Source organism: Lissotriton vulgaris, unplaced genomic scaffold, assembly GCF_964263255.1.
Source record: "Lissotriton vulgaris unplaced genomic scaffold, aLisVul1.2 SCAFFOLD_1365, whole genome shotgun sequence".
In the NCBI taxonomy this organism is placed as follows: Eukaryota; Metazoa; Chordata; class Amphibia; order Caudata; family Salamandridae; genus Lissotriton; species Lissotriton vulgaris.
In genome coordinates this window covers 80,284-224,462 of record NW_028242984.1, presented here as the reverse complement: position 1 = coordinate 224,462, position 144,179 = coordinate 80,284, and the positions used below count along the sequence as shown (strand labels likewise).

At 44.7% G+C, this 144,179-nt stretch overlaps 1 protein-coding gene across 1 annotated transcript; it reads left to right on the top strand.

Annotated features, from left to right (window-relative positions):
- Positions 1 to 25,573: 25,573 nt before the first annotated feature.
- Positions 25,574 to 141,390, top strand: LOC147668760 (nicotinamide N-methyltransferase-like). Its single transcript, XM_086948449.1, has 3 exons — positions 25,574 to 25,709; positions 128,465 to 128,672; positions 140,955 to 141,390. The coding sequence occupies exons 1-3, from the start codon at positions 25,574 to 25,576 to the stop codon at positions 141,388 to 141,390; spliced, it is 780 nt and encodes a 259-aa protein (XP_086804575.1).
- The last annotated feature ends 2,789 nt before the right edge of the window (positions 141,391 to 144,179 follow it).

The window sequence follows — 144,179 nt, the reverse complement described above, 5'->3', positions numbered from 1 at the left end:
TGCGCAATATCCTGTTATGAGTAATCTGGGAGGTGCGCCCTCTAGTGGGTATCAGGAAGTCGTGCGCTTCAAACTGCGCACTTCAACAAAGATTCCGTTCGAGAAGCTGTTCCTTGCCGCCGCTCCGCGTCAGAAATTCATGACGGGAGAAGTCGGAGTAAGGAATAGTAGAGAGTTTAGAGATAGTAGCAGAGTATCTCAGAGACTATTGTGAACAGTAAATTTCCAGCAGTGCGCTCTCACAGTCCAGAGAGGCAACAGCGTTTCTGACAGAATTCAGTGGTTCTGTGTTCAGACCGCCCTACATTCTGAAGGGGCAAGAGGTTGACCAGCGAGAACGTCATAGCAGGTTCCAGAGAAATTCCTGAATCCTAGAAGACTCGACTATAAGGAGTAAGACCTTCTATTCAGGAGAAGAGGTTGCAGAATTCGACAAGTAAGGTGTTAACGCTCTAAATAACTGAAACCTTCTTGTACAAGAACTTAATTTGACTTCCTTAAAGATTGTCCCTGGACATTCCCCTTGCGCTTCCCCTCTTTTTTCCCTCCCCTTTCTTCCTCCCTATTTCCTTTTTGCGCGCTTCGGAAAAGACTGGATGGAACAATTCCTTGTACTGCTTTTAAGAATTCCAACCTTCTACATAACCCCCAAGACCAAGTCTGGCAGAAGGCTTCACAGGTATAAGTTCAGTCAGAGAGAGAGAGTAGAAGGGTTTCTCCGTGGTAGAGATACTAATGTTTGTGTATTTCTTCACAGCAAGAAGCTCAGCCAGATATTTATCAACATTATAGAAGAGGGGCAAATACCTTGGCTAGAACTGGTAGGACAAGTTTTGTTTACCTTTAAGAAAAGTCTGCGTAGTGAAGAAAGGTTTGTGGTATATTCTCTTTCTCTCCCTCTTCTGTGTATTAGGCACCTCCAGAGTAGACGGCAGGAAATATAGCAGTATCTTGAAGATACGGGTGTCAGTCAAAGTTAAGGTATTCTCTTCTCTGTCCAATTCCCCTTTCCCTTCTGCTGGTGGTCTTGCTCTTGAAGCAAGGATACCGGTGGAGGGGTGATTGGGACATTCGTCACTGCTGCCCCCGCGAAGAGTTGGAGCACCAGAGCACCGTGACAGTGAGTGCCAAGCCCTCTCAGCCACCTTGCACTGCCGACGAGAAGCAGACAGTGCTTCCGTGAACCACGGAGCAGAGACCCGCTTTGATGTTACCCGAGGGGCCATTGCAGGGGCTAAATCATTCAGCCTGTTCATCAGCCACACCTGCAAAGACTCTAAATCCCGCTCTAAGTCAGCCGAGAAGGGGGCACGGATGGTCAAGAGATGCCTGGGCTAGCATCTCTGGAGTCACCCGATGAAGTGCCCTAGAGACTGGTCCATGCTGTCTAGGCGCATTGCTAGGCAGTTTCTCCATGCCCGGCACATGAAACCTAGCCAACCTGTGATCGGACCAGAGCACCGGAAAAAGTTCTATGCCTTCTAAGGGGGTCGTAGAAAAAAACCCTGATCCAGGGTGGGACCCTTGTCGTGTGTGGGGCCTAAAAGAAACGGGGCAAAGCCAAGAGGAGCCGTGATATCGAATAGTTTGTTCGCTTCCGGGTCCTCACCCTCGTCCATGTGGAAGTTGAAATCTCCCGCCAACACACAGTGCTCAGCTCTCAAGGCTAACCCCGAAATAGCTGCCTGCAGTTCGTCAAAAAAGGATCCCGCCGGTCCGGGGGGTCTATAGACCAGCAGCCCTTTAAGAGCTTGATGAGGAGCCAGTGTAAAAGAGAAGATCAGGGATTCAGAACCTGTAATAATATCCATAGGGATGATAGAACAAGCGGCAAGCTTATTCACCACAAGAGCCACCCCTCTTCCCCTCCCCTTCAAATTATCTTGCCTAAAAATATTATATTCCGCGGATTGCTGCGACGATATCAGGATTGGACAGATCCCCTAGCCATGTCTCTGTCAACATCAGACATAATGGTTTTTCTATAACAAGGAAATCAAAGATCTCCAGGGCATGTCTGCTCACTGATCTGGTGTTTAAGAGCAGGCAGAGATGTTTCACATTGGCCCCTCCCCTCTTCAATGAAGCGGCAGGGGCATACCCTGGTGACCAATCACATCCAGGGCAATGCCTTTTACCCCTATAGCGACCAGGAAAAATTGCATGACAGGCACAGGATACCTTTTGCAAAGAACGAAGTTCCAGCACCAAATAGTATACCATCCTTCCGACAGTAGCAGAGAAGCCTATGTAGCCTGCCCCACCCGCCGCTCCACCGCCTCCGGGACGCTGACGGGCGCAGACGGGCAGGACTCAGGCAAAGCGATGGCAAACACGCTGCGCGATCCCGCTGCGCTAAGAAGACCACCTTAAATAGGGTCTCCAGGTGAGGTGCGAACTGCCCTACCACGACGCTCAATATGGCGCTGCAAAAGCATCAATGTCCCTCCCAAAATGGCATCCAAAGTACAAATGAAGCAGAACCCCAACAGCCCCAGACCTGGACCCGCTAAAGCAGCGGTGGGAAAACAATTATGTGGAGGTAAGGGGACAGCTCCCAGGTAGAAGCAGGGGAAAACAAACAGAAATAAACAGAAATATAAAACGGGTAATTAAAAGCGAAACGCGCTAGCCAAGCAGCGCTAAAAGCAGTGCTGAGCCGCCAAACCGGGCAAATGATTCCTAACAGGGCGAATAGCCATAAAGACCGCCTTAAATAGGGCCTCCAGGTGAGGTACGAACCGCCCCACCAGGATGCTCAATATGGTGCTGCAAAAGCGTCAATGCCCCTCCCAAAATGGCACCCAAAGTACAAATGAAGCAGAACCCCCACAGCCCCAGGCCCGACCCGCTAAAGCAGCGGTGGGAAAACAATTATGTGGAGGTAAGGGGACAGCTCCCAGGTAGAAGCAGGGGAAAACAAACAGAAATAAACAGAAATATAAAACGGGTAATTAAAAGCGAAACGCGCTAGCCAAGCAGCGCTAAAAGCAGTGCTGAGCCGCCAAACCGGGCAAATGATTCCTAACAGGGCGAATAGCCATAAAGACCGCCTTAAATAGGGCCTCCAGGTGAGGTGCGAACCGCCCCACCAGGATGCTCAATATGGTGCTGCAAAAGCGTCAATGCCCCTCCCAAAATGGCACCCAAAGTACAAATGAAGCAGAACCCCCACAGCCCCAGGCCCGACCCGCTAAAGCAGCGGTGGGAAAACAAATATGTTATCATTTTTCATTTGGATTTGAGCTGGAACGATCACTCTTTGTGTCTGCTGGATCATTATCATTGGATTTGAAGACTTTTGGATTTGAGATTTTACAAGTAGGTTGCCATATTTTGTTTGAATGGGGCATTGCAGTTGTTGCAACAAAAATGTTGGTACTTTTTATCATTAAAAAAATGTTGTGGGTAGCCAATAGGCCCAGAGCTAGTCATGGGTGGGTGCATGATGAAACAACAGTTCCTTTGCTGTATGAAGTTTTTATTTATTTATTTAAAACATCGTTTAGGGCATGGATGGCATTGCATTGATTTGCAAAATGTATATTATTGGGTGTATTTCATTTTTTGGGTGTGTGTTAAATACATGCCTCAATTGTGTGTGGTGTGTCGCAGACCTTGTTTAGCCCTGTGGATTTTCGTTTTTGCATTTTATTTCATTACAGGTAAAGCAGTGTGGTTTAGCATGAAGCCTTTGCCTGTCTATTATAGGCCTGTTTTCAGTACATTGTTATCCAGGCCTCCTGCTTTTTGCTTATGATTTGTGTCCATGTGGCTGGTGGCCATTTCTGGTGGGAGTTATAAGTGTGCTGCTTTTGCCATATAGGCCTGCATGTGTTTCCTTTGAGGCCTAGGCTTCTTGTTTTTGTTGGTCTGACCATGAGGCTGGCGGCCATTTTGAAGCCAGACAGTGGGCTTTTTGCCATAGGCCTGCATTGTCTGTCTTCAGTTTCTTGTTGTTGTGGGCATGGCCATGAGGCTGGAGGCAATTTTGAAGCTAGGCAGTGTGCTTTTTGCCATAGGCCTGCATTGTCTATCTTCACTTTCTTGTTGTTGTGGGATTGCCATGTGGCTAGTGGCCATTTTGAAGCCCAGCAGTGTGCTTTTATCCATAGGCCTGCAAGCTTGTGGCCTAGTCTGCCAAAAGGTCTTTCATCCAGTAGGCTCAGAGGGAGTCAGGGATGTATGAAACAACTGTTTCTGTGTGTTATGTTAAACTTAAACATCATTTATGGCATGGATGACATTGTATTGAATTGCAAAATGTGTATTTTTGGGTGTATTTCAGTGTTTGGGTGTGTGGTAAATAAATGCCTTTGTTGTGCATAGTGTCTTGTGTACCTTGCAGACCTTGTTTAGCACTGTGGATTTTTGTTTTTGCATTTTATTGCATTACAGGCAAAGCAGTGTGGTTTAGCATGAAGCTTGTGCTTGGCTATTATAGGATTTTTTCAGTACATTGTTTTTCAGGCCTCCTGATTTTTGCTTGTGATTTGTGTGTGTCCATGTGGCTGGTGGCCATTTCTGGTGGGAGTTATAAGTGTGCTGCTTTTGCCATTTAGGCCTGAATGATTTTCTTCTTGGCTTACTGCTTCCATCCATCCTCTTTGCCAGCTGCAGCTCCCTGGATGATGTGATGAGCAAATATGTTAATGCCAACCAGGGTCCACTTCCATTAAAACTTGTATGTTTGTTGTTGTTCCACTTCTTTTGTATACTTCCGGAGAGTGTACACAGTATACCATGCTTGCCCTTGTTGACAAAGTCTCACAAATGACTACACTAAGTTATACATGATATTTGTTTGGTTGGACCACAACAACAAATACAACATTTCACTAATGTTCACTTTACTTTTAGGTGCACAAATTGACCGAGGTGGAAGTGTCATCATCACCCGTTATACTGCCAGAGAGAAGTCATGCTGCGCACCATGTCACGCCCTGGAACCAGTCAGGAGCTCTCAGGCCAGGAACTGACAGGGAACCCAAGGCAGCCTTGGCATATTTTGTCAGATCAGTCCCTCTATGGTATGTCTCAACGCAGTCTTGACGTGGTCCTTGTCATTGCCAAGGAAAATGGATATATAAGATGAAAGAGAGACTGAAAGAGGGTGCAAAATGATACATTCAAGGACTGAGTAGGAAAAGGAGATCGAGATGTACAGTCATAACAAAAAGTGGATATAGACAGTTAGACTCTTAAATGTCTATGAGAGGAATTGAAAGTGTTAGGGATGAAGTGAGTGAAAGACTACTTAGAAAGTCAGGACAGTAGGCAAAAAGATGAAGGAATGAGTGAGAAAAACAAGTTAGAGAGGTAAGGGTAAAGCGGAGGAACATTTATGGGAAAGAAAAGAACACAAGAAAGGTAAAAAAAAAACAGAAAAAAGAGCTAGAAAGAGAATGGGGATATGGAGGGTCAAGAGTGACCACCTCTGAGCAGATGCTGTCTAGAGAGTAAGATTACCACAAATGAGGGTCATTCACAGTGCACGAAGGGGACTATATGGAAGAATGAGGCACAGAAGAATAGTACATCATAGCAGAAGCTTGGGAGAGGGGAGGAAAGAAAGCAGGATGATAGGAGAAAGTGGATGAGCAACCAACAGGGAAAACGAGGGATGTTGTGTTGGGTGTAGAGATTTGCAAGGTGATGGGAAGACACTAGGAATAAGTACACTAAATGCAGCATGACTATGGTATTTTATATGTTTGCTTTATTCTGAGTAGCAGAGCTCTGAGAGCATTTACGTACATTTTCAGTGCTTTCCAACAACTTGCAAAGCATTTTAAGGAAGCGCAGTGCACTCATTTTAGTGAAGTTTGAAAAATAGCAAAGCTATTCCATCTTTCTCACCAAGCTTTCAATAATTATGGAGGAACAACATACATGTGAAAGGAGCATTGTCCACTATTCAGATGATCATTGGGATGGACCTGCAGGCCAGGGCTCTGAGACATAGGGCCACCCAGGTACAATACCTAGGCACTGACAGTCTGAGCCGACAGCGCCACTGCCAGAGTCACATTGTTAAAACATTTGCCCTTGTTCAGTACTTGCAGGGTCCCCAGTGGGGGCTTCTGGGGTTTTGTTAAGTCTGGTATGACCAGGTGGTGAGGCATAATGAATGCCATGGTATCGGCCCAATACCCCCAGGGGCTGCCATTCACTCCATGCTTCCCTCACCTGTTTAAGGGAGACCAGCCAGTCCAGTGCTAGCCTCACTACTTCTTGGAATCACAGCAGCTGAAGAATGCCAACGTGGCTGGGTCAAGGCTGCTGCAGGACGCTCTTTGCTGCTTGCCACCACTGTAGTCTGACTTTGATAATGGACTGATGGTGCAAGCTGAATGTGGGAGGGTCCACTGTAAAACACTGTAGTCACCCTTCCAGGGCTTCACCCACTCCTGCAGTTAAAAAGCCCTGGCATGGATTCCTGTAGAATCATTGGCTTCCTAAACATTTTACAATAAAGTGTTGCTTACATTTCTTCAAAGCAGTGTCACCTTATCGCATTGTCTGTGCAAAAAGAACAGAGCACCTTGCTGGCTGCTGAACATCAGGACAAGCAAGGCGCATGGCTGAGCGGTCCAGGGGGCTTCCGTCACCTGGGGGGGTAAGCCCCTTTGTGTGCACACAAATTCACACACAGAGTTCTATCATCTGTCTCTCCCTCACACTGTTGCTTCTACCTTTGAACTTCCTTTCGACCTCCTGATCACTGCTCTGTTACTATTTTTTTCCGCACTCCAGTACTCTGATTCAAAGATAAATCCTTCCCTTCCAGGCCTCTGTACACAAGCAAGAAACAAAAGCTATAAATTGCAACAGTTTCTTTTTTGTGTGCAAGATCTTCGGAATCCTTCTACCTGCCCAAAGAAAGGCTGAAGCTAACCAAAACTGGTGTGCATTGCTCAGGCTTGTGCGTCAACACTCTCTTCAGTGTGGGTCCAAGTGGGCCCCTTCAAGTGTAGGGCAGCCTGGAGCTGCGAACTTTCTCCCTCCCAAGTCACCTCTCTCTGGGGTTCCCACCCCCATCCTTGTTCCGGGCCTGGCTCTAACTGAAGAGAAACAATATAACTTGTTACTTTGTTTCTCTTAAGTCCTGAGTCAGCGTGTGCAGGCTGTTTTAGAGGCTGCTTTAGAGAGAGAGAGTCTCTACCCAGCTCTCAATGAAGAGCTGTGGGAACCCCCTTCATCTACTGATGACAGGAGCCCGCCCCACACCGTGGGGCTGTGGGGGTGTGTGTTATGCCCCTGGAGGGAACAGAAGAAGGAAGTGGCACTTTCCAAGACTGTTGTGGTGCCCTATGTGTTACTGGGGAAATAAATCTTACACCTGCAGCAGGATATCCAGTGGGGACCAAGCTGGGAGCAGCACCTTCGCATCAGCAGGTCCACCCCACCAACCTAGGCCCAAGCCCATGTGTGTGGCAGAGGTAGCCAGTCAACTAACGAGCAGTGATGTTGAAATGTCATTATTGCAAAATAGTACCTAATCAACGCACTCGCAGGTGGAAACTCAGCAGATAAGAGGGGAACCACAGCCACAGCCGCCACCACAGTCATAACCACAGCTGGAACCACAGCCACAACCCCAACCGCAACCACAGCTGGAAACAGAGCCGCAACCACAGCCGCAACCAGCGCCATAACCACAGCCCACAATACTAGTTGTTCCACCTAAATTAGGGACAGTTAAGATAATCAAGCTTTTTGCATATGAAGAGGAGCAAGCCTCTGTTTCAGAAGATCCATTGTCTTCCAGGCCCCCAGCAAGGAAAAGGAGGGTAAGTCTATCAACTTCTTCTTCGAGCCCCGCTTCTGATGATCTAGATGCCACCAGCTCAGTCTGAGAGTGATGCACGCCACAAAACAAGTCTAGTGAAAAGGAAGGTTTGAGAAAGCCTTAGAGTTATGGAGGTAGATGAAGAAGAGGGGGTGATGATGACGAGCCATTCATCATGAACATCACTTCCGGCCCAGAGGAGACAGAGACCAACATTATTAGACTGCCCAAAATCGCTGCGAGGGATGTAGCACATACACCACCAAAAGAGATAACACCAATATGACCTTCAGCTTCCATATTTGCCTTTGCAAGGGTCCACAGGGACCTACAACCAGCTCAACCACCACCTCAGTAGGCAGGGGTAGTGTAGCTGCACAGAGTCAAATTCCAGGCAAACCCTCCAGTTCATCTGGTATTGAAAGTGGCACCTACAACAGCACTAGAAAGTTCACCTCCCCAGTTTGGGACTTCTTTTTGGTTAGCAGTAAGCAGGAGAACATTGCTATATGCTCAATGTGTCCACAGGGTAAGCTTGGTAAACTTGGTACAATCTATGGTACCAGAGGCCAAACAAGTCATCTCAAAAAACACCACAGTATCAAGTGGGAGGCTCACCTACTTTGCTTAGCAAAAAGTCAAACTGAACCCATTGCTGTTGTTGGGAATGAAGAAGTTGGGGAAGACATGATCGCGGTAGAAGGTGAACAAGATGAAGACATTTCTAGCACTGTCCCCAGCAGTTTAGTGGTACCGCCCACGTCCTCAGCAACATCTCAGTGGCACCGTAGTAAGAGTCAGGCTGAGACACAAATGCAACTGAGTACTGCATTGAGAGAAAATGTGTCATTGTTGAGCCTAACTGGGTTCAAAAAGACAGTTGCACCACTGATTACATGTGCATCACTGCGCACTGGGTCTCTTTTGTGGGGTTAGAGAAAAGAAATCTGAAGTAGGTGCTGTTGACTCAGCTGAGATTTGTAATGCTACTCAGAAAAATGCAACCATAGTCATGTTCGCCATGAAGATATTTCATACTGCTGCAAACATTTTGGAGGGCTTTAACAGCAAGATCTTTGAATGGCAGTGCCTAAGAGGGCTTAATGTTGGTTTTGTTGCCACAGATAATGGCAGTAATATACTTAAGGCCATGGATGTTGGTGGCTATTTCAAGGTCCCTGTTTGGCGCACTACATTAACATTATAATTCAAGACTTTCTGAAAAAAATAACCCATAGCCAGCAATTTACTGACCATCTGCCGAAAAATATGCACTCATTACAGCCATTCTTTTAAAACCCGGAAGTAGCTAAGGATTATTCAACGTGACTATAGAATGCCAGTCAAAGAACTCATCCAGGAGGTGGCAACACGTTGGAACTCAATGTATTACATGCTTGACCGTCTGTTTGAACAGTACATACCAATCAATGCATAAGTCATGTGAAGGGCGGAAGCTACTGTTAAAGGCATGACTCTTCAGCTGGACCAATGGTGCCTAGTTAAATGCCTGACAGAGATGCTTCTTCCTATTGAGGTCTTCACACGTGAAGTCAGCAAGGAGGACTGTACTTTGGACCAAGCTATGCCATTGTTGCACATGCTAGAGAAACAGCTGAAGGAGGTATCTGAAGCGTAGATAGGAGTGGAGGAAAAAAAAGAAGCATATGATTTGGTAAATAGCTTATCCTGTAACTTAACTGAAAATGCAAAGGTGCAAACTAATATTTTGTCACAAGAACATTACATTTGTGCCACAATTCTGGATCCACGGTTCAAATCGGCACTGAACAGTAAGACATTACTTCCTTTTTCAGAAGTGGATATTGCCCGGTACAAAACGTGGATAGCTTAGGCAGCCAGTAAATTGGAAAATGAATGGCTGGTAATTAAAGGACCACTATTCAAACCCACAACAAGTACTGCAGCAGGGCATCAGGCGTCAAGTTCAACATCAGAGCCTGAGGGCAGTGCGTTTGGCTCACAGCAAGAAGCGGATTATCAGCCCCAGTAAAAATGGCACAGGATTGGTATTTACAGCAAGGACTTGCTAGGTCCAGTGCTAATGCAAAGACAAAAAAGGCCAAACATAGTGTAGCATACCTGAAAATTGAGCGGATGTTCCAGGCCTATTTGGATGACCCAAGAGAGGTCTACATTTATCAAAAGCCATTGTGGTTTTGGTAAGGCAAAAGGGGCCAATTGTCAGTGCACAGCAGGCTGTCGATAAACTACCTGTATTGTCCTGTTGCAAGTATCTCTTCTGAACATGTTTTCAGTGCTGCTGGTTCCATTATAACAGTGAAAAGGACCAGTCTCTCTCCCATAAACATGGAGAGGTTAACCATGATCAAAATGAATCAGCAATTTATACCACCAAATTAAACAATACACAAATCAATGCAGGAAGATAAGGACAGCGGCTTAGGTGACAGAAGTAGCAAGATAGATGATGATTACCTACTTCTGGTTAAACCCCCAGAGTTTGAGGACAAACTATACTTCCCTGACAACTAGACTTCCGCTTCTTGCTGTCTTCCTCCCTTATTTACTTTTATTTGTGTGTCTGTCTTTATCGTTAGAAACTTCGAATCCCAACAAATCGATCACCACTGTCTTCTAGTCTTTTATTGCCATATATGAGTTTCAGCTTTCTGCATTTTAGTCCACTCCTCTGAGTCCTGCTCCTCCATCCTCCTGAATCGCACTAAAGCTATTGCCCTCAAGCCAGATAATTAGCGTAATAGAAGGAAAAAGAAAGTCTTGCCGCATTGAGTTCCTCCAAAAGAAATGGAACATGATGATGACTACTATAGCTATCCAAACTATAGTTTCCGAACTGAGAGACACTTCCCATTAACTGAAGATAAAAAAGGAACAGGTAATGAATAATGCCATGTATTTGACGCTGACAGAATGAGTTGTGTAGTCGTTGTTTGTTGTGCATGAAGTTAATTCATTGTGTACTATTATCTAAATCTACACAGTAAAAGTAAATCAAGGCAATGTTTGTTTCCCTTCTTGTTTTTTAATAACAAATATGTACTTCTACTGTAGGCCGATCCATTGAATTTTGAATATGGAAAGAGGAGTCAAGCTGTACACTGCACACTGAGTTGGACAACACCATGAGCATTACCACAGTGACATAATGTCTTCACTGTCACTCTGTACGATCCAAGGTGATTGATGGAATAAGTCAGGGCATTTCATGAGTGGCATGGAAGGTAAATAAGTCAACAACAACCACTTCAGACCTACATGTCTGTGTAGTAGTGGTATGACTGACAGCGGTGCATTGATTTAGTCACTTAATTTGTAAAATGCTATGTTGCTGTATATATGCTTTGTCTGCCTCTGTCAAAAAGGTACGCTAAATAGAGGATGGGTCACGTGTGCTGTGGCCTGCTCTGTCCTGTTGTTGTTGGAGGTTAATGCTGGAAACATACTAGAGTAGACATGATGTATCCATGCCACCTCTGAAATTATTCTTGTTGGACTCCAACATAATTTATGCATTTTTTTTCTGCTTGATTTTTCAATATCCCTTTTGTTTTTCCACTTGTAATTACAGGCCAGCCCTTACCCTGTGATATACTGGGAAAAATAACTCACACTTACCTTACCAATGAATCTACACCTGCTAGGCAGGCAGTTGTGTCACCCAAGATTGATGGCCGGAGCATCTATGAAAGGGAGGACCAAGAGGAATGCCGAGCTGCAACTCCCCATTTTACCTGGAGAACATAAAGTAACAATATCAACTTTCATCATCTTTTAAATAATTTGATTCACTTGTCTCCAATCATTGCTACTGTGTGTTGTTGTTATTCATCCCGACTATTTTTGAATTTTCTTTGCTATCTTTAATAGTAAGCCTGGTACAACAGAACATAAACTGTATGTAATTTTTGTCTCTCTGGGGGCAGAGAGGCAAGGCAAATTACATAATATTAAAATACTGCTGCCATATACTGTCTAATTGTCTAGTTGTAGTTAGTAAGCACTACTTATCATTAACCATCAAGTTATCATCATCATTTTTGCATTTCCTTTTTATCCCTTAACAGATTTAAAGATATGGTGGTCTGCCAAGATTGTGTTTAGTTGTTGTCCATGCGTACTGTTTTTCTTTGTCAAACCTTTCCCCAAACACCCCTTCCCATCCATTCATCAAACTCTAACCATCTTTCCCCAGGCTGTGTGACTTAGGGCCATATGCATCAACCTCTAATTTTGCAATTCTCAAATTGAGATTTTTTGCTAATTGCTTTTTGAGAATCGCAAAACGCTAAGTATGTAGGAATCGCAAATAATTTTGGAAATCCTACATATTACCTAATTTCGAATTTCAAATTGCAAATTACAATTTGCAATTGAGGAATACCTCCCCATTTATTCATATCGGCCTAGAGGCCCATAGGAATGAATGGGAAGACATTCTAAATTTGCGAATCTCAATTAGAGAATCAGAAATTGAGAATGCTATTTTAAGGGTGCCATGGTGTCAAAAGGATATCCTGTTGCACCCCTGAAATGTGCATGTGGGCACATGTGGCACACATACGTGCCCTAAGGGCATGTATATGTGCCACATGCAATTTAAAAAATGCAAAAATTTTATTTTTTTAGAGAAATCGCAAATTACCACCAATTTGAAGTTGGTGGTAATTTGCGATTCCTTAAGGATTGATTTTTTCTGTGCTTCTTAAATTGCATTTAAGGAATAGCAATTTGTGATTCCTTAAATTAAATTTCAAAATAGGGAATCGCAAATTTAGTGATTCCTTATTTTGCGAGGCAGTTTTTCTTTCATACATACCACTGAGCCGAATTGCAATCGCAAACATCAAATTTTGGCATTTGCGATTGCAATTTGGAATGATAATTATGGCTCTAATTGAGGTGTGACTAATTTAAATGTACACCATTAATTTTCCACCCGCTTACTGGAGTGGATGTGGCAAAATCAAGACTTATTGAATTTCAAGGCAGGGCTACGATCATCTTCTGCTTGCCCACCCATGAACAGTATATTTGCGAGGTAATGGTTTTACCAAAGGAACCTAATCCATCAGCATTATTTGCCAGCATCAATTGGATTTGTTGTCATCCTCCTACACACCACTAACGGTTACACTTGTGTCAAGTGTACTGAAGGGCTAGTCGAGTGACTTGACACAACTAAATTTTGTTACTGGGTGTACCAGGCTATCCCGCCACCATTATGTTCTATTTAATTTTGGCATATTATTGTTTGGCAGTAAGTTCTGTACTGTACTTCATTATACTACTCCTCCCACAGTCTCTCTCAAGCGACTGACTGTCTCATTTTCTTTATTTACAAATGCTACTGCCAGTGTCAACTACTGCAACCACCACAACCATGGCATGTTGGGAAACAAAACCATCATCACCATGCAGCCATCGCTGGGCCTATGTTAAACATCAAGCACAGGTAAGAGATGAAGTTTGGGGGAGGCATAATTAATAATAGAAAAGTTTTCATTAATTCAATTTCACACACCCCTTGAGTCCAGTTGCAGAATGCAAAGAATAGGAGGAGAGACTGACAGTACTAGTAGGACACCTAATACAGTGAGGAGTACCACATCTATCTGTCTGTGTCTTACAAAGTCAGCCAATTATTTAAATCAAACACTGGCTGTGGCCCTGCAGCGGCAAGGAAACAGTGTGACGTCAAACAGTAACCCCCCACAAAACATTAACAACATCATATGTAAAGTATAAATATAATATTTAATCCCCTAACAAAAATAAACTGTGTAAAAAATCCCACAACACCTGACCCACCCCTCTCGCTAACCCCAACCAATGTCAGAAATGAGAAAATCCAGCAAATTAAATGTCCAATTGTCCATGTCTGTCAATAAAGATAGTGAAAACCACAACACCTGATTCCCACAAAACCAAAAGAAGCAATAAAAAAGGGGTAATCAACAGAGTCCGTTCATCGGCGGGCTCGCCTCTCCAAGACATGAATACGCTCCTTTAGGCAGGCCACGCAGCACTGCACTTGTATCCACAGGGGAGTTGGGGGTCAGCAGTGCTACTAAATGAAGTGCGGCAGTGGGTGGCTGCCAGACGGTGTCGCCGTAACAATGGAGGGGGCTGGCTGAGGAATGGGACATTGGAGGAGGCTGCAGCTGCTACTACCTCCTCCTCCTCCTCCAGAACCACAGGCCGTCGGTATTCAGTGTGTATGATCCCCAGCTTCTGCCACCGGGCCATGGCTGCCAACTCCTGCCTGTCTTGTTTCCCTTTGGAAGGAGTAGCTATATCAAGAAGAAAAAACAAGACTATTGGAAAATATACTCTTAGCAAAGCAGTAAGACAAATTAATTCTACACATAGCGGCCCAGTAGAACTAGCAAGCACTGTACATGACATTTGCGTTATGTATCTATGCTCCCACTTCCTCGGCCTCTAACATTTGTGGGAGTTTCTGGCATTCAACCACCCATGCATCTGATTACTATCAGCCACCTATGCATGCATCCCACATATCCATCTCTGCCAGTCATAAATATTAAATCTCGCCTGTCCTTCCTCCGTCCACCCTTGCTTCCCTTTTCGTTCAACCCATCCATCAAGGTAATCTGATCTGACTTTTAGTCTTCTCCATAAAACTTTCACAGCTGAATTGAAGTCAGATATAAGAGGCCATTGGTTACTCAACACCCCTGCCGCTAATGCTTTTACTAATACTAAGTAAAGGGTGTCTTCTTCAACCGTTCACAACTACTTCCTACTTAAGTCTCAACAGTACAGTATACAGTACACCCTTGCAGTGAGTGTAATGTCAATAAGTAAGGATTAGGAATATAACTTACCACTGCCAGCAACACTGCTGCTGGCTCACCCCCTGCAGCTCCTCCTGCAACTGCTGCATCTCCTCCTCCTTCACCCTCAGCGGCCGCGTCACCATCGCCATTGGTCACGGCACTGGTGGTCGATAGTACGCCTACAAAAAACATTACACATTTTTAGATGCCATATAAACATCCCCCTATTTATTCTTTTTAACTAGAAAGATTGAAAAAAAGTTAATACATATATATTCAACATACATCACTAGTACATATCAGGTAGTAGAGTAGACACTAGTAGTGTTACATGGTCCCAAGGGTCATTATAGTCTTTGCTAAGTTAGCCTGAGCCATGCGACCATTTGAGATTTTTGTCTTTCATTTTTGCGCGCTACATCGCAGCTTGTTGTGTAAGATGCCTTTGAGCCCACATGATCACATACTGTTAGTGCCTGAGGGCTGCGTACACGGTTGAAAAACAAGCAACTTTGTAATGGAGTTCTGATGTTAGTCCATATTGCTTATCCATAAAAATGCTACACTTTTTGGCATGATTGAGAAATACTTGCAATATACTTACGCGCACCATTTTTCTCATAACAGAAAAAAGATTCCCTTCTACGAATCAGAACTTTGCAGAGCTTATGATGTAACCAGTGCTATGTTCTTCTATTGTGAGGGGTCCCCAGAGTTTGCTCAGAGATCTTAATTTATGATTTTAGTTATCATGATTTCGCCTTTTGTCTTCTATGGACTTGTAGTTGTAAGTGTAACTAAGTGTAACAATGTTTATTGTTTTAATCATATGCATTTTGCTATTGGATCTACATTATAGAACAATGTACAGAGCTTGTCAGTTGAAAATAAACCTTTTGAGCTTACATAGACTCGTTGGTATTTGGTGTGGACTTGCACGAGTGGGTGTGCATTGCTTCTGCGACTGAAAGATCGGCAGTGTTATGTTCTGCGTTGTATACTCATTGAGTATCTTGGGGGTGTTCGGAGAGCTAAAAATACACTATAACTAGTCGCGCAGGGGATTGTGTTGGGTTCTGAACTTCTGATTGAGGTGTGAGGAAGGTCCAACCTCCCAGCACCAATGACCTATTTTCTTGTGCGAAGTTCTGATTGTGCAGAATCCCTACAACAGTAGAAGTATGTCCTATCCTATCAGAAATAGTAAAATCTGGTTGGGCATTTTGTTGGTGGGAATTGTCAAAAAGCCTCAAGATTAAGAAGACTGGAAGTAGTAGAAGAGGAAAACCCAAAGGACTAGACTCAATGGCTAGAGATATTGCTGAATCTGAGTTTTATCTAAAACCTTTTTAATAAAGAGTGGCCAACTGGGCAAGGTTAGCTACAGACTAATAGTTGTAGTACAGAGAGTTGTAGCAGAGTCAGTTAGAGATAGGGATAACAGGAATTTAGAAACAGTTAGTCTAGTTTGAAGAAGAATTTCTAAAAATAGTTTCAGGAATCTGAAATAATAGTTTGGAAAAAATAAGGGGGCATATTATCAAGGGGGTTTATCTCTGCTTTTTTGGCTTTAAAAGCCAAGAAAGTGGGGATAAAATGATCTCCCTATTACCTAGCTGTCGCTAATACCAGTTAGCGACAGCTAGTAGGAGATAACGACCATCTTGGGCCCCGCTTTGCATGTCAGTGATATTTATCACTAATGACATGCAAAGTGGGTGTGCCAAAATGTTAGTGACTGGAAACAGTCGCTAACATCGCTATCTCCTATTACCAACTTTTGGAGATATTCGCGCTAAGCGCGAATATCTCCAAAAGCTAACCCCTGCCCTGAGCAGTTCTTAGCCATGTTATCCAATGGTAGGTGGATAGCATGGCTAAGAGCATTAGCTCGCTAATGCATGAATATCGCTGACTTTTCAGCGATATTCAGGCATTTCGGCTGATTTTTATCGCTTAGGAGATAAGCCTTGATAATAGCAAGGTTCCTAAGCGATAAAAATTGCCGCAGCTCGGCGATAGAAATATTCGCTAAGCCAACATAGCGATAATTATCGCAAGTTGTTGGTAATATGCCCCAAGGTGCAGTAAAAGTTAGGGAAATATAATTATGAATATTAACCACTGGAGGACTTACTGGGGCCAGCTGCACAGCCCTTGGTAGAGGAGTGGTCCTGTGACTGTCCCTGGGAGGCATGTTCTTGTTGTACCACTGACTCCAACTGTGTCTTCTTGCCCCTGGGTGCTGATCATGTAAGATTTAATAAAGAAAGAGACAAACATTAATGATTGGTGTGAAACAAATAAAATATTTTGAAATACGCTCCCAAAAACATTTTTGGGAACAACAATTGCGATAAAATTGACCTATCTAATCTGATCGACTGGTAGTTTTGCTAGATTCTCTGAGTGTCTAATAAGCCTAAGTTCCACCAGACCTATCCCACTATTCCAGACGGCCAATTGTTTGCTAAGTTAGCATCATTTATTTTAATTCTCAAAAATGAATAGATCAATCAATCAATCAATCAATAATTTATTTGTAAAGCGCACTACTTATCCGTGAGGGTTTCAAGGCGCTTGGGGGGTGTGCTGCTTCTACTGGTCGAAGAGATAGGTCTTGAGTTGTCTCCTGAAGGTCAGCAGGTCTTCGGTTTGTCGTAGGTATAGGGGGAGGGTGTTCCAGGTCTTGGCAGCGCGGTGGGAGAAAGAGCTGCCTCCGGAAATAGTTCTACGGATGCGACGGACCGTGGCCAGGGCGTGGTCAGCAGAGCAGAGTTTCCTGTTGGGTACGTAGAAGGAGAGTGGACTGTTGAGATAGGCTGGTCCGGTCTTGTGGAGTACCTTGTGTGCGTGGATCAGGAGCTTGAAGAAGATTGTCCTGTTGACAGGGAGCCATTGCAGGTTCTTCAGGTGGGGGGTGATGTGGTCGCGGTGCAGGATGTCGAGGATCAGGCGTGCAAAGGTGTTCTGGATTCTTTGCAGTCTGTTGGTGAGCTTGGACGGGGCTATGGCGCAGAGGGCGTTCCCCTAGTCAAGTCTGCTGTTGACTAGGGCCTGATTGACTGTTTTCCTTGTGTTTGTCGGGATCCATCTGTAGATCTTGTGGAGCATGTGGAGGCTGTTGAAGCAGGTGGAGGAGACAGCATTGACTTGTTTGGTCATGGTGAGTTTTGAGTCGAGGAATACTCTTAGATTGCGTGCGTGGTCGGTGGGGGCCGGGAGGGTCCCTAGTGATGCGGGCCACCATGAGTCATCCCATGCTGAGGGGTTGGACCCGAGGATGAGGATCTCTGCTTTGTCTGAGTTCAGCTTAAGTCGGCTTTCCTTCATTCAGTTTGCAACAGCATTCATTCCCTGGTGGAGGTTGGAGGGTTATTGGTGAGGGAGAGGATCAGCTGAGTGCCGTCAGCGTAGGAGATTATGTTAAGGTCATGCTATTGATGATGCGTGCTAGTGGTGCCATGTAGATGTTGAACAGCGTCAGGATGAGTGAAGATTCTTGTGGGATGCCGCAGATGATCTTGGAGGCCTCAGACTGGAACGGGGGGAGGCAGACTCTCTGAGTTTTGCCGGAGAGCAAAGAGGTGGTCCAGTCCAGGGCCTTCTCCCAGATCCCTGCATCTTGGAGTCGCGTGCGTAGTGTCCGGTGGCAGACGGTGTTGAAGGCGGCAGAGAGATCCAGGAAGATGAGCACCGCTGTCTCACCGTTGTCAAGAAGGATCCTGATGTCGCCTGTGGCGGTGATGAGGGTGGTCTTGGTGCTGTGGTTGCTGCGGAATCCTGTTTGGGAGGGGTCCAGGATGTTGTTGTCTTCGAGGTGATGGGTGAGCTGGGTGTTAACTATCTTCTTGATGACATTTGCTGGGAACGGGAGCAGGCAGATGGGTTGTAAGTTCTTGAGGTCTTGGGTTTCTTCAGTAGGGCGTTGATCTCTGCGTGCTTCTAGTTCTCAGGGAAGGTAGCGGTCTCGAAGGAGAGGTTGAGGATTTTGTGCAGGTGGGGTGCAATAGAATTGCTGGCTTTGTTGAAGATGTGGTGTTGGAGAGGGTCAGACGGGGATCCGGAGTGGATTGTGCCCATGGTCTTAATTGTGTCCTTGATGCTCACGTTGGTCCCGGTTGTCAGGGTGTGGTGGGCGGTAGGGTGCGGTGGGTCCGGTGCAGCCAGGTCTGTAGGGGTCATCCCGGGGTTTGAAGTTTTCATGGATGTCAGTTATTTTCCGATGAATGAAGGTGGTGAGGGAGTCGCTCAGGGCTTGCAATGGCGGAATGTCGTTGGTGCTGGAGCTGGGGTTGGAGAGTTCCTTCACGATGGTGAGTAGTTCCTTGCTGTTGTGTGCATTGTTGTTGAGGCGGTCTATGAAGGAGGTCCTTTTGGCGGTCCTGATTAGGTGGTGGTGGTTGCGGATAGCGTTTTTCTGGTGCTGCAAGGCTGTCCGGCGTTTTGGCTTTGTGCCATATGTTCTCCAATTTCCGACAGGTGCACTTTGAATCGAGGAGTTCCAGGGTGAACCAGCTGACTATTTTGCTGGTGTCTCTTTTGGTGGATTCTTTCAGCGGGGCTACAGTGTTGGCGCAGTGGTTCATCCAGCATTCGAGGGTGAGTGCACCATCATCGGGGTTGGTGGGGTTGGTTGCGGGGATTAGTGCGAGTCTTGTCTGTAGTTGTTCTTCGGTGCCTACTAGACTCACGGGTTCACACTCTGCGACTCTGGGCAATAGCTTGCTTAATCTCCACAACGGCCCCTCGCGGCGGGATGCCTGGCTTTCACATTGTGGATATCCTGCCGGGGTATCTCACAGGGGAATACCAGGACGGGTTCCCTAAGCAAGCGCATAGATGCCTGCGATGTGGGCGATTTGCGCTATATAAATACATGTACATTTACATTTACTTTTACTTTGCCCCAGCAGCGGCGGGGGGTCTGACGGGCTAGCCAATCGTATAGTCCGCCTGACAGTGACATGCCTTGTCACTGTCTCATCACGTCTCGTCACGTCACGTCTCGTGACGAGGCACGTCACTGTCAGGCGGACTATACGATTGGCTAGCTGATTTGACACTTCTCCCGAGCTACCCGCGGCCATGCCAATCCAGGAAGTGAGCCGCAATACTTCCAAGATATTTATACTCTCTCGCCGTCCCCGCTCTTCATCGTCGGGGTCTGGTCGAGGGAGCAGCAGGTTCCGAGAGGGTGCCTGGCATATAGGGCGTGAGTAATTCATCAACGCCAAACGGAATACTCACTTTCATCATCATGCCGAAGATAAGTAACATTCTGGCTATCGTCCTAATCATGACTATGTCATTTTCTCCATCTTAAAGGGTGTGCCAAATACGCTACTACCCCCTTCAGTGACCCATAGCGCCGATCATATGTAGACAATCTTTATGTATTTTAATCATTTCTGCATTCAATGCATGATCACGAACCACAAGGTCCATTGATCCTGACGTAGAACACTTGTTCCCCTTTTAATCACGGTCACTTTCTTCAGCTAATTCACATGTAGCCCACCACACTCCTTTAAGCCAGTGTTAGCCTTCCCAGGGGCAGAAGTTGGTGATAAATATAGTGTCTATTTGCCACCCACAGCCCTGTCACAATTGGAGCAGTGCAAGCTTATTACCAAACTGACCGGTTATTAACTGTGTGTTCTGTCTTTTATGTTTGTCTATGTCACCTTTTTTCACAGGTGCAGTAACCTTACAGTTGGTAAGCCTCCTAAACCAAGAGTTACCGGGAAGGAGCAAGCTCTTTCCTTTTGCACTTTTTACTTTTTTACCTTTAACTTTCACGTCCCATGGTTAGGGTGAGCCTTAGGGTGCTCATACCCCCAGGGTTTAGTCCATTTTGTTGTCCTGACAAATACCTGGTAAAATTACACCGTTTCAAAGGCAGAAACATGTTGACTGATGTAAACATCTAATTGGAATTAACCTAACAATTAAATTCGGTTCATCTTCCAACACTAGATTTTATTAATGTCCTAGTGATCATATAATAAATCATTTTTGATGCACGTAAGACATTTTTTATCTCACACTACCACTAATTAGTTTCACATCACACCTGAACTCACAAAAAACCCGCTCCACAGCAGCACACTGAAGAGGCACTCGGCCTCTTCAGTGGGGCCCGATGATGAAGCATGTCATCGACCAGGTCGGTGAGTGAGGGGTTTTCTAACTGACCAAAGCGAGGCCAGTGACATTTCCCTTCTCTTTGCTCCAAGTTTGGTTCTCCATGTACCATTGAACACTCTTTTGTTGTTTGCAAAAACTTGACCGGGGATTAAGAGAGGTTCCTTATTCTCCCTACCTCTCTTCTTGTTGTTCCGAAGCCCAAATGACCCCAGAGTCCTGGCAGCTCCCTTGTGGAAGCCAGCATTGCTTTTGAGCAATGGGAGCTGCTAACATGCAGCTACTCTTGCTCAAAAGCTTTACTTTGTTGAAGTGAGAGCAGGTTTTTCTTCTCTAACTTCAACGAAGCAAAGCAGAGTTTGCTATGAAAGGGCAGGAGACATCCTCCCGCCCTGTCATAAAAAACTGCGATGTCGCAGGAGTGGGCACTCTGGGACACAGCAGGAGCTGGTCCTGGGTGTGGTGGTCCCCTGGGCCATCAAGGGCTCCAGGAGGGGAGCCGTACAGCCACCCTCCCTAAATATGCTTAGCCCCGGGTGGTGGTGGTCCCCGGGGCTAAGGGCCAGCGAGGCCCCCCAACCTATAATTCCAAATGACCCGGGGAGGTGGCAGTCCCCAGGGCTCCAGGGGGGCCACGTGCCCCCACATTCAAATTACTAATCCATAGGGAGGTGGCGGTCCCTAGCAGGCCCTTGCAAATTAATTTGTCATTGCCCCCGGAACCTGGCCTATCCAAGGGATTACAAAAAAAAGAGGAATCCCATAATAATTACTTTTTTTTCCGTTCAGATTCGTGCCCCCAGCGCAACTTCAGACATTGTTTGTTTTTTTAATGCTGTTTTTGAGTCTGGGGGTCCTTCTAGACCCCCCGAGCAGGCCTAGGGGATCAGGATATTTCTACCCTGCCCCCTCTTCTTCTTTTTCCACCTTTTTTCGGTATTTTCTTGTGACTCGGTTACCAAGTCCCAAAATGGCTGCCAACACTTTCTAATCAGAAGTCAGCTCATGCTCGGGAGGAGTCGCGACGGCTCCTTGGTGCTGAAAAATTAATATTTTTCTTTTTTTAATTTCTCAGGAACTACTGAACGGATTTACACCATTTAAAAAAAGGTTGCTTTCTGAACTAGGAGCTACCTTGTTTCCAAATTTGGAGTAATTCAGTTCAGCAGTTATAGCTGTAGCTATGTCTGAAGTTTCCTATGGAATTAACATGGGAAAACACGTTTTGAGACCCCCATTTTTTCTTGGCCCCTGCTCAAAAAATCACCCTACACTTTCAAGACAGAAGCTGACTGTAGCGTGCCTTCAGTTTTGAAAATTCATTAAATGACGCCAAAGTTATTGGCAAAACTAAAAGCACTTTTCCTATGGAAAATACATTCTTACTTTAACTACCTACTGGCGTTCAATCAGGACAGAATCCATCACGCTAGTGATCGCTTAAAGATGATTTATTGGCACAAATAACTGCTAAAGCATTTGAGCAGCTGCAGCTGCCTTTGTTAAAGCTATTGTAGTTGCCATTTTGGTTACTTAAATATTTGTTCCTGGGTCTTTACAGATATTAAAGTGACAGTGTATGCTTAACTATTAAAGTGACAGAATACAAATAAAGTGACACATGCTGCTCGCTGCTGCATCGTTTGTAAACTAGACACAAATCATGATTGTAACCAGAGCCTACATAGATACTGTGTTCATTGCTGCTGTACTGGGTTAACAAACTTGGTACATACCATATTCCAATACAAGTGTACGAGAATGAAGACCCTGTGCAAACTGAAAAAGGGTCATGTTTAATGAAGGGCAAGTGCCCAAAGCAATCCACTACCTCCTTAACCTAATGTAAACAGATGCCTTGAGTTCATAAAGGACACATGCCCTTTGTCACCCAGTCATTCATAACTGCCATGCAGATAAACACATTCTGCCTCATTTCGTTTGTGTTAAAACTGAAATGTGGCAACAGAAATACAAAATAAAATGAAAGCAAACACACACAAATGTGTCCCAAAACAAATGATAAAATACACAAACTTAAAATCATGGTCTGGATCATTGTGGTAAACAAATTAGATTAGCCAACTCTATTTCAAGGCTTGCTTCTATCCTCAATGGAGGACTAAATGCAAGGATTTAGGGATAACATTTTGTACTATGGTGTTTTAGGATCCAAGCGAAATGTACCTATTCATGCCCTTGTATAGGTACAAATTCACATTGCCCTTATAAAGGCATAGACATCATACCCTTATTTAGACATAGCCCATGCAGTCCAAATACAAGCATGGCTACTTCCACTCGTTCCATAAAGCCACAACGATTTCTTGGAAAACTCTGCTTAAGCAGTCAGGGACAACCCCTTGCTTGAATATTGATTTGTCCAAGAAATCATGGAGTTTTCAAAGAACTACCATTCCCTTGGAGTTCTTTGATGACATTATTATGCCCAACTTTACGTCAAACTAAGCACCTTCAAGATATACATATGCCTACACTTGCCCTAGTAAAGACACAGTGGTTTGGAGCTACTTGCTATCTACCTGCCCGACACAGCTCGCTACAGCAAAAGCCGAAGGAAGCCGACCCTCCAGCAAACGCACTGATCGAGAGGCTGCATTTCTCCCAGTGAGAATCCAGCTCCAGTGTTTCTAAGCTCCCCTTGCGGGGTGTTTGGAAATCAAGTCCCGAGACAGAGATACCAGACCTCCTTCATTCTCAAACCAAGGTACGGAGCTGATTAGACCCTAAGAGAAACCTTGGATAGATTCTTGGAAAATAAAAAATAAACCTATGCTACACACCACTTACTTCTTCCCTCGTACTAGACTTAGGTTAGGTACATTGGGGTAGGCGTATTTTAGAAGCACCAGTTGAGTACTTTTAGCCTTTGTTATTTATGTATGTAGTTATCTATGGTTTAGAATTCATACAATGATTTTACAGTATTATTTTATGATACTTTTCTTGCTGTACGCATTATACTTTGCAACCAGTATTACGATTGCAGCAGTTCACTTTACTTGCAAGAGAAAGAAGACTATTCAATAAATCCTTTTATTGAAAACACCCGTCTCTCTATTTCTCTGCACCACTGATGAAACGAAGCATGCACGATTGACTGAGTAAAATATCTTTCTATTGTTTCCACGACTCTGAATATACTTTTATTCTTGGGGAAACAAAGTTGTCATGTTTATGCGGTTGTCAGAAACTAATCCCTTCTTGTTTATTCGAGAAAGTTTCTAGTGACCTCTGAGCTAGCTGGCACTCATAATTAAGTCTAATATATTCGATAGAGACCTAGCCGACCCAAGTCCTACGTCAAATCTATAGGAAATATTATTCTAATGTGCAGAGCCTATTGGGAATAAAGGAACTACACTACAATCTTAAACGACCTCCTCCTTCTCATAAAGACATGTTACAGGAGACATGTAAATCATCTTCCATGTGGAGGCTATTAGGAATTTTTGCATTGAATCTCAAGATGTATCAGGATTCAAACTGACTCAGATACCTCTCTCTGATGCCTCCCCTTGGTCCCGCCAGCACCTGGTCTAGCAAAAACTATTTTAGCTTGTTGATGTCACTATTGTGGACCTGCTGAAAATGTCTTGCCAATGGATACGTCTTCTTGTGCCTAATGGCTCGGACGTGTTGCAGGATATGTTGGTGTACACGTAAAATGGTGCTCTCTATGTATAATTTGTGACACCTACATCTATGTGCAGGAATGACATACTCACTCCTGCATGGAAGTGTTTTCACTATCTGCCATTTGGTGTCTGAAAAAGGGAGAGCCACCTCCATTTATGTTATTCCATAATTGCATGACTTGCACTTGTGACAACTCTCAACCCTTTGCTCCCACTTAGCCAAGTTTCCTGCTGTTTTATTCAGGGAATATTGTTAGCTTAACCCTTTCTTATGGACCTGGCCTTCCAGAATGTCAACAGAGTACTTTTGTGTATCCTGGGACCTAAGATCGGGTCACTGCAAATCAAGTGCCAGTCCTTTTGGAAAATGGCACAAATGTTATAGCGTTGTTCACTGAACCCTGGGATGCACTTTATGGTTTGCCCTGTGTCACGTTGCGTTTTCAACTGTTTACCCTCTGCAACAATTAGCTTTACTCTGGCTGACTGCAATGTGATGACTTTGCTATACCCTCTCCTTAGGAACATCCCTGCTAACTCTGTTTAGGCATTATAGAGCTTTTCAGCATTGCTACAGTTTCTCTGCATAGTGTATACTATTTTTAAGCTTTGTTGGGTGGAAGCTTATATATATACATATGTACTGAAAAAAGATAACAGGGATAAGTTAGTATGTAGCATTAAAATCCCAAGAAATGTTCTAGAAAAAAAAAAAGTTTACCGTGACGTTACAGTTAGACAATAGGATTTATTTTAAAAACCTAGGAATTCACTGAAAAATACAAAAGGTTATAGGGACCTTATAGCATGACTCAGATGTTACACACATGAAAGCATAGAAATTCAGCAGTTACAGTTATCTGAAATGACTATAACTTATGCCTTTGCAATGCACTGATTTATACCTCACAGATTTCATCTGGATTGGCTCCTACATGCCCAAGGCAGTAGACATTATAAAGGCAACTACTCACCAATAAATTGTTGAGAAACCCAGACAAAAAGTGTGGGCTTAGAAATAGTAAAAACTCACAAGCAGTCACGTTTTGCATGTGTACACAGAGTTCTCTTTGTTTAAAGATAATTTACAAGCCAGATGTCAGACTATATAGCATACATGCAAGTAACACAGGCAGAGAGTGATGGAGGGTTGCAGCTGTGACTCCAGCATGGACCTGAAGGAACTCCATGAAAAGTATTATACTGCCAAGGCAGTGAGGGAGATGTATTTGACACAGGACTCTAGTTTTTATGAGGGTGCCATTTCTGAAATGTTTTCTCATTTCATCAAAAGCTTCTCATCAGGTATGTACTATTCATGTCTCGGCTCAACCACAGATTATTGTACCAGAACATTGTAGTGAAACTGACATCTGACATTAATACATTGTTCAAACCATTTGCTACAGGAGGGTAATTTTTATATGTATTGTAAAAATGCTAATATTATTTCTGGCAAAATGTGTCAAATTTAAAGGTTTGTGTAGTGACCACCATAATGGAACAGCAAATTCAACCCTAGTCATATATGTATGCAAGGTAATGCAGACCTGGCAGCAGAGGGGATCTGGTCTAGCCACTCATGCATATTTTTCAAAACTGTTTTTGAATGTAGTTCTTCTATAGAATTATTGTAGTTCCATTAGCAAACATAAATCATACAGAAGTTTAGATTGAGCCTATGTTCAATTTTCCAACAATATGACTGCATGGACATATCGATTCAATGTATTTGCCTAGTTAATGAAAACTATTACAAAACCAAAACTAAGCATATTAGTAAATTACAACAACCATACATTAATTTCTAGAATGCTGCAACCCAAAAATAGAAGTTAAAACATGGATAAGTAATGCAATTAGGTCACAATTCAACTGAATGCATAAACTCTTCACAGTAATCCCCCAAAAATAATTTTTCTTCAGAGGAGCTTCATTACATATTCCGTATATTTCACAGAATTCTTTTTCATTTGAGCATTGTCCCCTTTCAAAATCCCTCTGTTCCAATGCCAATGAAAGTGGCTTTAGAAGCCACTGCCTCTGGCCTGGCCAATGAATGGTGGTTTTAGAAGCTGATGCCTCTGGCCTGGCCAATGAAAGATAGCAATAGAACCCTCTGCCTCTGGCCCAGGTAATATGGAGCAGTGAGTCATGTTTGTAGCCACATGTTAAACAGCACAGCCGCTTGACACTCTCCTTTCATAAATAGAAAGAAAGATCTTCTAAGATCAACACATTTCAGTTCTAGAAACAAGGAAACAAGTAACTTAGGTAAGATCAATAGATTTACTGAGAGAAAAAGCCCCGGATTATCCAGGCATTAATACTGCTTCAATTAACATTTTCATCATTTACATCAGCTCAAGCTGAAAAGGTACAAAAGCTTTTATATAGAAACCATTTTCTATCAGTAGAATTATACATTTATCATTACATTATAGTCTGATTTATTAGGCCAATAGTTGGGTCCTATCTAGTACGACGAGTTGAAGCATTCCTTAAACTAATTCCCATTCAAACCATGTATGTGAGTGTGAGTATATTGTTTTAGAGAATCAGGCCCAGATCTACAAAGATTTTATATTGCCCTTGCAAGCTGACACATGGCAGACCAACCTCCTGAATGATATTTTCTAGGCTACCCAAAACCTCCTTGAGTGGCTCTGCACAGGTCAGAAAATAAAGAGTAGTGCAAGGTATCCTTGTGTTACTCTGCGTTAGAAATCGTTCCATTGGTGGAGCATTGCGTTCCCATCCACCCACCCATGAATGTTGGCACAATCAAATATTTACGAAGATCAGTAAACTTAGTATTTCTAAAAAATGATACTCCTTCCCAACAGTGAAGTAACAATAAAACAAAAACATTATTTCTGCATGTTATTTCTTCTTTCTCCATGTGCTGCATTCTGCAGCATGTGTAGAATGAGGGAAATGCGTCCCTTCCTGCACAAACACAATACTACTGTTTATAACACAGGCTCCCATGCATCATGGTGCAAAGGGTGCCTGTGTTGACACTAGACATCAACCACTATGCCCAGGACAAAGAGGCAGCACAAATGTGCAATATGTTTTCAATTTGGGGAATATTTGAGGTTTCCCTTTCATTTAATGCAGCACAGCAAATTGCTGTGCGGTGCTGTGTTGCATGAAATGTTAGCAAATCTGGCCCAAGTGTGTTTTGATGTGCATCCATTTGTGTGTTTTTCTCCCCCTGCTGGGGACTTTCCTATTGTCATTGGAAGCTTCACAAACGAAGCTTCCACTGAGAGGATCGCTATCTGTTATGCGCCAGTTACATAAATGAAATTGACCGAAGACCAAATTACCAGAATATCACAAAGACTCACCTTCGAACAGACACTACGCGAAGACTTAGATTTCACTGTTTTGAAAATTGAATAAGCCAGAATACTGTCAGGAAAACCAGTGTCAGAAGTCTATACAACACTGCCAAGGTCTAAACAAATGACCAGTTTTTGAAGGGTCATTGTTAAAATGCACTTTATGTTGTCCTGAAGATGGTCTTACGGATTGATACGATAAAAGACCGAAACATCGACTTGATCATCCAACTCCTTATGTATTGATATACATTAAGTGACTGTATTATTTAGTGTAAATATTAGTCACTCTTAGATTTTATTAGGAGAGGATTTTACTTATGGAACATAGGTTGTAAGGAGATGCACCTTGTTTCATTTGCTTGCATTTATAATCAATCTGAATGGTGAATGTACCCTATGAACTTTGAAAGCTACAAAGATAATATATTTTTCTAAAGATATACCTGTGTTTGTTGTTCTTGACTAAGATTTTTGTGCATTTAATGCCTATATGTATGATTAACTCATACAGGTTTTAGTCATATTGAATCTGTGGAGTCTGTGGAAAAGAATTGTCTCATATAAACAAAATCATTTAAAAAGCAGTCACAGACATGGTGGTCTGCTGACCCCAGCAGGACACCATCCCTAAGAGCGCTAGCCATTCCAAATGGTGTTGCAAATTTCTCCTGCCTCATGAATATTAATGAGGTATGCAATTTGTGACCACAATAGGAATGTTAAACAGTGACTTAGACTGTCACAAATTATAGGGTTGGGCATCTGGCATATTCTGTCAATGGGCCCTCCAGCCAGTAGGTCCTGTACACTTCATGACTGCATGAAACAACTGTTTATGTGGTGTCTGTTGAATAGAAACATAATTTAGGCCATGTAAGACATTGAATTAAAATACAAAATGTGTTTTTTTAGTCGTTTTCCATGTTTTTCTTTTCCCTGCAAACAGTGCATAAGTGGGGTAATGGCTTTGGACGATGTGTGTTGTTGTTGTAAACATTTCTAGCCCTGGTATTTTTCTTTCTTGGCTTTGTGGAATTAATGTTGTGCTGTCTGTCTTACCAGGCCTCTTTTGCCTGTTTGTATGTATGCTTGCCACAGGCCAACATTTGCCTTTGTTGTTTACCTTGCCATCTGGCTAGGGGCCTTTTGTATAGTAAGTTTCAACCATAGGCCTGCATATGTTCTTTGTTTTCCAGACCTTGTGCTTGTTGTTGTTGTTAGCATGTGGTCTTGGCCATTTTGTGTAGCCAGCCGATGTGCTTTTGTCATATGCCTGCATGCCGTCTCTGTTTGTAGCTATGCCTCCTTCCTGGTTGTTCTTGTTCTTCTGACCATGTGGCTGGTGGACATTTTGTGTAGCCAGAAAATGTGCTTTTCCCCAAGGCCTGCATGTCTACTATGTTTGTGACCATGACTTCCTGCTGGTTGTTGCTATTTTGACCATCTAGCTGGAAGCCATGTTGTGCAGCCAGTCAGTGTGCTTTGCTTTCCCCATAGGCATGCATGTCTTCTCTGTTTCTGGCCATGCCTCCTTGCTCAGAGATCATTGTTGTTGATGACCATGTGCCACTGGCTGACAGTCATTTTGTGCATACAGCAAGTGGGGCCCTTTGCAAAAGGCTTGTATAGATAGTTGACAGTTTAAAGACATTAATATGGTTGCAGATATTTTCACTTATCTTTTTTATTTCAATGTTTATATTTTTTATGTAATTCGTTTTAATTTACGTTTTTTAGTTTTATTTTATCTTATTTAAAAAAGTATATATTTTTATGTTTTTTATTTACATGTTTCAGTTAATTTAGTTTTTATTTTGACATTTTCCTAACATATTGCATCAACACCATGACTGAAATTGGTAGTCTACACAGCAGTGGTCTTTGTCTAAAGATTATTCCTGGACCTCTCTGATTGCTGCATCCCATCATGATGCCCATGTTTCTCTTTCTGATCCTTCTTGAGTTTGCTGCACACAATGACATTTTTATGGGTCTGGTTTTATGAATGAACAGTTAAATTGTACTATGGCTAAGTCACCACACTAAATTATATTCTTTGTTTGTACTACTACTTGAACTACATCAATGCCACATTTCACTGTTGTTCTTTTTGCTTGTTTGCTTTTGGGTGCACAATAGAAGAGACATCACCCTCAATACAGCCAGACAGAAGACCTGTGCACGAAGTGACGCATGACTGATTACACAACATGGTCATCTCTTCATTTTGTTATGAAACTAAGGGCCACTGCCAACTGAAAACTTCAAGATGCCCCCCAAAAAAGGCTGTCAAGAAAGTTGCTAGTGGGGAAGAGAAGAAGCGGCTTGCCACCACTGATGTGAGAACCTCAAACCTTTTTCAGGAAAGTTATGACTCCAGTGAGCAAGCAACAGCACCACCCCCCTAACCTAAGCCCAGGACCATGTCTGTCAGTGAGGCAGACAGTGCACACATGTCTTTTTTGACAAGTAGTGACGTTTAATTGGCTTTGTCCCTTTGACAAAATAGTACACAAGTGTTTCAGGTAACACAGCAAACTGGACAGCAGCTGCAGCAATAGTACATTTGTCTGATGTTAGAGCCGAACACAAGGTTGAGCTCCTTCCCAAGCAATAAGTTGAACCTCCTCATTTTGAATCATTGTCTCCCAGATCGCCAGCAAGAAAAAGGACAGGTATTACTGCACCATCTTCTCCAAGCACCAGTTCTGATGATGATGATAGGACATGGAGTGTACCCTGACAGAGACAGGAGACAATAGGAGAGGCAAGAGCAAAGAAAAGTTCCAGAAAGACTTAGATTTATGGAAGGGATGAAGATGATGAAGTGGTCATGGTGGAAGCTGACACAGAGGAATCTGACATTGCTGTTCAACCAGCTCCAAAGTGTGTCACATAGGTAGCACTGCCACCACCTCCCATATTTGCAAAGTCCCAGCTACATCAACCCCTGCTTCAGGAGAGAAAAGAGTCAGTCAACAACATGCCCTTCCACCTCCAGTTCTTCGTCAGGCATTGACAGTGTAACAGTAAACAAAATACTCCACCCCAGTTTGTAAATGTTTTACAGTTAGCATAGAGGGGGGGCACATTGCAGTATGCACCATTTGCTACACAAATGTTCATCGAGGTAAGCCTCATACTCATTATGTTACTGGAGGCCAGGCGACCCATTTGAAAAAACACAGCACAATCAAGTAGGAGGAACATCTTAAAAAATGGTTAAACATTGTTGTTGTGGTGGGGAAAGCTGAGGAACCTATAATAATCATGGTGGAAGGTGATGATGAAGAAGAAGAGGGTGACATCTTCACACAAAGCTGCCCTGTCCCCAGCATTGTGCCAGCAGATTCACCCACCTCAGTATCTTCACAATGACACAAGAAGACTCAGAATAAGATGGAGATACCATGGCATACAGTGACTGCCCCTCTACCCTGACACACATACAGACTACCACTATCATCTACTTCTCAAAAGATGCCTCTGTCAGTTCCCCCAAAAAAGAAGAAAATCCCGGCTACTATTACAGGCATGTTAAGGCAGGAGGGTCTCACGGAACAAAACTACCCAAATGCACGTTTGTACATTGTGAAGCTGTCAAAACTGTTAGTGCTGGACCCCCTTCCTTTTTCTTTTGAGCCAGGTACCAAGTAGTTTTTTTTCTGCCAGAGACGCAGTTCCAGTGCTGCATCATGATGTGCTACACTTGGTTGGACAAGCTTTGCAACGAAGTGTTGTTCCCCACATCCACCTGATGAAATACATGTGGACTAGTTATCAGGGTGCACACTAGATCACTTTTGCAGGGGTACAGCAAAATATATCTTCAGGCCTTGACGCCAAAGAAAGTTTTAAGAGCAATCAGTGGTATACAACAATGGCCATGTGTGCAATTTTGAAATCACATACAGATTTAAACATCTTGGAAGAATTTAACAGCAAGACGTATGAAGGGCTACAACCCAAAGGTCTCAAAATTGGGTTTGTTGCCACAGATATTGGCAGTAACATACCCAAGGCAATTTCAGATGGAGGATACTTTGAGGTCCTGTGTTTTACCCGTTGCATCAACCAGGTGGTGGAAGACTACCTGAAAAAGGAAGACATAGTCAGCAATATATTCAACACCTGTAGAAGAATATTCACTCATTTTAGCCATTCTTTTAAAGCCCTAGAGCTTCGCAGATTATTCAGCATACTAATAGAGAACCAGTTAAAGCCCTAATACAGGAGGTGCCAACAAGTTGCAACACTATCTTTCACATGTCTACTCGAGCAGTACAATCCAGTCAATGACTATGTCATTCAAAGAGGAGGGGATACAGTTGGGAAAGCTATGAGCATGGTTGTGGACAAATGAGGTCTAGTCAAATGCCTGACACAGATCCTACTCCCTTTTGAGGTTTTCACATGTTAAGATAGCGGGGATGACAGAATGATGGGTCAAGTTATTCCATTGTTGCATCTTCTACAAGACCAGGTAAAGAAGGTGCATGCCTTAGATGAGACCTTAGTTCTGTGCTTTGTTTCTAATATAAGGCTGCAACATGGCACCATCGGATACAAAGAGTACATTTGTGCTACACTACTTGATCCATGGTACAAAAAACAATGTACAGCATGATGGGTCAAGTTATCCAATTGTTGCATCTCCTACAAGACCAGGTAAAGAAGGTGCATGCCTTAGATGAGACCTTAGTTCTTTGCTTTGTTTCTAATATAAGGCTGCAACATGGCACCATCGGATACAAAGAGTACATTTGTGCTACACTACTTGATCCATGGTACAAAAAACAATCTGCCCACTTCCATTCCTTTTTCGGAAGGGGATGTTTTAAAATACAAGAGGTGGATTGTATAGCAAGCTGGATAATTGGAAAAAAATACCTGAAACTTGAAGTCCCACTTTGCACTCTGAGTTTCTGCCTTCAACTTCCAGAGAAGGCAATCTTGTCTAACAGCAGCCAACAACACCATCAACCAGAACACAGGGAACAACAGCACCATAAGGACTGGACACAACCTCTGCACTGTATTAGTTTTAATTGGCAGGGCTCAGGTCCAGAACAGAGGTGATGAAATAAACAGGTAGAGCAGGTGACAGCACAAATGACTGGCCATCGGATTTTCACAGTGTATATGGATGGTTTAAAAGAGGTCTAGGTGTATCAAAATCCACTGATGTGTTTGTTTGGGAAGAGGTGCTAATGACCAGAGCTCAGCAGGCTGGCAATATAGTATTGGCTTGTCCTGTCACCAGTGTGTTTTCCGAACAAGTGTTCAGTGCAGCTGGTGCAATTGTCACAGTGAGAATGACCAGTCTCTTACCTAAAAATGTGGAGAGATTTACTATGATCAAAATGAACCAACATTTTATTCCACACAATTGCACTGTTCCTGAAACAGCAGCACAGGAGAAAGAGGAGGGTGATTGGTCTGAAATTGAATCAAACATGTTAGCTTACCAACTTCTTGGCAAACTACTTGAATATGAGGATGAACACTATTTCCCATACTAAGTTTTCCACTGCCCCATAGAACTTAAAAAAAAATTCTCGTTGAACTTAGTTCTTTCTTTGCAAAAAATAAAACACTTAGCTAGAGGAACAATATTTATACGGCCCTACCTTTTTTATTCATCAGGTATATATTGCTGGATTGCAGTTGGACCAGTGTGCAATAAAGAAGCATCCACTATTCCTTTATGACATTGGGGACACTTCCAGTCCCCCTTGTATGCTTATTGCCTAAAGTGTATCACTTTTAGCATCACTTAGCCCTAGAAGGTTTGTCCCATAAAACCATTTATTTTTTTACAAGACTGCCTGCCAATACCAAATACCAATGTTTTGCCTGCTACAAAGATGATTGAATAACTAATACCTAAACCATACTTGTTTGGATTGGAAGAGGAAATTTCAATTATTGTAACAGTGAATGACTGATTGCATGAGTGATTATTTAAGTGGATTGATGATTCATGCCGGATATTGAGGAAGGGTGTTGAACTGTAATGTGGGAACTTGCCTGAGATTACTGATTTGCAATATTTGGGGCCTCAGTGGTGGCCAATCATTTATTTCCCTCGAGGTGATTGGCCATCACAAACTTTCTTAGCAAAAAGTGAATCAACCTGAATGGTCTGCTCCTATAAATGAATTCTTACTTGCATAATTACTTAAAATCATTTCAAAATTGTAGTATATTAACAAAAAATTGGATGAAAATACGGGCCTCACGCCATTATAATACGTAAAACATGTATAAAAGATTAGAGATGTCATTTAGTCAATAGTTTCAGACTGTTTCTAAATGTAGTCTTATTCTAAAATTAATTAGTTTTGAAATTACATATTTAAGGAGCTCCCTGTTCCCTGTATGGTCATAGGAGATTGACACTTAATCCATTGTGGGACATATAATTACCATTCAGTTCTTTCTTGGACGGGGGTCTGTACTGTCTGGCTCCTTCTGTTGCTACCAGAGACTCAACAGTTACAGCCACACACTTTCCCTCTCTGCTGTTTTCGAATAGGACCCTTCATGTCATATTCATAAATTTGCCAAATCTGGCTAGGTCAGAGGACTCTGTGCTGGACTGAAGCATTGCCACCCCTGCAGAGCATTTTCTGATCCCGTGCCATAGGAAGATTGGTTTCAACAGTATACGTCGATGTTGTGGTAAAGTGGGGCACCAGCATAGAAGGTGTACAAATGATACTGCACTGCTATTACAAAGCCTGCAACTGACTATATTGTTCAACAATTTCCTGCCCGGTTTCAATTCATTTTTTGGCAGGGGGACTAGGCGAGCTCATTGAATTTCTTTAGGACACTACCTTTCCAGAGGATTGTTCATATAGGGTTGGATTTTGTGCGACTCATATGCAGTAGTTAAACCGGCCAGCCCTCTAATTACCTTCAGTCTTGCTATGTCTTCATTCCTTATATCAGGGTGGTATGGTTATTTAGTGCCATTTTTATTGCTGAGTAATGTAGTGCTTCTTGGGACTAGGATGCTATGGATAGGTGCAACTCTGCAATTGTCTCCAAACAGTATTTCCCCCATGGATTTGGTTCCCCTCAAATATAGTACTCAATACCTTCTTAAGGGAAAGAACACCCTCTCAGCTGGTTGGCAGTTCTATGGGCTCAATCTCCTCACCGACTGTCAGTCCGATACATGATGTCTTTAGAGCTGTAAGGCTCCCTCAAGCCCTACAGTCTTCTCCATTAACAGAAGATGTCCACTCCCCATCCCTATAACTATGCCAGATGCTAGACTAGAGTCTGGGCAACAATCCTCTCCACAGACCTCAACAGGCTTACTCCGAGGCCCGCGTCACTACTTGCTTTTCCCCTAAAACCTCCACCCCTGCCCCAAAACTCAGACTTGGCTGCGCACCTTGATAAGATAACTCTACAGTTGCACCTTCTCACCTCCGGGCTACACGACCTGAAAGCCCTCTCAAATGATATTTTTACCATGATCAGCTCTCTCCTCACCTCCGCTAATTGGCCTAGAGCATCCACTAAGGATAGTGATCACATGGGTCAGTCTTTAGCCCTATCCATCTCGAAATCAATTCCCCTACCCAATGCTCCCACAAGCAATATGAGTCCCACCTGGTGTCCATTGATCTCCATGACTCTCACAACTCTGGCTTTACTTGGTACAAATCTAACATGTTCCCGCCAAAACAAATACATTCCATCCTTTCTAACCCAAACAGACAACCTCCTTGCAATCTTAAATGCAGCAATACTGACAACCTCACCCATGTGAACGTTACCCAGACTCCTTCCCCCTAAATCCACTATGGCTTAAATGTATACTAATTAATTGCAGATCAGCCAGTAAATACGCCTCCGATTTCTTTGACCTCATCCAACACAATGATTTAGACACTACCACCCTCACTGAAACTTGGCTAAATCCCACTTCTATCTTAAACCTCCTAGTACCTTCCACTCATGACATATTTAGGCTAGACAGATCTCTGAAGTTGGGTGGTGGCCTAGCCCGTATTCACAGGAACACACTTTCAATTTCTCACTTAGAGTCCTCTACGCCTTCATCCTGTGAATACCTCTGTCTCAGCATCTCAAGTATGAACCATCCAGTTTGCAATCTTCTCACCTTTTACCACTCCCAGGGAGACAATCCCCCTTTCATTGAGCACCTAATGGAAAAAATCTCGAGCAATGTCAACTCAGTGGTGCCTCAAATCTTCCTCGGTGATTTCAACCTTCACTGGTCTAACCCCAATGACCCTGATGTATCTTACCTTAAATCATTCTTAAATGATCAAGATCTAACTCAGCACTGTGACCAACCAAAAAATAATAAAGGAGAAACTCTAGACCTCATCATCTCTAAAGGGCAGATTATCACCCTTCATTCCATTACCGTGAGACTGGTCCGACCACCACAGCATCCTCTTTTACATTAATACTAAGTGTTTTTAAGCAAGGTTCAACCAATGAAATCAAAGATATGGAAAAGGGACCTCGGATCAATAAATTCTGACAAACTAGCTGCTCACTGTAAATCTGCAGTCTCCTTCCAAGCTGACCTGATCAAGGTACAATCGCTCACCAATGCCCACAATTCGACCATCTCCAACATCATGAATAACATTGCTCCACTCCAACAAAAAATACCTTAACAAAAATATCCGAACTAAACTAAACTGAAACTTAAACATGGAACGCCGCAACCTTAGGGCAGTTGAACGTTCCTGGTGAGCCAATCCCTCATCGGACCAAATAACAATCCTTAGAGATGCCAGAAGTCTCTACAACAAACAAATCAAGAGTGGTAAGGCTGGCTACCTCAAAAACCAACTGGATCAAGCCAAACCCACCCACAAGAAACTTTTCGGATTGTTCAAACAGCAATCAGTCGTTGGTCCTAACCACTCTGATCCTGGAAGCAGCCCACCCTCATGTGACAAACTTGCCACTTTCTTTGCTGAGAAATCAAGACTCATCTCTACTGACCTCGCCTCTAAGAAGGCTCTGTTACCTTTTTCCAGTGCTGTCTCGCCCATTCACTCCTTTCTAAAATGCAAATCGGCACCACAAACACAAAGAACAATGCGTCATGGGGCACCTTTACCCCATTTAGTGAAAATGACATCAACAGATTTTTCAGAATATCAACCATTCCAACCACTTTAGTGACCCGTTGCCCCCTCCATCTCCAAAGAAATCAAGAATGCACTCATCCTAACCTGGACAAGGATTGTAAATGCTTCTCCATCACAAGGCATGATATCCGACTGCCAAAAACCAGCTCAGGTATCACCTATAACTCAATAACTTCTTCCCCCTTTCCAACATACAAATCCTAGTGAAACTCGTAGAAAAATGTGCACAATCCCAACTTTCTGCTCACATAGAAAATTACCAACTCCTAGACCAGCATCAATCGGGCTTCAGGAAGGGGCACAGCACTGAATCGGCTCTCACTTACATAATTGATGACATTTTAAAAATGCTTGACCAAAAGGAATCCTGCCTCCTGATCCTCCTTGACCTTTCCTCCATATTCGACACGGTTAATCATGAAAACCTCCTATCAATCCTGCAAAGAAGAATGGGGTTTTCTGATCAGGTCTTACAATGGTTCTCGTCCTTCCTACATCACAGATCCCAAAAAGTCAAGGCAAACTACTCTCTCTCCCAGCCCTCTCCTGTCCTCATGGGGGTCCCCCAAGTGTCCAATCTATCTCCTATCCTCTTCAACCTTTTCTTGGAACCTCTTGCTAACTCACTAAACTCCATGGACATTCTCTTTCACATGTATGTGGACAACATGCAACTATATCTGAAAATGTCATCCCTGGAAAACTTCATCTCACTCAACACTACCCTAATGTCTACTAAAAACTGGTTAACGGTGAACCATCTCCTGCTCAATGAGGGGAGGGTGGAATTTGCATAGTCGCGCTACGCAAAGCTCCACAAAATCAAAAAAAAATCTCTGTGCGTTCACAAAAGTTCTTCAAATATGTGGAATTGCTTGTTCCACCCATTCGTGATGGTTTTTTCCTGGTTACCAATGCTGTTTGCGTGCCCGTGGAGAAATATCCTGCAAACACACATTTTGAAAGTGCAAACAAGCAAAAAATGTTGCGAAGTTGCGGAATTGCGGAAATTTTGGAAATTCTGGGTTCCCCGTAGAATGCAAATTTACCCAAATTCGGCAAATTCTGCGAGAGGAACTGAATTTACCGCCCAGGCCTATGCTAGACCTCTGGATGAGTCACCTCACTGCTTTCAACTGCACTCTTTTCATCATAAACTCAGCCAAATCTCTCGGAAATACCATGGATAAGCACCGGAATATGAAAAATAATATCAGCAATGTATGTAAGGGAGCAAACTACCTGATGAGGTCACTCAGAAATATCAAACCTTTCCTACCTATAGTAAATGGGAATCATGGAATGCTGTGGCTAGACTGGTTACAGACACAAAATAAAACAAGCATATATCTCCAGTCCTAAAATCTCTCAAATGATTGCCCTATGAAGAACAAATTCACTTAAAGATTGCTGTTTTGATGCACAAAGCCCTTCAGTTCAATACTCCCATGTACCTTGGGCAAAAACGTAAACTTTCATGTGGTGTAGGCACCTCAAGATGCGCCTCCACCTTCATCTTGAAACCACTCATCCTTAACTAAAAGAAATGTTTTCACTGAGCCTTCTCCAGCGCTGCCCATTGGAAGTATGCAGAATTTCTTCAACTACTGCATTGACATTGGAAGCCATCAGATTCCTAATGAACACATTCTTACCCTAAGAGTGATAGGCTCACAAGCCCGCTGACACTGTTCCTACTACCATTGTACCCCCATTTGATACAGCTCTTCTTTACTGCATACTGTGACCCCCCTCTTTGCCCGCTTACACATATTTATTGTACTATCCTCCTGGGTGCAATTGGCTGCGACCATTCCTGTTTTTTTTCTTTCTCTCTAGTACTTGATGAGGATATTGCATTTATGCCCTTCCTCCCATAATATTGTAAAGAGCTCTGATTTTCCTCTGGATCTTGTTAGCGCTATATAAAACTTTACGAATAAATAAATAAAATAAATAAAGAGCCTTTTGTAACACTGGCACTGGGCTTTTTCCATCATTGTTTCCATCTTTCCCGGGAATGCATGTGAAGCGAACCCAGCAACTGCGAGGAGTTTAGATTTTGTCACTCTCATGATGGGTTTCGTAGTGGGGCTGTGGAATTGACCTTGAAGTTTAAACAGGGCGTAGATGGTGGCGTGTATTTTGGATTGCATCTTGGCCTGGTACAAGGTTGCCTTGCCTTTAGCATTCAGATAGATATTGATATGCTCTTTCTGAGGCTATGCTGTTATTGCCCAGTCACCATTTTAAGCTTGTTTTCTTCAGATGTTTACCATACGTAACAATTTTTGTTTTACCGTGGTTGGCCACTAGTTTGTTTTCCTGGTTGTAGCTGTTTAATGCATTCAACCCTATTTGCAAACCTACTCTGGTGTGGTCGAGGATCACAGGATCATCAGCATACTGTTGTATGCTCAATTGTTGCTGTCCGATTTTCGGGATTGCCTGTATAAAGGTTGAAGGGTGTAGTTGCCAGAACACAGCCCTGCTTTAGGCCTCAGTCAGTTGGCAACTTGTGTGTGACCGTATCCCCGCCAATGTGATTCTCACCAAGCATTGCTGTATAGTGACACAATTGCCTTCAATGGTTTAGTGGGAATCTTCCAGCCGGACAGTTTAAGCCATAACTTACTTCATTTTACCCCGTTAATGGCAGTTGAGTAGTCTATAAAGCAGGCAAATACTGGCAGGTGGAGCTTGTCAGTTGTGCCAGGAACAAAAGAGCCATCTATGGCGGAGCAGCCTTTTCGGAAACCGGTATGGTAAAATGGTAGAATGTTATTATCCTCTATCCAGGCTGTTAATTCCAGTAGCGAAGTACAGGCAGAGGCACTGCCTTTGATATCTAACAAAGCAATGAGTCTATAGTTTTTTAGCTCGGTTTTGGCTCCCTTCTTATGTATTTGCTGCAATAGTGCGCCACAACAGGCAACCAACACGTCTACAAGGGCTCTGCAATCCCTGTACAGAGGTGATAGCAAATCCTAAGGGTCTTGATTAAACAGTCTTCCGGATAGGCCATTTGGACTAGGGGCTTCAACCCTTTTTATTCTTTTTAAAACCTTTATACCTTCTTTTGCCTCCTGGGCTTGGTCCCCCTCGTCTGTCTGGTTATCTTCCTCAGCTTCAGCCCTTCTGATCTGGAAAAGGAGCTGACATTTTGGCCACTTGGTTTCCTTGTGTATATTTCTGCTGTACAGTCCAGTCAGGCTTCTGCTGTGACTGAATTTCAGTATTTTCCATCGTGGCTATATGCTCCCAGAATTGTTTCTGTTTTGTTGGTTTGCATAACTGGAATACTTTGATTCATTCCTTCTCAATCATCTGGCATTTTTTGTTCCATATTAAGTGTTTTTGGTTCTGCTGGGCATCTTTATAAGCTCTCTTTGCCCCGGGAGTGCTGCCTTTTTGATATGGTCCGCTGCTGTGAGCCTTCTGTTTATTTCATCATCTAGGATGGCTGCACCAGACAATCATTTTATAATTAAGACTGTCAAATTCAAATTTGTTGAGAAAGTTTACCTACCACTGTGTTGGAGTGGAACAGATAACCATTGCACAGAAAGTGATGACAGCGAAGGGAAGGTGTTTAGAACTGGAATAATGTAAATTATTGAAGATTATTATTGATTTCCATTCTATGGGGCGTGAGCAATGGATGCTCGTTTTGTTTACCCCTGTAGGCTATTAGCAACTTTTCACACTTAGCCAGATTTAATTGTAGGGTGTTTTGCTTTTCTCTGGCTCTTCAGAGACCAGAAAAGTCACTTATCAACAAACACCTATGCAAAATACTGCAATTCTGTCTCTGTACATGTTCTTCCACAGCAGTGCACTCCACATCTATCTTGCTCGGGTCATCATGTTTCATCATGATTGTGACTGGTCTGGAATGGCGTTACTTGTAGTCAGGTGGAGGATCACGGTAGAACCCAGGGTGAGAGATGCAGTATTACCTCATTAACAGTGAGAATCAGGAAGTTCTTGAGTATCAAGAGTCTGAATCCTAATACTTAACTATGTGGAATAGAGAGAGGTGAATTTGTGAAATGCTGCTGTGTGTGTGTGTGTGGGTGTGTATGTGTTGGACTTGAGGCAAAAGTAAAACTCTGAGTCCTCTTCTTGTTTTTTTATCTGCCTTTGAGTCTTTTTGATACACTCTTCATTAAGCTTACCTTCCTTCTGTCCTTCTCCTTGACTATAAAATACAATTTCTCTTTACAATCCACAGGCCTTTTTTTAGTCTCCTTCCGGAACAAAAGTCGAAAGCTAGCTGAGCTCAACAACATTTCTGCTTACCTACTGGACCAGTGCAGAGATGCACCAATGAGTGTGCATTCCTGAGGAAATTTTAGATTCACCATCCAATTTTACAATAGAGTGTAATTTTTCCTTTAATAATCATATTAACTAAAAGGAGTGGGCGGGTGGTTTCACTCCCGAACCTACAAGCCAGAATGTTCAGATATCAGATAACCTGAGGCTCAGGGGCAGGAGAACTATTTGCAATGCATTTATCTGCACTCTATCATACTCATTCCTTTGTTTAACTCTAACAACAGATTGATAGCAAATGAGGTGTTGCTCCTTATTGCCCAGTAGAATGTTGGCCTTGCATTCAAGTGTTAGTCTTTGTCACACCTTTCCCAAATCTCCTTAACCATCTATTTAGCAAACCCCTAACCCGCTTCCCCCGAGCTGTGTGATTTATTGAAGTGCGGCTTAAATTACACCATGAATGTATCACACACTTGGTCGGACGGGTGTGGTGATTGCAAAACCAACTTACTATAGAATCTTCTAAGCAGTAGCTCACTCCAGCCGATTACCAACCTGCACATTAAAATCTATCCATATTTTCGACATAGAACAAAGAACATCAGTCATCGGCATCATCTGTCATGCGTTGCCTATCCATAAATTCCTAAACTAAGCTTGTCCTCTTGAGTCTTTGAGTCCATTTTCTATAACTTGTGGATTTCACAAATAATACTGCTAGCTCCACAGTAGCCAAAACTTACTAGTTTTGTTATTTTTTTCTTTATTAGCACCATTAGGCATTCTCATTGTGTCATCATGGTGTCACTCAGGTGGTGTCAATTCTTTGTAAATCTATGATAAATATGTAACCCACTAACTCAGGCTTTATACTTAAACTTAGTTGCTTAAGATGGATAATCAATCAATCAATCAATCATTTCGATCAATCCTATATTTATATCTCACCTGGGTGGAACTGGAAGTGGGACCTCACGTGTGAAATTGTAAAGCCACACCTGTTAACGCTGCATGTATATTCAGGTAAGACAACTAGTATTGATGACATTTAACTTGGTGAGCAAGTAACTAACTGCTACTGTTTTTATCTAGATAGTTGTAAACAATATAGCATTCCCAAATTAAGTTGAAAAACAAATGACTTCTCATTAATGAGTAGAGCATTATGTACTATATTGTAGCAGGGTTTCCGTTCTCCCACAGAACTGTGCACAGAGATCTAGAACCGGGGCGAGTTAGGGTGACCCAAAACTCACCTTAGTTTCAGAAATCCCCTTACCAAGCTAGCTACAGTGTCTCATCGGTAGTAATAACTTCCCAATGACTTAGACAATCCAGAACATGAACTTAGGGTACCTCAGGTATCGTGGAACACATGAACACTCTTTCGTTATATAATCATTACAAACCGAAACTGGGAGGCAAAGAACACATGTGCAAGTTTGAAATGTTTATTTTTCAATGCAAAGTTCTCAAACGCAGTATCTTATATAATATCAGCATACATATTATAAAAATCTGAGTTAGCAGCATAGTCACTAGTCCATAGTAAGCGAACGGTGATAGCATATTATAATGCAAAATCTATAGAAATCTGTATCACCTATATTTCGTGCACCCTATTTAGCATATTATATTATATCTAAGAAGGTCTCATTTGGGTTCTAGCAGGGCGGGCCCATACCTCTAAATTTCAGTAGGAGTAGATCACATCAACAGCTACCAGCTCTCTGCATGCGAAGCATCAAGTGTGTTGATTCATTCCCTGTAACTCTATCTTAAACCCGCGTAGAGCCCAATGTTGGCAGCAACATTATTTGTGTTACGTCTAATGTGGTGCGAGGATCAGGCTTTCAGCAACCTTGTGTTAGGTTATTCTTAGAGGGTGCAGGTCTCAGTGTGCAGACAGTTGTACCAAGCACAACTGATATCAGAGCAATAACATATTATTCTTAAATAAATCACATCTTTCGTCTAGGTTGAAAGCTACAATAACAATTAGGTGTCGTGTGCAAACTGAAGCCGAAGGAAAATGTGTTGTTTAAACATTTAATAAACTCATGCTAACTTAACACAATATATAGAAACGCAGTAACCATATGACAATATAGAGTACCATTTGTGTGTGAAGCTAAAATAATGAAGTCAGGCAGATGAATAATAAATAAGATACTACCTTTCACACCTCAAGTATGAAATACAGATATTGATATATTATCCTGTCTGCCGTAAGTAGACAGTGAGGATAATGAAACTAATGGATTGCACTAGAGGTAAAGGAACAGGCTATATAGATTTAATTTGTCACATTCGAGACTGTGTATCCCATAAGCCAAAGCTGATATCAAATATTGCCCCACTTTACTCCCTGGCCTCGCCCGCCACCACATATTTCCAGCAAATTTGTTTTGCAGTAACCAAGGAATGGAAACTTGATTTTCTCTACTGCAGGGTGTAGGGTAGAGGGAGTAGACAGGTAGGGTAGAGTTTTTTATATATAATTATCGAGTCATTATCTTTGGTTTATTCAGTCACCATACAATTTGAAAGAGAAACGTCTGAACAAGGGTAAATTAAATCTTCTAAGGTAAACCATGAAATACAATAGCAAATTAAATTTGGCACATGCCCAGAATGGACTTTACAACTTGGTAGGCTGCAATGGAAGAACTTGGAAAAAAATAAAGGATTGAAGTAATAAAAGGGACTACACACCTTGTGTTTTCAAGTTGCGATGCATTGAAAGACTTGTAAATCATGCATTAGCTGAAGGTAAACACACAATACACTGCCAACACTGCAGTCAGAAATTGATTGACCCATACTGCACTTTGGTCATAGTTGCCAAAAATGCCATGGGTGCGGTGGGGAGATGATGAATGATAGGTAGGATAGATCTGGCTCACTTAACAAATACAGGTTTAAGGGGGTACAAGGAAATCCTATCGGTAGCTAAGGGCCATGGGTAGTAATTTCAATACCAACAATGGTCCTTAAGAGGAACTGTAGATGTATATAGATAACATATAGTCTTCAATGAGTCCTATATTCATTGCTGTCCGTCAGTGGGTCTCTTGCACCGCTCTCTTTGCCCCCCTACCTCACTCACTCACTGTTAGCCCTAACAACTATGTCAGACCTTGCACCATTGTATTCTGATGACTACATTACAAAAATCTGTGAAGGCCCTTCCCTTTCCTCAGACTCACCTAAATCCTCTAGCAACACAAATTCCACACTCCCTGAACAATTAGAAAAACTACGAAAAAAACAAGTTCACCTACAGCTTATGACCCTGATGCTCAGGGAATACCTTAAGGCAGGCATAATTCCTGTTGGATTGCTAGTACGTAATATACCTGGGATATTTACTGACAACCCTAAATATATTCATAACTTCAACCGCATTGGTACAAAGTGTTCACAACACTGGTTAGTCTTAGGTATCCACATTGCCACCGAGACCTTGGTCACTATAGCTGAATACATTTCAGACATTGAGAAACGACTCCAGGAGTCTAACCCTGTCACTGAAAGTAAGAAACCACTTGACCAAATCCAAAAAACCATAGACGACTTTCATAGAATAGAACAGAATAAAAAATCAAACCAAGTTGATAAAGATATAAAATCATACGATATAGAAAACACATGTCCGTACTTTCAAAAGGATTTCCACACAAACAGAACATATACCAACCCTCAAAACACCAGACCTTGGGGTCGTTTTAACAGACACCAAAATCTAGTAGGGTTTTCAGACACTTCAGCGGACTCCTCAGAAAGTTCAGATACTGGTGAGAATCCCAGTACCTCCACTAGACGTACTGGCCCTAGCAGTAATTATTTAGGCAGAGGCCAGGAAGGTACTCCAAGGCGTGGCCGCGCAAAATACACCCAACGCTGGTACAACCAACCGGGGGAGGCGCAGACCCGTCAGAAATCTTATCAATGGTAGGACAAAACACCATTGAAAAGTCTGAATCTCAGATCATTCCCATTTTCAACTTGTCTAAGCACACCTTATCTGAGACCACACTAAACCTCCTCAAAAAAGGTTTATGGGTTCAGCCAATATGCCTTTTCGCCCACCATCCACATTTTCTCCCACATCAGGGAGGTTACCATCTGAGGTTGTCATCTTTTGAGAAAATGGTAATTAAAGACTTAACCACCTTGAAAGAAACTAAAAGATTTATACCTTACAATTTGTCCCTTGATGAGAAAAAGGCCATCAAGATTCTCAAATCCAACGAGTCACTAGTCATCAAGAGTGCTGACAAGGGGGGTGGGATTGTCCTCCAGGAAAGGGATTCATACAGTGCAGAGATCCTAAGACAACTCTCAATCACTGATCACTACATGAGACTACCCATGAGACTACCCACAAACCCCCACTAGAGAATTACAGAGACGTGTTACCCAGATCACTACTGAAGCTTTAGACACAGGATTCATCTACAAGAAGGAATTTTATTTCTCAACGTGAAATCACCAAGGACTCTGGTGATTATACGCTTCTGAAAGTGCACAAAAATCTAACCAGCCCACCCGGAAGACCTATCGTCTCTGGTTGTGGTTCGATCCTAGAGCCCCTGGGCCAGTATGCTGATTATTTTGTCAAAGACTTTGTTCCATCTACTGCCTGCTATGTGAGAGATACTATGGCTATGATCAATTTAATTTAACACCGCCCATTCAATGGAGACATCGATTCACTCTGTACAATGGGTGTGGAATCATTATATACGAATATCCCCCAGAAAGGAGCCATGCTTGTCATTCGGGAGGTGCTTGACTCGAGACCCCATCCTCACCCTGTGCCCTCACTTTTTATTCTCCCACTTTTGGAGTTATGCCTCACATAAAACTTCTTTATGTTTGAAAATCAATTTTACCAACAGGTGAAGGGTACTTCGATGGGGGGCATTTTTGCCCCCGATTTGGCGATACTCTTCATGGACAATCTAGAAATGAATACGATCCTTACCCCTGCCAATCCATTCTTTACTCAAATAACACTCTGGCAAAGATATATCGACAATATATTTTTGACCTGGCACAACAGCACAGATACACTCAACCAATTTCTTCATTGGCTGAATAACAACTGCCTAGGCTTAACCTTTACCATCACTATTGATAAGACATCAATAGCATTTCTAAACTTGACTGTTTACCATTCAGAAGGCATTCTATACACTAAACTATTTTGTAAACCAACGGAGCACAATACTCAGTTACAGTAGCAACCACCCACGGGCTCCAAGGGATTCATTGCCAATTCTCAATTTTTAAGAATTAGACACAATTGTTTTGCCAAAGAGCACTACTTCCAGGAGGCTGCCTTCCTTTCTACTAAACTGAGGAAATGTGGCTACCCGCAAAAGGTTTGTGCGAAATGCACTCAAAAGAGCCTGGTATTGCCCAAGGGAGGTATTGCTAAGCCCAAAAATAAGAAATCAAGGAAATAGAATTGCTTGCGTAACTACTTTCGCCCCCATTTCCAATCCACTTCTCAAGACTAAATTGAGACACTGGCCAATAATGAATGCCAGGGCTTTGAACATTGAACGCCCTCTATTCTCATTTCGAAGGAGCTCCAATCTCAAAGACCATTTAGTGAGAGCTGCACCTCTCAACCCTGCTCCACCCGCTACTCTCAACACTTTATGGGGTCTTGCACCCTTAGTCAGGCATTCCAAGTGTGGTGTGTGCAATGTATGTGAATTCAGCATGGAAGGCAAATCCTTCACCCACAATAATGTAACTGTGAATTTCCGCTCATTCTCTAACTGCAATACATGTAACGTTGTATATTTTTTTCAGTGTCCATGCCCTCAAGTATACATCGGCCAAACGATGCAGAAAGTAAAGACCAAGATCGGCCAGCACAGGAGTAGAGTCAGGTGTAAAACACCCAATGCACCACTTGTTGAATATTGCATACAGTATGGTTACACTGAGGATGACCTACATTGGACAGTGTTTAAAGGACTGAAACAGCTCTCATGAGGTGGCAATATGTCTCTTTTGTTGAACAAAGAGGAGTTAAAAATGATATTCCGCTTTGATAGCATCAAAAATTGACTTAATCGCACAGAAGATTGGACTTCTCTGCTTCAAACATGAACACCCCAACTGTTTAATTCCTGTTACCCCAACCTGTATTTGCACAATGAAAATAAATGCATGTCTAACTTCTCAAATGTTCATCAGATTATACCACCTTAGCCTAACCTTAGCCTAACTGTCCATGTGTCTAATGTTAACAAAACTTTAAAACTGTTTAACATGTTGCACAACCAATTTGACCCCTCTGTCGATATTTCTCCAATGCTCACCCTCATGCCAGCAATGCTTTACTATATTTCCTTTTCAACTTGTAATTAATGCTGAATTAATTGTTAATCAACATATATCCCTAACCTTCCTTTCTTCTATATCCTTCATCTTGTATTACCCACAGCTCTCACCATCAGGTTCAATACCAACACTATATGGCTGCCGCAAACGTAAGCGCCACACCCTTTTAGTTTTTAAGTACAGAGCTACACCCCCACGTTAGACCCTGCAGCGAGCGCACTTGCGTAAGCTGCTTGCAGCCAATGTGCAGTCTCACAAGGTAAGAGGTGATCTAGATATGTACTTCTGCATGGCCTTAAAATTATTAGTGCATGGTCCTGTAAACCATTTAATTGGTCTCGACAAGCTTTACTCTTTCTCTGCCCTCAAACTCATTTCTGACCTCTCTATCCTTTCTTGTCTCAACAGGCAGAAATGTAATTCAGGCATGTGAATACAATCGTCCTGATGATGATCCCAATATGCGCTGGAAGGGACCGAAACGCCGTTGACCACATGTATAGTTTCACACAGTAGACCAACGTGTCCTTTTAGTGTGTTAACTATCGTGGATAGCTTGCTTATCTATTTTCACTGACCTAAGCTCCCGCCCATTTGTTGCCTGAAAAACCTTATGTTTAACCTAATACTTTATTCATGTTTATGTTTGTGTGATTTCTGTTTAAATCGGAAACAGGCTTGTGTCCCTTTGAACTTCACCTTTTCTATGTGAATCGGATGCAGGATTGTGTCCCACTGCAATGTTTGTTCCATTACGGTTATTTGCTGAATTTTTCTAAACTGATTAAATTGTGTCCGGCTGGACACCAATGAATATAGGACTCATTTATGACTATATTGTATCTATATGTCTATAGTTCCTCTTAAGGACCATTGTTGTCATTTAACTAATACAGCACGTTAGGGTAGTAGAACAAAGAATAAAAATAAATAACCCCCATAGATTTGAATTATATTGATAACCCTGCATAAGTAAGCAATGTAGGTGAGAAGCATGCTCCTCGTGATTAGAAGATCGGCCTTGCTTATTTATACAAACAATCCAAATAATCATTCATCGTTTCATTCTAATTCACCCATAGTCACCATTATTAAGCTTTACTTTCTCCCATCCAGTCTATCACCAACATTTTTAATCTATTTTGCCGAGTTGGAGAGAGAAGTGGCTACAATATTAACTCAAACCCTGCTGTGACTTGTAAAGCTGGGCGGGGCAATGCACGGTCATTTTTGATGAAGACAAGCAACATCATGCCAGTAGCTAGTGAGTATAGTAATTGCAAAGAAATATGTGTCCAACCCTGCTGCTGCTTCAACCCCTCCAGCTGACCCATCTCCTCCTGCAGCGGCACTGGAGCCAGCATGACTGGTGGTCTGTGTGCCTAGAATTAAACATTACATATCAATTAGATGCTAGATACACAACCCCAAGTACAACAGCAACGCAGTGCTACAGCTCAGTTAGCATGTCAGTATCTTCCAAATATCACTCTGGGAATTTGATTAGTTGGTTCACAAAGGTAGGCAACCCAAGAGTGGAATAATGGTCAATGAAGGAAATATGGTTGTGGTTTGCAAATGCAATGGTAATGAGACCTCATACTTTTTTCCACCCTTGCTGCTCTGTCTTGGGGAACTGCTGTAATACTGTAACTATAAATGAACAAGTCTGCAACACAATATATTGGGGGGCTGGGGGTGGTCCATGATGACCATGGCCCCTCTCCTGTTAACTGAACAGTGTTAGAACTAGGTATAAGCAGGATAAGGATAGCCTACTCAACATACATACAAGGTGATTTTTATTTATAAGTTCAAGTTCAAGTTCAAGTTCAAGCATTTGTATAGCGCACTACTCACCCAGAGGGTCTCAAGGCGCTTGGGTAGGAGGTTAATTATTTATCGAATAGCCAAGTTTTAAGTTCTTTTCTGAAGGAGATGTGGTTCTGTGTAAGGCGGAGGTGAGTTGGGAGTGAGTTCCAGGTCTTGGCCGCCAAGTAGGAGAAGGATCTACCTCCCATGGTGGATCTTTGGATACGCGGAACTGCGGCGAGGCCTTGATTGGATGATCTTAGATGGCGGGTGGGTGTGTAGAAGGAAAGTCGAGAGTTGAGGTATTCGGGCCCTAGTTTGTAGAGGGCCTTGTGTGCGTGAGTGAGGAGACAGAATGTTATTCTCTTGTTAACGGGAAGCCAGTGGAGGTCTTTCAGGTGGCCGGTAATGTGATCTTGTCGAGGGATGTTTAAAATGAGTCTCGCTGATGCGTTTTGGATGCGTTGGAGTTTTTTCTGTAATTTAACTGTAATTCCGGCGTAGAGGGTGTTTCCGTAGTCGAGTCGACTCGTCACCAGTGCGTGGGGTGACAGTCTTTCTTGTCTCGGCAGAAATCCAATGGAAGTTTTTTTTGAGCATACGAAGTACTTTGAAGCAGGAGGATGAGACGGCGTAGACTTGTTTGGTCATCAAGAGGGAGGAGTCTAGGATGAATCCGAGGTTACGTGCGTGGTCCGTGAGTATGGGTGCTGAGCCCAGATCCGAGGGCCACCAAGAGTCGTCCCAGGCAGAGGGGGTTGGTCCCAGGATGAGCACTTCCGTTTTGTCTGAGTAAAATTTAAGGCGGCTTTCTTTCATCCATGCGGCTACTTCTTTCATGCCCTCGAGAAGATTGGTTTTGGTGATGTTGGGGTCTTTGGTGAGGGAAAGAATCAGTTGGGTGTCGTCAGCGTAGGAGATGATGTTAAGGTTGTGTTGACGCGCGATGGAAGCAAGTGGACTCATGTAGACGTTGAAGAGGGTGGGACTGAGCGATGATCCTTGTGGTACACCGCAGATGACTTCAGTGGCTTCTGAATTATATGGGGGAAGTCGGACTCTCTGAGTTCTCCCAGCTAGGAACGAGATAATCCAGTTCAGGGCTTTTCCTTTTATGCCGATGTTGCTGAGGCGTTGTATGAGTGTACTGTGGCAGACAGTGTTGAAGGCGGCAGAGAGGTCGAGTAGGATGAGGGCCACTGTTTCTCCATTGTCTAGTACTGTTCGGATGTCATCTGTTGCTGCGATGAGGGCGGTTTCAGTGCTGTGTTTGGCTCGAAAGCCAGACTGTAAGGGATCGAGGGAGTAGCTGGATTTGAGGAAGGCGGCGAGTTGGCTATTTACGGCTTTCTCAATGACTTTGGCCGAGAATGGGAGGAGGGATATGGGGCAGTAGTTTTTGAGTTCCGATGGGTCTGCTGTGGGTTTCTTCAGGAGGGCGCTGACTTCGGCATGTTTCCAGCTTTCTGGGAAGGTGGCAGAGATGAAGGAGCAGTCGATGACATCACGGAGATGGGGTGCGATGATGGAGTCTGCTTTGTTGAAGATGTGGTGGGGACATGGGTCGGTTGGAGATCTAGAGTGGATGGAATTCATGAGACGGATGGTGTCTTCAGTGGTGATTGGGTTCCAGGCGCTAAGGTTGTTAGAGGGCGGTTTAGGTTCTGAGGGGGTGGGGGGAGTTGTTTGTTGGAACTGTTTTCGAAGCTGTTGTGTATGTCGGCAATTTTGTTGTAGAAGAAGGAGGATAACGAATCGCAGGGGTCTTGGGAGGGAGTGATGTCATTTGAGGCTGCTGTGGGGTTGGTGAATTCTTTGATGATGTTGAATAGTTCCTTCCTGTTATGGGCGTTGTTATCGAGTCGATTCTTGAATGCTGATTTCTTAGTGGATCGGATCAGCTTGTGATGTTTGCGGATGGCTGCCTTGAGAATGGTCATGTTGTCGGAGGTTGGGTTTTTTCTCCATGTCTTCTCAAGAGTGCGGCATAGTTTTTTGGATATCTTAAGGTCGACGTTGAACCAGGGGGCCTTTTTTCTGTCTTGTTTGGTGAGATGGTTTTTCAAGGGTGCTAGTTCGTCAGCGCTGTGAGTGATCCATTGTTTGAATTTGATGGCGGCTAGGTTTGGGTCCGATGAGGGGGCGGGTGGGTTTTGGTTGAGCGATGTGAGGAGTTGGTCGGTGGTGATTTTGTTCCATTTTCTTCAGGGGATGGGTTGTGGGGGGTTGTGGGTCGAGGTGGTTTTGTAGCTGAAGTGGACACAGCTGTGGTCCGTCCAGTGGAGAGCTGTGGTGCGATCGAAGGAGATGTGTATGCTGGAGGTGAATATTGGGTCGAGCGTATGTCCGGCTACATGGGTCGGGGTGTCAACAAGTTGTTTGAGGCCGAGATTGGCCAGGTTGTCAAGAAGGGTGGTGGTGTTGCTGTCGTTTTTCTTTTCCAGGTGGAAGTTGAGGTCTCCTAATAGAATGTAGTTCTCGGAGGCGAGGGCATGTGGACTGATGAAGTCAGGATGTCTTCGCAGAATTGTTTACGGGTTCCTGGAGGCCTGTAGATGAGGGTGCCTCTGAGTGTGGTTCTAGGATCGGTGTGGACCTGGAAGTGGAGGTGTTCGGCGGTTGTAAGGTTATCGTCGGAGCTGGTCGTGACTTTGATGGTGTTCTTATGGACGATGGCGATGCCTCCTCCTGTTTGGACGGTGCGGTCCTTCCTGATAATCTTGTACTTGTCCGGGATGGCTATGGCGATGTCGGGTGTTGATGATGCGTTCATCCATGTTTCTGTAAGGAAGGCGATGTCCGGAGATGTAGTGTCAAGTAGATCCCAGAGTACGGTGGCGTGTCTGTGAACCGAGCGGGTGTTCAGCAGGATGCACTTCAGGTGGTTAGAGTCGGAGCTGTGTTTGGGGTAAGTGAAAGTGGTATGGGACTTGAAGCTGGTAGATTTGCAGGAGTGGCAGGCGAAGGGTCCGTGGGTGTGTCCTGGGGCAGCTACGCAACAGTGTGGGATGTGTCCAGGGTTGAGGGCAAGGAGGGTGGTGGCAGCATACGTTAAGCGGGAGGAGTACGGTTTGCGGGGGCCAGGGGGTCTGGCGCTGGGTGCGGGCCAGGCGCGGACGGGTGTAGACGGGCTTACCTTTGGCGCACCTTCGCCGCGCATGGGGCGCGACCGCTGCGCGTGAACGCTGCGCGCAAAACAATCTGTCCTAAGTGGATAATGGGGGGGAGGGGCGAGGGAGGGTCAGCTGGGAGGCGGGATCGGGCGGAGAGGACGGGCTCCGAGGCACAAACAACAAACAAGATGGCAGCAGAGTGAAATTGGCAACAGGATGGGGCACACCGAGTGAATGGCGACTTAAACACACTCAATATGTATTAAAAACACTCGAAAATGCGTTTAGCACTCAAGCGCTATGCTAAGCAGCAGCTAGCAGAGACAACAACTGGGCTTGCGCATGTAAAACCAGGATAGTGCTAAAATCGGCAAAGCGCTATTAATAAATAATATACACACGCTTGGGTCTTCTATTACTTCAGCGCTATGACAAGCAGCAAATTATAAAAAAACGAGTATCACAGAGCAAAGCAGAGAGTTCAGTAACAATACCACTGGAGCATGGAGCAGGGAGCGACCGCTTCTGGTTTGCTATCTGAATCTTCATAATAGAGAGCACCTACATTCAAATTCTCCCAGGATTCTGCCCAAAAAAGTCCACAATAATCATAAACAGGACTTACTGGGATTTGCAGAGACTTTAGCAGCAGCACTGGTGGTCAGCGCCGGCTGAGCAGCTTCTCCGTGACCCTTAGAAGCACCCCTCTTCTTGCCCTTCCCTTGGGTGCTGGTGAAAGAAATTAAAAAGATACATAAAAGTAGATTAGTGATAGAAAAGGTTTCACAAACATATAACCTATAGTATTACTAGCTTCGACCCGATTCTATGAACTGTCATTAAATCTATATTCTAAATTTCCTCATCAAAAACTCACATTTCTCAACACCCAACTCAGTCTCCCTTTTTTCAATTAAATAACCTTGAACTGTACGAGCTACATAAACAGTCACAGAAATAAGCCCTACTCACTGATTCACTATAGTGACAGGAGAATAGTTTGGAATGGCTTCTGAAATGTTTAGCCAAAGTTAGCACCTGCTGCATGTAATTAGGTAATGCTGAGCACCTGCCTAGCAGAGAGTAGAAACTGGACCACACAATAATATTTGACCACAAATGGGGTGCTTCTAATCAAGTGATCTACAGGTGCCTAGAAGTTTGAAGTTTGAAGTTTTTATTAACTGTACAATTAATTAAAATATTTACAGTAAAAGGAAAAAGTACTTAGAACAGTAATTATAAACTTCTTTATTTAAAAAAGTGTATAGTCCAGTGCTGATTAAGAACAGTTTAAAAGAAATGCAATAAAATATCATGCGGCCTCTTGCTAGGGCTTTCCCCGCCATATATGCCATATATGCCTGGAGTTAGTTTTTGCTGCGGGTGTTTCGTTCTTTGGGAAACGTGCAAATGGCGCTGTCAAGGATACTACCTAATGAGATCGCTTCTGCTTCGATCAATGACCTTTGCGGTGAGCTTCCCAAGTATTAAAATGCTCTCATTATTGGCTTTTAGGGCTAGCCTGATTTGATGAACAAATTTCGCAGATCTTGCTAAAGTCATTATGTTGGTAGTTGACAGGCACAAGGCCGATGCTTCCGAACATGTTGTTATGTTCTGATTGAGGCAAATCGGACGCAACAATCGTCGACGTTCGTTGTTGAGATGAGGACAGCAGCAGAGAAGATGCAGCCAGGATTCCCTTGTGTAGGTACACAGTCTGCAGATTTTAGAGACCCCTCTATAAGCCCACGCGGGATTGAAGTCTACTATTCCAAGCGTGGTCAGCCTCATAAATAGAATTTTACTTCGAACCTGTATTGTGACGGCCTCGCTTAAATAAGATTGGGCTTTTCACACAGTGTATGAATTGTTTAGTGGTTCCAATTAGGGTCTGCGGCGTAGGGTTTTGTAATCGAGTTCGAAAGAGATTTTGTGCACTTGTTTGTTGATGGCTCTCTTCCAGACAGACAATGGGATGTCCTGCCGAGAGAGGTTTTCTTCCGCTATCATCAAAACTTTGATTGCGTTGCCCAGCCTGGTGTGCCATGTCGAAGCTGAGTCTTCAAAGATGGATCTCAAATGATGTTTTAGAGAATTAGCCGGGGCCTTTAATAACCTTAGATACAGCTTGATCAGCTCCCCCCGGCCGATCACGTCTGGCCTTACTAGACCAAGTTCCAGTCTCAGCCTTGTTCTTCTTGCCGTTCTGGGTATATGTAGCACCGCCTTGTAGGCCTTTGCTTGGGCAGAGTTGAGAAGGGCGTCCAGCTTCCCGGGGAAGGCAAGGTGACCATAGGAAATTGATGGAAGAAGTTTTGCTTTTAGGGCTATCAGAATTGGACTAGCTGATGGACTGATCAGGTTCTGACTTAGTTGTCTTAACAGATGTGTTACGTTATTGGCTTTCGAGGCCTGCTGATTTAGGTGTACGTTTGCTTTGGCCCGTTCCGAGAACCAGACTCCCAGGTAGTTGTATGAGGCCACCGAGTGTATTTGGGCATTTCCCAGCTGCCACTGTGTGTCCCGTTTCCGATGGTAGGACCCGATGATAATAACCTTTGTTTTTCCTTGGTTGACTGTTAAACTATTAGCAATGTTAAAACTGTTTAGGGCCGTTAATGCTCTTTGTAGGCCAATCTTCGTGTGATCCATTATAGCCGTGTCATCGGCGTACTGTAGAACCCGTAGCCTCACTCTTCCTAGTCTGGGGGCTACTAGACTGGCACCTTTTAGAGCCTCTCCCAGGTCCGCAGTGTATAAATTAAAAAGGACGGGAGCCAAGATACACCCTTGTTTCAGCCCATTTACTGTAGCTATTTTGGAGGAAACTGTCCGAGCGCTTGTTTTTACCCGCACCCAGGTTGCCTCGTATAGTGACATGATTGCCTTAAGAAGTTTCGGTGGTATCCCCCACTTTCCTAATTTCCACCATAAGCGTTTTCTGTGTACTTTGTCGAACGCTGTGCTATAGTCTACAAAGCAGCAGAATAGTGGGGGATGATTCTTCGAGGCTGCCTGGGCGGAGAGATATGATAGCGCCAGGACGTTGTCCATAGTAGATGCCTTAGACCTAAAGCCAGTCTGGTATGTGGGTAATATATTTTCCTCTTCTGCCCATTTTTCTAGGTCGTTGAGTAGCAGGCGTGCATAGGCCTTGGCTTCCAGATCGAGCAGGGCAATGAGCCTGTAGTTTGACGGCTGTAGACGGTCACCTTTTTTGAAGATTGGAAATAGTATTGAGCCCCTCCAAGAGTCCGGGGTTGCGGCGGTCAAGTAGGTGTAGTTGAAGAGCGGAGTTAAGAGTGCAGCCCAGAACTCAGGTGCCTGTTTAAAAGCCAGCGCTGGAATCCCATTGGGCCCCGGAGCGCCATCATTCCTCATGCGCTTGATGGTTTTAATGACCTGTCGGGTGTGGGTCCAAGTTGATGAGGTCTCGTCGGCGTCAGCCGGGGAGCTGTTACCCCTTGGGGTATTAGCTGAGCTCGAAGTCACGGTATCTGGGTATGTACTAGACTATCGGGCTTCCTCGGTCGACTCTGCCTTGACCAACGAAGAAACTTCGTTACTGGAGACTGTTGCATATAGCTGTTTCACATATTGAATCCACTCTTTTTCTGCCACCCCGTTTTCTCTTGTTGGTCCTCGGTTGCTCAGTTGGTTGATGTATTTCCAAAGTCGTGCAGAGTTCTTTTGTTTCAAGAGGGTAAAAACTTTAAGCCATTTACTTTCTGTGTCGGCTTTTTTGAGTTCCCATTGCTTCTTCCCTATGGAGGTCCGTAAATCGGATATGGGTGGCCCCTCTGTTTGGCTGCCCCCTCTTTTCTTTGCTAGGAGAGCCTTACGTAGAAGTTGTTTAAGTTCTTGTAGGTCCTGGGGGCAGCTGTTTCTTTTGCTGAGTTGCTCATTTATCTTAGTTTTTTTTTGTGGAGTGGGGTACCCGAGCTTGTTTTGTAGATCCTCAATGATTTGCTCCCATCCTGTTATGGGCGGTTCCACTGTGAGCAGGTGCCTAGAGATACGTGAATGGTGGGGGCATCTTACAAAAAGTGAAGGACTGGCCTCACAGACAACCTAGTTTCATGCTTCATCATAGGCTGTCCTCGCACTCTAAAAACTTGGTTTCATAGAGGGCGGGCATACACCTGACAACAGAGTTGCATGTCTAAACTAAGTTGGGGCCCATGGGTAGTGAAAGTGCTAAAAAAAACATTACAATTGTCATAAAGATTAATTTAATACAGATCAACCACTATATGGGGTATGAATTATTGCTATCCCCACTGGTATAGTCTAGCCTGTAGAAAAAGACAGAAAACAAACACAAACATGATATGTAGGTTTCTGCTGGTTCCTACACAAGTAACCATACATCACCACATTGCTTAGCGCCCGTGGTGGTTTTAAATGCGCATGACACATGTCACTCATACGTGTGTGCACTTCTTAATCAACTATGAGATCTCGTAACTTACCCTACAACCCTAACCTGTTTTCTCCATGGGAGGTCGTGGGGAAAGGCCCCTCTATTGACATTCTGAGAAAGTGGAAGGGAAAGCAAAACATAAAAAAAAGAGATAATACTAAATCAGTTTTACACATAACAATGCAGAAAATCTTTTTTTTTTAAAACAGGTTTCTAGAGTAGGTAGAGACACTACCTACATCAGGGCATTTTACAAGCACCCACATCCACACCAACATTCACACTCTTACTGTCTCTCTGTGTGCCTTCCACCGTGTAACCTAGTTGTGTCCACTTCACCTCCCCGTCGGTACATGGAAGCGGGTTCTGTGGGACATTACATAGTCCTCCTGTGCATGTAATTAGTGCCAACAAAGGTATATTTGAAGCACCTGAGTGGGATCTGGTGTCCCCGCTAGCAAGGGCCCGACTGCCTGGATATGGGCGTTTTTCACCGGTGGTGAGTAGTGACGGTTTCCTGCCTTGGTTGCATGCGCCCTATGTAGTGTTCGCCCATCGATAGGCGTGGTCATGGGTGGAGTCGCTGTGCTGCTGTATGGCGTTAGATGAATGTCAAAGGCACTGAACAAAGTCAGGCGCTGTCTTGACTTCTGCCGGACTGAATGGGTGGGGAGACTCTTTCTACTTTGTATAAGAGGTTCCAAATCATTTAAGGACTTTTTACACCGGCAGGATTTAAACCAATAAATAATTTCAGCTGATGACACAGGGCTAGTCCCTACAGCATTATACTGATTTATGCGGCTGGTATGTGCAAGGCTTCTATTAAAGGCCACATGTACAGACAGGATATCCAAAAAAACTGAGAAGTGTAAAGCATTTCTCTCCATGATTAACTGGTCTATGGAGGCTCGTGGTTAATAACCCATATAGGTATTGTTGGGGGGTTCTGATTCCTCTGGTGTTGTCACTCGATATTAGTTAAAAGTACCACTATGTTACTGAAACTTCTCAGTTGAAGTTTGTTTCATGTTTTTGCGCTAGGGTGAGAGCATAGAGTACGTAATTTGGTGCACAAGGTTTACATTAGTCACCATAAACTGCAACAGTTGTTGTCTAATAGTGTGGGATTGTTCATTCACAGTGTGTGCATTGTAACGGTGTTTGATGTTTTTGCCTGTTTGATTCATCACCCTATGGAAGGTAGGTTTTTTTTTCTGGGGGGGTGTTGTTGGCATGAGTTCCCTGGATTTCTTAGACCCATAGATTATAACATGGGTCCGATGTTGGCACCTATTGAGTGTGTTAAGGTTAAAGTAAGAGGTACCATAAGGTTGAGACTATCGTGCCATCTGCAGCCATGGGATTTGAGCATTTAGACCAGTGTCCCATGTGCGTAAGCGATACACACAACATTGTTCCCCCTTGCACTCTCCTTGTAATGTCATTTTTTTGTTTTCTCATCACTTCCAGCACTGCCCATTGTAGATCTGATTCAGTTTTGTTGATGTCTAAGAAGTGTTTCGTAAGTCTGGTATTTGACTTTTTGCACCGGATGGTACTTTGGTGCTTGTTGATCTGTGTCTTCACTTTCCTTGTGGTCATCCCTATGTATCTGAGGTTGCATGGGCATGTTAAGAGGTATGTATGTATGTATTTGAGCTTATATAGTGCACAGCTACCCACAGTGGGTTTCCCGGCGCTTGCTTAGGGAACCCGTCCTGGTATTCCCCTGTGAGATAGCCCGGCAGGGTATCCACAAGGTGAAAGCCAGGCATCCTGCCGCGAGGGGCCATTGTGGAGATTAAGTAAGCCATTGCCCAGAGTCGCAGAGTGTGAACCCATGAGTCAAGGAGGCACCGGAGCGAGAATTATCGAGTCCATGGAATTTTTAGCCCAAGACCCGCCGAGGCGGGGAATTGAACCCTGGTCCAGGGCCGATCTCAGCTTCCGGGTCTGCCGCCTCTAACCCCTGAGCCACACTTTTTTACATTACATTACAAATTACATTTTCGGTATTGCACTTGCTGAAGTCCTTCAGCTTCTACAGGTTGTTTGTATCGATGTCAACTTCTTTTGTAGTAATGGTCAATGAGCATGATACACAATTTCCACATTGGAAATGGCCTGTGAGCTTTGGTTGACTTCAGAGTGTGGTTTGGCATCCATCATCATAGTTCTCAATTTTAGAGTGTACCAAATCATCACATATTTCTACTCCTCTGGAAGGCAAAGAGGAGGAGCTCCCACTGTCTCAGTCCACTATTCAGAATTGGCCATTTTTTCTTTATAATACTCTGAACCCTGTTTGATGCAGGGGTATATGCTGGTATGCATACCATCCTCTCAGGTTGTTCTTTTGGAGTAGTTTCCAGCAGTGCTTCCCAATTGTTATTTCTAGCTCATTCTTGGTTTTTCTGATCATTTTCTTTGGGTAGTGTCTTTCCAGGAGTTTAGTTTTCAAAGGTACTTCCTGTTCCTTTAACACTTATATGTCAGGGTAGTTTCTCCGGACCTTGAGGAATTGTCCCACTGGCAAGATTGGACGCAGTGCCCTCGGATAATAGCTTTCGTGCAGCAGTAAGCTATTCCTAACGGTAGGTTTGATATGTTCTTTTGTGGTGATCCCTTCATTCGTCATAGTGATATCCAGATTGTGTGGTCCTTTTCAATAGTGTGAGTGAAGTTAATATGTTCGTCTTTACTATTAACCCACTTGACAAACGCTGAAGTTTTTTCTGGCGTCCATGCCATGCAATGAAAATATCATCTATGTAACACTACCAGGTCTTTATTTGTGCAGCAAAGGGGTTGTCTGGATTGAAGATGTGGTCTTCTTCAAATTGGTGAACATACAGGCACGCCATGCTCAGGGCGAAGGTGCTGGCCATGGACGTGCCTTGATCTGATGGTACAGGACCTCTTTGAACGTGAAGAAAATTTTGGTTAGTGCCATCTAAGCACACTCCATAATAAAATGCCTAGGGGTCATGTAAATCCAGTCTTGATTCAAAAGGATTTGTTTGACGACTGCCAAAGTACGTCTCTGGGGGTGGCTCGTGTAGAGAGCCTCGATGTCCATGGTTATGAAAAGATCCTCATCAATCTTGACTTCCAAATTGCGCAGATGATACAGTATGTCCATCGTGTCTTTGAGGTATGATGGAAATTTTTGCACAATTGGTTTTAGGAACCAGTCACAAAATTATGACAGTGGTTCCAGTGCAGATCCAATACCCAACACTATTCCGCTACCTTGTGGGGGCACCCTATTTTTGTGGGTTTTGGTTAGGGTGTAAAACCTTGGTGTTCTCGCTTGGTTTTAATGAGAAATTCTGCCTCATTTTTTGTAGTCCTGTCATTCGCCATACTTTCTTAGCATTGACCATGCTCTCAATTTTGTTCATGATCTGTGAGGTAGGGTTGCTATGGTGTACCGCATAGCTGGTTATGTCCGATAGCAGACAAAGGTATTCATTTTTATACATAGTGTAGCTCATTAGGACAATAGCCCAACCTTTGTCCACTGGATTTATTACTAACTCATGGTTACTCTTGAGTTTTTAGTGTGCTGTTCTTTTGCATCTAGTCAGACTCTTAAACCCCTTTGTGTTATTGAAGTCAATTTCCTCGACCTCTTTCAAAAGCCAACACATTGCATGAGATGTTTTGTATTAGTGGGGAGAACATGGACTTCTTCTGGAGACCTGTATTTAAGTTTTCTTGATTTTCCTTTTGGGTGTCACTAAAGTAATCCCTCAGTTAGATTTTTTTGAAGAACTATGCCAGTTCTGTATTGTAAGTGAATGGGTCAATATTTGGAGTAGGAACAACACCGAGTCCTTTCAAGAGGAAGGATTCTTTGTCTTTACTGATTGTGTAGCCGCTAAGGTTTAGGATATTCATTAGTCCTTGCTCAATGCTGGTCCACTGCCTCTCCCCCTGCTCCGTGTCACTGCTCCCCCGCTGGTAGTGGGTTCATTCTCTGGTGGTGCATCTTTCTTTTTGTCTGCCTCTTCCCCTTCCCCTGCCTCTGAATAAAAAAGGTTGCGGGCCTTGTTGGAACCCAAATTCAGGCGGGCAGTATTGTTGTGGCCAAAAAACAAATGGGTGCATGGGTGGGGCAAACATAGGGGTTCTGATGTTCCCTGGTGTACTGTCCTCCAGTGCTCTCATCACCACTGATGTCGCTCCTCTCATCCCCAGAGCTAAAGGTCCAATTCTGTGGAGTCGGTTATGGTTTCCTGATCATTTGTGGTGTTGGGGGTCTCTCATAGTATTTGTCAGTGGTGTAAGGTATAGGAGAGTAGGGTCTGCTATCCTATGGTCACCCCAAATCTTTGCTTTTTCCTGCACTGGTTTATGACTTAATGTGGCTGTGGGCCTGCTAATCAGACCCACAGCCTGCTGTTCTCTCTCTAAATTACAGCCAATGCACTCTAGGTGCATTACGAATTGGAACTGGTTCACCTTATAGGCCCCTGTAACAGTGTACTCCAGGTACCCAGGGCATAGGTGTATCCAAGGCCTACCAGGGGCTGCAGCATGTATTGTGCCACCCCTGGCCTGGCCTCCATATTTGACACAACTGGCTGATCACTCAGCTGGGGTAAGTTGGTGTAATCACCTCTTTTTTGGATATAGTATCCCTATATCTAACCCTAACTGGACACATGTTAACCTATAGGCCACCCCTATGGAAGGCCTCTGCAATCCTGGAGGCAGAGTGCGTGGTTTCATGTGAGATGGGGCTCTAGCATGAGCTGAGCCTGTCTGCAGCTGTCAGGAACCACTCCCTTAGCTGTTCCGGGATATTGCCATACCATATACTCTTAAGTGCATTATAATCCTCGCGGTTATATGCTAACTTTGGTTTGGCTTTATCAAAACATGTCGAGTAAGGTGTCATATGATTTGGAATACTATCCCCTCGACAGTCCTGGCAACGGGGATAGCATTCCACCCTTCTAGAGGGACACGACATGTACATAACCTGAACTCCGGTTAAAGTTAACCCGAGCCTCAGCATTACAAAATGGATGCTGCCACCACAGATACAAGTCTGACCTCCTGCTGCTGGGAGTCCTTCCAGCGAGGGAGGCTCGGACAAAGGGTTTCCTGCCTTGGGAGGTGCGAGCACCACCCAGACAGTATTTTGTGTATTGGGTAGGACAGGGCTGAATAGAATCAGACATGCCTGGGGCACACAAGGTGTCCTCATGCATAAGCAAGTCCAAACCGGTGCTGGGGCCTTCCAGCCCCAGTTCTGGTGCGGAGCTGGACAAAGGAAAGGGGGTGTAACCGCCCCCCCTCCTGGTCCCACCCAGAGCAGGGATCTAGCAGGTGATCCACCTCTCAGATTGGGAATAAGAGTGGGAGCAGTGCCATGGCACCTCAGATCATCCTAAAATCAACTTGAAACAAAGAAGAAGACTGGACTTCGACATTCTGCTATACGGAACACTGAAGAGTATCTCCCTTGTGGCCTAGGAGTGGCCACCCTGTAAACAAAGGCACCATCCAGCAACTTGACGTCTGCTTTGCCACCACCTCCTTCTGGAGCCCGAGGTCAGAGCTTGATGAGACCCAGACTCCCGGACTTCTCACCGCCCGATCTACAGTCCCTGCAAAGAAGGGACCCATGGAGGCACCAAGAGATGTGGGACCAGACATCTTGAAAGACCCCCGAGAAGCTGACTGTGCAGCACCCGAGGCACCCCCGACGCTATGCTTTGGAGTTTCAGAATCCCCACAACCGAGCAGCATTTGAACCGAAGATCAGCCCCCCATCATCTCCACGATCTTCGTGGGGCCCTTTTGCATCTTGCCACTCGACGCGCCATCCCGGTCACTTGCCACGTGGCTAGCGGCCATTTTGGCGACGAAATCCGAAATCAACACTGTGGTTCTGGTTGCTCCAGACTTGCCCTTGCTCCTGTAAAAAGGAGCACCAGCTCTGACCTTGCTGGTCCGAATGATAAGCTTTCTTCACTTCCTGCATGGCTTGCATTAGCCAAAGCCTGTTTGCTCTAATCAAGTTGCCGACACCACCATCAGCTATAACCTTTATGGGACAGCTCTTGATAAACTCCTGGACGTCCTCGACCTCTTCGTGTCCACATGGCTGAGGAGACAAGCTACACCTCATTGCCTGTTTGCACCCGACATCGCCTGGTTCCATCCTGGTTCCACGATAGTCACTTGCTAGTGACTTTGAACATTTTCCCCTCTGCTTTCAGGTCTTCACCACTTCAGATCCACCCTTGGATCCACCGGAACTCTCCTCGACGACCCGCCTGCATCATCTTCATCTTCAGGCACCATCGACCTGCGTGACGAAACCGGACACTATTTTGCACCTGTGCACCCGCTTCCTGTGGGTGAGGTAACTCAGCAACGCCGGTGTTCCTACACTGGTATACATCTCTAGTGTCTAGGTCTTAAGTTTCATCCTTATAGGTCACTCGGAAGGTTCCTTAAACACTAACTATGTAACTTTTACGCACCATTGACATTGCATTAGAGTATGCGTTCACTTTAAGCGCTGCACCCGAGTCCCGTGGGCCTTTCCCGACTTCTTCACTGTTAGTCCCGAACATCTCCAGTGATTCCCAAGGCCCTAGGCCTACTTCCTTTCTGCTAGGTGGTTCTTATACCACTATTTTAGTATATGGTTTAGGTGGCACCTAGGGCTCATCCATATTGTGCAACTTTTGTATATTTAAACTGTGTTTTGTTTTAACGCATTTGCTTCTGTGCTCATAAAGAGTATAGGGGATATTTGTAGTCAATAAATATATATAAATTTTCAATATATATCTGTGTGGTGTTCTTTCATTTGGTATTCAAGGGGATTGTGTATGGTAAAACAGCTTGCTTCACATGCCTTTACAGAGTTTTGCCTAAGACTGCTTTGTCCACGCTACTACGATAGCTGGTCTATAAGGTTGACTTACAACCAATCATCATAAGGGTTGCTTGGCATGGTACAAGGTGATCACTAGAACTAGTGAGCATCATATACCAGGTCAACTTCTCACATAAGGGTACACTGTTTCCCGACTGAACTTCTGTACATCTTTCTGTAACTTTGTGATTTTTGAAGACAGTAATATGTACAGTGGTTTTGAACTTGCTCTCACTTTGTTGTATCTCAACCAAGAGGGAATATGCTAGTTGATTGGCCTTGTTAATAATTAACACCAGCCAATCTTTTGTGTACTTCCAGGCAATTTTCGACCAGTTGACCCTGAACACTTTATTGTTGAGGGAAAGTCATTGTTCATTGATAACCATGAGGCCTCAAGGGGCGTGTTCTTCCTAAGGTATTCCGTCATGAAGGCCCCATGTAGGTCCGTCCAAATCTGTTCTTTCTTATTTGCTGAGAGAGTCTCCCAGACATCAGAGTTTTTCATGGTCTGGGCTACCACTATTTCCGCTAGTAGTGATGGAGTTCTAAGTATCTCTGCATATGTGTTCTCGTCGAACTTAAGTTCGGTATCCATTCTTTGTTTTTGGGTATTAGGTTGCGATTATAATCAGTATAAATACTCAATTTTTGGACTGGTTTCCACAAGGGGCTACATTCTTTCATTGATCGGTCCTCCTGTCATATATGACACTACATCACCCTTAAATTGTAGCCCTGCTTTTGTCCTTTAGTTTTATCAGTAACTTATAGTTACTCTTGAGTTTGTGGAGTGCTGTTCCAAGCCCCTAGTCAGGTTCTGCAACCCCTTTGTTACTGAAGTCAATTTCCTGTCATCAGGTGTATGCCCACCTTCAATCAGAGCAAGTTTTTAGAGAGCGAGGATGGCCTATGATGAAGCATGACACCAGGTGGAATGTGAGGCCAGTCCTTCACTTTTATAAGATGCCCCCACCAATCATACATCTCTAGGCACCTGAAGAACACTTGATTAGGAGCAGCCCCATTTGTGTTCAAATTTTGTGTTGGAGGCTGGCAAGCTCCTAACACCCTGTGCCTCTAGTTCCCATCCCTGGTTATACACGAGGGCTAGTGTGTTCTATTTCCCACACAATAATATACAAGAGTAAACTAAACATAACTTACCTCTGAGAGAGAGCAGCATGCTTTTCAGAAACAAATGTTAACATTGTCGAACACAAATACACAAATAATTATTACTCACTGAGTCCAAGAATCACAACACCTAGCAGGTTTAGCAGGTCTTGTTTCTGGTCCAGAATGTCCACCCAGCAGTGCACAGCATTCACTGATGCACCATTCCCCAGCACTTCTGATGCTCTTGGAGGGGGTAACCACTACCAGGCCTGCCGCAGGCTGCCAGCATAGAGGGGAGGTTGTGATACACATAAAAACTAGTACTCCCACCTCCTCCTGTCCAAAGATCACCTTGGACTGCACACCTTGGAGGCAGCGCCAGCCGCAAGGAAGCTGTTCATTTAGCTCTACATGGGTTAGAAATAAGAAAGAAAAGGAAGGGAAAGTGATGAAGAGATAAATTAGAAAGAGAAGCGGAAATAATGTCCAACAGTCACAAAAACATGAAACAATTACATAAAATACACAAACACAAATACACATACTTTTATAAAAAATAAAAGTTAGAGTTAGAAATGTAATACAGGAGAACGATTAGAAAGATTAAGGAAAGATACAATATAGGATAAGTACCGTCCCAGAGAGCAGAAAAAAAGTTGGCTGTGGCCATACTTACCATGTGGTGCTGTTCACACATGATTTAAAATGCAAGAACACATTTGAGAACCGCATAGTACCATGCATGAATGATTTTAGAGCATGCAGAGGCACTCAGCAATGCGAACGGGTGCACCTCCAAACGCATTCCACTAGCGGAACTCAGCGTAGCACACATGAGTTTTTTTTAGAGTCCGCATAGTAGGACTCTGCTAACTTCACTCTCCCCTAGGCAGAAGGCAGTACAGCACTCGGGGTAGCATTCCGACCAATTATCTTTTCTCCATCAAGCCACATCAGATTATTCTTAGCTATATGTAAATCAGTCTTGTTCCTGCTACAATGTGAATAGTCCTGTTATGGTTTTTACTTTAGTATCCATTTAAGTTTTTTTTTATTAGCATTGTTTTCTAAAGGTGGTTTGCCCATGTTTTCCCTATTGCGAGGAGGTGCTACTCACACATTTATGCTTGATAGTTATCGTCACCTTGTTGTTTGTACATTTAGTTCCAGGATCACTCAATTCAGAACACAATTCATTGTTTTATTTGTTGTGGTTTTAGGACACGACTGTTCTGCTACAGTCTAATTAAAACACTGTACTGCACCACTAGACCAGAGTAATAAGATTGCCATTTCGGTAACAAAGCAGCTTCCATTCTGAAATTGGTGAGAGGTTTAATTACGCCTGAGTCATCATGGAACTTTGATTGTGATCTGTCACTGAGATGCGTTTCAGCTGTCCTTGACATTGAGCCTGAGAAGGAAGATAGATGGGTGAGTGGAAGTGTGTATGCTTGTATATTCAAGATAGTGTGCATTCTTTAAAGCACTATGGCTGCCTTTCTGACATACAGGACAAGGTATGGGGTTTGCCCTCCTGATTTGCACAAGGATCATTCATTTAACATAATTAGCCCAAGCTGCTGTAGATTTTCATGGCACATTGTCAGACCTCTAAATGTTGACAAGACAATTGTAGGCGCAACACTAAAAAAAGACTATTGCCAAAAGGTGAAAAGACAATCTAAGAGCAATCATTCGACAGTTTTGAATTGGCAAAGGAATTCAAAGATGGCTGCTGCTTCCAATCGCATAGCGGCGGTCCAGTCGTTTCCCCACAGGTGTTAGGAGGCTAGAGGAAGCGCGCGCTCTGCGATAAATGCGCACTTCACTGAGGCAAATTCCCAGAACGCATCTAGAAATCAGAGTTCCAAAGTAAATACTTGCACATTTGAATCGATAGTTATACCTGACAGTGAGGCTGCATCTTTTAAATTATGTCTTAATCCAAACTTCACGCTGTCCGGTATTCTTATGTACCGACCTCCCGGAAATGGCACCAAACGGGCTACGGAACTAGCTAATCATATTACCCCTTTTATATTAACATCCAAAAACTTCTCAATCATCGGAGATTTGAATCTTCATTTAGAAGATAAATCGAACACAACATGCATGAATTTACTGGATGATCTTTTAGCCACAAATATTCATCTTATTAACTCAGGGCCTACCCACAGGGCAGGACACCTACTTGACCCGATATTGTCAAACATTCCCTCACACACCTGGATAGAAAACATCCCTGTATGCTGGTCAGACCATTTTCTAGTTAAAGTCTATCTTACTATTCCCAGTACCTCAACAGACCAAAACAGGTCACTGCCTTCTCTGAGGAAAAACTGGAAAGCTCTAGACATCTCCAATCTTAATGTGAACCTAAACTCACATCCCCCAAATAAAAATCACAATATGGAAAGCATTGCCATGGCCACCCAACTATGGCTCACCAATGCGGCAGATGCCTGTTTAACCCAGACTAAGACCAAGGGGAACCTACATCGTCCCCCGGCCCCCTGGTTTACTGACTCTCTTAAGGAAGAAAAAACTAAATGCAAGGCACTTGAGAGAGACTGGCGCATAGATTTTGATCCTGATAAAAAAACAGGTATCATACAGCTAGAAATCTCTACCATACTGCATGTAGAAAAGCTTGCACTACATATGTAGCCACGACTATAATGGAAGCTGCGAATAAAACAAAAACGCTGTTTAATACAGTTAAAGACCTCGCAGGGGCTCAAACTACTGCTCCAACGCGACCCTTAAACATGAAGCAACGCCAGGACTTAGCTAAATTTTTCTCTGATAAAATTGACAATTTAATTGTCGAAATAGATAAAAATACTTCGACAACCGCCCCTAAGGAAGACTGGGAGCACACTCCGTCCATAAATCAGACCCTCCTCAAATGGCCTCCTATTACAACTGATGCCCTCATCTCAATTATGAAGACGATAAAATCTGGTTCGCCACAGGATCCCATTCCTATCAAGATAATAAAATTACTTGACACGCCTGCCCTCAAAATCATTGCAGACACCCTAAATTCATCTTTAGAGCTTTCCACAGTGCCAAAGGTATGGAAAAATGCTATAGTGACACCATTGCTGAAAAAACCTACAGCCGATCAGGATAAATTGGCCAATTATAGGCCTATTTCACTCCTTCCTGCTTTTTCCAAATGCTTGGAAAGGCATTTGCTTTCAGCCCTGATGCTTTTTTCAGAGGAAAATGCCTTACTTCACCCCACCCAGTCAGGTTTCCGAGCAGGTTTCTCTACAGAAACTGCCCTATTGGGTGTTTCTGAAATCATGAGGAAACTCCTCGACGATGGTCAAACGGTTGCGCTTATTTTACTTGACTTAAACGCAGCCTTTGACACCGTATCGCATAAAAGGCTAATCGCTCTACTGGAAAAAAAATGGAATAGGTGGAAACGCACTGCAATGGATTAGATAATTTCTGAGTCATCGGACCTTTCAAATATCATCGGCAGCGGCATGTTCGGGAACTTTCAATTCCCCTCATGGAGTACCGCAGGGCTCCATCCTTAGCCGCTCTTTTTAAACTTATATCTTAGACCCCTAGCGGATCTAGTGGAAAAAGCGGGTCTAACCTTCATGTCGTATGCCGATGATTCTAAGATTGTGTTCTCACTATCTGAACCCCAAACTTCTTCCCCATCTCTCCTTAAAGCTGGCCTGCTATCCATTTTCAACTGGATGTCAACTAACCAGTTGAAATAAATGGAGATAAGATGGAGATTCTCCTTCTGGGCAGGCAACCAGAGCTTTGGAACTCATTACATTGGCCTGCCCAGATGGGAAATCTCCCGACACCAGTGCCGCAGGCTAGAAATCTGGGTGTAATCCTGGACAATTCATTGTCCATGAAACAGCAGGTCAACAAAGTAGTGAGCATCTGCTTTACCATCTTGAGCTGGCTCAAGAAGATCCTTTGGATGCTGCCTAGCCCTATGCAGAAAACGGTGGTCAATGCCTTAATTACATCTCGGCTTGACTACGGGAGCATCCTGTATCTAGGTGCAAATAAAGCAGTCACAAAAAGACTGCAGCTTGTACAAAATGCGGCTGCTCGTCTTTTTGTGGCATACCTAAAAACAGCAGCGTGTCCCCTTACCTGCGTGAACTGCACTGGTTGAGGGTGGAGAATCGCATTAGGTTTAAAGCCCTAAACTACATGTTTAAAATCAAAGCAGGCACCGCTCCTAAATGTTTGCAGGCACTAGCTTCCCCCTACAACCCTAATAGAAATTTACGATCAAAAGCAGCAGAAACATTTTGTGTCCCCAGATTTAAGCTGGCCAGGATGGGAGGCAAATCTTTTGCCGACCTGGGTCCCGTCATTTGGAATACACTCCCACTTCAAATACGCAAAGAGCAAAACCCTCTCAGGTTTCGAAAGGAGATAAAAACCTGGTTGTTTAACCAGTAATCTGATCACTTACGCTGTCTACACTTTCTACCAGGCTGTGTTAGGCGCCGGGAAACCCTTTTTGGGTAGCTGTTGCGCCATATAAGTTGATAAAATAAATAAATAAATAAATGAGACAGTTCAAAACGTTGGGAAGTCGTCTGGTTTTCTGCCCTATACCTTTGTCGGGAGTAATTAGGGATATAACTCCTATTGGCATTCATAGATGCACAAGAGAAATACAAGAAATAACCATGAAGAAGTTGAGCGTCGCTCCTTACCTTAGAGCAATCTTCATTTCCAGTCAGCAGCTTCAACTCGGCGTTCGTGGTACCACAGCGCCACCTAAGGGACAAGAATAAGAAGACCAAAGCTAAGTGAAAATGATGCATGAAAAGCAAGATTTGAATAAGGAAATTGTAAATAGTTAAATAGCGTAAATATAGCTCACCTGTGTTAGTGACTAAGGCTTGACCTGTCAGGATAAAGTAAGTACAAAGGACAAAAGGAATGTTATTGTACCACATAAAACAATATTAGAAGATAAAATAGTTGTGTATGAAAACAATACTTATCAGAGGACAAAAGTAGGAATAACAAAGTACTAGGAAAAGCTCAAGTAAATAAAATACAGAGAATATATATCCTCCCATAGAAGAAGTAAGTAATAAGAAAGTCTCAGTACATATACATATATGAAAGGTTAGCTTGACAGAAGGTGGTGACAAAAGAGATTTTGGTTAACAGGAGAAAAAGGTTGGGAGACAGCAATAATAACAGAAGAGGAATAAGAATCTTCATTTAAAATACACACAGAGGAGAGGCACAGTACTTGAAACTTAGGGTAGGTAAGACAGCAGAACCATAATAAGGCATAGAATTAGAGTAGAGTAGAGTACAGTAGGAGTCATTACTCCTGTGTTATTGTTTTAAGGTTCTCATAGAAGATTACATTCTATTGAATTAAAGAAGTAGACGAGCAAAGAGAGGACCAGAGTTTCAGGACCACTCTCTTCTTGATGTGTTATATAATCCACTGCCCCTTCCCCCTTTAAGGTAGTATTGGAGTCTAGGTATATTCTACTAGATCTACGGATTATCTTTGAGAGGGAGTTGGGAACCAGCGTCTCTGTTCCTGTGCAAGTTCTTGCTAGGATTACATATCTTGACCTTGACACACATCTTAGCAATACGAATACTTGGCCCATCTAAAGAATTACATGAGACCAGAAGAATATTGAAGTCTCCAGAAATGAGCAATGCTGGCTTTTGGATACTGGAATGATAGTGTTCTTATGATATCCGAGAAAGTAAACAGTTAGGTCATCTTATTTTACCTCTTAATCAAATAAACATTCAATATCATCATCATATTATAGTTGAACTGTAATAACACACCTTGTTTCCAGGCCAAATGTAAATCAATTGTCTCTACTTTTACTCTTAACCCAGCTGCAATTTAAAAGGTTAGACCACCCTTCGCTCGATCTTATTTATTAATTCCTGTGGCTGAGAGTCTAAATTCATTAAAACCGATCAATGGAGTGTCTTGCTCCCTCCATGTTTCTTGAAACATCAACATTTCCAAAGCATCTAAGAAGGAGAGTGTATCAGTGGTGGCCAGCAGATCAGCTAACTTGTGGAGATTCCGACACCTTTTTTTCAGTTGCTTATTATTTTCACTAACTGCACACAGGGTTCAGTCCTCATTGCCAGTAGACGCATTTGCAAGGGTCGCTGGAAGCCACGCCCAGTCATTAAATGGCATTTTATTTTTGGTTAACATTTCACAGGTATAAACTCTTTTTATTATTATTTTTTTTTTATTGAGAGTTCATATATAACAATACAGTACAGGAGACATAACATATTTGAAATCCAATTAATACAGTCTAGAAGAAGAAAAAAAAAAAAAAAAAAATCTTGAAAACCATACAGTTTTTAGTTATAACATTTAAATTATAGAGTGCAAAATTGTGTAAAAACAAACAGGCAACAGACTTTCACTAATAATCAGACGATTTTGTTAGAATTAAGCTAATATAGGAACTTTAAACTCCCTGTCGGATTTCTCCATTAATTTTTCATGTCTAGATTTGTAAAGTGCATCGTGCATATGCATAACGAACTCAATAAACCAATTTTAAATCCGATTGAATAGGAGCAAGGCAAATTTAAGGATCAAACCCACTCCAAAATTTATCATATTTTTTCAGAGCCCCTGATCTTAAAGCATATTTTCTTTCCCTATCCTGGATTCGGAGTAATTTTATCTTCCATGCTTGAAAAGATGGGACAAGGTCTGTTTTCCAGGACTGTAATATAAGGGATTTTGCTATTAAAGAAGCTATAAAAAGGGACTCATCGTGTTGGGTGTGAATAGAAGAGCAACCTAGGACGGAAGTCAATTCATCCAGGACAATATTAGTTTTAAGGACAATTGAGAGATATTTTTCTATTTCCTTCCATAATACCTGGATTTTGGGGCATTCCCAAACAATGTGTTTCCACGTGCCTTTTTCTTCACATCGGAAACATTTGTCAGCTATTTGGGGGAAGATATTATGCAAAAAGGACGGAGTTCTATATATCAACCATTTGTTAAAGAATTGCATACGTTTAAAATTTGCTCCTCGAAAAATGGTTTTATTAAACTTATTTATTTTGTCCCATACCTGTTGATTAATTGTAATATCTTCCTTCTTTTTCCATCTTTCAGTAATCTTGCTGTAGAGGTCCTGATCTTTACCTTCTCTTAGTGTTTTAATCCAAATACTCATTTTCTTTTGTATTTTGTTGTTAAGGATAGTGGAAATATTTTCTTTCACAAATAGATTTCCTATAGTGAGTTCTCTAAATTTTGGATTTATCCTGAAGAAGGACCAGTTCAGCATGCAGTGCGAATGGATTAACTGACTATTGATTTCATCCCAGGATTTCCATCTGTTACCCAAGAGGAAGTCTTCAATTTTCTCGAAGCCATTCTCCTTCCAAATAGTTAATATATATTTGTCCATACATCCAGCGTCTCCTAAGCTAAAATTCATTAAATTTGTCTTGCTGCTAAAATTAGGTAATCCATAGAACTTAAAAAAATGAGTTTTCACCTTAAAGATCCACTGCAGGGATTTATAGCGTACTTTTTTGGGATCTTTAGTGATTCTTACTGGGTCATAAATTTTCAATTCCAGCAGCATCCTTTTGATAAAAAAATCATCCGTCTCGTGAAAATCTAAAACAGAAAACCTGTGACTATAATGTGCAAAAGACGCAAAATAATATTCTCTAATATTTGGGAGGGACAACCCTCCTTGTGTAGATGATAAATACAAAGTGCTCAGTGCAAGTCTGGGAGATTTTTTTGCCCATAGGAAAGAGGAAATCAGCGCTTCTACTTTTTTAAAATAAGAGGCCTGGATTGCGCAGGGAATTGCACAAAAAAGGAAATTAAAGAGGGGTAATACCGACATACGAATTAGCGATGCCCGTCCTATAATAGACAGGGGTAACAAATTCCACCGGTCTAAAAGTGAGCCCACCTTTTTTAATAAAGGTAAAAAATTTAGTGCAAAAAGGTCGTCTAGGCTATCTGATACAAATATTCCAAGATATCTTTTGGGATTTGTGTTATATATCCGCCTGAATTCCGGAGCTAAAGTGTCTATAGTGCAGTTCACCAGGATAATTTCCGTTTTGTTTACATTAATTTTATAACCCCCCAGCTTTTGAAAATCAGAGAAGATTTTTAAAATCCTCCGTTGACTAGAGGGTTTAGAATCTATAAAAAGGGCAATATCATCTGCATACAGTTTTATATTTGTCATTCCTAATATTGGGGCTGTGTCAGCTTTAATATTCCTGATGGCAATTGCAAGAGGTTCGATAAATAATGCAAATAAAATTGGCGACAGGGGACATCCCTGTCGCGTACCTCTAGTGACGTTACAGGACCCAATATTTGTATTATTAATGATAATTTGTGCCCTAGAATTCACATACAATTGTCGTAAGAGAAAAATAAAAACATTCGGGAAATTAAAACTACGTAAAATTGCAAACAGGCAATCCCAAGAGACTAGATCGAAGGCTTTCTCCGCATCTAAAAACCAAATTTGAGCCTTCACCTTATTAGTTTTAAAATAATCTAGTGCCTCCAATAAAAATGTAGTGTTGGAATGAAGATGTCTGCCTGCGATGAAACCGCACTGGTCATGAGCTACCAGGGATCCTATTATTTTGTTTAATCGGTTTGCTAAAAGTTTTGTAAAAATTTTATAATCTGTATTCAGAAGGCTAATCGGGCGGTATGAATTTATATTTTCCTTGTTCTTGCCCTTTTTTAAAATACTGACCACCACCGCTATATGGAAGGAATCCGGTGGGGGACCACCTTGGAGTAAGTTATTAACTAATTTCAGAAGTTCTTTGCGTAGTGTTCCCTCAAATCTTTTAAAAAATTCGATGGGAAGGCCATCCTCACCGTTGGCCTTGCCGTTGGGGAAAGACTCTATCACTTCCTCTAATTCCAATAATGTGAAGTCTTGAGTAAGATAATTAATGCCCTCAGGATCTAATTTAGGTATTTCAAGTTGTTCTAGAAAATTTTCCAAGGTAGAGTCAGATGTAGCCCCTTCAGATACTTGATAAATTCCTTCATAGTGTTTTAAAAACAGATCGCCAATAGAGGTGGTGGTCTTAACTTGTATTTTAGTAATAGGATCTAATAGCTGATCTATTCTATTGTGAACCTGCTTTTCTTTAGATTGCCAGGCCAGAAGCTTTCCTGTATATTCACTCTCTTCATATATTTTTTGTGCATATAGGTTGCTATTTGTCTCGCCTAATTCATAATAAAAGTTCTTCATTTTGCATTTTGCCATGTTAAGTTTGTGACCAGAGATCTTAGATCTGACCCTAAAATGCTCTTGGGCTGCCTGTGAGAGTTCAGTTTGGAGTTTGATTTTCTCCTCCCTTTTTGCCCTCAACTTAGGGATTTCTTTAGATGTAATTACTCCACGAAGAGTTGCTTTAAAAGCATCCCAGATTATATTTAATGGGGCTGAACCTCTATTCTGTATAAAAAATTGCTCAATCCTTTCATCAATATCTGTGCACCATTGTTGATCAAGAAGATTGAGTTTATTAAAAAACCATCTACTTTTAGATCTAGTTTCATGATTCCCCAGATTGACCTCCATACAAAGAGCTGCATGGTCTGAGAAAGCATTAGGTAGATGGGCATAATTGTATAATACTAAATCATGGGATGACAGAAAAAAATCTAACCTTGACGCTGAATTGTATTTTGCTGAGTGGCATGAGTACTCGCACTTGATAGGATTTAACTTTCGCCAATGGTCAATAAGATCAAGATCTATTTTACAACTTTGGACTGCTAAGGCAACTTGGGGTTTATTCTGACGACGATCTTTCTTAGTCGAGTCCAATCGCGGGTTTTGCAATAAATTAAAATCTCCCCCCCAGATTATTGGCCCGGGCAGACCAGTTATTGCCTGTTTTACTTGTAGAATAACTTGACGGTCGTCAAGAATTGGTGCATAAACTGTAGCAAGAATAACACTGACGTTATTTAATTTACCGTGTGCAACTGCCCATCTACCTCTAATGTCCGTGCAAGACCCTTCAAGATTAAACCCTACATGTCTCCCTATTAGTATGGAAACTCCTCTCTGAGCCATCCCAGCAGGGGCAGATATGTTATAGCCCACCCAGCTTTTGAAGAGTTTAGCTGACTCTGCATGGTCTTTATGATGGGTTTCTTGTAAATAGATGACATCTGGTGAAAGGTTTTTCAGCCAGCACTCAGTAGCATTCCTTTTACGAACATTATTCAATCCGTTAACGTTTAAAGAAATAAATTTCACCATATTATTTCATGTTCGAGATGTCGGGCGTGACCCTCAACTAATATGCTAGTGTGCAAATTTACAAAAATAGAGTCAACAGCAACAACACGTATAATCATTAAATTATAAATATATATATATAGCAGTCTAGACCCATAGCATAATAGGAGCGGATATTCACAGGAGTATTCGTAAAGAGACTGGATTTAAATGTGGAAATATGCAAGCAAACATATGCGAGATGTTGAACGTGGCCCTCAGCCAATGTGCAAGTGTGCAAATCTGCAAATGAACAAAAAACTACAGCAGCAACAAATATAACCAATAGGTAATATAAGTGTATATAACAATATAGGCCGGTAGCATAATAGCAGCAAATATTCACAGAAATATTCCTAGAGAATCTGATATTAGATGTGCAAATCTGCAAACGGGCATACTCGAGATGATAGGCGAGGCCTTCAGGAAGTGTGCAAATGTGCAAATCTATAAATATATAAACAACAACAATGACGTATATAACCGATAGGTGATACATAAAAATGTAATAGCAGCAGCAGATATTGATAGAAAAAAATCTAAATTGCAATGTACAAATGTGCAAACGAGCAGCAACTGTGCAAATATGCAATTAGACAGCAGGCTGATGCAAAATAGCAGAACAGACTTGAAGGATTAAGAGCCCTCTAGTGCAAAATAAGCAAATATACTCGAAGAAACTTGACAACTTATTATAATCCATACGGGCAAAAATGGCAAGTGCAATAATTATTTGTGCAAAATAAAAAAATAAAAAAAATAAAAAAAAATGAAAAAGAATAACATTGCTCGTACTGTAATCATAGAAATGTAGAGAAACACAATGCATTTGAACTCTCGTTTTTCCCCTTGCAACACCTCCCTTCACCACCCCGGACCCCCCTCCTCCCCCCTCAGTTGGACGGATCCCCCCGTGTTCCACGTCCGTCCTTTCCTTCTGTTTCTTCTTGTTGGATGCCATTGCATTGCATCCTTTTTGTGCTTCCTGTTATGGGCAGCCCCCCCCATGACGATCAGAGCTGTTATACACTAAACTCTTGAATCTGTTAGGAGCATGATACAGCTGGAGATCTGCTGGGTTATCCTCCTAATCCTTCCAAGAAGGACTGGGCTTCGTGGACAATTGTAAAAATAAAGAACCTCCCTTTAGCCAGGACCTTGAGTTTTGACTGTTGCACAATCATAGCCTGGGCTCCCTTGCTTTTGAAAGAGTCTATCATTTTGACAAAGTCTCGACGTCTGTGGGCAGAAGCCGCTGACATATCCGAGAAAATTCGAAAATTGTTTATTCCTTCTGCATTGAATGATTTCTTGGAATATGCTGTGTTTAGAATTCTCTCCTTCACCCTAAAATCTGAAAAGTTAAGTAGAATTGTACGCGGATATTTCAAGTTGTTGGGTTTATATGCCGGGACTCTGTGTGCCCTAGTGATAGTCAAGTCGCCTTGGAGCTCCGGTATGGCTGTTTTCAGGAGAGACTCCGACCACTTGACTACGTCCTTATCTTCGACCCCCTCTGGTATGCCTACCAGGCGTAAATTTGATCTTCGATTGTAGTTTTCGAGGTCCTGCATTTTTTCCACTAAGTGGGCTCTTTCCCTATTGGCCGCTGATAGATCTTTCTGCATTGTTGACAGTGAATCCTCCAGGGATGAGATCCGAGTCTCAGCCTCAATGATCTTTGAAGGAAGATTCCCAAAGCACTCTTCCATTTTTGTGAGCCTAGTGTGTAATTGCGCAATCTCCTGTGCCTGAGATTCTTTGAAATCTCTTAGTTCCTGAAGGATAGTTGCAAGCAGAAATTCAACGGAATTCGTTTTTGTGGTGTTAGGAAGGGAGAGTAGGTCATCCTCTTTTGATATTTGCGATGACCGCAGGCTTAGCTCTTGGCTTAACTCTTGGCTAGCGGTTTTCATGATCAGCTCGGGGCTTTGGCTGGTATCCAGAGCTGATGTTGTAAGTGCCGCAGATATGATTTCCTCAGAGTGCTCGGGATGCTCCAACTCCTTATCTACCCCCTTTGATGGAATTGTCTCGGGCATCTCAGGCATTGTGGAGTTGTTTAGTACACCTTCAGTGCTTTGAGCCTTTTGTCCCGGGGCATCTTTTTTCCCCTCCCACTTTGGCCCACCCCGCATCGGGGTACTTGAGAGCTGCCCCTGTTGCCCCTGTTGCCCCTGTTGGAGAAGGGGTTTTGAGAAAAGAGGATATTGTTTTAACTGGCTCCCAGTGCCTTGTGGTGTGGATGGTTTGTTGACTGCAGCGCCCCTCAAGGTCATCTTAGCACATACGGTTTTCTCCTCCGTCTCCAGATCGTCCTTTTTGCCTTTCACTGTACTTTTCCCAGCAGCTACTGTCAAGCTTGGCTCCTTTGAATGGTCGGGGCGGTCCTGAGTCCCTGAGTCGGGGCGGTCCTGAGTCCCCGTAGCTCCACCTGTCTCCACCTCCACCTCTACCTCTACCTCCACCTCGGCCTCATTGACTTCGATATCCTCGCTATCCTCAGTCTCATTCTCCTCTCTTAGTACTTCGTATTTATTTCTGTCTGAATGCATCTCAGCAGTCTTCTGCCTTAGGGCGTTCTTTTGTTGATTTTTCCGTCTGTTTTTTTTACCCCTTTATCAGCAGGCAGGGTCTTGTTAATTGATTTCAGCAGATCTAGGTCCTGCTTGGCCTGCTTAGCCTGCTTACCCCTCGCTCTTACTGACATAATCAGGCGGTGGCCGCTATGCCCTTCCTCCCTTTTTATGGTTGTTGACGAAAATAGGGGTATAAATGGCAGTCAGGGACAGGACAGGTCGGTTCAAATCACCATCAACCTCTCGGTGAAAAAGACCCCCTGCTTGAGGCAGGATCCCGGGAGAGCTTCAGTATCAATGAAAAGTGCAGAGAGGGAGATGAGAGGTGCAAATAACAACCACGGCAACACAGGACAAACCAGCAGCGAGCTGCACGCAGAACTGCAGAGCAGCAAAGGTTGGAGGTCTGGAGGGCAGAGGTCGAGCACAGAAAAGCTGCAGAGACTGGTAATAGGGGCTGCAGAACGAAGCAAGAGCAAGAGCAAGACGGAGAAATCCTCCAGATGCCAGATACAGACACTAAGAGTCAAGAAAAATGAGACAGGGCAAGGCCCACGATACCTCTCCGGTGTACATCAATCACCACCTGTCTTGTCTTGTCTGCCGAGAATTCAATCTCAAGACCGAAGCTGGCTCGGAGCAGGGACAGGGCCGTTAATCACCGGGCTCCGTCAGAACCATCAAACTTTTGTGTGCAGAATGACTAATTCTCGGCGTTTCTCGGCGTCTCGGCGTCTCTCAGCGTCTCAGCGTCTCGGCACCACCATCACCTCCGAGGGCGGGGCTACAGCACAACAGGAAGCACAGCGGCGGCGTGCGTGGATCACGTCAGCCGCTCCATCCCCCAGCACAGGTATAAACTCTTTTTGATGTATTTTTTAACTAACCGACCTGTATTTTTAACTGATTTAGTCAGTGGACCAGTTTCACCTATACCTTAAGAGATTAACAATTTAAAATCAAATTTTTTACAATTTTTGGAATTACTACTTCAAGACTAGAGTGATATTGTGAACGAATACATGTCTTAATCACAATACCTCATTCCATAAAATATTAACTTGAATTAAAAACTGTATTTAATATTTCATTAGTAGTCCATGTTGCAATAGTTGACCACAAGCTTAATTTGGGTGCATTTGTTTACAATGGGCTGAAAAAAGATCTATAGATGTAATAACTGTTAATTCAAGATTGTTGAGAATCATTTTAGAATTGAACTCAAATTCAGACTATCATGTTTGCCCCTTGATTAATATGAAGGATGGAATAATAGTTTCAGGGCATTACAAGATTGATTTCAAACATTGCCTTGTAGATATAGCTAAGCCAGCTTCAATGTCATTAGCTAGATAGCTATGCTGATGCCCTGTAGATGATACTATTCTCTGGGTAATTACAGAACTATTTCAATTAATCAATAAAGGCCCAGGCATGGTCTGGGTGACATGCCCTGTGATACCGTCATAGCTTCATTATTCATAGTTTGTTCAGTCAGCATTTGCACCGACACCATCCCGGTTTTTGTACCTGTGTCAGTTAGCATTTGTTGGTGACAAATATCATATGGCTGAGATACCCGCCACCCCCTCTCAACACAATCCCCAAGGATGGGAAACCGGAAACAGTTCTGAAGTTTTTGGAAGACGGGAGGGAGTGACCCTCCCGGCCGTATTTATTAAAATATGAAACAAAATGAAAACATTAAATCAACAGTTTCATATTATGTACAATTTCATTACCACATTGCGATGTTTGGCTAACCTTAACATATCCTCTAATACAAAGGTTCTCCTAGCCGAACTAACATCCTACAAAACATTTACTTGAAATTTTGAAATTGTACATCCTAACGTTTAAGGGCCAACGGCAAGGTCGTAACCGGTGTCAAGATCCCTAACCCAGACATAACCCCCTCCCTTGTGAGGGGCGGCACGGAGGCATACCTCAAGTGCAACTACCAATTTCCCTTGACTTGACGGGGGCCCCAATAAAACTCGACGCCACTTAAAGGTCGTACGAGGCTCGTGTGAGGTATCTAGAAGGTAGTGTAGACCCCCCCCCACACCCCACACAACTTACCACATCTGCCGTCGCAGACGTCCTGGCCCCGGGAAATTCACCAGGAGGGGGCTGTAACCCCTCCTACCCATAAAGGGACCTTGACCGCCTTCCCTTTCCTTTCGGCGACCCATCCTTAGAAGGGACCGCCTCCCCGTTGAGGGGCCAATGGCCACCTCCCCCGAGCGCCCCCATCCGTAATGGGTAACACCCACTCATAGGGATCTTCCAATTAGTGCTCACCGATCATGACCTTACCGCCCGACCAAAATAAATACGACAATGCTAACTAAATACTAAATTACTACATATAACCAACAGTAGCAACAACAACTTTATTCAAAGCATGCGTACTGATGAACACTAAGCAGAATTACTTTATTTGCAAAACATAACACAAATCGGCCATTCTTTATTGCATACTCAAAATCTTCACGATAATACCACAACCTGTAAACGAAAATCCGCGTTATCCATCAAACTTTATTAAAACCACTTGCTGTCTTCAGGGGCCGGTGGGTGGGTCAAAATTGGCTCTTCGTTCCGTCTCGAGCTCACGTGCAGCGAGGAGGTGCAGCTTCAGAGCACAGGAACAAGAGGATGCCTTCTGGTCTTGTTTCTCCTTTTATCCATCTTCAGGGCGGGCGTAAACCCGCCCCTGCCTGCCCCAAGGGCGTGGCCAGCCGCGTTAGTGTCTAGGCCAACCCACTCGAGGGCGGGAAAAGGCGCGCCCCGGCTACGCCGCTTCGGGCATACCAGCCGAGACTCGCCTCCCGCCCAAGATGGCTTCCCGGGGGGATCGTGGTACTCTGCCATACGTTCGGAGGGACCGATTGGTCGCCCCTTTCCATATGGCTGAGATACCCGCCACCCCCTCTCAACACAATCCCCAAGGATGGGAAACCGGAAACAGTTCTGAAGTTTTTGGAAGACGGGAGGGAGTGACCCTCCCGGCCGTATTTATTAAAATATGAAACAAAATGAAAACATTAAATCAACAGTTTCATATTATGTACAATTTCATTACCACATTGCGATGTTTGGCTAACCTTAACATATCCTCTAATACAAAGGTTCTCCTAGCCGAACTAACATCCTACAAAACATTTACTTGAAATTTTGAAATTGTACATCCTAACGTTTAAGGGCCAACGGCAAGGTCGTAACCGGTGTCAAGATCCCTAACCCAGACATAACCCCCTCCCTTGTGAGGGGCGGCACGGAGGCATACCTCAAGTGCAACTACCAATTTCCCTTGACTTGACGGGGGCCCCAATAAAACTCGACGCCACTTAAAGGTCGTACGAGGCTCGTGTGAGGTATCTAGAAGGTAGCGTAGACCCCCCCCCACACCCCACACAACTTACCACATCTGCCGTCGCAGACGTCCTGGCCCCGGGAAATTCACCAGGAGGGGGCTGTAACCCCTCCTACCCATGAAGGGGCCTTGACCGCCTTCCCTTTCCTTTCGGCGACCCATCCTTAGAAGGGACCGCCTCCCCGTTGAGGGGCCAATGGCCACCTCCCCCGAGCGCCCCCATCCTTAATGGGTAACGCCCACTCATAGGGATCTTCCAATTAGTGCTCACCGATCATGACCTTACCGCCACAGGTCCGGATAGTTGACCGGCTATCCGGACCCCCCACCACACTCCTATCTAAAGGTCATGTTTTAACGTCTTTAGCCAAGCTATGAAGTCTCCTATGAGTAACTCATTCCCCACCCGAGACAAATGAACACCGTCCCCCAAATACATACTGTCATCATTAATACACCCATGCGAAATAGAATGCAGTGCATTGGACCGGAACAACCTACTCACTTTGTTATTAATTTTTCTCACAGAGTGATTTAAAGCAGAAACCGAAAAAACCCCCCGCCACACTTTCCGTGGGATCATATGGGACCACGCAATTGTGCACCCTGGAACTCTCTTCGCTAACCAACTTACAGTGGAAAGCATCGCCTCCAGGAGAAGTCGTCTACCAGTGGTGACCAAATCATTGCCCCCAAGATGTACTATGACTACAGACGGCGGTGACCTCGTCCGCCCTAGCAAACCCTCGAAAAATGTTTGAAACTGGTCAATACAGAGACCGCCCTTTCCGTAGAAGGACACACTGTACCCGTATTCCCCAGCCACGTGCACCATGTCACCTGCCTTGAATACGTCCACGGCACGCCTCACGTATGAGTGGCCCACGACCCACACCTCCTTTTTCACAGCCGGTGATGTCTGACCGCTGTCCCGGTGTTGGGTCGACTGCATAGTCCGCCCCGCCTCGTAGGCTTGCGTAACTGAAAACCAAACAAAACAAGAAGCGTGAGTACATCATTACAGCTTCACAACATGTGCAAACGCACATACCTTTTATAACAATTGGAGGACCAACGCCCCACACGTTTAACTTGTTCTACATTCAGACCCCTGGCTGTAGCCTCTGTAGCAGCCCCTATCCGAAAGGAATGGGTCCCAAACTCGCCCGGGTTCAAGCCCGCAGCTGTAATCGACATTGCAAGCACCCGCTGAAACTGAAACCTTGTCAGTGGGGTGGCGTCCGCGTGTCTCAACAAGGTCCCCCCCCATGATGCCACCCTTCGTGTTAAATAATCCTCTAAACACTTCACTGGGCACATGGACGACCCGGGAATCCTGCGTATAATTATGCAGTCGCCCATCCCGCTCTGATCAGTCTTGGACCTTACAAACGAGACAGTCATTGTCTCCCCTCTTATTTGAACGTGCTCTGCGCACAGCCCTCCCGTAACATCCTGCTTGTTCCTTGCCACTAATTCGCTCACCCGCATAGCCCCATGAAATGCCAGCGTAAAAGCGGCTCGGAATAACACTGTCTCAAAGTGAGATGAACATGTTGTAGGGAGTCTGGATAATAGCTGGGCCAACCTATCCAAACCTATCGGGCGCCTCTCGTCTACTCTGCGACCCTCAAGGCGTTGCCACCCACGTAGCGCTTTTTGCACAACGAAAGACGCTGTCGGGTCCTGGATCCCATGAGCCCTAGCAACAAAGGAAATGGCCGCCCGATGCCTCTGGGCCGTGGCCACCGATTTCCCTGCCAGATGTAAAGACATCAGAAAGTTCACTACCCATTCCTCCTGGCCCCAAAACTCCTCACTAGCCGTCCCCAAAAAGGCTAAATAGGACCGGAACGCCCCTTCATATGCCTTCCTCGTCCTGGGTGCTAAACTCTCTCCCACGAGGTTACGAAGTTCGGGGCACCGAGAGACCAGAGAGCTTCGGGAAAGGGTGCCGGCTCCGGGTCCGCTGTGGGAAGAGAACCCCAGAAGGCCTGCATACGAAAACGAGAAAGGGCATCAGCCGCCTGGTTCAATACCCCCGGGACATTTCTTGCTTTGAATAGCACATTCAATTGCATACACAGTAATACAATTTCTTTAAGCAGTCTCAAAATCCATTTGCATCGTGCTGCCTGGCTATTGATACACTCAACCACGGTCATATTGTCAGACCAAAATACCACAGAGTGATTTCTGAACCCTTCGGGCCACGTTCTCAGGGCCACCAAAATAGGAAAAGTTCCAGGAAAGCAATGTTACTTGTCAGTCCACTGTCATGCCACCATGCCGGCCATTTTTGTGCCGACCATCGAGTGCCGAAAATGGCACCAAAACCTATGCTCCCTGCCGAATCTGTCCACAGCCCCAGCTCCTCAGAGGACACGGCCGGTTTGTTCCAGACGACTCGACCATTGAAATCCGCCAGAAATGCCAACCAAATGCGCATGTCCTGGCGGACCTCTGCCGAGAGCCTTGTGCGATGATGGCCCTCCTTCAGTCCGACCATGGCTTGAGCGATCGAACGGGAAAAAGGGCGGGCCATTGGTATGACTCTTAGGGCAAAATTTAACTGTCCCACTAACTGCTGTAATTGATGCAGCTTAACCTTAGATTCGCTCATACACATTTGCAGGGATGCCCTGAACTTTAACACTTTATCACCTGGTAAACGGAAACAACCTTCTCCGGAGTCTAACTCGATCCCCAGAAACTCGAGGCAAGTCGAAGGACCCACAGTCTTACCTGGTGCCAGTGGCACGCCAAACTGATTCATTAAAACACAAAATGCGGCCAAAGCCTGCCCACATTCCGGATCCCCGGCTGCCCCCAGGAACAAAAAATCATCTAGATAGTGCATCACATGTTGGAAACCCGTCTTCTTTGTGAAGACCCATTGTAGGAAACTACTGAATTTCTCGAAATAGGCACAAGATATAGAGCATCCCATCGGCATACACCTATCCATGTAATATTGACCCTGAAACATGAATCCCAGGAGACGCTGATCGTCTGGATGTACCGGGAGCAACCGGAACGCTGACTCGATATCAGATTTTGCCATCAGCGCACCGGGCCCCAGGCGATTCAAAATGGCTACGGCCTCATCGAAGGATGCGTACCGTACTGAACACATTTCCGGGTCTATCGCTTCGTTTACGGAAAGACCACGTGGGGCTGACAAATTATGTATCAGCCGAAATTCACCCGGGTCCTTCTTGGGAACCACCCCTAAAGGAGAACAAACAAAGTTAGCAACCGGGGGTACACTAAACGGACCGGCGACTCGACCTCGAGTAACCTCCTTCCGGATCTTTTCCTGTACCACGGTCGCATGCTGCAAGACCGATATCTGATTTTTGCATCTTTCCACACCCTGAAAGTCCCCCACTGGGATGCGGAAACCATATGAAAACCCGTTCCGCACCACCCCAGCGGAAGCACGATCCGGGTATTCGCTGAGCCAGGGAATCATTGCCAAGGTATCAATCGGGGTAGGTAAAGGCGCCCCTCGGACTATGTTAGACCTGTTTGGCACCTCCTCTACCCCCGTTATCACCCGTTTTGGCTCTGCACGTGGACTCAGGATGGGATGATTGCCCACACCCACTACATTCGTGTCTAAATTTGCACGACCCCTGGGGCCTAGTACATTTGCCCCTGTTAAAGTTCCAACAAACCCCCTTTTTACCTGCATTGCCGGTAGGCCTCGAGTGATTGTCGGTACCCGTACCTGAGCGAAAGGGCGTCCCCGCATACTGACGGGAGGATTCGCCCACGTTGCTCCCTACCAATGGCAATTTCAACATACCAGTATCCTTCATTTTGGACCAGGACACAGAATCATAACAATCCCAAGTTAAGTTTTTATCATGTTCTTTTGCTTTTCTAAAAATATTATCATAGCAGAACCAATGATTACCCTCGTGTGATACAGAGTACCCCATGATTCGTGACTGATAAATCGGCAATTCGGGTAGCAATTCGGGCCTTCGTTCTCCCAAGATCGATGTGAAAACCCCCCACGCCTTGCCCCAATTGCCAATGTTCTCATTTACCTTAAAGGCGGCCATCTTTGCGCGCCAAACACTCGGGTGCATGAGGTCCTTCTGACCTTTAACATGCTCCATCTCATAATGATCAGTAAGCAACGAGAAGATGTTTACATACTCCCCTGCCCATATCTTTTCTTTAATAGCTAAAGGGACATGCTGGCCCAACTTCTCCCTTCGAGAGGGTGCCGACTCCTCCCTCGCAATCGGCAATGACCGCTTACCTGCACCGGACGCTGTCTCTGCGACTAAAATCGTCCCCCGAGGCTTCTCTGCGGCCGCAGCCGGCGTGGATACCGTCGCTGCTTCCCGAGTTTCACGCAGTTGTTTCATCAACACCTGCGCATCGACAGCCGTGGCGCCCTCGCTACCTTTTCCCAACCACGCTGCTAATTGTGCCGCCAGCTCGGGCGGCATATCTTCCCCGGACACGGGGGTGACCACAACGGGAATCGGATTCCCTTCCTCCGGCACGGGAGTGGGTGCTTCGAGCGGGACACTGGGACTCGGGATGTCCCCCCCAGCTGCTCCCCTCCTGGGCCTCTTGCCTTTTCCTTCCGGGGCTGTTCCCGCCAAAGGACGTTTCGGCCCACCTTCCTCGTCTTTATCCATTCGCCTCTTTAGGTCGGTCACTTCTTTCATGAGAACACGCAGCATCTGGTCGGTAGTCATTCGCTTTCCCGCCTTCCTCGGCATTCTCCAACAGAATATCTGAAAAACAAACAAGAACGATTACAACGCTCAAAATTGGCTCTTCGTTCCGTCTCGAGCTCACGTGCAGCGAGGAGGTGCAGCTTCAGAGCACAGGAACAAGAGGATGCCTTCTGGTCTTGTTTCTCCTTTTATCCGTCTTCAGGGCGGGCGTAAACCTGCCCCTGCCTGCCCCAAGGGCGTGGCCAGCCGCGTTAGTGTCTAGGCCAACCCACTCGAGGGCGGGAAAAGGCTCGCCCCGGCTACGCCGCTTCGGGCATACCAGCCGAGACTCGCCTCCCGCCCAAGATGGCTTCCCGGGGGGATCGTGGTACTCTGCCATACGTTCGGGGGGACCGATTGGTCGCCCCTTTCCAATATTACTTGCTGCCTCTCTATTACCACCTCTTTGGAGACTCTGTACAAGGGAATTCAACAGGGACCTTGAATGGTTTGGCAGTAGAAACTCAAAGGCATTATCTACACCCTTTAGAGAATGGTCCCACCTTTGTATATTCTGACCAATTGGTTTAAAGATTGGATAACAATCCTTGGGCTGGTGCATGGGTTTGACCAATTTATCTATTGTTTCTTAGCTTTGTTCCGGGCCTTCAGCAGCCTTTTTCTAGACCTTTTCTTTACAGGGAGGTCACCACTAATAAAATACCCCTATGTAAGGCAGTGGAATGTAAAAGTTGGTTTCTCTCTATATTAAAATTTTCTCTTGCAGAATGACTTATTATTAGTAAGCTTATAAAGCGCAATGGTCACTCCAACTGGAGTGTCCCTGTGCTAGAACATAACTGAACACCAACAACCCTCGCAAGCTGCCACCAAAAACACGGGCATCCAGACAAGATGGCACCTTACCACTACATTCCACCCCGGGGAAGACGGAAGAGTCAAGTTTTCAATTTCTTATGAAATAGAGACTCCGACTCAGTTGTCCTAAGATCCACTGGAAGCTCATTCCAGGCCTTAGCTGCCAGGAAGCCAAAAGATCTTCCGCCCAACCGCGCCTTACGCTCCCTGGGCACAATCACTCTTGCACTACCCAATGATCTCAAATTACGAGCAGGCTGGTGAGTTTTAAAGAGAGGCCATAAAAAACACTGTCCCCTCTCCTCAAGTATCCTATGACTTAGGCAAAGAGCCTTAAAGGCAACTCTATCCCAAATAGGAAGCCAATGAGGCACCTTTAATGCTTCTCCCACCGAAGCCCTCCTAGGTACATTCAGGATGAGCCGGGCTTCGGCATTTTGGACTTTCTGCAGAATATTCAAATTTTAATCTGTTACCCCCATATACAGGACATTGCAGTAGTCAAGGCGAGATGTAACCAAAGCCTGTATAATCGATCTTTTAGCATCTACGGGGAGAAAGTCCAGGACCTTACATATCATCCTCAAAATGCCAAAACAAGTCCCAGCCACAGCTGATATTTGTGAGGAGAAGGAGAGACCCTGGTCCAACCACACTCCCAGATTTTTCACCTTGGCTTTTGGCACTGGACTAGTTCCCAGTGCTTCGGGCCACCAGTGCTGTGACCAGAGAGAGGGCTGTTTCCCAACCACCATCACTTCTGTCTTCCCTGCGTTTAGCTGGAGACAACTCAGTCTCATCCAGTCCATAAGTGCCCCCAGCAAGGTTATAAAATCGGCAGTCCCTTCAGGTCCTTTCTGTTTCAGAGTCACAACTAGCTGAGTATCATCAGAATATGACACCAGCTGAATTCCATGTTTCAAACCAAGTCTTCAAGTGGGCGAATATATATATTAAAGAGGGTTGGGCTAAGAGCCAAACCCTGAGGCACCCCCTGGTTTAAAGGACACATTCTGGAAATTAAAGGATGTTGCAGGACCTGAAAGGATCTATTTGCCAGAAAATTCTTCACCCAGGTCCATTTGATACCTCTGATCTTCCCTTAGCATTTCTAAAAGAAGGCCGTGGGAAACCGTGTTTAACGCGGCGCTCAGGTCCAGCAGAATCAAGGCCGCAGTCCTACCTTCATCAGCCGCAGCCCCCAATACTTTGGCTGCCAGCAGGAGAGCGGACTCCGTACCATACATAGGCCTGAGCCTGGACTGGGTATCGTGCAGAACCCGCCTCTCTTCCAGACACTTTGAGAGATGACCTCTCATGTGTTTCTCTGCAATTTTAGCCACATAGGGAAGAACAGATATTGGCCTTAAATTTTCAGGAAGAGCAGGGTCCAATGAGTTTTTTTTTTCAACAGAGGGACCACCATTGCATGTTTCCAATGTTAGGAACCTGACCAGTTCTAAATGACAGGTTCAATAGCGAGGTGAAGACAGGAGCAATACTTTGCTTTCCCAGTATCAGAAATTTTGGGGGGACCGGGTCTAGAGGTGATCCAGATTTTACCACCTCCATCAGCCTGATCACCTAAGCCTCCACCAAGGGACGGAGGCATATCCACACCAATTGCTGGAACATAATTCCTACTGCTTTCTGGAAAGGTGGCATAGATCTTAGCAATCTTAGTAGTAAAAAAACTCAGCAACCTTATTGCAGTAGTCGGTAGAGGCAGGAAGCTCAGCTGTTACTCGTTCGAAAGATCACAATTGTTTTACTACCTGAAAGATGGCCTTCGTTTAATTTTTCGCTAAATCAATTTGTCCAGAATAGTAGTCCCTGCGCCCTTTCCTGATCTGACGATGGTATAACTTTAAAGCCTCCCGATATTTCTGTCTATTCTCATCCCTATAGCTCTTCCTCCATTGATGCTCAAGATGCTTACAACAAGATTTCATTTCCGCCAAATCTCGCGAAAACCACTTCGCTTAGGCAGAGGTACGCTCACTATTGCATTGTTTTAACGGAATCAGGTAGTAAACTGCCTCCAGCACCCAACAAGGTATTAAAATATCGGCATTCAGGATGTTGTCCCCAACCTCAGGGAGGGTGCCCACCAATGCTCCTTCAAAGTCATCCTGAGTTAATATCGCCCATTTCCGAATGGTTTTGAGCAGCTACCAGGGAAGTCCTGACCAGGCATCAATATGCTAAAGGATAATAAATAGTGGTCTGACCAAACTACAGGAGTTGGCAATGAGGCAGCTGTCTCTACACAAATGGTGAAAATATTATCCGCTTTGTGACCTTTGTTATGTGTGGCAGAGTAGACCATTTGATTCAGGCCCAAGGCCTGAAGACCAACTAAGAACTCAGCGGATTCTTTACAGTCTTTATTTTCCAACTGCAAATTAAAATCCACTAATAGGAGAACATTTGAATAGCGGAGAACATATGAAGGGAGTGTTTCCAGAAGTTCATCAATAGAGACTCTTCCTGGACCAGGGGGTCTATTCATGAGTAGTCCTGACACTGATCTGGTGCTAGAGATGTTCACACTAAAAAAGGAAGCTTCCAACTAGAAAACTCAAGTTTTTCCAATTTAAACTGAAGATCTCTCTTTCATCTGTTTCAATGTCTGGCCCTGATCCTCCTTCGAATTTCCTCACCTCCCCAGCTAGGCCACTAGAGGTATTTACGAGGACATCACATTGAGCTATTTGGAGATTTGTACTCTAACTGGTAGCCCCAGCCCCTAACCCAAAATGGGTTGGTAAAGGAAGATCAGCCATTGGTTGCATGGCCAAATTTTTAACATCATCAATAAGAGACCTTACTATATTTGGGAGTTCTGATACATTATCTAAGATGTGTGAGCATCCATATTTAATTAATTTAATAATAAAATCAAACTAAGGTCTTACCACCAAGTTAGTTATGTTATTCAGCTTTGTGCCTAATCAAGCCAGATATATAGCTAAGGTATTTAATAATTCCACCTGGATTTCAAATTTATTGGAATGATAATTTATCCCTGCTCTAATTGCATTCGCCGTACCCAACAATTTCACCATACTCTGTTATCCAAATATTTTTGGTATTTGGGTGGACTATCTTCCCCTAACTTGGGTAAAATGTTGATACATCATATTTATCCAAGAAGAAAATATCTGCAAAGTTCAGTGAATTATCTATTTGATCAGTTTTATTAAGCGCATGGTCAGTTTCTCTAAGATTAATATTTTGAGGGGTTAGAGCTGGATGTGAGCCAGAGTATTGGTCACATTCCAGAATTTACGGGACTAAATGAATTCATGCTAATTGTTTTATTAAGTGACTGATTTATAGACTATCCTGAGCTCTTGGAGTCCTTTACATTCTTAAGTATGGTAGACTTAGAAGAACTTTGATTTAATTGAATATCATCGAAACGTATGACAGAGACATCACTGTTACCAAAAGAGCTACAATGATGAACACCAACCTGAGTTTAACCATCCTCCTTTAAAGGGCAGATCCATTGAAGAAGGAAAATTATTTGGTCTGATGTCACATTCGACAAAGACGCAAATAGGGCTTCCTAATCAGAGTCGAAATATGCTTAGGCCTTTACTACTGTTACATGGTGCCTCCCTCTTTTTGATAGGCTACGTTTTGTAGGAGTAGTTTAAAGACAAAAGTCATCTTTATTAGCAGAGTGTGTTGAACAATCCCTCTTTTACATCTCCTTGGGGTAATACACCATCAAACACTTGCAGAACTGTTGCTGGTGAGCTTTGAGGGGCTACAGCTGACTATTTGAAACAGTCCATGATACAGATCTGGGAGCGCTGAGGCTGATTGTTGCTTGATCAGAGACCATTTTCTCATGTTCCACACTTGATGATACCTCAATATGGACTTGCGTTTCATACAGATCCTTCTAATTTATGGTTAATATATCCTGGTGGCCTTTCTTAACAATCTTATGACTTTTTTGTGACTGTAAAGACCCAGCTAAGCGTCCTGACCTCATATTATAATAGTCTGACAATTCCTGTCCAAGATGCAGATATTCAGAAATTCAAGATCGGCAGTGACTGTTATCCCCCTCATCTATATACCAGAACTTCCAAGAGGACACATTGTTTTGACTGTGAGTCAGTGAAATGGTATCAATGAAGAGTAGTGGCGGCAACACTCAGGTACAAGCCTCATGCAGTAGACAGTAGGCACCTAATTATCCATTATAATTTAGACATGAAACAAATTATGGTGGAGGTAAAGACACCACATGTAGGAATACAAATCAGCAAAATGTGAACTTTCCACATTTCTCTGGAACTTCCAAAGTTATCTAGTCTCCTTGATAGGGGTGCAAGCCGCATCTGGCTAACACCAGCCGCTTCTGAACCACCAACAGGGTGCTAAATTCAAACGCCAGCAAGGAGATGCACTGTTAAGTTTGCTATGGTATATTTTTACTGTTTCTTACTGTGTCTATCCAAGGAGTTGCAATAGCTTGGGAAGGGCTTGTGAAGTTCAAAACTCTGCTGCTTGTCGGCCACCATGGAGGATTTGCAGCCGCATAGGCTCCTATATGGACCATGATGTTTCTGGAAAATGTGGGATCAGTGAATGGGAATGCAATGGGCAGGTAACTTCAATGAGGTTCTCTGCTGACTGAGAAGGTGGTGCTTGTGCGTGCAAGCAGCTGGCAACTGGGTCGGAGGCACAGGGGCGCAAGCACATTAAAGACACACCAATGAGACTTTAGCACCCTTCCTGGTCTCCTCTCACCCCTCATGTTTTGTATGGGTGGAATTTACTCCTTATACCAGTGAATAACCCAGGCTTTGAGCTTAACACAATCGCTGCTAGGGAGATTTTCCTCCTGTGCTGCAGATCCTATGTTCCCACTGTTCATGACGAGCTCAGCTCGTCATGAGCACACGACCAGTGTACTGCATGACGAGCTGAGCTCGTCATTATTATTATTATTATTATGTTTCTTATATAGCGCCTGAATCAACCCCCGAAGGGTTATCTCCGCGCTTGCCTTGGGAACCCGTCCTGGCTTTTCCCTGTGAGATAGCCCCTATAGGGCATCCCCAAGGTGAAAGCCAGGAATCCCGCCGCGGGGGGCCGTTGTGGAGATTAAGGAAGCTTAATGCCCAGAGTTGCAGAGTGTGAACCCATGATTAGGTCATGCACCGAAGCGAGAATTATCAAGTCCATGGACATTTGAGCTCTAGACCCTGCCGCGTCGGGAATTGAACCCTGGTCCCGGGTCTGACCTCTGCTTCAGGGTCTGCCTGCTCTAACCAGTGAGCCACACTTCTCCACTTCATGAGCAGTGAAGGAGTTAAAGTGATCCTGCAATATGCCTGTTAACCCCATCCATGCCTCTCATGGTCTCAAAGTCTCAAATCCTGCACGCCAACCAACCAACCAAGAAATTAGGTAGAAGCTCCTTTCAGTCAATTCTTCTGAAAGAGATGATCATAGTAACAGTATAAGCTTAACTTTTAAGTCTCCTATACAAAATTCGGTCTTTAAGTGGATGCCAAAACTGGGAACCAAGGACCTGGAAACACAACAGCAGCAGACAGTTACCTCAGAGGGGTAAGGCCTGAGGCTGCGGACTGAGGCTGCAACTGGGATAAAAGACTGAGAGCCCAAAATAGAGTCTGGAGCCATGCCCACCTAGGACCTGGGAGGAGAGTCAGAGTGTGCCTCTGCAGCAACCACAACACAATACCACCACTTGCTTATTCTATGGCTCCTCAACCTCTAAGCATAGCTTGGCGTATAGCATAGCTTCATCAGCAACCAACTGTATTGTGAATGGCACTGAGTGAACATCCCATAGGTTGTACAATGTACACTGCAAATCAATTGTCCTTCTTCAAAGGGGTATCCAGCCTATGGAACTCTTGTTGGCTACATCTTCTGACTACTCCGCACCAGAGATTTCGAGCTTCTAAAAAACCATCTAAGTCTAATACACCATGACCTCCTCCAGCAGCTCCCCAGTAACAATGCCTCCACTTTGGACGCCACGGGCTAGCTTTCTCTGCTGAATTTGACCTTCGCAGATATTTTTCTTTGAAATGTCTTTTTACAATCCACATTGTGGTGGGGGTGCTAGAGGGCGCCAGGCAAGACGGCCGATCAATAGAATAGCTCCGCTGGCCGAGTCATCCATCTGTCCAGTATCCTGTAGTTCCTGCCAGCAATCTACATCCTGCATACTGTAGAAGTGCAGCGGAGATCAGCGAGCAACTGTTGTTCACGAAGGGATGAAAGACGTAGCCGAGTGGATGACGACCAGCCGCCTGAAACTGACTCGGACAAGACGGAAGTCCTCATCCTGGGTTCCTCGCCTTCCGCCTGGGATGACTCCTGGTGGCCCCCCGCCCTGGGCACCGCACCCAAACCGACAGACCACGCACGCAACCTGGGCTTCATCTTGGACTCCTCCCTCACCATGACCAGACAAGTCAACGCCGTCTCCTCGTCATGCTTCAACATCCTGCGCATGCTACGGAAGATCTTCCGGTGGATCCCCACCGAGACCAGGAAGACGGTCACCCAGGCCCTCGTCACCAGCCGACTGGACTACGGCAACGCCCTCTACGCCAGAACCACCGCCAAGCTCCAGAAGAGACTCCAGCGGATCCAGAACGCCTCAGCCAGACTCATCCTCGACATCCCACGACACAGCCACATCTCCGGACATCTGAGAGACCTGCACTGGCTCCCCGTCAACAAAAGAATCACCTTCCGTCTCCTCACCCACGCACACAAAGCCCTACATGATCAAGGCCCGAGCTACCTCAACAACCGCATCAACTTCTACGCTCCCAAACGCCATCTCCGATCAGCCAGTCACGCCCTCGCCGCCGTCCCCCGCATCCGAAGAACGACAACAGGAGGAAGGTCCTTCTCCTACCTGGCCGCCAGGACCTGGAACTCCCTCCCGACCGACCTGCGCCTGACCCAGGACCACCTCTCCTTCAGGAAGAAGCTCAAGACCTGGCTGTTCGAGCAGTAGCAGCACACCCCCCCCCCCAAGCGCCTTGAGACCCTCCGGGTAAGTAGTGCGCTCTATAAATGTCTTTGATTGATTGATTGATTGATTGGGGCACAGAACTACCCGCTACAACATCTGGGAGCTCTAAACGGGGCCCGACAGCCTACTGGTCCTGAAGTGCAGCATGTCGGCCTGGGCTGGGCCTTTCTCTGCAGAACTGCGGTGAGTGCTGTGCCGTGATGCCCGGGCCCCGGAGGTAGCGTAAGGTGCTCCCGCGATTCAGATTGGGGCGGGTGGGCTGTGCGGACCACGCTGGGGGTGCAGGGTATCCTGGTGAGGCCTCTTCTTTGACCCGCCGGTGTGCACGCTGCCACCCGGTTCCGGTCGGATAAGAGCCAAGGGTTGCTGGCTCCACTTCTGCCACTGTCTGGGTCATTGGATCTGCTTGGTTTGTGTGTCTGCAGGTGTTTGCGGAGACTGTGCCCCTGCCTGGGCCTATATTCAGAGGCATGTGCCCTCCCCATCAGCTCTCCTGTGAGGTCCCCTCTACCCAGCTTGCACTGTTGCCTGTGGGAGTGAGATGTGTGGCCTCTGACCAGGCGATTGGGGAAGCGGGACTCCATTTATGGCTGCTGCCAGCCCCCTGGAATAACGAGAAGAGGCACGACTGCTGGACTTTCCAGCTACCTGTATTTCTGCCAATTCCGCATATCTCCTAGGCCGCCATTTCCAGTGAGGCCCTTGCTAGCTCACTGAGCCTATACCTGCTGAGAGAAAGTGCACTCCCCTTTTACTTGGCACACCTTGATCGGGCCGATGGTGGGCAGTCCAGTGCCTTCATCCCACACTGACATTTAATTATGAGGTATCACATTCTCTGTATTGCCTTCTTACTGCCTCTCCACTGGACTGCTAGAGGACCCTCTTTGCTACTCCTGAGCTTGGGCCTCATAAGGCTGAACGTCTGGGTGAAACTGTGACTTCCTCACTCCATGCTTTCGGCTGAGTGGTGGGGTGCACAGCTGTGAGCTTCCTGCCGTGCTGACATATTGTGCCCTGTCCCCCTCATTCTTGTTGCTGGCCACTAGTCTCCTGCTCTCTTCCAAAGCCATGGGGAAGTGTGAGCGCAGCCAACCGCGCCTTAACTTTGAACCCCGGCGCTCCACAAAAACCTCCGAGCCGGCTCCTTCGGACTCCAAACTTGATGCCCCTAAGTGATCAACTATCCAACATTGATAAGACTTTCCTCACAGTTCAAGCAAGCCTCCAATCCATGAATGGGAAAATCGACAATATAAACCTACGGATTGATCATATGTCACAGAAGCTAGACAAACACGCACTGCGACTAGTAGAAGCTGACAAGCATATCAGAGACAGAGTATGGCCTAGAGCAAGTGACCGTGAAGGCAGCATCTATGTAAAGGATACCGGCTGTCATAAAAGCCCACAATGAGGATTTGGAAGCCCGATCATGGCACAATAATGTGCATATCACTGGCCTGCCAGAGTCCACCAATACTGGCCACTTTAAGACCTACTTGGAAAAACTTCTTCGGGGCATCTTAAGGGCAGAGAATCTGTCTCAGGTCCTCATTGTGGAGCGGGCCTACAGATCCCTTGCCTCTAATCCTTCACCAGGCACAGTGCCACATCCCTTGATTGCCCACCTGCTCAATTGACGAGACGCGAATACCAGCTAGTGAAAAAAAATACTCATTGCGGCAAAGATCCCCTATGCCATGATTTATCCAGCATGACTGTGCATTGACAACAATGGGAGACCTCGAATCTAGACCAACCCAAAGTCTGCAATGGACTATGCGAAGACCCTGACCCGGCATGGCTGGGCCCCCTTGTCTGAAGCACATGGTGCTGGCGGCACATCTCATGAGGCGCTGGAGGAATAGTGATGCTTGAGGGGCGCCTTAGTAATGTGACTGCTCTGTTCCCTTCTGCTTTGATCTGGTTTGTGACTCCTTTCACACTAACTACATTGAGACTTGACACTGTGGCAATGAAATGATGCTCAGGGGTATCATTTATTTTGCATGCAGTCTTCTACACTCGCAGACTAATATAATTCAGATGCAGGATGATCTATTCTTATATTGTGTACTAACATGATAATGGCTAGGTGACACTGACACGTCTGTCCTGCCTCTTCCCACTTCATTGGAAGGGATTCCGCGCTCCTGCTCTCCCACATGGGTGATCCCTACTACTGTTTACTATGTCAGTGCCTCATTTGAGGGCCATTTTGGAGGGTTTGGGATGGCTTTGGCATTTTGGGGTTGCTAAAGTGGGTGGGGGTGTTGGGGGGTGGGGGGATCGTGTAGGGATTGGTTATCGCTATGTTAAAGTTCACTGATGACGTGCTTTCATATAGTTGGATGATATTGTGCTCAATGTATAGTATGCTTTTGGTTCACACGCTGCTCACTCCGTAATTACCTGCCTGAGGAAATATAAATTTTTGGTCAAGTTATGTTCCCTATCGTGTACCCCACCGTCTCCATGTACGAGTTAAAGTGCATGTAACTTCCCTCCTGTGCCAGCTATGAAGACGCAAATACATTTGCGTCCAACGTTAACATGTCCTCTTTCAGACCCACCCTGAATGGGTTGGATAGTCCGTTCCTAAATATGCTATGCCAATGTCTTTTTGTAGTGCACTTTACATGTTTTTCAGCTCTGGCAAAGTAGGCCCTGAATTTCTGCCATCGAGCCTTTTTCTTCCTTCTGACTCTGAAAGCCAGGCTGCCCAGGCTGCCCCCGTACCCGTGAACTCTGCCTTACTTCCAGCGCGGCCCACCACGCTCAGCTCAGCCTGCTGCCTGCCAAGACTGACTACAACCTTCGGGTTATCTGTTCCGCTCCTCGAAGATACATTCCTGCCTACTAGTTTCAGTAAGCATTCCCCAGCTGCAGAGCCAAAGGGCCGGCCTGTCTCCGTGCAAGTAATTCATAGCCTCTGTTACCATGCTCCCATGGAAGGACCATGCCCCCACGCTTTTCATGCAGACACTCAGGCGCTTATACACGCACTCACAGTCAGTATAGAATAGCTTCTGCCCCAGAGACCTTTCCGCCCAGATAGCTCAGTTCCTAAACATCAGATATCAGATATGATAGAAGCACAAGTTGATCTGACATGCCAGACTTCTGTCTCTTTCCGTCAGTGCAAATGTCAAGCCCCCTGCACCCTCCAGTTTCACGCCAATCACACGTCATGCAGCTGCGCGCGCATCCAAGCTTCCAATTTCTGCTGACATTGCAACATTTCTGTTTAGTGCCACCCACATGTGACACCTACCTGTGACGTTTCTAAAGCACACCTACAGTTACGCCTAGTCCACGCCTTCTGATTACGTACTAATAACACGTGGATGCTGTTATCTTGTCTACTCTCAGCTGTTACGCCTACTACATTGCTTCCTATGATGTAAATTAAGTATATAAGCTATGTATTGTCAATAAAGTATTGCTCTATCCCTTCCTGAACCCTGTGTGGTTGCGGGAACATGATATCCTATTCCGGAATAATTCCTTTTTGAGGAATAAAACCCCTAAGAACTCTAACACCACGGACTCTGTTTTCTTTCTTTCCGATTGAGTTATTATTGATTAAGTACTTACCTGCATAGAAATTAAGATAGTAAATTAAATATTTACGACATGCCTTACATGGAATATATGAGGGCTCAACTCTCCTATGAAGCTACGGCAGGTGCTGGCATATTGAGACTGTCATGATTTCCCAATTGCTCTCTTGCAGGAAACACACCTAGCCCCACACTCTGATACCCGTGCTGGCTCACAATGGTCTGGTTACAGACTGGCCTCCCCCTACTCCTCTTATTCTCGTGGTGGGTTTACAATGATCAGGAAGAACATCCCATTCACCATGGTCAAAGCTTGCATTGACAATGCTGGGGCACCACGCCATGGTACATGGGAAACTGGCAGACAACCTGGTCACCATAGTGAACACATATGGCCCGAACATAGATGACCATGGCATTTTTGTGCATTATATCTACCCTTCATAGCTGGCATGATGCTATGATATTATGGGGAGGGGATTTCAACATAAACTTCCAGCAAAGACAATGCTAGTGGTAGAGCAGGACAATCCCCGAAGAGGCCCCGGATAATTAGTGATGGAATGGCCAAACAGGGAATAATGGACGTCTGGTGGCAGCAGAACTGGGACAAGCGGGAGGGCACACATGCACATGGCAGTTGGTCGTGGCTAGACTATTGGCTGCTAAGCGAGACAGCGGGGGGCTGGGTATTTCGTGTGCAAGGGTTGCCTCACACACCGACTGATCACAATCCGGTCTGTCTCATACTACATTTCCCAAACACTGCACGCTGAATGTTCACCTGGTGACTCCGCGCCTGTTTGCGACGCCATCACGCAATACTTCTCTTATAATAAAGGCTCGGTTGACAGCGCGATTACTCTTTGGGAGGCCTTTAAGGCCACTATATGGGGCACCTATAGAAGCACAGCTACCTGTATCCTAACCACTTACTAACCTTGAATCCACACTGTATGGCCTTGAACACTCCTATGAGACCTCACCATGTGACCATTTGACACTTGGAACCCTCCATATCTGATCCGCTAGAGAGGAGAAACGGATGCCACATAATCATAGTTTAGAAAAGTGGAACACTCGCCTGACCACGCCACTCACACTAGGAGTATTGCTGCAAGCTCACAGGCACCCTCACCTTCAAATGCAACCTCAGAATAATTCATTTTAAATACATACTCCAAGCATACTATACCCCACACAAACTGTTAAATATGGGCTCCGAGACATTGACAAGTGTAAGATGTGTGGCGCGATGGGTGCTGACTTTTGTCATCTATCTTGGGGATGTCGTAGAGTGGCGCTGTCCTGGGAAGGTGTGATTTGCATACTGTCCAAAATGGTTGGGATCGGATTGCAGTGGTCACCGCATGTGTGTCTGTTGGGAGTTGGTTGTGCCCTCGGTGAAGGGCGCTGTTGGTAAGCTGGTGAGGCTAGCTTTACTCATGGCTAAAAGATGTGCAGCGATGATGTTGTGGTGGTGAGCCTCAGCAAGGACTACCGGTGCTAGGGGTTCGCCCTTCTCTGCACTGCACAAGTCCTAAGACCAAAAGGATAGAATTTGGCACAGAAACTGGAATTGAAAACAAAGTATTTATTAACCTCATGAGGTGGACCTACATTCACACAGCACCCTTCGGTAATGTATAAAGTAGCACACTGAATGGAAGGAGCTTGGTCTTTTCATACCCACACTGGGGCTCAAAAGAAGGGGGTACAAGTACAAGAAGAACGTTTTAGGTACATATAAGGTCATACAGAAAATGCACAGTCAACAAGCGGGAGGAGCTAACAGTTGCTAATTCTGGTGAATACATCCTGACAGTTACAGACTAGGGACAGCTGCAAGGACAGCTGCAAGCTCAAAGGTATGTGCGAAGAAGAAGAGGCTAATCATAACCTGTCTCTAGGAAGATTTCAAGGGCAGACAACAGCAAGGTAGGACAGAGCACACAGCACACACGTGGTAGCACATGGCCAACAAGATGGCTGCCAGAAATTCAAAATGGATTTAAAAAAACGGACAAGATAGCCTCTAAATACAGTATGGCTTCTGCTAATGCTAACCTAATCGCTGCCAAATGACAACAATTAGGGAAAATACAGAGGGTCAACTGACAACACTCTTGCTCCAGGATTTGGCATCCTGTCAAGACAATTTGGTGCTCTATGCGGAGGAACTGCCCACCACTTCGAAAGCTCATGGTATCTGGGAACCTCTGCTGCAATATCTGAGATCAGTTGAGATCAGTTGAGCGAGCGAAGTTCGCAAACAACACAGAAGACTGAGTATGCACAATTGCACGTGATACGCTACCATGGTATGTGAACCATTACTGTATTGTATTTGATTGACAACTATGTTTATGCTATGAGTTGTTCCGCTGGTTAAGCAATCTGTCAAGTTTATTGCTGATGGTTTGTGACCACATATATTTGATAAAACTTAATTAAAAAAACTTTAAAAAAAACTACACATTGCAAATTCCAACCATGCTTCATAACTTTTAACTTTGGCCCAGGCTCACATGAATAGATGTCTGTGGTTGGCGCTTTGCCCATTTAAGTGCTTTTTTTACTTCAAACTTTAAGAATTCATAACTCTGGTTCTACTGATTGGATTTTTTGTAGTTTTCTTGTCAAATAATTTATTAAAATAAACTCTATTATTCCAAATTGCTGTGGGATTTTTCTTATGCTGCCCTTTCACTTTATTGTTGATTAAGTGCTGCATAAAAAACTTTACACATTGCTACTAAGATAGGCATAAAGATGCCAGAGACCCGGTGAGCACGGGGAACTTACTTGTCAAAACTCGCTGCCAGGGGAGGCTTTGCTTGTCGAATCCACCGCCAAGAGTCACTTTGAGCAGGATCAGACACAGCCACACCATCGCCATTAGCGTGGCCGCCCCGGGACTGCTAATCCTGGCAGCCTCTGCGGCGGCGCGCTACTAGTGACGCAACTCAAGCGCCAGGAGGCGCATAAAGACACCAGAGACCCGTTGAGCACGGGGAACTTACTTGTCAAAACTCGCTGCCAGGGGAGGCTTTGCTTGCCGAATCCACCGCCAAGAGTCACTTTGAGCGGGATCAGACACAGCCACACCATCACCATTAGCGCGGCCGCCCCAGGACTGCTAATCTCGGCAGCCTCTGCGGCGGCGCGCTAATAGTGACGCAACTCGAGCGCCAGGAGGCTCATAAAGATGCCAAAGACCCGGTGAGCACGGGGAACTTGTCAAAACTCGCTGCCAGGGGAGGCTTTGCTTGCCGAATCCACCGCCAAGAATCACTTTGAGCGGGATCAGACACAGCCACACCATCGTCATTAGCGCGGCCGCCCCGGGACTGCTAATCCCAGCAGCCTCTGCGGCGGCGCGCTGCTAGTGACGCAACTCGAGCGCCAGGAGGCGCATAAAGACGCCAGAGATCCCGTCTCGCGGGATGCGAGCGGGACGCCGGGCTAAGCCCGGGCAAAGGGCGGGCCCTCTGTGGCCCTCAGAGGCCGGAGGAGGTCGGGGCGGACACACCCCCTAACATCTTTAACTAAGGTATATTATCCACCTCTGACTGTTTGACTTTGCAGATGAACTGTGGCATACTGACATTACTTTTCCGTATACGCGCTGGGAGCGCCAACACGCTGACTTATACTTAATTGACTTGCTTTTCTCTGCATGGTGTGTGGCCCATTATATCTTTGACATTAATTTATTTATTTATTTATTTATTTGTTTATTTCTAAACTTATAAACCGCAAACAAATACCACGAATGGTGTCTCGGCGCTGGGCAGACAGAGAAGCACTTCCTGTGCATTATTGAATGAATAGCCAGGTCTTCACTTGCTTTCTGAAAATCATCAGTGAAGAGCTGCTTTTTATATTTATATGATGGGGCAAGGAATTCCAGAGCTTCGAGGCGGCCACCAAGAAGCGTCTGTCTCCCCAAGTAACTGTTCTCACCCGTTGAATGCATAGCGATGCGGATGAGGCAGATCTTAACGCTCTCTTGGGAACATACAGCTGCAGTGATTCCTAAAAAAGTCAGGTCCTTGGCTATTCAGTGCCTTGTATATAATACACAAACCCTTAAATTTGGTTCTCTTTTTTACTGGGAGCCAGTGTAGTTGGTAAACGACGGAGGAGATGGGTGCAAACTTGGGAGTTTTGGTCAAAATTTGTGCAGCGGCATTCTGCACCATTTGTAACTTTTTGAAGACCTGCTCCTGAGCATTCAGCAGAAGCCCATTACAGTAGTCCACCTTGGATAACACCAAGGAGGACATAAGGGTTTTCCCTGCAGACAGGGGAAGGTAAGGTAGTAGCTTTTTCACTTTTCGTAGCACGAAAAATGAAGAGGAGACTACTGCATTGGCATGATTGGTGAAACTTAGTTTGTTGTCAAACAACACTCCTAGGTTTCTGACCTTTGAAACTGGGGTGGGTGGATTGCCCATTTCCGGTGGCCACCAGATCGGAGACCAAGATGGTTTTAGGTCTCCAAACACCATTACCTCGGTCTTATCGGTGTTTAGTTTTAGACAATTGTTGTCCATCCAGTGACTGATGGCTCTCATGCCCGTCTGAAAGTTGGCTGCCACTTCAATCCCGTTTTTATGCACTGCTAACACCAACTGAGTGTCGTCGGCGTACAAAGTCACTCCCATTCCAATGGTTTTAATGACCCTCGCCAAGTCCGACACATAGATGTTAAAAAGTGTCGGACTCAGCGAGGATCCCTGGGGGACTCCGCAAGGCAGCACAAACGTAGGTGAATAGAAGTTCCCCATCTTTACCGATTGTTCTCTGTTAGCCAGGAAAGAAGCCAGGAGCTCCGCAGCCTTGCCCTGTATGCCCATGGCTGTGACACGGTTGATCAGGATGTTATGATCGACAGTGTCAAAGGCCGCTGAGAGATCAAGCAAGATCAGAACAGCCGTGCCACCCTGGTCCATGATCTGTCTGATCTCTTCAGAAGCCTTGATGAGCGCCGTCTCCGTTCCATGTCCTCTCCTAAACCCATACTGAGTGTTATCTAACAGGTTGTTATGATCAATGTAGCTAGCCAGCTGTTTGTTTATAACTTTTTCAAGTATTTTAGATGGAAAAAGAAGGGCTGCTATAGGGCGATAGCTTTTTAATTCCAAGGTGTTAAGGGTGGGTTTCTTTAGAAGTGGCTTTATTATAGCAGTTTTCCATCTTTGAGGATAGTTTCCTGATTCACAGACGGTACTGCAGATGTTCTCCAGGATTGGGGCTACCACATCAGATGTTAATTTGATGATGGTCGGTGGGCAAGGATCCAGAGGGGAACCCGACATTGTAAATTAATTAATTGCTCATTGACCTGTCCGAATAGAATTGTTATCTGATTTTATTTTGTGATTGGGTTAGCATACCAATATCTAATTTCAATATGTCACCAAGGGGCAGCCGCAGCAGAACTGCAGCCGGGGGAGGTTTAGTGACTTGCCCTATAGACAACTTTATAACCAGGGCCAATGATGCTATAGACCAGGGTATTCTACTTCTGGAACGCAGGGTCTCACAAGACCTAGCCCAAGCTAAACGTTCATCCCTTGGTCTTATTGCATCTGCCACCACACCTAACCAGGCTATGCCCAGTAATATCAGACCCTTAATTGATGTTCGTGCAGATATTCACACTATTCCAAATGAGGTAAATTTATCTGCTTCAATCCCATTGATAGACTCCGAGACAGATATAAGCATGGACTTGGAGAAAACCCCTGATTTGCATATTAATCCTACCCCAGAAGTAACATCAGTAGATAGCACACAGCAATTAAGAGGTAGACGGGAGGGTGCTATCCAAAAACAAATACAACATGCACAAAAGTCCTGCATTCCTAAGGTCAGAAAACATGGGTTGACCAAAAGAAAGACTAGGAAAGTTGCCAATTCTAACTCTCACCTAAGCACGAGGAGGAGCATCGAGGGGGGATGCTAGATAAGGATGGCAAACTTGATGCCAACATTGCAAATGATCACATGTTAGAAAGATTGGACGAGCTACTTAGCATTTATCTGTCCCCTATAGAAAGTAGGCTTACCCGCATAGAAAAGCAATTACCCAAACTAAGTATTCCCATTAAGAATTTATCTAGAGAAGGCGCTCCTAATGGTGCAGCAACCAAATCCAGTTCTACTAAGCCTGCAGGTACTAAGCCAAATAATCCTCAAGCGCCAACTACAAATATCGTACATAAACACCCGCAGGTTCCAGCTAAAGGGACTACTACTGACCAGTTAGCAGCTATCCCCAATATTACTAATGTAGCCTCAGATCTAAGGAAGGATCAAAATACCAAACAACCGAAGGGGATCTCTATGACTCAACCTCAAGGCCCTTCAAAAAGTTCACTCATGGTTCTACCCCCCCAAAAAAATTATAAGGCAGGTTCCCTCACGCATCAACTTACCACCCGAGTGTGGGGCATACGTGTTGGTCCTAGTTAACGTTTCGAAATTAAGGAAGGACCAAGAAGAAACCCCTATATCCATTAAAAACAAAACCTTACACTGGTTAATTGCAAATTGTAATTTTCCTATAGAAGGGGCAAGGGAGATCATCCACACTCAGAGAGTGGGCTGGATAGGCCCACTGAGGAAAAAGTTTGAGGGAGACTGCGTAACAATAAGTTTTAAAAATCCCCCATGGGCGGAGAAAACACTTGCTAGTGCTCCATTACCCTCACCATGGGATTTTAATACTACTCTCCTTCCACTAGGCTATTTTTATAGACATTTGATATCCCCCAAACAAACCATGGTAAATAACTTCACCATCTCCGTAGGAAGGTGGATATCTGACTATGGTTACCCCCAAACTTTTTGCCTGGTGTTTAGCTGGTTTTTGACTTAGTTGGCCTAGGATCCTGCTATTCAGGGCCCCAGGCCGATTGCTCTCTCCTTAAAATGGACTCCATGTACCTTAGGTGCATAAAACAATTGGAATTGGTTCACCTTATAGGCCCCTGTAACAGTGTACCATAGGTACCCAGGGCATAGGTGTAGCCAAGGCCTACCAGGGGCTGCAGCATGTATTGTGCCACCCCTGGCCTGGCCTCCATATTTGAGACAACTGGCTGATCACTCAGCTGGGGTAAGTTGGTGTAATCACCTCTTGCTTAGATATAGTATCCCTATGTCTAACCCTAAACTGGACACATATGTTCCTATCAGCCACTCCTATGGAAGGCCTCATCAATCCTGGAGGCAGAGTGCTTGGAAATATGTGAGATGGTGCTCTAGCATGAGCTGAGCCTGTCTGCAGCTGTCGGGAACCACTCCCTAAGCTGTACCGGGATATTGCCATACCATATACTCTTAAGTGCATTATAATCCTCGCGGTTATTTGCTATCTTTGGTTTGGCTTTATCAAAACATGTCGAGTAAGGTGTCATACGAATTGGAATACTATCCCCTCGCCAATTCTGGCGACGGGGATAGCATTCCACCCTTCTAGAGGGACACGACATGTGTGTAGCCTTAACCCCGGTTAAAGTTAACCAGAGCCTCAGCATCACAAAATGGATGCTGCCACCACAGACACATGTCTGACCTCCTGCTGCTGGGAGTCCTTCCAGCGAGGAGGGCCTGGACAAAGGGTTTCCTGCCTGGGGAGGTGCGAGCACCACCCCAGACAGGGTTTTGTGTATTGGGTAAGACAGGGCTGAATAGATTGGGACATGCCTGGGGCACACAAGGTGTCCCTGTGCATAAGCCAGCCCAAACCGGTTCTGGGGCTTTCCAGCCCCAGTCCTGGCGAGGAGCTGGACAAAGGAGAGGGGGTGTAACCGCCCCCCTTCCTGGTTCCTCCCAGAGGAGGGACCTAGCAGGAGATCCACCACTCAGATTGGGAACAAGAGTGGGAGCAGTGCCATAGCACATCAGATCATCCTGAATCAACTTGAAACTTTGAAGACAACTGGACTTCGACATTCTGCTGCACAGAGGACTAAAGAGCATCTCCCTTGTGGCATAGGGGTGGCCACCCTGTAAACACAGGCATCACCCAGCACCTCGACGTCTGCTTTGCCGCCGCCTCCCGCCGGAGCCCGAGTGCAGAGCCTGACAAGACCCAGCTTCCCAGACTTTTCCCAGCCCGATCCACAGTCCCTGCAAAGAAGGGACCCGTGGAGGCACCGAGAGACGTGGGAGCGGACATCTTGAAAAGACTCCTGAGACGCTGACTGCGCAGCACCCGAGAGACCCTCGACTCTGTGCTTTTGAGTTTGAGAAGCCCCACAACCGAGCAGCATTTGCACCAAAGATCAGCCCTCCAGCATCTCCACGATCTGCAAGGGCCCCTTTTGCTTTGTGCCACTTGACTCGCCATCCCGGCCGCTTGTCACGTGATCAGCGGCCATCTTGGCAACAAAACCTACAATTTACACTGTGGGTCTGATTGCTCCGGACCTGCCCTCGCTCCTGTAGAAAGGAGTACCCGCTCTGACCTTGCTGGTCCGAGTAATAAGCCTTTTTCACTTTCCCCATGGCTTGTGTTAGCCAAGGCTTGTTTGCTTCAATCGAATTGCCGACACCGCCATCAGCTAGAACCTTCAAGGGACAGCTTGTGATCGACTCCTGAACATCCTTGACCTCTTCGTGTCCACGTGGCTGCAGAGAGAAGCAACACCTCATCACCTGTTTGCACCCGACTCTGCCTGATTCCAATCTGGTTCCACGGTGGTCACTGGTCAGTGACTTTGAACATTGTCCCCTCTGCTTTCAGGTCTTCACCACTTCAGATCCACCCTTGTATCCACCGGACACTTCTCCTTCACATCGCCGGCAGCATCTTCAGCTTCAAGCGCCAAGAACCTGCGTGTCAAAAACCGACGCCACTTCGACCCTGTGCACCCACTTCCTGTGGGTGAGGTAACATTGCAACGCCGGTGTCCCTACACTGGTACACACCTCTAGGGTCTGTGTCTTAAGTTTTGTTCCTCTAGGTTCAGCGGAAGTGCCTTTAAACTAACTTTGTGTAACTTTTACGCACCATAGACTTTACATTGGAAAGTGCGTGCACTTTGAACACTGCACCCAAATCCAGTGGGCCTTTCCCGACTTAATCATTGCCAGTCTCGAATAGCTCCAGCGATTCCCAAGGCCCTAGGCCTGTTCCCTTTCCTATTGGTATCTCTTATACCACTTTCTTAGTATATGGTTTAGGTGGCCCCTAGGGCTCATCCATATTGTGCAACTTTTGTGTATTTTAAACTGTCTTGTGATTTAACGCTTGTGCTTCTGTGCTCATAAAGAGTCCAGGGGATTTTATAGTTAATAAATCAATATATATTTTCAATATATATCTGTGTGGTGTCCCTTTCATTTGGTATTCAAGGGGGTTGTGTATGGTATAACAGCTGGCTTCACATGCCTTTCAGAGTTTAGCCTAAGACTGCTTTGTTCACGTTACCACTAGGATAACTGGTCTACAAGGTTGAATTACAACCATCATCATAAGGGTTGCTTGGCATGGTACAAAGTGATCACTAAGAATTAGTGAGCATTATATACCAGGCCAACTTCTCACATTGGTGAGCAGCGGATTGGGATCTGAGCTTGCTGTTGTTTTACCATTACAATCTTTGAGATTATCATTTGAAAGATCATACAGGTACCTGCTAGGTACATATAAAACAAGACTAGTATACTTAAGTTCTACTGAACTTAGTTGTTGTAGAGCAAAGGGAGTAGCACACCCTAGCTACAACTACTAGATAGGTTTAGTAGGTAAACACCAGTGTAGGTAGATTGCAACACATCCACCCACACTAGAGCAACGTCTGGAGCAGAGGGGTCCAGTGGACTTACTCCTGTTGAGAGTGACCCTCCAAGGGCACCGTCCAAATTTGCTATTTTTTCCTTTAAGGAATTAAGACAGCTTTGTGTCTTAAGGGATCTGAAGACAGGGCCTTCCCCTACTACAGACCACCTAAGAGAGCTCTTAGACCAGTCTGAGGCTCTAAAGCCCTCTAAGGCAAACCCCACAGGGGATGCTGAAGGAGGCCATCCTTCAGAGGATGACACTGTAGACACCCCTGCCCCTATCATCCTGGTAGATGAGGAAGCCTCCACCACTGGAGCTCCTCAGGTAGATGAAGAGGAAGAGGAAGAGGAGGAGGTGGAAAGCAGTGAGTCAGATGATGACAGAAATAGTCAGGTGCTGGTCAGTAGACTGAACCAGGCTAACTTAAGCTTACTTGGGAATGAATCAGGTAACAACCCATTCAGACCCCCAGGTGGACTTAACCAGAAGCCTAGGAGGAGAAGGACTCACTCAGGTGACTCTAACAACTCCCATGCTTCTAGAGGTTCTCATGGTCACTCCAGAAGGGAGATGACTAGCCCTCAGAGAAGGGAACATGAGGCCAAGATGAGAGAGGCTGAGCTTAGGATCCAGAGGCAAGAGTTAGAGGTTGCCCTGGCTAAGGTGAAACTTGCTAGAGCAAGACAGCCTAGAGAGAGTGGATTAGGATCCACTGGTGGCAGCACTATCCAGAAGGATAAAGACAGGTCTTTTGATACAAGAAACCTGAGTAAGATTGTGCCCCCCTACAAAGCTGGGGATGATATCCACAAATGGATGACTGCACTTGAGAGGGCCTGCATGGTACAGCAGATCCCTCAGGAGCAGTGGGCAGCAATCTTGTGGCTCTCCTTTGAAGGTGTTGTAATTGGCCCGGCCGCATTAGCGATTAGCTGAACCTACACGTTGTCCTCCTTAGCTTGGCTATATATGAAAACGCCATTTTAAATGTTGCGGCGGCCATCTTAGATCATGAGCGGCCTCGTGGCCGGCGTGCCCTTTAGTCCGTTGTCCGTTCCACTGACCACTTCAGTCTGCCCAGCAACAGGCTATTTTTAGTACTGGTTAAATCACACATGCGCAGTACACACTGACCAGTCGTTCCTCAGGAATGTGCCGCAAACTGACCAGTGGGTTTGAAACCCTCCAATGAGCTGGCAGTATTCCAAAATATGCCCTTATATGTACATAATGTTCTGTAACTTTGTGCCGCGTGTACGTTTTTATTACCTGTAGAAACATATAAAAGAAGGATCACACCGATGTTCGGTGTGATACCTCTTGCATTACCGAAGGGTGTTGTATGAGTGTACCACCACCCCATGGGGTCTTAATAAACTTGTTCTTTGACTTTTACAGCTTCCGTGCCAACAGTTCTTGATTGTAAGTGGGTTATCTTCGGAACATGTAGGCCTTGGGAACCCTAATTACTTCAAATTGGCGACCACGAAGGGACTCATCGGCGACTCGGATGCCCGAAGGAGAGGTCGTGACGAAGGCTTGGAAACTCGCCATGGACGCGCGCTGCCACGAGTGACCCGAGTCTTGGCTGCCACGGTGTTTTTTCCTTTCCTTCCGATCTGACCTTCCAGGTGGCGCCGGTCTCCGACTGAGTTTTCGAGTGTCTGCATCGCTGAAAAAGTGCCGTTTGGCTGATTTGGCTTACAAGACCTTGGCAGTTGGAATCTGGACATTTGAGACTTTGGGTAAGCTTTGTGTTCGGTAAGGTAGTCTTCGGACGCTTACTGAAGTTCTGTGATTTGTGATCGGTAAGGTAGTCCTCGGACGCTTGCCGAAGTCCTACGTTTTTGATTTGAGTTAGCTAACATTGTGAATTTGTGATCTTTGAACTTATATGTGTAGTGCACTCCACATAGGCAGGCATGTAGAGATGTTTCTCTAACTTTGTTTTTTTTTCCCTTTGAACGGCACATTTGTGTGAAGTACTGTAAGTGCCCTTTTATACGGTGTCACGCTTTCGTGATACTTTTTGAACATGCCTGTTTTCAGCACACTTCGAGGGATGTGCTGTCTTGGAGAGGGTACCTCAATTAGGTTAGCGGAAGCACAGCCGGCTCCCCCAGAGGGAACACCAAATCGTGAGATGTATATCAAGCATGGCCTTCTCCCTATTATGTACAGTAAATTGTGGCATAAGTATACAAAGGCCGATCCTGAATTGCAATGGCCTCTACATGGGTCGTTCGATTTACGTAAAGTACAGTTTGTAGAGCAATGTTTGTTTCAACGCAGATCTAGACAAAACATGTTTGATTGTGTGCGAATGTGGGAGAAAGCGGTGCGTGAGCGAATGAAATGTGAAGTTGCCTTGGCGGACAAAGAGCAGCGCAAGGCTGCTCGGGATAAGGCTTTACAGCTTGAGGAAAAGGAGGCTCAGGAGAAGAAAGAAAGGGAGGAACGGGAACGTAAATTGCAGACGACTGGTCAATTTCCTATCCGCCGACCACTTTATCCTGTCCTTAATAATGAAATTGATGATTTTTCATTACTAGATCGGTCGCCGCCTCCGTACGTTTCACCGACGGCCCCAGCTGAAGATTCAGGTGATGAGGGGCAGGATAAGTTGGAAAAAAAGGGGGTATCTGCTCTCAGGTTTTCTACGGAGAGGTCCGCACATTTACGTAGTTGGGCTCGTAAAGTGAATAAGAAATGTGTTTCTCAGGAGGAGGTGATTGCGGAGAGGAGTAAGTGGTCGGATCTTGAGTTAATGTATTTCTTGTCTTCTTTGGCGGATGAAGTTGTTGTCGCGTATCGTGACTTTTCAGACGTGTTAGAACCTAAAGCTGTCTCAGTGCATCGTGAGAATTTGGATAAAGGTTTATTTGCTCTTTCAGATGTCGACGACCTTTTCAAGCGATTGATCCAGCTGCGGGATGAAACAGTCAACTTGCGGGAGGAGCGAAAAAAGAGGCAAAAGGAGTCTGAGTCGAAGAATAGCGAGTTGACTAAGGAGTGTTCTCTCCGGGGTTCAGATAAGAATTCTGCAATGCATGTTATGCCTATGCGTGAAGCTGCGCCTCTGTATGTTCCACCAAAAGGGGAAGGTACAGATGATGATAAATTGTCAAAGGATGCGAAAGGGTATTTTGTGTATAATTGGGTATATACACCGTGGAATAGAGCAGATGTCATGGCCTTGAAAAATTCTTTACCTGATATTCGGAAGAATCCGGCGGCATTCTATGAGGGGGTGGAGGGGGCTATTTCGTCTTGTGTGATGACGCTTGTGGACATAGATTTGTTCTTTGGGTTAATTCTGCCACCTGATATGTGGCGGCAAATTCGTAAAAATAATGATGAAACGATATTGGGGGGAACATGGAAAGAAATAAATGCTGCAGATTTAGATAGAGAACCAGCATGTAAGCCTTGCCAGTTAATTCTAGACCTTCCGGCAGCTATCTTGAATAAATTAAAAACGCTTGTTCCCTCCAAAAAGATTGATTGGACTATGTTGACGTCGTGCAAGCAGAAACCCGATGAAACGGTCTCAGATTTCTTTACACGCTTTGAGGAGGCATTTCATGATTACAGTGGTCAATCTTTGACAGACGATACGGGTCGGCATTTGTTTGTAGATAAGTATGTGGCTAATCTCCTACCGGAGATTGCGAAACGATTGAAGTCGAGTGAAAGTTCCTGGGCCACGGCGACCCCTGCGTCCTTGTTAACTATGGCTCAGTATTATGAGCGGCAGGAATTGGAGGCTAAAGAAAGTGTAGAGAAAAAGGCGAAAGAATTGAAAATGAAGGTGATGTTGGCGCAGGTTCGGGGAACACAGGGTAGAGGGAATGATAGAGGTAGACGAGGTGGAGGAAACGCATCGTATGGTCGTACTGACATAGCGGAGGATCAGTGTGCGTATTGTAAGGAGTTTGGGCATTGGGCCGACGATTGTCCGGTACTTCGTGAACAGCGTAGTCAGCGTGGTCGAGGAAGTGGAAGGTCAAGAGGAGGTTATACTGGAGCGAGAGGTGATGGAGGTGATCGTAGGCAGGGTGAGGAGAGGGGCCGTGGCCAGGATGAACGAAATACGTTTGACAGACGGAATCAATATCAGATTTCGGAGGGAGAGAATGTGGAACATCAGGATTATGTGCATGCATAGGACTGCGTAGGATGGGGTAAGGAATCAGTTGAAGTGCCGGTAGATCAGCAGGGTCCATATGTAACAGCGGGCATTCTGGGTTCTACTGATCAATTTCTAGTTGACACAGGAGCTACGCGTAGCGCTTTGTCGAAAAACTTGGTTCCGAGGGCTCCCCTGTCTGGCGAAATGATTACGTGTGTAGGGTTTGATGGCACACCCTCCCCCCGCCCATTGTCCAAGCCCCTTGCACTATGTCTTGACAAATACTTTAGTTTCGGCCAATTTTTGTTATCACCCCATACCCCAGGCAATATCCTGGGTATTGATTTGCTTAAATATTTTCGAGCGACAATACGTTGCGCTCCAGAGGGAGTGCAGGTTATCCTGAATGACAATTACCCTGACCCTGACAGATTTCATGCTATTTTAGACATTCCAGCTTTGGCCTCTCTACCGCATACGTTGTGGGCGACCTCAGATACGGATGTGGGAGAGATGCGTATTCCGCCAATACACATTACTGTTAAGGAGGGGGCCCCTCTACCACGAGTGCCACCGTATAAGATTTCGAGAGAAGGTGAAATTGCATTGACACATATTGTTCAGGATTTGATTTCTGCAGGGGTTGTGGATGAGGTCCCTTATAATGTTTGTAACAGTCCTATTCTTCCGATTCTTAAGAGAGACACTGACGGCAAGGTCTATCGATTTATTATTGATTTGCGAGAGATCAACAAAATTGTCATTCCCCAATACCCGGTGGTGTCTGATTTTACGACCTTGCTTACCTTGGTTCCACCGACAGCCACCACCTTTAGTGTTATTGACTTAAAGAATGCGTTCTTTTCTATTCCTGTTCATCCTGATAGCAGATACCTGTTTGGTTTTACGCTAAATAATAAATCGTATAGATTTTGTCGTGTTCCCCAGGGATATACTGAAAGTCCTAGCATTTATAGTCAGGCTTTGAAAAGGCAGTTGGATTCCTTTAAATTGCAGTCTGGTGTCGCGCTTATCCAGTATGTGGATGACCTTCTGCTGGCTGCTGACTCTTATGCACAATGTGAACAGAGTACGCTTGCGTTGCTTTCCTTTTTGGCACAGAATAATCATAAGGTTTCGAAGAAGAAGCTTCAATACTGTAGACCTCAGGTGACCTACCTCGGTCATCTGTTGTCTAAGGAGGGGCGTGCATTAACATCTGATCGAATTCAAGCAATTTTAGACACACCAGTCCCACGCACGCAGAGAGATGTACGTGCCTTCATAGGGTTGACGTCCTTCTGTAGACAATGGATCATGGGTTTTTCACATATCATAAAACCTTTGCTAGCATTACTGTCCAAAGCTACACCAATGCCCCTTGAGTGGACAGATGAATGTCAGAAGGCTTTTGAACAGCTGAGGCAGGCCCTTTGTTCTGCACCCGTGTTAGGCACACCAGATTATACGAAACTTTTCACATTGTACGTGCACGAGAATGATGGGTGCGCGTTGTCAGTATTAGTGCAATTACACGGGGATAAGCAGAGACCATGTGCATACTTCTCTGCCGTTTTGGATCCTGTAGCACGAGGGTTGCCTGGGTGTTTTCGAGCGGTAGCAGCAACAGCAGTGGCCATACGACAGAGTGAGGGGATAGTGTTATCACATAAATTGTTGGTGTTAGTTCCCCACGCAGTAGATGCTCTGTTAAACCAAACAAAGACCCAATACCTCACGAGTGCACGGCTAACAGGATATGAGTTGACACTTTTGGCGCCACACATTACACTGAAAAGATGTGCTACTTTGAACCCTGCCACTTTATTGCCCTATCCGGCCGAGGAGGGTCAGGAAGAAAAACATCACGATTGTGTTTTCCTGACCGAGGAACAGACAAAGGGTCGTGTTGACTTACAGGATGTCCCACTTCCAGATGTGGATGGGGAACTGTGGGTCGATGGATCGTGTTTAAGGCTGCCAGATGGCACGACTTCCGCAGCCTATGCGATCACGACACTTAAGACAGTGGTAGAAACAGCTAGGATACCACAAAAGTCGGCTCAGGCAGCAGAGCTGATAGCCTTAACAAGAGCCTGCGAACTGAGCGCTGGTTTATGTGTGAACATATACACGGACAGCCGGTACGCCTTTGGAGTGGCACATGACTTTGGGCTACTTTGGAGAGAACGTGGGTTTTTGACATCTCACGGAGAGCACATTATGCACGGAGAATTAGTGCGTGATCTCCTAAATGCGCTGCTAGGCCCAAAGAAAGTAGCGATAGTAAAATGCAGTGCCCACAAAAAGATTACGGATAAAGTGGGTCAAGGAAATGCCTTTGCAGACAGCATAGCTAGACAAACGGCTATGTCCCGAACTAGCTCCCCCATGTATGTGGTACAATTGCAGGCTGAGCGATGGAATGATGCTAGAGCAGAAATATTGGATATTCAAAAATCAGCTACTGAATCTGAACTTGCGGCTTGGGCAGTAGATGGGGTACTAGATGACGAGGGTTGTTGGAGAAGCAAAGACATGGAAAAGTGGAAATTGCCTGCAGCTTACTTGCAGGCGATGGTCCAGATGACACATGGACTGGCGCATGTCGGAGCTCTTGCAATCACTCGGCTTTTAACACGAGTTTGGGAACATCCCGAGATTGCTAATACTGCAAAGAGAGTAGTGCAGACCTGCCTGGTATGTTTGCAGCACAATCCTGGAAAGGGGACCCATACTCCGAAAGGAGGGTTCGTTCCACCTTCTGCACCATTTGAGGTACTCCAAATGGATTACATCCAACTTGAGCGTTGCAATAACCTGAAGTACGTCCTAGTGGTGGTATGTGCTTTTAGCAAATGGGTTGAGGCCTACCCCACGAAAGACAACACGGCTTTGACAACAGCTAAGGTGTTGCTTAAGGAATTCTTTCCTCGCTTTGGAGTTTGTAAGTTTCTATGGAGCGATAATGGGCCTCATTTTGTTGGAAAGATTGTGGAATATGTACTGAAGGGGTTGGGGATTCAGCAGAAGTTCCACGCTGTATTCCACCCTCAGTCAGCAGGTCTGGTCGAGCGGTACAATGCAACGTTGAAGCTTAAGCTGGCCAAAATTGTGGCGTCTACATCGTTGAAGTGGCCAGATGCTTTGCCACTAGCACTTCTCTCTCTTAGATCAGTACCCCACTCACGAACTGGCCTTACGCCTTACGAGGTGGTGTTTGGCCGCCCGATGAATATTTGGGGGGTGCCCAAGCCGCGATTAATACATGATGTGCCTTGTGTTATGATGAATGATTATTTGGCAAGATTAACAAATGATTTGCTCTCTATTCATCAGCAGGTTCGAGAAGCGCTCCCTGACAACTCTACTGGAGAGGGCCATGATCTCCGTCCTGGTGATCATGTGATGATACGCTCGTTTGAGAGAGCAAGCAGTCTGGAGCCCAGGTGGAAGGGCCCCGAGCAGGTCCTTCTTGCGACCCGCACCGCAGTACGAGTGACGAACAGGAAGCGGTGGGTGCATTCGACACATTGTCGCCGTGTCTCTCCGGATCTGGTGACTCCTGCTGTGCTGACTGATTACAAGGAGATCTTGGAGAAAAAAAAGAGCCCAGCTGTGACGTCGACCGAAGTTGAGGGAGTCTTCCCGGACCAAGCTGCTGCCGGACGAGAGCGCTACAACTTGCGCCCACGATAAGAAGAATTTTTTTTTTGCCTTTTATGACTGGTTGGTTACCGCTCCAGGTTTGTGAAACGGAAACCGGGAATTCCAAGGGGGGGGGATCAGTTCTGCCAGAGTAGCGACACCCGTCTTGGCCCAGAGAAGAAAACAACGGCTACCTCGGAGTTCAGCACCGTTTTTTTTTCTTTTTTTAGGTATACACGTATGTGTATCTGAGACATTGTGAACAATCTGTGCTATTTGAGACTTTGCACGAACATTCCTGAACTATGGCATCAACGGCATCTCGTGATAAGAAAATATTGGGTGCCTTTCTCTTTGTTCTGACTATTGTGGTGATAGCTATTATAGCCTGGGTAGTCGAACTTGTGCTGCCTGCACGTGAACATTTGCTGCCGACTACCCCAGCTCCGTCTGAACATTTTCATTTAACATTGCCCTTTCATGAAGAACGACACCGACAAACGTATTTGAATAACAGTTTCATTCAGATTCTTCACCACACACATAACATGACCAATACTTCAAATTGCTGGGTGTGTGGCATGTTGCCAGGGCACCAGAAGAGAGGGGGCACCCCACTTATTCCACTCCCGTTTTCGCATAATGGGTCATGCAATGCTTGTACACCCTCCTCTTTACTTTGAGATGGCCAACCAAAGGGGGGGTGCTTTTCCGCTTGAATAAAGTATGTTCCCATGATAAGGATGGGTTTCCCCGGGCTGAGGGCACTCGATTTGAATGGGAAGAGTATAGGCCTGATAATGTGTCTGCCCCACGTGTATACAGCAACCAGCGGAACATTAATGTATCTAGTGCCCATGTTATAAATGTCATTGCTACAAAAGCCGATTTATGTATCAGGAATAAGGGCTCAATTGCAGTGGGGAAAAGCGAGTGTAACACTACTTTCACGTTTGATAGCCCGAATGGCATTTCATTTGTTGCATCACGAAATACATATTTTATCTGTGGAACGAAGGGCTACCATCAGCTTCCATTGGGGTGGTTGGGCACGTGCTACGTATCGTTTGTGTTACCTCCTGTATTCATTGCCCCTCCAATGTATCACAATGATTATACGTTGTACCATGACTTCGTCTTGAATAGGGTTAAGCGAACTGTTGTCCTGGAGAACGTTGACCAAACAGACACTGCATTGCAACAGTATGTGGACTTTAATCTGGGACTATTCTCCTTTGTGGGGGCTGCACTGAACAGCCGGAAAATCAGACGACTGACACGTGTTGTCGAGGCTGTAGCGAATGACACTGCCATTGCCCTGGGGAATATTACTGAGGAACTACAGATTTCCAGGATTGTTACGCTCCAAAATAGGATGGTGTTGGATGTCGTTTTGGCTGACCGTGGGGGGGCATGTAGAATTATCGGAAGCAGCTGTTGCGTGTATATTCCGGACAATTCTCCATCTGTGTATGATGCCATCTCCAACCTTCATAAAATTGCAGCTGAGATACACCCGGACAATGGAACTTGGACACTTTCGGGATGGTTTTGGTCCATGCTTGCAACTTGGGGCTGGAAACTGTTGACGATTCTCTGTATACTTGTAGGAGCTATGTTTTTCATATGCCTATGTATTCAATGTGGCCCGACTTTATGTTCAATGTGTTTATCAGCTTGCATACCATCAAGACGAGCTCTTGCCCATGACAAAATGATGCTTCACAAAGAGGTAATACAAATAATGTTAATAGACATCGAGGACGAACATCCTGATTATGTTCACTATGAGGTAGATTCAGCTAAACGCTAAAAGGGTCGTCTGTTGTAATTGGCCCGGCCGCATTAGCGATTAGCTGAACCTACACGTTGTCCTCCTTAGCTTGGCTATATATGAAAACGCCATTTTAAATGTTGCGGCGGCCATCTTAGATCATGAGCGGCCTCGTGGCCGGCGTGCCCTTTAGTCCGTTGTCCGTTCCACTGACCACTTCAGTCTGCCCAGCAACAGGCTATTTTTAGTACTGGTTAAATCACACATGCGCAGTACACACTGACCAGTCGTTCCTCAGGAATGTGCTGCAAACTGACCAGTGGGTTTGAAACCCTCCAATGAGCTGGCAGTATTCCAAAATATGCCCTTATATGTACATAATGTTCTGTAACTTTGTGCCGCGTGTACGTTTTTATTACCTGTAGAAACATATAAAAGAAGGATCACACCGATGTTCGGTGTGATACCTCTTGCATTACCGAAGGGTGTTGTATGAGTGTACCACCACCCCATGGGGTCTTAATAAACTTGTTCTTTGACTTTTACAGCTTCCGTGCCAACAGTTCTTGATTGTAAGTGGGTTATCTTCGGAACATGTAGGCCTTGGGAACCCTAATTACTTCAAAGGCAGAGGCAGAGACAGACTCCTCACAGTTAGTGATGAGGATTCTAGAAACTACATGGTCCTGAAGAGTGCTCTGATTGATGGGTTAGGCTTAACCACTGAACAGTACAGGTTAATGTTCAGAGATACCCAGAAGACACAGACTCAGGACTGGTCTGAATTTGTTGAGTGTGCCACTAAGGCTCTGGAGGGCTGGTTGCTGGGAAGTAAGGTTAATGACTATACAAGATTGTATAATTTAATTATGAGAGAGCAAATCTTAAGTAATTGTCAAAATCAGCTTCTACATCAGCACCTGGTTGACTCTGATCTGACCTCCCCACAAGAATTGGGTAGGAGGGCAGACAAATGGGTCAGAACCAGGATCTGGCCTAAGAACCAAGGTGGTGACCAAAAGAAAGAGACTACCAAGCCTCAAGAGAAGGGTGGGGATAAAAGTAAGGAAAAGACTTCCCCAGGGCCCCAAAGCTCCAAGAATGGTGGTGGGTCCCAAGACACTTCTACATCCCAGAAAAAGCCTTATTGTCATACCTGTAAACAGGTGGGGCATTACAAAACAGATAGCTGTTGTCCCAAGAATGGCAATAAGGAGAATATACCTCCAGGTAAGGCTCCAACACCTCCTGTCACTGTTAGCAGTGGTCCCCCAGGTGGTGGGAGCACCCCCAAGAATTTGGGTGGGTTTACTTTTGGAGGACAGGTGGACTCTGGCCTATCCAGGTCCCCTAACTCAGATACTCTTGTCTATGAGACTGGCATGTGGTTTGCCAATTTCACTGCTTGCCCAAACACTTTGAGCAAGTATAGACAGGAGCCCCTCATCAATGGCTTGAAAGTTGAGGCCTTCAGAGACACAGGGGCTAGCATCACCATGGTGGCTGAATGTCTAGTCCCCTCAAGGCAACTTTTACCTGATGCCAGATATCAGGTGACAAACATTGATGGCATAGAAACCAATCATCCCATGGCAGTAGTCAATCTTAGCTGGGGAGGTGTCACTGGCCCAAAGAGAGTGGCAGTGTCAGCAAACTTGCCTGTAGATTGCCTACTGGGTAATGATTTGGAAATCTCAGCCTGGGCTGAGGTTGAACAGCAAACCCATTCTAGAATGGTAAATCTCCATGGAAAGGTTAGTGGGGCTGTAATGGCTACAGCCCCAATTCAAGATGTCCTTCCTGAAAAGGTTGGGAGGGCTGAGCAAACCTCAGCCCCATCTTTAGATAACTTCCCTCCTGGAAAGAGTAGCAGGGCTGTACTAGTAACAGCCCATACCCAAACTGAGTCTCCTCCTGAAAAGGTTGGTGGGGCTGTGATGGCCACAGCCCAAACTCAAACTGATACATGGGTAGTGAAGCCTGAAATGATGGATCACTCCACCCAAACAGAGAGCATTGAGGAGGAAGAGAAATCTCCCTCCCACCAGACTTTAGGAAAGGATCAGCCTCCTCAGGGAACTGATATTACCCCTGATGAAGGAACTGTCCCAGAGGTTGTTATGCCTGGCCTGACAGAGCCTATTCTATTCTATTCGGATTTGGTAGAGCGCGACAGCTGCCCCAGCAATGAGGCGTCCCGGCGCTAAGAACCCAGGGTCCTGGTCTGAATAGAGGAGCCAGGTAGGAGGGGGTTTTTACGGGCAAGGGAATAGGAACGTTTTAACTGCCTTCCGGAAAACCGGTAGGCTGTCAATGGAGCGAATGTGTTGTGGCAGGTCGTTCCACAGCTTGGCTCCGAGGAACTTAAAGGAGCGGCCGCCCATGCGGCTGAGTTTTATGCGTGGGACGTGTAGGAGGTTTTGGTTTGAGGATCTTAGGTTCCGTGACGGCGCATAGGGGGTGAGAAGGGGTCGAAGCAATGGAGGACTGTTGAGTTTGAAGATTTTGAAGGCCAGAATGAGGGTCTTAAACTTGATTCTGGAATCAACGGGGAGCCAGTGTAGTTTTTTGATGGTCGATCTGGCTGAGCATCTGCGGGGGAGGCCGACCAGAGTTCTAGCCGCAGAGTTCTGCACGCGTTGGATCCGCGCTATCTCGCATTTGTTGGCACCCAAAAGGAGCACATTGGCGTAGTCCAGACGTGAGAGGATTGTGGCTTGTATAATGAGTTGGCGGGTTTTAGCGTTGAAAAAGCCTAGTATGTGGCTGAGGCTTCTCAGCAAGCCAATACAGGTGCCGGCAACTTTTTTGGTATGTGACCGAAAGTTGAGTGAGGCGTCCATCCAAACACCTAGATTTTTTACTAGGGTTTTGGGGGGAGGGATGGTGCCTAAGGAGGACGGCCACTCTGATGGCAGTGGACCCTTCTCAGGTGGGACCCAGTCTGGAGCAGGTAACCTGCCCCTCTCTACCTTGCCTTACTCAGACCAGGGCTGCAGAGGACAAGAAGGACAGTGAGACCCAAAGGGCCCCCTGTCAAATAAAGCACCCCCATCAGCAGATTAGGGGCACCGAAACTAGTAGCCCTAGTGAGGTGCAAGCTTTAAAAACTCCTGAGGGATCCCCCTTAAAAGTAGTTAGGGACCTCCCCCAGATGGATATTGTTGGGCACAGCCAAACCTGGGACCCTAAGGGCCCAAACCTGAACTGTCCCTCCAGTAAGCCAAACAGAGGGACTCAGCCTCCAGCTTTAGGTAGCCAGAGGTTGACCCTGAGAGCACAGTGCAACTCAGTCAAAGAAAGAAAGGCACACATGGTGGAGAGTGATTGGAGGAAGCTGAGCCCTACAGAGGAGACTCACTTCAGTACTCCATCTCAACACCAGCCTTTGACTTTGCAAAGACACACCACAGGTAGAGATTCCCTATGGTGGAGACCCTCAGATACCCTTAGGGTGAGGGATTGCTTAGTGGACCATGAGACAGGGGGTTACCAAGCCAGAGCTGGTACTTCCTTATATGGCCACTTAGGCAATATAGGCTTACCTGGTCAAGGATAGCCTTATCTCCTTTCGTTTGGGGGGGGTTATGTAGGAAGGTGGATATCTGACTATGGCTACCCCCAAACTTTTTGCCTGGTGTTTAGCTGGTTTTTGACTTAGTTGGCCTAGGATCCTGCTATTCAGGGCCCCAGGCCGATTGCTCTCTCCTTAAAATGGACTCCATGTACCTTAGGTGCATAAAACAATTGGAATTGGTTCACCTTATAGGCCCCTGTAACAGTGTACCATAGGTACCCAGGGCATAGGTGTAGCCAAGGCCTACCAGGGGCTGCAGCATGTATTGTGCCACCCCTGGCCTGGCCTCCATATTTGACACAACTGGCTGATCACTCAGCTGGGGTAAGTTGGTGTAATCACCTCTTGCTTAGATATAGTATCCCTATGTCTAACCCTAAACTGGACACATATGTTCCTATCAGCCACTCCTATGGAAGGCCTCATCAATCCTGGAGGCAGAGTGCTTGGAAATATGTGAGATGGTGCTCTAGCGTGAGCTGAGCCTGTCTGCAGCTGTCGGGAACCACTCCCTAAGCTGTTCCGGGATATTGCCATACCATATACTCTTAAGTGCATTATAATTTCATTTCATTTTGGGCATTTATAAAGCGCTTGGAAGTACGCCCACCGGCGTGTCCCCGCGCTGTGATAAGTGAGAAGCTGAGGTTCCACCCACCCTCCCCGCCGACTACCTGCTAAACAGAATGGTCTTGAGTTTTTTTCTGAAAATCAATTCTGATGGCTCCAAACGCAGGCTTGAAGGAAGAGCATTCCAGTGTTTGGCCGCCAGATGCCTAAAAGATCTACCCCCCATGCGGGCTTTCCTTACTCTTGGTATCGTTAAGAGCCCTGTGCAGGAGGATCGAAGGCTACGTGTGGGTTCATACACGGTCACCAAGTTCCTGAGCAACGCAGGAGCCTTGCCATTCACAATACGATGGCATGTGGAGAGAGTTTTAAATTCAACCCGACTGGCAACTGGAAGCCAGTGAAGTGCGTGGAGCGCGGGTTTGGAGGGGGATCTCCTGGGGAGCCATAACACCAAACGGGCAGCCGCATTTTGCAGCACCTGAAGTCGCCCGATGGCCCTGCTGGAGGCACCCAGATATAATAGGTTGCCATAATCGAGGCGGGAAGTCACCAGGGCATGCACCAATGTTCTGCGGGCCGCAAGGGGGAGAAGATCTAACACCTTTTTTAAGGTCCTCAGGACGCCGACGCATACCCCAGCCACACGGCCCACATGTGTATCAAAGGTCAGGCCAGAGTCCAGCCAGACCCCTAAGTTCCTTGCCTCCTGGCAAGGAGCTGGCGCCTCGCCCAAGCAAGAAGGCCACCATGCCGACGACCAGGCATCCGGGGTCCCACCCACAATCAGTACCTCGGTCTTGCTACCGTTTAACTTTAAACAGTTGGCGGACATCCAGGCTGCAAGATCTTTCATGCAGTTCCTGAAGTTGTCCGCCGCAAGATCCGGGGTACGTGAGAGGGAGATGGCCAGCTGCGTGTCGTCGGCATAGGACACAACACGCAGCCCGTATTTCTCCACTATTCCCGCCAAAGGGGCAACATAGAGATTAAACAAGGTGGGGCTCAGGGAGGAGGTTATTTGCTATCTTTGGTTTGGCTTTATCAAAACATGTGGAGTAAGGTGTCATACGAATTGGAATACTATCCCCTCGCCAATTCTGGCGATGGGGATAGCATTCCACCCTTATAGAGGGACACGACATGTGTGTAGCCTTAACCCCGGTTAAAGTTAACCAGAGCCTCAGCATCACAAAATGGATGCTGCCACCACAGACACATGTCTGACCTCCTGCTGCTGGGAGTCCTTCCAGCGAGGAGGGCCTGGACAAAGGGTTTCCTGCCTGGGGAGGTGCGAGCACCACCCCAGACAGGGTTTTGTGTATTGGGTAAGACAGGGCTGAATAGATTGAGACATGCCTGGGGCACACAAGGTGTCCCTGTGCATAAGCCAGCCCAAACCGGTTCTGGGGCTTTCCAGCCCCAGTCCTGGCGAGGAGCTGGACAAAGGAGAGGGGGTGTAACCGCCCCCCTTCCTGGTTCCTCCCAGAGGAGGGACCTAGCAGGTGATCCATCCCTCAGATTGGAATAAGAGTGGGAGCAGTGCCATTGCACAGCAGATCATCCTGAAATCAACTTTAAACAAGAAGAAGACTGGACTTCGACATTCTGCTGCACAGAAGACTGAAGAGAATCTCCCTTGTGGCCTAGGAGGGGCCACCCTGTGAACACAGGCATCACCCAGCACCTCGACGTCTGCTTTGCCGCCGCCTCCCGCCGGAGCCCGAGTGCAGAGCCTGACAAGACCCAGCTTCCCAGACTTCTCCCAGCCCGATCCACAGTCCCTGCAAAGAAGGGACCCGTGGAGGTACCAAGAGACGTGGGAGCAGACATCTTGAAAGACCCCCGAGACGCTGACTGCGCAGCACCCGAGGGACCCTCGACTCTGTGCTTTTGGGTTTCAGAAGCCCCACAACCGAGCAGCATTTGCACCAAAGATCAGCCCTCCAGCATCTCCACGATCTGCGTGGGGCCCTTTTGCTTTGTGCCACTCGACTCGCCATCCCGGCCGCTTGTCACGTGATCAGCGGCCATCTTGGCGACAAAACCTACAATTTACACTGTGGGTCTGATTGCTCCAGACCTGCCCTCGCTCCTGTAGAAAGGAGTACCCGCTCTGACCTTGCTGGTCCGAGTAATAAGCCTTTTTCACTTTCCCCGTGGCTTGCATTAGCCAAGGCTTGTTTGCATCAATCGAGTTACCGACACAGCCATCAGCTTGAGCCTTTAAGGGACAGCTCGTGATCGACTCCTGGACGTCCTTGACCTCTTCGTGTCCACGTGGCTGCAGAGAGAAGCAACACCTCATCACCTGTTTGCACCCGACTTTGCCTGGTTCCAATCTGGTTCCACGGTGGTCACTGGTCAGTGACTTTGAACATTGTCCCCTCTGCTTTCAGGTCTTCACCACTTCAGATCCACCCTTGTATCCACCGGACACTTCTCCTTCACATCGCCGGCAGCATCTTCAGCTTCAAGCGCCAAGAACCTGCGTGTCAAAAACCGACGCCACTTCGACCCTGTGCACCCACTTCCTGTGGGTGAGGTAACATTGCAACGCCGGTGTCCCTACACTGGTACACACCTCTAGGGTCTGTGTCTTAAGTTTTGTTCCTCTAGGTTCAGCGGAAGTGCCTTTAAACTAACTTTGTGTAACTTTTACGCACCATAGACTTTACATTGGAAAGTGCGTGCACTTTGAACACTGCACCCGAGTCCCGTGGGCCTCTCCCGACTTAATCATTGCCAGTCTCGAATAGCTCCAGCGATTCCCAAGGCCCTAGGCCTGTTCCCTTTCCTATTGGTATCTCTTATACCACTTTCTTAGTATATGGTTTAGGTGGCCCCTAGGGCTCATCCATATTGTGCAACTTTTGTGTATTTTAAACTGTCTTGTGATTTAACGCTTGTGCTTCTGTGCTCATAAAGAGTCCAGGGGATTTTATAGTTAATAAATCAATATATATTTTCAATATATATCTGTGTGGTGTCCCTTTCATTTGGTATTCAAGGGGGTTGTGTATGGTATAACAGCTGGCTTCACATGCCTTTCAGAGTTTAGCCTAAGACTGCTTTGTTCACGTTACCACTAGGATAACTGGTCTACAAGGTTGAATTACAACCATCATCATAAGGGTTGCTTGGCATGGTACAAAGTGATCACTAAGAATTAGTGAGCATTATATACCAGGCCAACTTCTCACAATCTCACATCAGGATTTGAATTTTGGAGCTAGGATCAAATCACTGCTTTTTCCCCAAAACCAAGATTTTAATTGCCCAAATGGCCACACATGGCGACATCAGGTCTCAATGCCAGCATCTCCTTCTTACCCTATGCATTATCCGCAATTCCCAACAATGCCCCAGCATGATTATAGAGAAAGGTCTTACCCAGCTTTTACTCCCAATCAATTTACACCGATAACTGAAGCTAGGCCACTATTTAATATCCCTACTCATAATCGGTTTGAATACTTCTCCAACTTAGATGAGCAGGACTGACTGGACAAAATGGCTAAAAGCAATATCACTAGCCAAGTTATAAAAACAGTCATGAGGAACAGTCAGTACTACTAATTGAAGAATGTCCGGATCAGAATACTCCTGCAAACAACACGATTATCAATAGTACATCATCCGTTGCTGTTAATACCACCAAGGATAAAACAGGGAGTATCGGGGGCAAGCCCAGTAAGTGTCGTATTACCCATGGTCTATCAATTCTCAGCTGGAATGTGGCAGAACTGGAATCTAAGCTTCTGGACCCCGCATGGGCTGAGATAATTGACGACATGGACATCCTTATGTTTCAAGAAACGTGGGCTGTTGGGAATTGATACATAGAGGGCTATCACTGCTTCGGTATAACATCACCCAAACCTACTTTTGGCCGAGCAGTGGGTGGCCAGTTCATTGGGATTAAGATCCTGGTAGGTGGTTTAATTAGAGACTTGCCTAGCGATAATCCCAATATTCAAATCCTTGAATTTAAGCTGAAGTCAAAGACCACGATTTATCTAATCAATTTTTATAATACTGATTTTTATCATGTACCAAATAAGAAGTTTCTGGCATTGTCAAAGGTTCTAAGCAAACTGGAATGTTTTCTATCATCAGACACAGAGTCAGGAATTCTAATTGGGGGTGATTTCAATGCTAAATTAACAAAGAGATATGGGTCTGAGTACGGGATTTACCAAGATCAAGCTGAACGCAGGCGTACTAAATTATCTAATATATTAACTGAATTCGACCTTGCTTATGCTATGAGAGTAGGGTATAGTCCTAGTTCCCCTCACACCCCCACGTTTATAAGTAGGGACAGTAGCTCCATTATTGATTATATATTCATGTCACCCCTGTTAACAGAATGTATAGTAAAAACTTCTGTGATGGTGACATCTTTCAGTGATCATAATCCATTAACTGTAATTTTGAATCTCGCACCGAGCCCTATTTTTATGAACCTAGATGGTGCAAGGGACATCACACCATCAATTGATGGTTTACGATTAAAATGGAGGGGAGTTGACTGTGGGGCAATTTTAGGTAGTGTACAAACGTCACATCCGCAGTTGATTGAGTCTTGCCTGTCTGCAAGTGGTAACCATGATAACACAATTGCTGACTTTGAAGTACTGTGTTCCACCATAAAAACTCTTTTGTCAGCCCCACTACCCAAGGAAGGTAAAGAGCCAAGGTGGTTTGACTCAGCCTGTTCCTTGGCAAACAGGGAGCTAAGAAAGGCACTTTCTGCCAAACCTATGTGCAAAGTGACTGTTGAAGCAGCCAGGAAACACTATAAAGCTAAAATATCTGAAAGAAAGGCTAATGTGCTCTCTGAACAGTGAGAATCATTGGTGATTAGCGCAAATCTGGGTGTCAGCGGCCCTTTTTGGGGCGCTGTCAGAAAAATGAGAGAAATGGGCAAGAAGCTTACCCAAATCAGTTGTAATATCACAAGTGATGTATGGGAGACTCATTTCTCTAAAATCTATGCAGCCCCACTAGAGGAACACCCTACTTTAAATCTAGGACAATTGTGCGGCCTACAGATCGAAGCCCACGAAGTTAAAATAGCCATAAAAGAGAGTCTGGGAAACAAGGCGCCCGGTCCTGATGGCCTTCCTATAGACATTATTAAGCATAATGCTGACTTATGGACACCAATACTTCTTAATGTCTTTAACAGCCTTCCAACAGCAGCTATGCCGGCCACATGGGCAACGAGTATTATCGTCCCAATTTATAAAAAGGGAGATAGGGCAGATCCAGCTAATTATCGCCCAATCTCCCTTTTGGATAATACTTTAAAAATTTTGGGACGTATAATCTACAATAGAGTACTTGAATGGGCGGAAGACGCAGACTTCCTGGACCCTTGCCAGATGGGATTCCGGAGTGGGGTAGGAACAGTGGAGCAATGTCTGAATCTGAAACTAATAATTGATAAGTACAGCATTGCTATTCCTTGCTTTTATTGATTCTTTCATCCGCTTTAAACTTAGTGAATAGATCCAAACTCTGGTCAATCCTATCACACAATGGCCTGGATGATACCCTTGTGAGAGTCCTTGCCTATCTACACACTGACTTGAAAGCACGTGTACAAATTGGGATGGGTGGAGAAGTCTCAGGAGCCATTCACATAGGCAGGGGGGTGAGACAGGGGTGCGTTTTAGCACCCCTGTTGTTCATCATCTATATTATTGGTTTATCTAATTGCCTGAAAAAAGTCACAACAGATGTTCCGTTAATCTTAGGGAAACCTTTACCAGTGCTCTTATACGCAGACAATGCGGTGCTTATGGCCCGCACACCTAATGCTCTTCGTCTGCTTGTACATAGTTTTGTCAATTTCATGGAGGGTCTGGATTTGAGGGTCAATTTAAAAAAATCTTTTATTATGTCCTGTGGTCCCGGCAAAAGAGAACTCAACACCATACAGATAAACATTTCCTTATCTAAGGTTTGTTTTCGCTGCGAACGGCTTGTGGCGTGGGCACTTGGCCCACGCCATGAGCAAGTTCTCGAAAGCCACCAATTCTGTTTTGAGTCTTCCTCGCCCAAAGAAAATTGGTGCCACTAAGGCTATTTTAAAGATTTTTAAATTGCAGTGCTCACCTGTTGCCTCGTATGGAGCGGAGTTATGGGGGTCGGGAAGCAGCCACTGTATCCAACGAGAGGAAAGTCGCTTCTGCAGAAAAATGTTGGGCGCCCTGATCTCATCCTCCGATTTTATTTGCCATAGCAAATTAAATCTTCCATATATAAGTGATTTTATTAGGGCCAGGCCAGCACTTTTTTGGATTAGAGTCTGGAGGAATAATGCTGCCGTTCTCACAAAAAATATTATAAAGGACTGTTTAAATTGTGATCAAGGAATGGCGATTCCATGGCTCTCAGAAGTTTCTAAATCACTTATTGCAGTGGATAGAGGCACCTTGTTTACTGATCCTATGTCAATTGAAATCAAGGATAAACTTGAGGTCAAAAATGCACTGTATGCACTTTATAACATTGAAAGGATAGGAAGAGAATCGCAGAAATCAAGTGTTGTAAAATACCTAGGGAATGAACTGTGTAGACAACCACTCCCGAACTATCTGTCCCTTCCTATGACTAGCTGGGAGAGATCACTTCTGTTTCGTTTAACCCCTTCGAAGCTCATGACGAGCTGGGCTCGTCATGGCGGAGCCTCCTCGCACGCTGATGACAAGCCCAGCTCGTCACGTAAAGTGCGTTTCTGCAAAACCCAGCGTGCAAGCGGAATTCCGCTAGCGCGCATGGTGTTAAGGGCGGGTACAGTAAAATTTTTGTTGTCTTTCCCTTTGGGGTATCGCCATAGTGCTGATTTTAATCCGTGCCCCTGTGATGGTGTGAGTACACAAGATGATTTCCACTTCCTATTCTTCTGTAAATTTCATCTTAGATTTATCAAATGGCTTTTAACTCCTTATTTTAAGAAACACAGACCACTCTCACTTAAAGAATCGTATAGTATGTTGGTTTCCCTGGATACCGATGAACTAATCTTTCGCACCAGCACTTTTTTAAGACTAGCTACACGAGTGTGCAAAATGATGGAAAATCCCTGAAAATAGAAACTAGTCATATTGGAGCTTATTGCACTATATTGTAATTGTATGGAACCCTATATCATGAAATATTTTTACATTATAATACTTTCTTCTTTTTTTGAATGTATGTATATTTTAATGAATTGCTGTTTTTATCTGCGGTACTTTTATGAATTTTATGAAATTCGAATAAAGGTCTTTTGAACTTGAACTTGAGCTACTAAGATAAGGCTAACGGCTTTCAAGTGAAACTACCAGAGGGCTAAGCACAGATAATTTAGTTACTTTTGTAGTTCACCCTGACAAAGATTGTAGCTGTTGCACCAGAAGAGCTTACACCCTCCTCAACCAACTAACCATTTACACACTTCCATTTAATCTTGGTTCTTGATGAGGAAGGAACATGTTATATTATAGGTTTTCAGTTTGCTTACGTATGTATCTTTTTCTCACCTACATAGATGGTGTTAAAGGAGAAGCACTGATTGAACTTTCCTTTGGCCCCTACCTCTATTATTCCCTTCCAGTCTGTGAACATTTCAATGAGATCACCTTTGCCTGCGCAGATGACAACTCCATTCAGGAGACACAGAAATGGCTGCGGAATGAACCTGATGCCCTGGACTGGAGTCATATAATGAAGCTGATTTGTGAGCTTCAAGGCTGTGGGTAAGGTTCCTGCTTTAAGTTAAGGCTGTCCTACTGTGATTTACTATTCTGACTCTGCTTTTAAATCTCTTTCAAAGAAAGTTGCTGGTCATAAAGTAGAGTAGACATGGCCGGGGAGAGCTAAAGAAAATGAATGTTTTGATGTCACCAATGTGAATTGGAAATGAAGGAATAATCTATGTGCTATATTTGGGCTTCTATGATCACCAACTCAGTTTCTCATAAACACAGATAAACCAAAGGCTTGCTAAGCTACCATTGATTCCATTTTGACAGAATTTTCCTAAAATAAAAGATTCCATATTATTTCCATTCAGCTCTAGATCAGTTCTCCATTTCCTAAATATCCTCAGCCTGTGTGATGATTGTTGAACATGAGTGTGAGTGATAGGGAGATTCTGTTTTTATGTGCTGACACCTTCTCTACTTTAATAGTGAGTATACATGTAGAACAATTCCCTTCTTGGTCACTCAATCTTTCCAGACTTATGACTTTGAATGCATGCCTTGGTCTTACAACAGTACATTGAATGTATCTTGGTTGTCATTGATAATTATTGTTGAGAAGTCCTTGATGAAAAATGAAAAAAATTATGAGCTGCCCTATTGTGTTATTAAACTTTTAGAAAGTAGGCATTTTCTTGTTAAACCATTCTGTGTATCTCCGGCTGGTTGTGGATTTACTGTCTGGTTTTGCAGTGACAGGGGCAGGGCATGTTTCTGGATTCGTGTCATTAAAACCTGAAAAGTATGGAATTTTTTCATAAAATGTTTTTGAGCTACCCTTTGGTGGTGTTGGACAATGTTCCCATTGATTACAAGTAAAAACATTTCTAGGGTTTGCGGATTTGTGCAAATAATGATGACCATAATGATTAAAACAATACATTTGTTCATAATCTGATGAACCTTCCAAGTATTCATGCTTTGTGAATTTAGCTGACATTTCTAAATCTGCCATCATGTTATTTACAGTCTCAAAGTCCCAATCATCAGAAAATGTGCTGAGTGGAACAAAGTCACTCAGGGAAACCTTAAATTCATGTAGAATCTTCAACAGCTCTACAGGAGCATAAATGTCATAATCAGTTCTGTCCCATGCTATATCACCTGGAATAGGAACGGCTTTTATGTTTACTGATGACAAGTCTCTTTGTTCACAATGAGATGTTTTGTTTGGCTTCAGCTGCAAGTTGATGTTCTTACTTGCTGTGTCCATTTTACAATATTTCCCATTTATCGGCGTTCCGAAACTTAATACAAGGATTAGCCAAAGTAGAAGAGAAAGTACGCCTAACACAATCCACATTTCAACCCATGGTATGTATTTTCAAGTTGAAGAAAGAGTTTTGTTACTTTTTCTTTGAATGTTATATTTACTGGCGTTGTTTCGGGCTCACTGGGATCCTCAAAAAACATATCAAAGTTGATAAAATAGCCGGAGTAAGTTCTGTCAATTGTTGAAATTGCATCCGGATCACTTGAAATCGCTGGAGCTGCATGATCCCTTGTCATATTAGTATAGTCAGATTCTATATCATTGTAGACAGGAGTGTCTTGACAAACTGTTATTTGAGTTTCAAGAGGTACAAGTTCCATGGCTTTTTTGCATAGTCCTTCTTTTCTTACTGCAGATTCTTCAAACGTGATGAGTCTCTCACGTTGAACCTCTTGGATTGTAGCCAGATTTAATTGTCTTCTACATCTTTGGAGTCCACTGGGCCTACTACTTGTTATCGCCCACATGATATGGTTTTACCTGGTCAATAGATACGTACCGGTTCTCCTTTCTTCCAGCTTGGGGCGGCAGTAACAGTGTGCTTGATCCGTGGATTGCTTAGACAGGTACTGGTTGTCTGTAAGAAGGCCCAAATTCCTTCTTGTCTGTGATATTTTCTCTAACTAGATCCCTAATCTTTGGAATCCAGACAGATCTTGCTGGGACAGGTAATCGTTGTCTTCTGTAATGTGTTACTTAGACTTTGTCTTGTTTCATTTAAGTCCTGCAAACCAGCCAAACCATCTTTGATATCAAAGGGTTTTTGTTCTACCACTGAAGTATGACAATTGAGAGCCTCAAAAATCAATATAGTACCAACAGGGATTCCATATGGCGTGATTCCAACCAGAGAATTTCTTGGTAGATTGTTAAGACTACTTTGGACACGTATTAGATATTTGACCCACCCGTCACCCAAGCCTAATACCCTAGCTGTTATAGATAGCTTTATTTCCCGTTTTTTTCTTTCCACTACCGAATTTCCCTCAGGATGGGATGGACTTGAGTACCGCAATCCAACGCCAAAACTGACCTTGGCTTCCTTGTAAGCTCGAGAGCTAAACGCAGGGCCCTGGTCAGAGTGTAGCGTGCCGATTCGGTATGTGCCTATAAAGCCTCGCAAATCTTTTATAACAGTTTGTGCGTCAGCGAGCGCTTAGGCCACATCCAAATGAATCTTGACCATGAATCCACTGTGACCATGATATATTTATAGTTGCCATCCCTCTATAAGGGACCACAGTGTTCCAGGTAAAAGCACGCTAATGGTTTATCTGAAATAATTAGAGGCGTCTGCGGAGGACATTTCACTGTTGAAACCTTCCTTTTTTGGCATATTTCACATTCTAGAACATAGTTTCTAGTTTGTTTCCTCATGCGTGGCCAACAATATCTCTGTTTTAATATGACACTGTGGCGGAAACACCTGCGTGTGCAGAGGCGAACCCTTCATGAGCTGCTATGATTAGCCCCAATCTATGTTCCATGTTTGGAATTACTCTATCCCCCACTCCAGTGATTCGAGCAAAAGGAACATTATTTGTGATAGTTATATATGTGTAATTGAGTGGAAAACCTTTTGGAAAGTGTTTTACCACTGTCTTTTATTGAAGCAGTAACGGCTCGCATTATTTCCCTATTTTTGTTTTAAACGAGTGATTGCAGCTACGGAAGCCGTTTGCACAGCTGCCCTCGCGGTTTCATCAGATAATGAATTCACTGCAACGTGAACACCATCACGCTGATGACTCAGTGTATGGATCAAATTAGTCTTTTGTAGTTCTTTCTGTAATAGAACTACTTGTTCCCAAAGCAATTTATGCTTGATTTTGCAACCCTTTGCATCTTTGAAACCATTTTGAACCCAGTTTTGCAAGTATTCATTGTAAGATTGAAATCAGTAATAGGAATCTCACACTATTACTGTGGAGAATTTGCGATCAGTATTGTCAAGCGCCATCTTGAATGCCTGTAGTTCAGCTCGCTGAGCTGTACAGTCTCCTAGAGATTGAGTTTTTGTGACCATGGGTCTGAATTTACTATCGCACCAGCGACCTTTAAAAATTGCGAATGCAGCACGATATGCTTGTTTACTCCCAATTGCGGGCTGTGCTGATCCGTCTGTATAAATTATACATCTGTAATATTCTCAAGGAAGAATCTCAGTGGGCAGAGGACATTCTTGTTTGTATTAGGGTCAAAAACGAATTCTAAGTCTGTTGCAGCAAGAGAGTTAACCCATTGTATCCATCTTGGATGTAAATCATTAGCATTTGGAATGCTTGCTTTTGTCACTGCCTCTAGAGCAGGTGCATGCGTAAAAACCATTATGCGTTTTCCTTGTGCGAGGGCTCTCTCTTTTTTGCTACTGTACTTTGAAAAGCTGTCAGTATTTTTTCAGTAGAAGTGAATTTCATTTCAGCTTGTGTGTACAAGTGTGATTTTCAAGCTATTGGTACTGTTTCACCTTCATTAAAGGTTAAGTACGTGACTCCGCATCTTCCTGGATTGTTTTGGATTACAGTGTTGCGTACGTTTACGCGTGTTTGCGAATGTGTTGTAGCTTACATGTCTGTTTGCACTGAACGCAAAATTTCTGTGTGTTTTTGAGTCCAATTAGTTGATTTGAAATCAGGTTTAATTAATTTGTAGAGAGGTTTAACTCTTTCTGCGTAATTTAGAATGTAAGTTCTTCCAAAATTCAGGAAACCTAGAATTAACTGTAAGTTTTTCAGCGTTTTTGGAGGTTGGAGCAGCGCACATTTTTCTAAAAAGTTGGCTGCCAGGCTTTTGCCTTCACTTGAATGTATGTATCCTAAGAATAGGACGTTGAGGTGGGCAATTTATGATTTCTTAAAACTGAATTTATATCCTTCAGATGCGAAGTCAAGTATTATGGTGTACACTCTGTTCAAGTGCCATAGACTGTAAGATAGATGTCAACAACATAAGATAATGCCACATCATCATATGTTTGTAGTAACTCTGTTGCTCTGGCTGAAAATAACCCTGGACTATTCTTGAATCCCTGGGGGAGACGGCAAAAATGACGCTGTTTCCCCATTATTGAGAAAGCGGGCAAGGACCTGCTTTCTGGTGCAATGTTTTGACAGTGGAAACCGTTAGAAATATCTAATGTGGTTTTAAAATTTTTGTACAATTTGTGCTTCATCAGTGCTGCACTGTGTGCATTTTGTATTGCAAACATTTTTACAACAAGAGTTTAAATGTTTGCAGTCTAAAAACTAGACGAAATGTATTGTCTGGTCTGAAGACAGGAAGCAAAGGATTGTTCATGGACGAGGTGCATGTTTCAATCACCCCTTGGTATTCAAGTTGATCTAGGATCTCCCTGATGTGTTTTTTAGCTTCTTGATTAACGGGATACTGTCTCTGAGCAGTTGGTTGGTTTTTTGACTGGATTTTATGGTGAGGAGAATCCTCGTTCCATCCCACATTATTTTTATATACTGCTAGAGCTTGGGCTACTGCCCGTTTTCTAGCAAGGTGTATTTTCTATGACTTAGAATATGGTTTGAGACGGCTGGCATAATGAGGTCTTCGCCATGTGGGCACTCCCTGACAAATTTAGGTGGCCAGTCTTTTTCAGCTAGAAGAATGTCATAACCCTTAGAGATCTTCTCCCAAAAGAGTGCTCTTATTTTCCAAGTTATATCCTCCTCCATCAGGGGCGTTACTTCATATAACTTATGGGATACATTAACCCTGGTATCGGCAGTTTCAACTTGAATGTATTCATTGAAGTCCACTGTCTCCAGATGATCCTTCAGGATCTTGCGAGCTATGGTAACTTCTGCTGACCTGTCCAGCATTGTCTTAGCCCATTCCCCGTTCTTGACTTGTGTCCTCAAGATTCTCGGCATGTCTGATTTTTAGACATGCTACCTTCTTTTTGGTGAATTGAGTTTTCTTATTTTTCTGAATGTGTTCAATCAATCAATCAATCATAGAATTTATAAAGCGCTCCATGTACCCTGGGGAGGGGGTTGCTGCTGTAACTGATTGAAGAGCCAGGACTTGAGGAGTCTTCTGAAGGTGAGTAGGTCTTGGGTCTGTCGCAGGTTGGTAGGGTGGGGTACGTCGAGGATCAGCTGGGCAGAGGCGTTTTGGATGCGTTGGAGGCGTTGTAGGTCTTTTGCTGGATTGCCTGTGTAGAGTACGTTGCCGTAGTCTAGCCTGCTGCTGACGAGGGCCTGTGTCACCGTTCATCTTGTTTCTGTCGAAATCCATTTGTAGATTCCACGGAGCATGCAAAGTGTGTTGTAGCAGGAGGCGGAAACTGCGTTGACCTGTTTAGACATGGCGAGGGAGGAGTCGAGGACGAAGCCCAGGTTGCGTGTCGGTGGGGTTCCTAGTGAGGTAGGCCACCAGGAGTCATCCCAGGCAGAGGGGGTGGGTCCGAGGTTTACAACCTCCGTCTTGTCATTCCCTTGTGGAGCTTGGTTTTGACGGTGCGCGGGTCCTTGGTGAGAGAGAGAATGAGCTTGGTGTCGTCGGCATAAGAGAGAATGTTGAGGTTATGTTGTGGGGCCACTTGTGCGAGAAGGGCCATGTAGATGTTGAACAGCGTCGGGCTGAGGGACGAGCCTTGGGGGACGCCGCAGATGATGTCGGTGGCTTCGGAACAGAAGGGGGGAGGCGGACTCTCTGGGTTCTGCCGGAGAGGAATTAGATGATCCAGTCGAGGGCTTTTCCTTGAATTCCGGTTTCATGGAGGCATGTTTTCAGGGTGCGGCAGACTGTGTCAAAGGCGGCAGATAGGTCCAGGAGGATGAGGGCTGATGTTTCGCTGTTGTCCATTTGGCATCTGATGTCGTCTGTGGCGGAGAGAAGGGCGGTCTCAGTGCTGTGGTTTCATCTGAAGCCGGACTGGGAGGGGTCCAGGATGGTGTTGTCTTCGAGGTGGCGGATTAGTTGTGCGTTGACAATTTTTTCAATGACCTTCACCGGGAAGGGGAGCAGGGAGATCGGTCGGAAATTCTTGAGGTCTATCGGGTCTACTTTGGGCTTCTTGAGGAGGGCACGGATTTTGGCGTGCTTCCAACTTTCCCGGAATGCCGCTGTTTCGAAGGAGATGTTGATGACCTTCCATAGTTGGCGGGTGATGGTAGGGTCGGCTTTGTTGTATACGTGGTGGGGCCAAGGGTCTGACGGAGATCCTGAATGGACCATCTTGCATGTCTCTGTGTTGTTGACGTTGGTCCAGGAGGTCAGGTGGTTTGCACAGGTGGAGCTTTTGGGGGTGGGGTCTTGAGTGGGTATGGCGTTGAAGCTGTCGTGGATGTCGGTGATCTTCTGATGAAAAAAGGTGGACAGTGCGTCGCAGAGTTCTTGGGATGGTGAGATGTTGTTGACATTTGCGCTTGGGTTGGTGAGTTCTTTCATAATGCTGAAGAGCTCTTTGCTGTTGTGTGCGTTGTTGTCCAAGCGGTCTCTGAAGTGGGATTGTTTGGCTTGTCTGATGAGTTGGTGATGCCTGCTGGTGGCATCCTTGTGGGCTGTGAGGTTGTCAGGTTCGAGGAGCCATTTCTTTTTTAGTTTCCGGCAATCACGCTTGGAGGTTAGGCGCTCGTCGGTGAACCAGGTGGCTTTTTTTCTGGTTTGGTTGACAGTGGATTTCTTGAGTAGCGCAAGGGTGTTGGCGCAATCGTTGATCCACAGTCTGAGGTTGTGGGCGGCGGTGTCTGGATCGGTGGGGTCAGAGGGTGGGTTCTGGGCGAGGGTATTGGTAAGCTGGTCTCCAGTAACTTTACTCCAGCATCGGCAGGGTGGTTGTTGGGTGCGGTGGTGCTCGGTATGTTTCTTGAATGTGAAGTGGATACAGTGGTGGTCGGTCCAGTGGAGTTCGGTGGTGTGGTTGAAGGTGACGTGGGCGCTTGAGGAGAGGATGGGATCAAGCGTGTGGCCAGCGATGTGGGTGGGTGTGTTGACGAGTTGTCAAAGACCGAGGTTGGTGAGGTTGTCGATCAGAGTTGTGGAGTTGGTGCCGTTGTTGTTCATCAGGTGGAAATGTAGGTCCCAGAGGATGATGTAGTCCGTTGAGGTGAGTGCGTGGGTGCTGGTGAGGTCGGCGATGGATTCACTAAATGGTGCTCGTGGTTCGGGGGGGTCTGTAGATGAGCGTTTCTCTGAGAGTGGTGTTGAGGTCGGTGTGGATACGGAAGTGTAGGTGTTCGTGGTCTTGAGGATGTCGTCCGTGTGGGTGTTGATCGTCTTTGGACTTCACTTGTTCTTCCTTCTGTTCTGATCGTCCTCTTCTTTCTGATTTCTGTGAGGAAGTCTGAAAGGTACAAGAGGAACGTGTATCAGTATCTTGATATCTATCAGGTTTTTTCAAATTATCCCTTGTCCTGAGGTTATACCTCTTTTCAGAGGGCTCCACTTGAGAAGACCTACCTCTAGATTGAGAACGCTTCTCTTTAGGAAATGTCTTATGTGTTTTCCATCTTCTTTTTGGTAGTAGTGCGAGTGTTTTTAATATAAACTTTTTCAGGATTTTCTGTTAGTTTGGGTTTTACTGGTTTCCCACCCAAACTATCTCTACCTAGTTCTTCATAGGATGTTTCAATAATTCTGGCCAGTCATACGGTTGCTCAGCTACATCAAGTTCTTTTACTTTTTGGCGGATTGCCACCGATGCTGTTTCACCTTTAATATTAGCTAATATTATAGCTGATACCTGTCTGAAATCCTTCAATAATTTCATACCTAGATTCAAGGCAGGCTCTGCCCCATATTCATTTTGAATCTATTTTAGGACGTCTGGCATTACCGCCATAGAAGGAAAACCATGTGTTTTTGTGTAGATTGCAGCAAAGACTGTACCCCAAGTGTAACAGTCCTCCAGGTGTGGTGCGATCCCCATTGGTAAACAGATTGTTAGAATCCTGTGTTCCTCATGAGGTATACTATCGGGAAATACTGCCTCTATTTGAGTAATTTTTTGAGCTAACCAGAATGGACTTTGTTCCCGTTTTGCGGGCAATTTACCAATGACTGATTGTATAGTCCGTGGTGTAATTTTATTTGTGTTTTCATGATGAGGGGTGTGCTGTGGAATCCTTATAGCAGGTTGGACTGTTAAAGTCCGCATGACATATTGAACCAATTGTCTATGTATTTGAATTAATTGTTTTAGTTGAACTAATAGTTCTACATCTGTCATTCTTTCAATGTCAGGATGTGGTGTATAGCTGGCTAGTACCGGCCATGTTGCTCTTGGTATACCTAGTGGACCAAGCCTGGTAATGTGATTTTGATTTTGTAGGGCGGCTTTAAACCAGAGCGCATGCTCTTGGTATGTTAATGGAATTTCAACATCATTGAAAGGAGTGTATTCCACTGGAGGTTCCTCTATCTTGTAGAAATGGAACACATGTGTTGTTGGATTTGCTTCTGGGAAGATAATCCATGAATAGAATACCTCTGTCTGTTGGTACTCATGTGCCTCTATGACAAATATTACCCTATAACCTCTTGATGATAGGCCATGTGTTATAAGCATTATAGTGATGGTTTTCCCTAAACATTCCGGCATGATTATTGCATCCGCGTCGGCTTCATTAAACCCTGTAACGTCAAAGCCTGGTCTAGCTGATGACTTGTTGACTGAAAGTTTGCAGAGCAAGTTTCAAGAAGACAAAGATTAGGTGCACAATATTTTTGGAGCACTGTATCCTTCAACGTTGAACTAACCAAAAACTATTACATAGGAATTTTGTCCTACTCAGTTATGGTGGATATTTGTGTATTGGAGTATTTTATGGGAAAAAGGGGTCTCTGTGAAAAGCACGACTGAGGTACTCTAGTATCTAGCGTTAAATTAGTGCCTTATCAAACGTTGGGCGCCATGTAGTGTAGTTCCTATATTCCCAATAGGCTCTGCGCATTGGAATAATATATCATTATTAAACTCAATTGTGAGTGCCAGCTAGCTCAGAGGTCACTAGAAACTTTCTCAAATAAACAAGAAGGGATTAGTTTCTGACAACGGCATGAACATGACAACTTTGTTTTCCCAAGATAAAACATATCTTCAGAGTCGTGTAAACAATAGATAGATATTTCACTCAGTCAATCGTGAATGCTTTGTTTCACCAGAGGTACAGAGAAATATAGAGACAGGCGTGTTCAATAAAAGTATTTATTGAACATTCTTCTTTCTCATGCAGTAAAAATGAACTGCTACAATTGTAATTCTGGCTGCAAAGTATAATACATACAGCAAGAAGAGTATGATGAAATAATATTTTAAAAGCATGATATGGTTTCTAAGCCATAAAATACATACATAAATAAATAAAGACTAAAAGGTACTCAAGTGGTGCTTCTAAAATACGCCTACCCCAATGTACCTAACCTAAGTCTAGTACGAGGGAAGAAGTAAGTATGGTGTAGCATAGGTTTAGTATCCTTTGCGAAGAATCTATCCAAGATTTCTCTTAGGGTCTAATCAGCTCCGTACCTTGGTTTAGAATGAAGGAGGTCTGGTATCTCTGTCTCAGGATTCGATTTCCCAACACCTCACAAGGGGATCTTGGAAACACTGGTGCTCGATTTCTCTGCAAGAGAAAAGACAGCGTCTCTCTCAGTGCGTCAGCTGGAGGGTCGACTTCCTTCTGCGCTTGCTGTAGCAAGATGCGTCAGGCAAGTAGATAAATGAACTGCTCCAAATCACTGTGTGTTTGCCTGGGCAAGTGTGGGCATATTTATACCTTGAAGGTGCCGAGTTTGATGTAAAGTTGGACATAATAACATCAATGACTCAAAGTCCTTTGAGAACTCCATGAGTTCTTGGACAAATCAATATTCAAGCAAGGGGAGGTCCCTAGCTGCTGAAGCTGAGTTTTCCAAGAAATCGTTGTGGCTTTTCAAAACTACTGGAAGTATCCATGCCGTATTTGGACTGCATGGGCTATGTCTAAATATGGTTATGATTTCTATGCCTATATTAGGGCAAGATGATTTATTCCTATATAAGAGCATGAATTGGGAAAATTACACTAGGGTTCTAAAATGCTATACAACACCTAGATGTAACTTTAATTATGCTGGAGTATTCAGAGTAATGTCATTTATTCTACATTCTCGTCCTGATTTGTACTAAAAAATTATGTGTAATCTTGCAGAATTCCTGTGTAATTCTTCAGGACTATGATACACTAGATTGCACAAGTTGTTCCCACCCCTTCTTAGAAGGTAATATCAGCAGGGGCGTTGTCAACCCCATGCTTTAGCAGCTGCAACAAGGGGTTGCGTTCTTGATGGGGATCTTCAGTCTGCAACTCAGCAGACAAAGGCTGATAATTAAATGGGAAGGGTAGGAGGGTGAGTGATGGATGATGGCTGGATGGATGGATGGATGGATAAATGGCTTTGGAATTGTAGATGGATGGGTGAGTGAAAGGGTGAATGGATGGATGAGATGATGGATGAGTGAGTAAAAGGAAAGATGATGATGAATGGATAAACAGATGCACAGGTGAGTAAATGGATAGATGGAGTGAAAGTCTGGGTGAATGGACTGGTTGAAAGTGTGTATGAGTGAAAGAATGGATGGATGAGTGAAAGGGAGTGTAGAGGGACCGCTGGATTAAAGTGCACACAAAATTTTAATGGAAAGTATGAGTGAAAGGGTTGATGAAGGAATAAGTGAGTAAAACGATTGATGGATGTGTGAAAGAGTAGATGGATGAATAGATGAATGTGTGAGTAAAATGGTAAATGGATGGGTGAGTGAACGGGTGGATCGATAATTGCATGGATGAATGAGTGAGAGGATGGATGTAAGTATGGATTAGTGAAAGTATGAAAGGATAGATGGAATGATGAGTGAAGAGATGAATTGATAGAATAATGAAAGGGTGTATAGATGGGGATAAGACAAAGAATAGATAGATGGATGAGTGAGTGTGTGAGTTATTGAGTATGTGAGTGAATGAAAGGATGGGTAGATAAGTGAAATGGTAAATGGATGGATGGGTGGGGTGAAAGGCTGGGTGAATGAACAGAGTGAAAGGGTGGATATAAGAATGATTGAGTGAAAAAATTAATGTAAGAGTAAAGTATCAGATAATTCAGGCAAAGGGAGGATGGATGATACATGCATTGGTAAATGAATAGATAGACATCAAGCAAGCAAATCATTCTGTGGATGAGTGAAAGGTCGGATGAATGGATAGAGTAAAAGAAAGGGTGGGTGAGTGAATGCATGGATATATGGATGAATGGATGCTTGGATTAATCAATCAATCGATGGATCAGAAGGTGAAACGATGGATGTGAGGCTCGAAGAGTAAAAGAAAGGAAAGATGGGTGGATGGACGTGTGAAAGGGTAAATGGATTGATGGATAAATGAAATAGTGGATGGGTAAAAAATGCTTGAAATTACTGATAGATGGATTGATGAGTAAAATTGTAAATGGAGGGATTGCTGAGTGGATAGATAGAGGTACTGAATGAAATAGTAGCTGTATGGATGTAATTAAAGGATGGATGAGTAAAAAGTTGGTGGATGGATGGCAGGATGGATGAATGGATGAGGGATGGGTAGAAGGGTGGATGGATAGATGGGTAAATGGATAGATGGGCGAATGGATGGATGGATGAATGGATGAGTAAAAGGATAGACGTAAGGATAGATAAATGAAAGCATGGCTGTATGAGTAGAAAAATGAATAGATGTATGAAAGGGAGGATAGATTGATACAAATATTGGTAAATAGGTAGTTAGATGTCAAACAAACAACTCATTCAAAAAAGCTAAACTAGTATTTTTATTGGGAAGCCAGGGAAGGTGGAATGCAAAGATATCTGTATGATGAATCTATAGATTGTAGATTGTACAGAGAGGCAGTAAGCTTGCACAATCCTATCCATTGTCATATAAAAACCATGAAGACGGCCATCTGCATATTTTAAAAAACATGTATGAGTCATCAATTAGAAGTATGTTAATCAAGTTATTCCTTTTTGCTTTCAGTGAAACATGGATTGAGAAGCAAAACATGTTAAAAAGAAAAGTCCAAAGAGTTCTCAAACATGATGTTTCTTGCAGTAACCCACTGTCTCCCATCATCCATCCCCAGGCTGACTGTCTGCTTTTGGCACACTGTTTGGAGCACTTTGTCACAGACAAGAAGTCCTACTGCGATGCTCTGAAAAATGTCACTACACTGTTAAAGACCGGGGGACTTCTAGTTATGACTGCAACTCTTGAAACAACGTTTTACATGGTTGGCACAACCATGTTTCCTGTTTTCTGCCTAGACGGGGATTTTCTAAAGGATTCTCTCAAGCGGGCTGGATATGTCATTGAGGAAGAACACATTATTCCTCGGAAAAGAGAATGTTTGTATAGTTTAACAGATTACAAATATCATGCATTTTTAAAAGCGCGCAAAGAAAGAGAAATGTAATCGTCCTATAGATAAAGAGGAAACTGCCATGAGGCACACTCATAGAAAAGTAAGCTTGCGACCATCAAATTCCTTTTGCATTTTTCCCATAGTGTATTTAGTACTTTTGTTAAAACTATGCTGACATTTTAGCAAAAGTATCAAAAGTGAGTAGAACTGTTTGTGAGTAGTTGATTCATAGATCCAATTATTAAAAAGGGATATGGCATCCTTCCTCTCGAACATTACTTTCTTGTTGAGAACTCCTGACTTCATGTTTTTTTGTTTTTTAATACATTTGGTGCTATTTAGTCAATCTACACAAGACTATGCAAAAGTGACTTTATCCACATTGACTCTTCATGGCACTGAACTGTCAAGCAGAGACCAAGAAATAGGTGGGGGGACTCCCAAAAAATGTGATGCTGGGGCTACATATTTACACCAAATGTACTTAGAATGTTACTCAGAAAGCATGCTTTCCAATATTTGATGTAAGTCTATTCAGTCATGTATTTTTTTTTATTTGTCTTCAAACAAGTGTTTGGGTTGGTTAGGGAATGGTTGACCTCCAGAAAAAGTATTGACATCTGTACCTTTAGTGTCCAGATAGTCTCTGATATCCAGAGGACTGTTGTGGGTTTTAAAGACCCTCCCTTGATGTTCAACATGTTGTGGGCACCATTACAAGACTGGGAGTCAAGGTCCTCATTGAAAAGCATTGTATCAGAAGTCAGTTGCTGAGGATCAAAAAAAGGAGCACATACGAATGCTGATAACACTTTTGAGTCTCAATATAAATTGTTTGTTGGTGGTACCACAATGATTTTAGGTATTGAGATGTGTGGAAAAGTGCCTTTACCCTGTGAAAATTGCCGATTCTCTGATGGGATTTGAAGAACCATGTTTGAGAGAAAAAGATTTGCTTTTATTATTTTCTCATAGATGTTAAGAGCACATTTTCTATACACTGCGACCCTCCTTCCATTCAGGAGCCCACCTCTGGCTCCCTGCCCTACCATCAAGCTGCCAATCTTTATATCGTTAACTGGATCTTCAGATCATATATCCCTGGATGCCTTGCGTATATTCAACCCTAGGCTCTCCTACTGAACAGGCTCCTCACTGGACACCTCAACATTAGGGTGCATGGTACCACCCTATCGTTCCACTGCAGCGTTCAGATCTGCCCCAGCCCCTTCATAGACAACTAGTGGACAGCGCAGTAGACACACCGCTCTTCGCGCTCATGCTTTAATTCAGGCAGGCAATGGTTGTCCTGATGATGATCCATTATCTTTGACTGGATCGAAACGCCATCGACATGATATGTGCGCTTAACACTAGTTCACTATTATATGCCTAAAACGCTCTGTTTCCCACATATGTGAAGCAAATACATTGTAAATACTGCCTTTTTTGCTCCGTTTTTCCTCACATGCCTGAAATACCTTATGTGTATGTATTGTCTAAATGTATGTGTAGCAATGTGGATGCAGGACTGTGTCCCACTGTTCCATTGTTTTCTACTAAATTAATTTATTTAATTATTGAGTACATTTGTAAGTCCGGCTGGACTTTTCTGTTTATTATAGTGCATATTGTGGCCTATAATTATTATGGTTGTCAACTTCCTTGTCAAGGACCTTTGTTTCTTTAGCAATTGATACTCCAGGTCCTTGCTTACCTAGCGGGTTCCCTTGTCCTTTAATATAATACAGAAGATCAAAGCAGCTATATCTAAACTCCTGTTGTGGTACCTCTGTGAGCAAAGAGCTGGCATGGTTAGAAGATGTCCCACTAACACCACATGGGCTCAGACAGCCAATACTCTTCCCCTTGGGTGTCTTGTTTAATCTTTTAATGGATGGTAGGGTGTGGAAAACCTGTAACTTGTCACTCTTCCACATGAACTGCATATATACGGATATGAATTTGGTGCCCCTATGAGAAACCACTTGCTTGAGTAAACCCACTATGGGGGAAATCCCCATCATGGCTATAGCCAGTGCAGGTACAGTTGCAGTTCTCAGAGGTATGGCCTCTTGGTATCTTTGATATGGTCAACCAGTACCAGTATAAACCTGTTTCCAGAGGATTTCTGAGGATCTGTGGGCCTTACAATGTTGATGCCCACACTTTCAAAGGGGGTTCCAAGGACAAGCAAGGGATTCAGGGAAGCTTTCAGTTTCTGCCCTGTCTTCCTGCTGGCCTGGAAGGTCAGGCATGTCCTACAGAGCGTAACTGAGGAAATTGTCATCCAGAGCTAGTAGAAGTGAGGGATAAACCTGGCAAAGGTCTCATCCTACCCAGATGTCCTTACACTAGTATCTCATGAGCCTGGTGGTTGTTCAAATCTAATAAGCCATCCCCAACATTCCCAAATGTGACCTGAGTGCTTCTTCCTTCCAGGTAGTGTGCCTAAGATCACTCCCTAACAAACAATGTGTGGTCAAGCCAGTGCTCACAGCAACTTTCATGAGATCTGAGACCCCGCCTATATTCATATGAAACAAGAGCCACAATAATTCTTGACTGGTGGAACATCGTAGCCAGCTAAGGATTTGGCTGTGAGCTCTCATCTCCCCAACTCTCTGCTCACCTGAATTGGATGAAGCCATCAGCGTTCAGGAGTATTGAACAGCACGATGCGTCGGAGCAGTAAAGGATCTACTGAACCCTATATTGTGTAAGTAGCCTTATTTCCAGTAGTAGATGTATATTAACCACTACTAATAACCCACTTTCCAATATATTGTGTTTAAAAAGTACAACTTTCAATAAAATGAATTAGAAGAGAGTAAAGTAGA

Coding starts and splice junctions, on each gene's coding strand:
- LOC147668760 (XM_086948449.1), top strand. CDS start 25,574: ATGGACCTGAAGGAACTCCATGAAAAGTATTATACTGCCAAGGCAGTG. Junction 25,710..128,464: donor CATCAAAAGCTTCTCATCAG/GTATGTACTATT, acceptor TCACCTACATAG/ATGGTGTTAAAGGAGAAGCA. Junction 128,673..140,954: donor TGTGAGCTTCAAGGCTGTGG/GTAAGGTTCCTG, acceptor TTTTGCTTTCAG/TGAAACATGGATTGAGAAGC.